The sequence below is a fragment of the Lotus japonicus genome, chromosome 5, assembly GCF_012489685.1.
Source record: "Lotus japonicus ecotype B-129 chromosome 5, LjGifu_v1.2".
Lineage (NCBI taxonomy): Eukaryota > Viridiplantae > Streptophyta > Magnoliopsida > Fabales > Fabaceae > Lotus > Lotus japonicus.
In genome coordinates, this window is record NC_080045.1 from 9,361,500 (window position 1) to 9,464,045 (window position 102,546).

Consider the following 102,546-nt stretch of genomic DNA (forward strand, 5'->3'; position numbering starts at 1 on the left):
TATATATATCCAATTTTTTCTTTTTTGAAACAGGCTATATCCAATTGATACAAGCAAATTGTTAACTTTTTTTTATCTCAAAAACTTAAACGGTTAGATAAATGTGACATGAATATTTTAATAACATTATTTTTAACCATCTCCACACTTTGTAAAATAGAAAAAGCATTATTATAGCCGTTTTTGGAAACCACTATATATTGCATGTAAGTAATATAATTTGTGACAGTTTCAAATAGCTACAATCATATTTTTTTAAGGCTTAAAAGCACTTTTGGTCCCCCACGAATGAGATTTGTGCAAAACGCGTCTCTAAACTTAAAAAATAGCATTTTTGGTCCCCTACGTTACACTCCGTCAAAAGTTTTGATCCTTATTCCCTTTTCCGTTAAAAAACTAACGATTATGAGGACATAAATGTAATTAGACCAAAAAAATTAATTATAAAATAAAATAAAAATTAACAACCCAGAATGTTCTTGAGCTTCATAATCTTCTTCCTCTTCAGAACGACCAAACCCAACATTCATAAGCTACCTCCTCAGCCAAATCGGAGCCACCGCAACACAACATCGCCGCATCTTCAGCCACCACCACCGTAACAGAAACGCCACCAAAGCCAGATCTGGAAAGTCGGTGGCTTCACGATTCAGATCTGGAAGAGGAATGCGGCGCTGTGCGAGAGTATGAGGTTGTTGTCGATGGCGCACGACGATGTTTTTCCGAACGAGACTTTTGTGAAGAAAGGTTGGAGGGTGGCGTATCACCTGTACGCGATGGGGAGGTCCAAGAAGATTTGGGGCTCTGATGGGGCGAGTTTCGACCCGAGAGGTGGTTGAATCGGGTTGAGGATGAGAAGTGGGTTTTGTGGGGGTGGATCTGTTTAGCTACTTGGTGTTTAAGGCGTGGCCCAGGGTGTGTCTAGGGATGAAAATGGCGTTCTTGCAGATGAAAGGGGTGGTGGCTGGGATTATGAGGAGGTTTAAGGTTGTGCCGGCGGTGGCGGAGTACACAGTGCACCTCACCTCGTTGGTGAAAGGTGGCTTGCCCGTTAGGATTGAGGAGCGCAGGTGAATGGATGTAATTAATTTCATTGGGCCTTTTTCTACCTTGGAGGAAAACTATAAATATTGTCTTTGTTCAGGGTATCTTATCTTCTGCTTCTGTACCTTAACATAACAGAAAAATATTCAAATTATAATAATAAATGTTTACGATTATGCATGTTTCTTGATGTGTGCAAATCTTTATCATTATATCTTGGGTGTACTGGCTTGGATGACGAAGCATGATTCAAGCTTCCTCCACATAAGTTGTTTCTGGTTTTGCTGATATGTATCAGCTTCCTCTTATCTTTTTTCTTTGTTTTGGTTCTTGCTTGAATTTTTTAAGTTTTTTGTCTCTTTATCTTTTGCTTTTATTTGTATCTGAACTTGTTTTCAATGGCACCTCTTGTGCTTTTTTTTTTTTCTTCTGGATTTTCCGGACAAAATGATGAAGATGATGAATGAACATTTGAAGATGATGAATATTTTTTGAGTTTTCCAGAAAAACGTTAGTTTTTAACGGTAAATGGAATAGGGACCAAAACTGTTGACGAAGTGTAACGTCGGGGACCAAAAGTGCTATTTTTTAAGTTTAGGGGCGCGTTTTGCACAAATCGCATTCGTGGGGGACCAAAAGTGCTTTTAAGCCTTTTTTTAACTCTACATATTGGCCCTTGAAAACACCAACAATCTAATGAAAGTACCCCGGATGTTTTTTTTTACAACGGACACTACTAAAAAAAGGCAATTTACCGACGGATTTTAGCGACGGAAAATAATCCGTCGCTATTAGCTACGGAATGCGATGAAATCAGCGACGGATCGACGTTTTGAAAATGAACATTCAGTTTTAAAATTTAGCGACGGATTTAGCGACGGATTTTGACCCTCGTTGTTGTTCCGTCGCTAAATCCATCGCTAATTCCATTTTATTATTTTATATTGCAAATTAGCGACGGATTTATTCTGTCGCTAATTCCCTCGGTAAATTTTGTAAGAAGTTAGCGACGGAAAGCTACTAGAAATTCCGTCGCTAAATATATTGTTTTTAAAAATGAATAATTTTCCTCCCAGATTCGAACCTGGGTCTTGTCTCCAAAAGGGAAGGCCTTTGCCATTTGAACTAGATGATATATTTTGTAATATGTTTTGAAATAAATATATTTAACTTTACAAACACTACTAGGTTAAAATATTTCCAAACACTTAACCAAATCCATTCAGGCATTCACTCATCCTCACTAACACACTCAGATCGTAATATTCCCCCTTTTCATTATATTTTAGCTTAATTTCTTTGGCTCCTGTAAGTTTACTGCTCCATGTTGTAATTCAACTAGACATTGGTCTTAACTCTTAACTGATAAATCCAAGTACAGTTTTTTGTAATTGCTTGTGCAGACTCTAGGGTATGCCCCTCCAACATATCAGGATTCCAACCTTGAGATATGTAACATCGCCAATCTTGTACATGTCATGAAGGTATTTGCATAATTGCTTCTGGTTATTTTTCCTTATAACTATAACTAAGTGGCATTCAAACTATTCTTATTTGTTATTTTCCTTCTTATTATTTTTCTCTTCTGTTGGAGGGCAAAATGAATCATCAGAGTGTAATGCTGCTCATTTATCTTTGTGGATGTAGTAGTGCTTCTGTTTTTTTTAGGCTTAATATCATAAAATGACTTGCCATAAATTTATAATGCATGTTTTTGTAATTTACTTGCTTATTGATGAATGCTTTGATTTAAGCTTGAATATGCTTGTAAATTGAGGATTCATTACTGAACTGCTACTTATTGGTTGTTTATTGTGTTTGTGTTAGAAACATGGATGAGCCTGAAAATAAGAAATTGATGGATAATAGATTATACTGTGAAACGCACGTGACCGAAGAATTTTATATAGGAATTCATGAATTAGCGAGGGAACAATTCCGTCGCTAAATTAGCGAGGGATTTAGCGACGGAATGGAAATAAAAAGGTCAGGTAGTTAGAGACAGAATGTGATCCTTTAGCGACGGATTGTACCGTCGCAAATAGCGACGGAATAAGAACTAACACGGCAAACGATATAGCGACAGAATTAAATAAGTTAGCAACGGAAATATTCCGTCGCTATTAGCGACGGATTGAAGAATCCCTCGTTAAATATTTATCGACGCCACTTTGCACGGCGGATGCAGTTCCGTCGCTAAATTTTTAGCGACGGATTTTTGCTTATTTAGCGACGGATTTTGCCCGTCGCTAAATAGCTTTTTTTTAGTAGTGGGAATGATTTATTAATAGATAAAACTTACTAGAAACAACCCTCCCAATTGAGAAAAGAAAGTTCAGAGTACATAAACAAAATAGAAACAAAACAGAAAAGAAACACATGCAAAAACATACAAAGGAACATCTAGGAGAGATAATCGAGAGTGGACAAGAGCAACAAGGCAAAGTTTGGCAGCATCACTCATATTCCAGCGGGCAAAGTTCCCTTGTATTGAGAATTCAAGTGGAGTTGGAGCGAGTCTCACATTGGTTAAGTATGGGTGAGTATAAGACTTTATAAGAGATGAGTCATAAACGTAATGCCTTAATGTTTTGGGTCAAGATGTAGCGTCGATATCTCTTGTTGTCTTGCTCCACCCCCATAGGCTCCTCTGTCTCCCCCATCAAGTGGTATCAGAGCCGATAGTTCATGGGACCATGGTAACATCTCCTTGTGTCGAAAGTCTTCCTAGCAGTGTGGCTAGGCGGCAGGTTCCGTTGGCAGCGAACGACGATACAAGGGTGGATAGCTTCTGCGGAGGGAGGCCATGATAATGTGGTGGTGACTCGCACTTAAGGGGGAGATTGCTGAGAATTCAAGTGGAGTTGGAGTCTTAAGTATGGGTGAGGAGAAGACTTTATAAGAGATAACCCATAAACCTAATGCCTTAAGGTTTTGGGTTAAGATGTGGCGTCGATATCTCTTGGTTTTTTTTTGGAAAGCCAAAGATAAAGAATGAATAAATGATAGCATAAAGGGATGCTAAACCCATGTACAAGAGGTGAGAAAGCAAGATACAGGGAAATGAGACAGGGAGCTACAAGTGCTCTAGCTAAACAAAGTCCAAGTATAGCCCTTGTCATTCAAAAAAATGAGCAAGGACACCTGCTGCGACAACAAGGAAAATAGAGCACCCACCCCTAATGATTAACTACTGTCCCAGTTCTTCCCTAAACAGCCACTAGGATTCCACATCCAGTCGTATGATGAAAAATTAAACCCCTTCACCTTGCATTTGAGCCATTACTTTCTCTTGGTTTGCTTGGCCTGCTTTAAACTGAATTTCATTCCTGTGGTTCCAGATTGTCCAAACGTGGCTGCCCAAACTGACCACCACTCCAGATCAGAGTCTCGAAACACATTGAGGCTGTGTTGAGTGAAATGTGAGCGGGGATCCTCATGGTGAACAAAGGAAACTCCTAACCAATTATACACTCTTGTCCAGATAAGCCAAGAGAACTTGCAAGAAAACAGAAGATGGTTTGCAGTTTCCTCCTCCCCATGGGCTCCCCGCTCCCCTGTCTCCACCAATACCTTGTCTCCTTCCAAAGCAAGTTCAAGTTATTGGTACAACAAGTCAGAACGAACAAATGAAGATGAACCGGTGGAGGAATCCAACACTTTAATTTGGATGAATATTTTACCAAATAAATTATCATGTTAATGAAGATGAGTGATTTATCTATGGAAAATGTTTCTGATGTTGTGTATAGATGAATGATATACGTATAAGGTTGCATACCAACCATTTGGTAAAATGTTTAGATGAGTACATGTAAAAAGATATATATATTAGGCTTAAATAAGTTTTTGGTCTCTATCCTTTACAAAATGTCTGGTTTTCGTCCCTCGCCGGAGCAAAGGTGAGTTTTAGTCCCTAACCTTTGCCAAAAGGTTTGGTTTTCATCCCTCCGGAGCTCTGAGTCAACGCCGGAGCTCCGGTGGCCCATGTGGCAAATGCCACATGGGATTAATAAGGCTAGGTGTTATTTAAAAAAAAAAAAGAAATTTAACTCAATAATAAAAAACCCATTTAACCTAAATTAAATCCTTCACTCATCAAACTTAAATCCCAAATTAAATCTTCATCCTATCATCTTCAACATCATATCATTTAAATCTTTCACCTAATTATTATTTACAAATCTCTTCATCAAAACCCAGATTTTGTTCTTTATTGTGACACCCCAGAAATAAATTATTTTCACCAAGAGAACAACAGCATACGAAGCCCAGATCAAGTATTTTGAAAAGGAAGAATTGCACTCTCAATATCCAGACACAAGTCTATAAATCAAAGCCAAATATTAACATCATGAAGAGGCAACTTGTAACCCAGAAAACAACAAATATGGAGATGAAGATGATTCGAACCCCAACCTCGCCCAGATCAGCTGCCCCCAACACTTAGCCACCACCCCCAACCCCAACCCACCCAGATCGAGCCGCCCCCAACCCCAACCCACCCAGATCGAGCCACCCCCAACCAGATCGAGCCGCCCCTAACACTTAGCCACCACCCCCCGACCCCACCTCTCCCAGATTGAGCCCCCCAACCTTAGCCCCATCCAGATCGAGCCATACCCATCACTAAGAAGCAGAAAGCTCGAAGCTTTGTCGTAGAAGAAGAGAAGACCTATATGGGAATAAAACACAAATGGGTCTTGGGCACACAATGATGATGATGATGCTGCCTCCATGGGACACGATCGAGTTTGAGGATCAATAGAATTGAGAATTTGAATGAGACAGAAAGATGTTTGTGATTATGTGAGTGTTTTTGTGTGGTGTCAGTTGAACCAGAAATGCAATGAGAGGAGGAGAGTGTGTGTGGTAACCTTTGAAATCAGTTTAATCTATGAAAATTTTGTCGGCTAAAGTTCATGGGTTTCATTCATCTTTTTTTGTATTTGATCTTTCTGAAAGTTGTATTTGGGTAGCACCAAAAAAGCTATGAAAATTTTGTGAAAACAGAGTGGTGGTGGTTTAGGTGAGGGATTAGTTTAGGATAATTGAGATTTTTAATTAGTGAGTTAAAGATTTTTAATTATTGAGTTAATTTCCTTTTTTTTTTTTAAATAATAACACCTGACATCATTAATCCCATGTGGCATTGCCACATGGGTCACCGGAGCTCCGGCGTTGACCCAGAGCTCCGGAGGGATGAAAACCAAAACTTTTAGCAAAGGTTAGGGACTAAAACCCACATTTGCTCCGGCGAGGGACGAAAACCAGACATTTTATAAAGGATAGGGACCAAAAACTTATTTAAGCCTATATATTATTGATCACACAATTTTTACCTTAAAAGTTACATTTAAATTGTAAAATATGAAAACCACCAAACAACTTTAGTTTTATTCTTAACTTTAACTTATAAGTAGCTTTTAATCTCTAAAAAGGTTAGGCCAAACGCTAATTATAAGTGATATTAAATTTTAAAACCCAGCCTGAAATTCTGGCACACGTAAGGACATATGGTTTACACAATATCTAAGACATCTTGTATAACATATTACAATCAGAAAAACAAATTTGACAGAATGTAATTTAACTGCAAAAGAACACACATGATTGTTAACCTAGTTCGATGCAAAATCACCTACGTCTGGAGGGTTTTCACCCGAGAAAGATAATCCACTATATCAGATAATCAAGTACACAAGGTCTTAGATGAATAACCCCTATTCATAGCCCCTTTCCCTATTTCTATAGTGTCTTATTACTTAGTCATCCCCCTGAGTATGAGAGCCTCTCTTACTTTCTCACACAATTACTGCCACAGTGATTGATCCCTTACAATCAGAGTAAAGACAAATCACACGATCAAACAAACCACACACACAACTCTCAGCCTAACCAGATTTAGTAAACGCTGCTAAGAGAGTTACAACAAAGTACACAGTATGAACTCACAAGAAAACCCTAATCTTTTCTCTGCTTCAAAACTCGTGACCTATCAGCTAGGTCTTGGTCTTCATATATAGCAGTTCCTCAGGCATTGTCTTCAATGAGCTTGAGCAACAAAGAGTCCATAACACAAACAAGAAGTCTATCTTTATAAAATAGCAACAAATCTCTAATTACTAAGATTTGAACAAAAGATAAACCTTCCACAAACAATCGTTAGATCAAATCTGCTGGAATCAATTTGATCACACTTAGCATATCCATTATACAACACGCAGTAGTCTTATAATAACCCTAGCTTGTTGACCACTTGATCAATCCAACGCTTCTGAGATAAAACACTTAAACACACACAGCAGGCCCATAGGGACAAATGTTACATCCAAGATGCTGCAACATCGTGTCCCACATCTTGCCACAGAAACACTTAGCTAAAATGTAGACAATCCAAGACAAAGGAACAACACAACCCACTATCTACATGTTTAAATATCATAAGATAATTCTAATATTTGATGGATATTTCAGATTGAAAGTTAAAAACACTTTGGTCCTCTGTCTACCCATCTCAGAAAACCTCTCATCATACTATGTGTATGTGGAAGAGTGAAAAGGGGAGATTAACCAAATTCATCAATTCAACTCAAGACTCTTGAGACTATGGCTTCTTGGTCAAATTCGGGTTGGACAAAATATGTTATCGTATATACTTTTTGCTTAAGTTTTGAATGGTTTGAATATATTCCCTTTTAATTTGGCATCTCTTCAGAGGGTTGTCCAACAAGAATCGGCCCAACTTGAAACCGATCTAACCGACCATTTATTTTTCCACTTAGTCAGGTCGGGTCGGTCACAGTTTTAGGCAGCCCAAAAAAATGGGTTTAAATGGGTGTATAAGCGGTCGGTGGCGGTTTGAGCTGTGAACAGACCATACCAAATCTATTAAAAAAATGGGAGCCTAGGCTCACTTTCATTACATAATCATAATCTAAACCTACTGAATCAGTCTTTCTCACTCTCTTCCTATCTTCTTTAACGCTGCCTCTTCTCTTTTCTCATCTCTCTCGGTCTTCTTTCTCTTTCACTTGAAAAAATCAAACAAACCCTAGGACCTCCGCTTCCTCTCTTACCACCACTACACACGACCATTCTACCACTATCTTCACCGCTCCAACCCCAATTTGTTCCAAGATTTGATTATCTTCGCCTACCATTTTGCGCCGTCACAAGGCCAACATGACGTCACTCTTTCGCTGTTCTTGATCACGACGGTCTCTATCGTGAGACCTTGAAGGAGAAACCTCCACCGTGCCGCTCCGGAGAACCTCTATCGCACCGCTCCGACCTTCTCTGCCTCTATGTCAAAAGAAGTCATATCCAGAAGTTTAAGGTTAGTTCTTACCCTTTTAACCCTAATCCCCCAAATTTTTCTTCTTCTATTTGTCTTACCCATTTCCTTGTAGTGGTCTTCCTCAGAAAAATTGACACTTGCACTCACAGGTCACAAATCTGATTGTTGCATGTAACAATTTGAAGTTGAAGATGCTCTTACCCATTGAATGAGATCAAGTGTTGCATTAGAGTCATTTTTATTTCCATATATAAAGGCTTTATTTTTGGTTGATGGTTAAGACTATTTTTTTTTTGTATTTTACTGGTAATTTTCTCGAAATCCTTCTTGTGCTTCTCGCTCATCCTTTTTTTTGGATCAACAATCACACGAACTCAACCGAGGAAATCGTGATTCGACGAACCTGAACAACCCGTAGCTACTAAATGGACGGTGGTGGGCCTGGTGATTTTTGTATTTCATTCGACAAAATCAATGTTTTCAACCCGAATCTGACCAAACCCCTCCGGTGGACAATCCTATCTCTTCCTATCACATAACCGATGGTGGAGAGAAAAAATTGAGACTCGAAGAGCTAAACTAAGGTGACCAAAATCAAAGTACTGCTCATATAGATATGTATCACATGTAAGAAGGAGGGGCATGTCCCCTCCTCCGCCACTGCACATATTATCGTATTTCACATGTATTTATCTCTTATTGCTTCATTTCTCTATTATTTAAATTTGCATTTTACAAAAAAAATTCTTTAAAAGAAACAAGTTTTCACCAAAAGATCAGTGAATTCTTAACACATTAGACTTCAACCTGTTTGCATTGGATGATTGTTTATTCTTATGCATGCTTAACTATTCGTACCCAGCTTTAATTTTAACTCAAAATTGTTTTCTAATCATTGTTGGTACATAATCAGAGTATTCAATATTTTCATCGAAAATCAGAGTATTCACTAATGTACGTAACACTGATATTATTCAACAATGTAGCGACAAAATAAATTTATATATGATCTAATCAGTTATCAATTATGAAGGTTGAGCTAGCATTATATGAAGCTTGGAATAACATATATTGCCCTCAGTATCCCCATGCATTTGAAGCTGCCAAATGAGAAAAAACACAAGCAAACAAACAAAATATCAAACATTATCATATGGATAAAATCTAAAGACTTCAGCCTGCATTAAAATGCAAGAAACCCATCAAAATTATAATAAAAAACCATCTCCTCTCCTAAAAGAGAAAAATCTTTAATACTACAAATATGTAAAATGAGAAATTGAAATTAAAAATAATTAGAAAAAAGAGAGAGTACATGAATTGTTGACAATGGAATATTTTGGGTCAATGTTATAGATTAATTTTAGAAATCATTTTCTAGAAAAAAATTAAATAAAAAAACAAAATAACGATCATGAATGCCTTTACCAAAGGGATTTATTTTGCAACTATTCTACCATATGAACCTAGCTCTTCTAAAATAAGAGAGTCATTTTAAAGAATAAAATAATCATCATAATCATTAACGTTGACTACTTATCTTGAAAAGCTAATAAAACAACTCAATCAGTGATTGTAATGGCTTACTTTACTCTATAAAGTGAGGATTCAGACTCGTGACAGATATAATAATGAATATTGTTAAAAATGTATATTATCAAAATAAAATTGCAAAAATGTATTATTAAAAAAAATTATAAAGAGGTTTTATTTGGTCAATAATTATAAAGAGGTGTTTTTTTTTTGTCAATCATTATAAAGAGGTGAAAACAAGTGGTATTGTCGTATTGGTTTCTTACCTTGTTTTGAGATGGTCCAATCCTTGTCCTTGCCAATAGCCCAAAAGAAATACCCATTCAAGCCCATTGACCGAGCAAATTGAACCTTCTTCGTTATGGAGGGTCCATCATCATACCCGATCCAAGTAGTGCCCGAATAAGAGTAGAATGACACAGCCACTTCATCATACACAACCTTGGCACCAGTGTCTTTATTAAACACCAAGATTTCATCATAGTCCATACTACCATCTGTATCAACTGCTGGACCAACCGCTTTTGCCCCAACCCCATGATCATTCGGATCCTTCAGCTCCCACGCCCGCCCGTATAGCGGCAAACCCATAACCAGTTTCTCGGCCGGCACACCTGACCTGATCCAAGACCCGATACCATACTTGGTGCTTATGTTAGAATTTGGATCATACAACGCGGCGTTAAAGCCCGTTTCGTTGGCCCACGCGCCATGGAAATCAAAACACATTGGGTTAACCCAATCCAAGTACTTCCGAATGGCTCGAACCGGGTACAACCTAGGCCCATTACCAATAAGCGAAATCATGGAGTTAAAATACACCGCAGAAGTTAAAAGCAAACGTGATTTTCTACTAGTGTTAGCTTCCACCACCAAAGCCTTGTACCATTCCTTTAACTACAACGCAAGGTTAGACATGTCTTTTTCATCTCTCGGCCACTCCCAATCCAAGTCAAGACCATTGAACTCGTACTTTCGCGCCACGTGGATGGTGGAGTTTATGAAGCTCGCGCGGTTTCGTTTGCTGCTAGCCATCTCTGAGAAGAGGGTTGCGTTGTTGCCACCCCCTCCGATGGATAGCAGCGTTGTCACCCGCGGACGGATGTTACGGATTCCATCATACTTGGGGGCCCACTTCTTGTCGGATTCACTGATTTGGAGGTTGAAGGATTCCGGTGCAGGTTGGACAAAGGCGTAGTATATGTGAGTGAAGTAGTTTGTGTCAATGGAAGAGGTTGAGAAATCAGACCCTGCAGGCCAATATGCCGCTCTAACACCACCCTTGGGCGGTGGCTGCTGCCTATGTAAAGAAGGTTTAGTGAATGCATAAGAGTGAAGGCTCATGAGAATAACCAAAAGGGGTATGATGCTTTGGACGGCCATGGTTTCATGGAGGTAGTGAATTAATGCAACCAAGAGCTTGATGATCATGTGTATATATATGTGAAATCTTGCATCTCTCACTACCAATCAAAATTTGAAGATGTGTTAAAATAATGCTAAAAATATCAAGATTTTTATTAAGATTATTTGATTAGTCACGTCTTCTAGCTAGCTAGACATTGTGTTGTTTGGAGGTATTCGAATGTTTAGTCAAGCTCTTAATTATGTAAGTGGAATTGAATCTTGCACTGTAGGCTTATGCCGAGGGAACAAATCAAACACGGCACAAGGAGACAAAAGTTGAACAACTTAGCAAATATTATATACTAAAAGAGTAAAAGTCAATGACTAGAAGGACAAAGGCACCGAACACGAGGGTGTTGGATCGATAGTTACCGTCTTGTTAATTATGGTCGTTATTGTCCCATTGTGTTCATGAAATTATTATCAATTAGTGGATGCATTAGAAATTGTCTATTCCTTTTCATGTGTGTGAAAGGAGGTTGAAGTTGAAGACATTGAAGCTATATATAGTGATCACCACTAAGTACCCACTCCCTAAGAAATGTCAAACGCACCTGCTTAGTGGTGCAGTCTCTATAAAAAAATCAATGGACTGGTGATATGTGAAGCACCGAAGGTGCCAAGAGACACACTTTGTGAAGTGTTTTAGACCACTACCAAATGAAAAGTTTAAAAAACTGCAAGATAATACATTTTATGCCAGACTGTGTATGAACATTTTGGGGCCTAAGGCGAAAATATTGAAGTGGTTTTTTAAAAGACTTAATATAACATATGAAGTATAAATTTTGCACATTATATTATCTTTTAATTTAGTTTTTTCAAAATCAGATACATACTTTCTATTTAACGTTTTATCTTGCAAATAATAAGAATACAATAAAAAATCTTGCAAAACAAATAAAAAATGATGAACAATAGAACATTGAAGGCAAGGATGAAACAATGAAATATTTTGAAACACTTTGATATCAAGTATCTCCTTTGATAATTCACTTCAAGAGAGAAACAATGACAATTTAAAAAAAAAACAATGAGTGAAAAACAACTTGTACAATACTATAAATATATAATAATTAAAACTAACGGTTATGAACAACCACAAATTAATTATATTTTTCAATTTTGAGAATATAAAAATAATGAAAATTTTATTCGTTAATTTTTTGAAAAATGTAAATTTGCTAATACAAAATACTATTACTAATTACTGCCAACTTCTCAATTCCCACATTTTTGTTTTTCTATTATATCTCAAGTTTCAATAGTATATATTATATATGTATTGATTATATTTTGGGGCCTAAGGCAATGGGCTAATTGGCCTTTTTTTAGGTAAGCCAAAATTGATATAAATGGGAGTACAAGGGCTAATTGGCCTTACCTTATACACGACCCTGATTTTTTGGCAGTCTAAGGTTGCTGCAAACATAAGTGTCATGTGTGTTTTATACTATATAATAATTCACTAATCATTGTAAATGATGCTTGGACATTCGAATCGAGTCATGGACGACATTCCGACGACGACACCTTATGACAAGTTTCTGACATCCACAATTTGTGGTGTTAAGGTTATTTTTTATGAAAATTTGTCTTTGTATTAATAATAGAACCTTAGAGCTAGTTCTCAAGAAAATATAACACTCACCAAAGAAAGCACCAACAAAAAGTTGGAGAACCCTCTTCGCTTCAAGGACTTGAGACCTATCAGTTTGTGCAACGTGACAGACAAGGTGATCACAAAGGTGCTAGCTAGTAGGTTTAAGCCCATCTTGGCAAAGCTTGTGGGACCACTTTATTCCCGGTCGAGGTATATTATTCTAGCCTAGGAGGACATGCATACTATACACACCCACAAGAGAGGAGGTGGGCTGGTTGCTCTCAAAATTGACTTCGAAAAATCTTTTGATAGGCTCAATTGGGATTTCTTGCGAGTGACTCTTCATGACTTTGGTTTTCCACCCTCAATTGTCCACTTGATTATGTGGGGAGTGCAACATGAGAGTATCTACAGTCTTTGGAATGGTGTGAAGCTTCCTTCCTTCACTCCACAAAGAGGCTTACGTCAAGCGGACCCGCTTTCTCCTTATCTGTTTGTGTTATGCATGAAGTGCCTTCCTATCCAAATTCTGAAAATTAGTTGTTTATGGTTCTTGGAAACCCATTCACATTGCTAAGGAAGGTTCGACATCTCTCACTTATTCTTTGCGGATGATGTCTTGCCTTTTGCCAAGCTAATAAGGACCAAATGAGGTTAGTGACAAATACTTTGAATGACTTCTGTAGTGCTTCCGAAAAGAGAGTTAATTTGGAGAAGTAATTAATGTTATGCTCCACAAGTATAACATAGAATGTTCAATAGGAATTATCCAACATCATGGGTATTAGTAGAGTGAGCAATTTAGGGAAGCATCTAGGCATGCTTCTCTTGAAGGGGAGAGTTACAATAGAGAGTTTTGCGCCTATTATTGACAAAGCGAGCACTCGCTTGGCTTCATGGAAGAATAGGTTTTTGAACAAAGCGGGTCGGTTATGCTTGTAAAAATTTGTCCCCACTGCTCTCCCCGTCTATTCCATGCAGGCTCTTTGGCATCCAGACTCAGTTTGTGCTTTCATTGATATGAAGATTCGCTGTTGCATTTGGGGTAAAGAGGACCAAACCGATGTTGGAACCTTGTCCCTTGCAAGGATATTTCTAGCCTTAAAGCCCATGGGACACTTATGTTCAGAGCACGCGCCTCAACAATGTGGCTATGCTATAGAAGCTGGTGGAGAGTCTCCTACATAACAGGGGAAGCCATGGGTGCAAGCCCTTTCTCATAAATATTTACCTAACATTTCAGATCTTGTAGGTTCATACAAGAATGGTAACTCATACATATGGAAATGTATCATGAAAGCGCATGATGCTTTAGCTGTGGGCTTAGAGGCACACTTGGGGACGAGTCTTCATGCTTTTGGTGTGATGATTGGCTTTGGTCAGGAGGGATTGGATCGCGTGTTACGTTTGTACATATGTCAGATACCATGTTCACTGTTTCTGATTTAAGGGTGAATGGACAATGGCGTTTGAAAAATTGTATGTTGTACTTCCCCTGAGGCTTGTGGATGAAATAATTCATGTGAGGGTCATGTCTTATACTAACGGTGTTGATCTGGTGCTATGAAAAAGGCTCTCATACTTAGGCTTTCACCACCTCTTGTGCATTTGACATGCTCATAAGCACTGGTGACATTAGTCTGCTGGCTTGTTCGAAGGAGATTTGGAAATGCAAAGTTCCGGAAAGATTCGGTTCTTCCTATGGCTCTTAGGAAAAGAGGCTCTCCCAAACAATTCTAAAAGGATGCGCAATCATCTAAGTGCTGTTGCAGCTTGCTCTCGCTGCGGTGCGAAGTAGGAAACCATGAATCACGTCTTTTTGCAATGCCCAGATTTAGAGCAGGTTTGGTATTCTTTTGTTGTATTTATGCCTCATATAATTCTGCATTATGTTCAGGGATAGTCGATGGGAGCTGAATTATGTTCTGTGGATGGTTCTTTGTCATGCTCGTAACTGGACGTGATGGCCTTTTAGCCATGTATCTGGTTCGGTTGGTGGAACCATAACAGCACATGTTCCACAGTTGGACACGTAAGCGGTTTTCCTAACAGTAGATGGTAGCTGGGATCCCATGTCTCGGCGTATGGGGTGCAATTCTATTCTTCTTGATGACTCTGCCAATTGGACTTCTGGGATTTTCACCGGCCATTACCACAGGGATGCTTTCCTGGCCAAGCTTCTTGCCATAGAGTTTGGGCTTCAACATGTGTGAGATCTCAGATTTCAGAGGGTCAATGTGTAAAGGTCCTAAAAAACGACGACGACGTGCACACATATTGGGCTAGAGAGACGGTTGCTCAGATTCGGGCAATGCTACAGTGCGGATGGACGATGGCTATTACGTAGGTACCTAGAGAGGGTACTAGAGTCGTTGATTAGCATGCTCACGAGGCTTCTCGAGAGGGCTCACCTCGTCACATTTGGAGGGAACCTCCTTCCTAGATCATAGCTCTGTTATGTCATGATATAATAGCTTAGTTTCGTCCTTTTTTCATCTTCCTATGTAACCAAAAAAATAATTTGATGTAGTAGATTAGAGAACTCCAGTATTTAATAGTTCTTATAAATCAAAATATACATTTCGATATCTTTATTATAATTTTATTTCTAATCATGGAATTAATTTTTTTTTTGAAACAACATGCATATATTAAGAAGAAGAAGGCGTAGAGGTCATTACATCATGATGAATCAGTGGAAGCATCGCGTCCAATACCTCCTCAATCCAGAGCCTAAAACCTGAAGAAAAAGACAGTTTTGCTAGACTATCGGCAACAACATTACCACTACGATGCACAAACAAAAAAATAGCAAAATTAAAACTAGAAACTAAAATACGACAATCATCGGTAATAGAGTCAAGGTAGGATGTTCCCCTAGATGTTCACATCCACCTCTCAAAAAGCTCAAATATGTTGACAAGCTAAGGGCCCATCCCAAGCCAAAAGCCTCCTCAATCACGGGAAAGAGAGCCTCCATCGGGGCAAAGGTTGTTGAAGCCAAAACCAAACTATCACCATCACCGGTAACAAAATCAAGGGTTGTCATCACTGTAGAAGAGAGTGAAAAATCAAAATTTGCCTTCACCACGTCCCTATCCGACCGAGACCAAACATTGGAAAGAGTAGGCGTATATTTGTAGAATTTCATAGTACGTTCACGGTTCACGGTATGACCGCTAATGTGGCAATCCAGTGACAAATTCACGATTTATAAAGGGAAAATAATATTGACACCCAAATTCCATTTTTCACTTTGAAAGATAGATATAGAAGAATGAAATGAGAGATATGTGATGTTCTTGAAAAATATAAAAGAAAAATGAGAAGAAAAATGAATGAAAATGAAACTAGACTAGTGTGTTTTTACCCGCGCGTTGCACGAGGAATTTGTCTATTAAATTTGAAACATCAATCAATATTTTAAATTATAAAAAATTTAAGATACTAAGAATGTAAGAACAATCATAATAAAGATGTAGATATTTAAAGAGCATAAATTCAGACACTCAATTCTAGTGCTTTGTAAGCATATATTGAATTAACTAATATAAAGTGATCAAAAAGATAAACTATCATTAAGACTTATTTTGGCTTCCAGATGTTGCATAAAAATTATATCAAAACTTATTTCTCTATGCTCGTTCCCCTCGTATGAACTTTTAATTCTTTAAACATAAATAAATATAAATTATATATGTACTAATGTTTTCTAATCTCCGCACAAAATTTTTTATCACCAAATTGAGAGTTGCCCAAAAATAAAAACATGATATTGTGTTGTATAGTATTGAAATTAAATCAAAAATTATTTCTCTATTAATTTTTTCATGCTTGCTCCCCTTGTATGAACTTTTAATTCTTTAAACATAAATAATTATAAATAATATCTGTACTAATATTTTCTAATCTCCACACAAATATTTTTATCATCAAATTATCAAACAGTTAATTATATTTACATCTAAAGTTGGTTTTAAAAATTAAAAAAATTACTGAAATGATATTAAAATTAATTTTTATGTTAGTTTTAACATGGAATTATTTGTATGCGAATATATTAATAGTTCTCTAGTCGTCGTCCGACACATAATTTTAAATGTTACACTGAGATTAGTTTATGGATCATAAGCCATAAATTACATACATGGAAGTGAAGAGAGATTTTCCATGACATAATTCACTTTCAAGCTGTGGCGGAGGTACATGGGTGACTTGTCCATGGTTAGTCACCCCTGAATTTTAGGAATGTCTTAAGAAAAAAAATTGAAGCAGTGTGAGACTTGAGAAGGAGAGGAGGGAGGGGAAGATTGAGCTGAGAGGAATGAGTGATCTCTATGTTATTTGTGTTTCTCTTTCAGATTCAGTAGACATTCTTTTGAAACTCTGTGTTATCCACTAACAATTGAAATTAGAAATAGATATTAGAGTTTTGTTACATATGTGCCTTTTTTATTAGACGTGAAAGCTACTGGACTGCACTTTTTTTGACATTAGAGTTGCACCTCTTTCCAACATAGTAATAAAAAATATAAAAGAATAGTCTTAACTTATACGAAGCATTTGATAGCATATTTTTGTGTTAATTTTTAAACAACCATCTAAAACTATTTGAAATCAATTTGAATCTGTGATATTTAAGGTAAATATAAACTTAAATTTTAAGTTAAAATTTAGTAATTATTTAATATCAATTTTTATAATCTACTATATATATTTTTAAAATGATATATTTAATTTATAGCGGCTATACCGGTCATACCACAATTCAACTACGATTGATCTAATGAACGGTGAACCAATTCTCTCACCGATTTGATCAACGGTCCAGTTTTAATAACCTTGTTAATCAGTCTGATTATATGAGATTATATTTGTGGTTCTTGCGTTTTGCTTGTATAAAAAGGTTATAAAAATTATGTGAAGGTATGAAAAACGATAGAAAGGGGGGTTTGAATAGCGTTTTCAGATAAAAACTTTTCCCACTTAAGATTTAGGCAAATCTTTTCGGAACAAATAACACAAGGTGCAAAGATAAGAGATGAAGAGAAGCACATAAGTATTTTATCCTGGTTCACTTGATAATCTCTCAAGCTAATCACCCGTTAAGGTGATTTCTTCCTTCTTAGAATGAAGGAAATTTACTATACAATGTTTGTTACAACTGCACTAGCAACCTGCTCAGTGACTAACAATACAATGAACTAGCAAACACTAAGATTCACTCTCTTAGTCTTCTCAAGGATCTGACCAAACTTGGTCCCTTAAGGAAATACAAACTCACTGTTTGAAAGGTTTTGGTCTATAATGAAGTGCTTCTAAGAAAGCTAAGGTAAACACAATAAGAACGAATGAAGAAAGATTGCTAATAGATCGGTTGAATATTTGCTTGAGTTTTGCACAAAGTTTCTTAGCTTCTTTCTTCCAACTTCAGCCTCTATTTATACTTCAAGGTTTAGGGTTGTAGCCGTTGCATGGAATGCTACCGTTGGAGGGCAAATCCGGAACTTCCAGATTCTGCTATGGCTGAACATCTTAGGTAAGGCGGTCAGAATAGTACAATTGCTTTTGTACTTGGATAGCGACGTGAGCCTTATCCTAGTTGACTTCTGATCTGGTGACGCTTCGTGTTGGGACGCGTGCAGCTCAGGAGATCAGAGTCAGAGGGAAGGTTTGATCCTCATACCTTCGTAGCTTCTGCTTCTGGACTGTTCATCAAAACTTCTAGTCATCAGAGTTGGAAGTACTTGGTCTTCAGAGCCAGCTTACTCTTGGACTTCAGAGTCTTCGCTTCTTATCTTCTGGACCTTCAAAGCTTCTGGTCTTTAGAACTTGAAGTGATCTGAATCCATATCAGAGCTTATATTCTTCAGAACTTCTGAAGCATATACTACTGTTCAATCAGAACATAGTGAGAGCGAAAGCATTGGGTTGGCTACTCTTTTTGCTTTGTGCTTCTAATAAGTGTGTTTTTAGACCAGAGTCAGAGCCTGTCAATTAAACACTCAGAGAACAACGTTAGAGTACCATAATTGTTCATATACAATAATTAACTTGTAATCATCAAAACATAGAGTTGTACTACATGACCGATTCTTGGTCTTACATTATGCACACCAACTGTTTGTAAAATGTCCCATTTAAGTTTTGGCCTTCAACAAAGGAGTTTTTTCTTAGGTTGGGCTGCTACTTCATTCTTGTTTTCTTTATGTTTTTTTTTTGCACATTCTTTAGTTGATAAAAATTGAAATTTTCTTACAAATTATGTTCCTTTATATCTTAGTCCCCCCTTTCTGAAATTCATGCCTCCGCCCCTGCTTTCAATTCAAATAATATACACCATTAAGCTACCATTTAATAGTTAGATTGTCCTAATATTATGATGCATCACCGACTAATAAACTTGGAAGAAAAGAGCAAAGTTATTCTGACACACAAACACAGTTCACTGAAAATTTGTCTTTTAATAAAAAAGCATGGATTTAAATATAAAATATGATACAAAACCTTCTATATTCTACAACTAAAAGAAACTACTCACTACAAATATCATAACAACTTTTCTTTGGACTTTGAGATGGGATCAATCCCCTATTCTCCCAAAACTTTCTTTCACCAGAAAAATAAAGTTTGCATACCAAAGATCCAACCCAAGGATAATGATGATGATAGCATTTAAAAATTATCACAATACTTGACCAGACTCAACTTCCTTAATGCAAAGCAACAACAATTGAGGAGACAGACTCATAGAATGAAGCATAATTATCTCATAACAAAGAAGAAAAACCTGATACACAAATGAAAAGAAAAACTTATAAGTCATAAACAATGACAGCTAAGTCCAACCTGTCAATGAAACTGAAATATAGTGAAGAAAGGATTTGAATTTCATCATTTAAGCGTTCTCATCTTATCTCGACTAGCGAATTAACTCAAAAGAGAAGGAACATCAATTAATTAGCCTTCATGCATCATAACCAACTTGAAAAGAAATATAATGAATGATTAAACATAAAAGGGATCTTTGATACCAAATATCTGAGTTGAAGCCATAGGGAAAATCAACAAGGAGCTCCGAACACCTGTAACTTTGGGCCTCCACAATCTAGCATGAATTTTACCAATGAAGTAATCACAATCTAGAGGGGGAAAATCTTATAAAAAAATTCTCACATCGAACCTGAATCAGAAAATCACCACTCACACGAACTTAGATTCTTCTTTCTTCTCTTGTCAATTATTGAGTTCCTATAGTTTCTTCTCGTTAGGATTCTCTTCCTCCTACTCAGAAAAAATAAAGAAATAAAATGAAAACAGAAAATAAGAACCCAAATAAATATTGATAATCCAAAGCAAGAAGAGAAAGAGTAGAGAACTGAATACCTTGAAACTCGAGATGAGGATTTGACTCATACAGGAAGACACCGCAAGCTCATTCTTTTTCGAAAAAAAAAACCCAGGGCAGAAGATGAATTAGTTTCAATTGCAAAATTCAGATTAGGGACATTGGAACAAATATATCAAAAGAGGATGAGGAAAATAATCTAATTACTGAATTTTTGGATTTTTATTTAATTAAGGATTTTAAGATAAATTAAGATAAAATCAAGAAATAAACAACCTAAATCCTAATCAAATCTAAAATTTTAAAAGGTAATAAATAAAGATAGATAAAAACTACAAAAATCTAGCAAATCACAATAAAAACTCATAAAATCCTGAATTAATTAAAAATCCAAAAATTCAACAAAAATACCATAAAAATTAATTAATACTCTAAAAATAAATAATAAGATAAATTAAGATAAAATCATGAAATAAACAACCTAAATCCTATCAAATCTAAAATTTAAAAAGTTACTAAAAAAATATAGATAAAAAACTATCAAAATCTAGCGAATCACAATAAAAACTCATAAAATCCTGAATTAATTAAAAATCCGAAAATTCAATAAAAATACCATAAAAATTAATTAATACTCTAAAAATAAATCAAAGTTAATTAAGATAAAATCAAGAAATAAACAACCTAAATCCTAATCAAATCTAAAATTTAAAAATGTATTTTTTTATGAGAATTAAACTGAGAATGACTCGTGGAATTTTTTTTATGAGAATTAACGTGAGAATGACACGTCACTAAGAACTAACGTGAGAATGACACGTCACTAAATCAGCCTGATAGAAGTTCTTCTTTTCTAATATATATTGATTGATATTGATATTGATATTGATTGATTGGTATGTGGATGAATATAGTAAAACTGTCCAAAATATGGAACTTATATAGCTTATTATTCCCCTCTAAGTGAAATACGACAAATTGAGTAAGTAGCACCACTATAAATCAATGGGAGAGAAACAAGCAAGACGCGACAACGGGGAAAAGCAATGAACTAACTAATGAAAACAGAATATTAAAATCAAATGAGGTCAGGTTTATGAGAAAAGTTGAAGAAGAAAACAAGTATGATATTTTTTTCAAAAGCACAAATATTTATTAATAAAACTGAGCTTGAAAAATAATCTTTAGATATGCACCCCCACAAATAAGAAGTTCATCTCAAAAAAGGACAATGCAACGAAACCTAGCCCCTTTACTTAATAAATAGAATCCACCCTCTAATTAGATTCCTAAAGAAACACCCAACAACAAGAATAATGATTCATAGACATAGGAATAGTAGAAACACCCCAAACACCCCTTTTTCCTGCGGATTTGATCAAATAATACACTGAACTAACCACCTAAAAACACATGACTAACCATAAAGCACATAACCGTGTAAACTCAGTTGAAATTCCTAAATTCAATTTTACACGGTTCTGTGCTTTATGGTTAGTTATGTGTATTTAGGTGGTTAGTTCAGTGTATTATTTATACCAATTCCCTAATTTAGGAATTTCAACTTTACACGGTTCTGTGCTTTATGGTTAGTCATGTGTATTTAGGTGGTTAGTTCAGTGTATTATTTGGCCAAATCCCTAATTTAGGAATTTCAACTTTACACGGTTATGTGCTTTATGGTTAGTCATGTGTATTTAGGTGGTTAGTTCAGTGTATTATTTGGCCAAATCCGCAGGAAAAAGGGGTGTTTGGGGTGTTTCTACTATTCCTATGTCTATGAATCATTATTCCAACAACAAACACCAAAAGAGTAAAGACTAAAGACTATTGGTCCGCTATGGGCTGATCAATGTATTTAGTAATTGGGCTGACCAAACTATGTATTAAATGGGCCGGGTAACCCATGATCCAACCGGATCAAAACCCCAGCTATAAATAAAAGAGGACCGCCCAAGCGGCAGGGACCTATGATTTTCACGCAATTTTGTTAGTTTTCATTTACTTCGCTTGCTCTCAGTTTGTTAGCCCAAGTTGAATGTTTCATACCGGAACATTGGCGCCCACCGTGGGGCCGAAGGATACTTTCCTAGGCTTCGATTTTCACCGCGATGGTGACTCGATCCGGGGCGAACGGAGAGAGGAATCATGTTCAACAAAATGATGTTCCTCCCGATGCTCTTCAGCGGATCATGGACGATCTCAATGAACTTCGTCAACATAATCAACAGTTACAAAATCAACTTACTGATCTCAATCAGACTCAGGGTTTACGAGAGGGCGATCGAAGAATGGCTGAGACGGTGGTGGACTTTCAACCTTTCACAGAAGAAATAGCGAACACCGCCGTCCCAGACAATTTGAAGACGTTAAAGCTTGATTCTTACTATGGCGATTCAGATCCAAAGGACCATTTAGTGTATTTCAACACGAAAATGGTCATTGTAGGCGCATCAGACGCGTTAAAGTGCAAAATGTTACCATCAACTTTCAAGAAGTCGGCGATGATTTGGTTCACGACTCTACCGTCAAGGTCAATTGTCAATTTCACGGAATTATCTACAAAATTCTTGTCTCAGTTTTCTACCAGTCGTGCACAAAAAGTAACTCCGACGACATTATTCAATGTTCGTCAAGGGCCAAATGAGACTTTGCAGTCTTACATGGGGCGTTTCAATCAATTATCTGTTCATTTGGAGGATAAAATGCCGGAAATTTGTATTGCAGCTTTTGAATTGGGCTTGAAGCTGGGTGGTTTGAACAGTAATTTAAGTAGAAAACCTGTGGAGACAATGGCGCATTTACGCGAAAGGGTACAGGGATACATCAGGGAGGAGCAGAGCGATCAGATCAAGAACAACCGCCCGAATGCAGCGGTTACAGGGCAGAAGCAGTAGTTTGAGGCGAAGAAGGGAGCGGTTGCAGATCAATATTCGAAGGGATGGACCGAACATGGCAACGCAGGGTATAACAATCGCAACCGTTATGATGGTCGTTTTGATAACCGTTCTAATTTCAAAAATCGTGCTCAGCCGTATGGGATGCGTGGGCCAGGACATTCAATGACGTGGACCCGTAATCAAAATGATGGTACAGTGTCGTTGGCGGTTAATTTGACTGAAGCTTTACACGCGTGTTTGGAGGCGAATGTTATTCGTTTTCCGCGGCAGCCAAAGCCGTCAACGGGTTATGTGGATAAGAAGAAGTGGTGTGAATATCATAGGATCTCGGGACATAATACTGATGATTGTTTTACTTTGAAGAAGGAGATCGATAAATTGATAAAGGCTGGGTGTATGAAACAGCTTGAAGGGCGAAGCAATTCAGATGAAGCAGGAACTTCAACGAGGCGAACCGAAGACGGAAAAGAGATTGAGAGTGAAGGACAAAACAGACAATCCGAAGGGAAAGCGAAGGGGCGGATTCATTCTATTTTTGGTGGATTTCGCGGTGGAGGAATGACTAACTCAGCTCGTAAGAGGTACGTCCATTCTATTAATGCTGTTTATTCTAACGATTGGGGAAGTTGGGCCACCAATAAACCCAATATAACTTTTACTGTGCGAGATTTTGAGGGAGTCCAACCTCATGAAGACGATCCAATTGTTGTAATGCTGAGAATTGCTGATTATGAAATTGAGAGGGTACTTCTGGATCAAGGAAGCTCGGCGGATTTGATTTATGGTGACGCTTTTGAAAAGTTGGGGCTAAATGAATCTGATTTGTTGCCTTATGATGGTTCTTTGGTGGGTTTTTCTGGAGAAAAAGTATTTGTTCGAGGGTATGTGGAACTGAAGACTGTCTTTGGAGAAGGGAAAAATGCGGAGACATTTGCTATTAAGTTTTTAGTAGTAAAATGTACTTCGCCGTACAATGTACTCATTGGGAGGCCATCACTAAACCGATTGGGAGCGATCATCTCTACAAGACACTTAACAACGAAGTATCCATTGAGCAAAGGAGGTGTTGGAGTTTTAAAGGCTGATCAAATGGTTGCTCGAAAGTGTTATTCAGAAAGTTTCAAGCAGTATGGGCACATAGGAAAGAAGGCAGTGAAAGAGGGGCATCGTGTATATGAGGTGAATGTAGATCAGGCAGACATTAGTTTGGATCCTCGTGATGGATTCAATGAGCACAAGATGACATCAGAGGAGGAAACTAAGGCGATCCAGATTGGTGAGCGAAATTTGAAAGTGGGTGTCAATTTAACTACAAGTCAAGAGAACAGGTTAGTAAAGTTGTTATCTGAGAATATGGATTTATTTGCATGGAGTGCAAAGGATCTACCAGGAATCGATCCGGAGTTTATATGTCATAAATTGGCTTTAAATCCCGGGGCGAAACCTATTGTTCAGTTCAAAAGAAAGATGGGCGAAGAAAAGGCAGAGGCAGTAAAGGTGGAAACTAACAAATTACTGGAAGCTGGATTCATCAGGGAGGTTAAGTATCCGACATGGTTGGCTAATGTTGTAATGGTGAAGAAGGCTAATGGGAAGTGGCGAATGTGCACAGATTACACAGATTTGAATAAGCATTGTCCTAAGGATTCTTATCCTTTACCGAATATTGATAAGCTTGTAGATAGGGCGTCTGGATTCGGAATGCTTAGCCTCATGGATGCATATTCAGGATATCATCAAATAAGAATGTATCAGCCCGACGAGGAGAAGACAGCTTTTATGACAAATCAGGCGAACTATTGCTATCAGACTATGCCGTTTGGGCTGAAGAATGCGGGAGCAACATACCAAAGGCTGATGGATAAGGTGTTTGACAAGCAGGTGGGGCGGAACATGGAGATTTATGTAGATGACATGGTGGTCAAGTCAGAGGAAATGATGGCACACTGTTCTGATCTCGAAGAGGCGTTTGGCGAGCTAAGAAAGCATAACATGAGACTTAATCCAGAAAAGTGTTCGTTTGGAATTCAAAGTGGAAAGTTTTTGGGTTTCATGATCACAAGGAGAGGAATTGAGGCGAATCCTGATAAGTGTAAGGCGATACTTGATATGCAGAGTCCAACCTCAGTTAAAGATGTGCAGAAATTAACAGGAAGGATAGCAGCTTTATCCAGGTTTCTTCCGTGTTCTGGGAAAAAATCAGCACTATTCTTTCAATGCTTAAGGAAGAACAAAACTTTTCAGTGGTCTGAAGAATGTGAAAGGGCGTTCAAAAGTTTGAAGGATCATTTGTCCAGGCCACCAATTTTAGCCAAACCAATTCCAGGTATTTCATTATCAATGTTTATTTCCATATCTGATAATGCAGTTAGTTCAGTCTTGTTGCAAGAGAATAAAGATGATATGAGGATCATATATTTTGTGATTCGTGCTCTTCAAGGAGCCGAAGTTAGATACCAGAAAATTGAAAAGGCTGCATTAGCTTTAATTATATCCGCCAGGAAATTAAGACCTTATTTTCAAGGCTTTCCAATTGTGGTAAAAACTGATTTGCCACTTCGCCAAGTTTTGCAAAAGCCTGATCTGGCTGGAAGAATGGTTTCCTGGGCTGTTGAGTTGTCAGAATTTGAAATCACTTTTGACAGGAAAGGTCTGGTTAATGCACAGGTACTGGTGGATTTTGTCAATGAAATGTCTTCCAGTGAGAAAACTATGAAAGTTGGCGAATGGAGTTTGTCTGTAGATGGTTCATCTAATGTCAAGGGAAGTGGAGCCGGAATAATCCTAGAAGGACCAGGAGGTGTGACAGTTGAGCAGTCACTCAAGTTTGACTTCAAAGCAAGCAATAATCAGGCAGAGTATGAAACTATAATTGCAGGTTTGAAGTTGGCGATCGAGATGGGGGTCAAGAGCATAATGATTAAAACAGATTCTCAAATAGTTTCCAGGCAAATTCAGGGTGAATATCAGGCGAGGGACGCACAGCTGGCTAAGTATTTACTGAAAGCTCAAGGATTGATAAAGCAGATAGGCACAGTGCAGGTCAATTATGTTCCGAAGGAGGAAAATACAAGGGCGGATATTCTGTCAAAGTTAGCAAGCTCCAAGAAGCCGGGAAACAATAAGACAGTCATCCAGGAGGTCTTAAGCAGCCCAAATATTGAAGAGGATGAGACAATGATGGTTTTGACTATAGCAGATTCAGATTGGATGGGGCGTATCAAAAAGTGCTTAGTGGCGGAAGGTTCTGATGTGCTGACATTTTCTAAGGATCAAGTTCGCGAGGCAAGTCGTTACACGTTGTTGGGCGAACAATTGTACAGAAGAGGGATTGGAGTACCTTTATTGAGATGTGTCTCTAAAGATGAGGCAGAGAGAATCATGTTTGAAGTTCATGAAGGTGTGTGTGCAAGTCATGTGGGGGGCAGATCTTTGGCGACGAAAGTGCTCAGAGCAGGGTTCTATTGGCCAACTTTACGAGGGGACTGTATGGAATATGTGAAGAAGTGTGATAAATGTCAAGTCTATGCAGATTTGCATAGGGCGCCACCTGAAACTCTTAGTTCAATGAGTTCATCATGGCCATTTGCAATGTGGGGAGTTGATATTCTGGGACCGTTCACTCCAGCAAGTTCTCAGATCATATTTATTTTGGTTGCGGTAGACTACTTCACTAAGTGGATTGAGGCGGAATCAATGGCGAAAATAACAGCAGAAAAAGTTAGAAAGTTTTATTGGAGAAAATTGGTTTGCAGGTTTGGCGTACCAGCAACTATCGTCTCAGACAATGGAACACAGTTTACTAGCAGAAGTGTCAAGAATTTTTGTGTAGAATTTGGAATTGAAATTCGCTTCGCCTCAGTTGAACACCCTCAGACAAATGGTCAAGTAGAGTCAGCGAATAAAGTCATTCTCAATGGAATTAGGAAGCGTCTAGGCGAAGCTAAAGGATTGTGAGCTAAAGAGTTGATCACAGTAATTTGGGTGTACAATACTACTCCTCAATCAACTACTGGCGAATCACCTTTTAAGTTGACTTACGGGGTAGATGCTATGATCCCAGCAGAATTGCAAGATGTAACTTTCAGGGTGGCGACTTATAATGAAGAGCAGAACGACATGAATAGATTGGTTGATCTCAATTTAGCTGAGGAAACGCAAGCAGAAGTTCGCTTGAGGCAAGCAATGGTAAAACAGAGGTCGGAAAGGCGATACAATTCCAGAGTGGTTTCGAGGCAAATGAAAGTTGGTGATTTGGTGCTGCGTAGAAAGGCAAAGGGACCTGATGATTCGAAGTTATCACCTAATTGGGAAGGACCTTACAGGATTCTGCGAGAGCTTGGTCAAGGGGCGTATCATTTGGAGGAATTATCTGGGCGAAGGGTCCCAAGGGCTTGGAATGCACAACATCTTCGTTACTATTACAGTTGAAGTGCAGGGTGGTTGTCCAGTTTGTCTTGTGTTGTACAGTTTGGTTCAGTTTATGTTTGTCTAAGACTATGTTTCGTTGTTTCAGTTTGTGTATCCTGAAGTCCGTGTTTGTTGGTTGTACCGTTTAAGACTATGTTTGTTGTGTAAGACTAAATTTGATGCACTCTTTTCTCTACCCCAGGCGGGAGAGTTTTTAACGAGGCATAACCTTTTTAAAATGATCAAGGGCGCATCAATTTACTAATTTCTTTTACCCATAGCGGAAACTTATCAACTAAGGTCTATCAATTGGGCGACGTCAGACAATTGAGAAAAGAGTAAGTCTCTTAAAACAAGAGCATTTGACCACGAATTCATAAGTACAGCCTTAAATTGGATTTAAGCTTGTCCAAACTAAGCACAAGTCTCCACGCGAGCATACTAATGAAATCAAATATTTTGACTTTGATTTCCATGAGTAACTATGTCAAAACTGAAAAATTTGACTAAGTTATGTACACAAAAGCCTTATGATTCCAAAGTAGTTGATTAAGTTTAAATTTTACAGCATTTAAAGAGATTCACTCAAGAGTATTTTACTATGTACGGTAAAATGTGAGAGTAACGTATTCAACTAAAGGACGAAGGCGGATCGATTTTGGTGAAAGGTTAGTAAATGTTATTCATGTTAAGTTATATTTTGAAGTCATATGATAACTTGAATAACTAAGTAAAGTTATGCTTATATTTTCAAGTTATATGATAACCTGGATGACTAAGTAAAGGTATGCTCAGTTATAGAATTAGTTATTGTGATAGTTGTTTCGGTGAGTAAGGGATAGTGTTATTATAGAAGTTATGACAATTTCAGATTTTAGGCGAAGTAATTTTGATATGTGGGTTTTAGGCGAAACAATTAGATTGTAGGCACTCATGTGAATACTGAAGAAAAATTCATAATGATAAAGGAAATTTGTTACATAAGGCAAGGAACATTAAGTAATTTAAAGCAAAAGAGGCTCGTAGCCTTTTACATTGTCAATTGAAAGAAAAGGGGCTAACGAACTAAGAGCCTAGATCATTCAGATAGTTTCGCCACCTCCTTCCTTGTTGTGGGCATTTCCTTCCTCATCTTCTTTGTTTCCTTCTTCCTCTTTTTCTTCTTCTTCATCAACTCTTTCCTCATCCGCGTTATCCGGGCTGATCAATTTTCCATCAACAATGCGAGCATAAGGGTATGTTCCCGCCAAGTTGATCGCCAGGTCAGGATTAAGGAAAGTGACTTGAGTAATTGCTTTAGAAAAGCCAGCCTCAAACTGATCCAGAACAGAAATTTTCAAATCAGCGATTTCGGTTTTCATCTGGGAATTTTCTTCATGCACTTGATTGTGCACAGTAGTCAATTGAGCGCAGTCAGCCTTAATTTTTTCATTTTCCTCATTCAATGCTTGGATGGAAGCATTGTTTTCGTCAGAGGTTTTCTTCATTTTCTCTAACTCTAAAGCCAAATCCGCGGCTTTCTTTTCATTAGCTTTGTTCGACTTGTCCAGCAACTTGAGTGTAGCCTTCATTTTTCCAATTTCTTTTTCCTTCTCTTCAACAAGCTTGGCTGAAGCAAGACCATCGAATCCGGCGGATTCAAGGTCGATCATCTTGGAGATAGCAGCAATCTCCAAGCCCTTTGTCATCATGGCTTGACAAGCTTCCTTCAAACCTAGTTTGCTCATCTTATCACGGTCCGCCTCGAACACCAGATTTGTTTCCACCAGGGAGTTGAAATCAATCTTGGAGTCCCAAATTGAAGTTACATCATCTGAGGATAATTCCTCAAACTCTTTCAGCAAGTTTTTCCAGCAAACTGGTGGGGTGCTTGATGAACAACCTTTGTTCGCCAAAGCAGATTCGCCTTTACTCATGAACTTTTCCAGCGAGGTTTGGTTCGAGGCTTTGCTTTTGACAGAGGCAGGATCTTCATTCTTCTTTTTCTTCTTTGCGGGGCGGCCCGACTCAGTACCGGAGTGGCTGGTGGCATGTTTGTCCGCAGATTTCGCGGGGTTTCTTTTTTCGCGGGCAGCCTGTTGTTCGCGGCGGAATCGAAGGATGTCTTCTTCAGTTAGGCGGGCCATTGTTCCTGCAAAAAAATGAACAAGAGTTAGAACTTGGGAAAGTTTTCTTATACAATTTAAGGAAGGGGCGAAATAAGTTAAGATGTCTTACCAACGTATTTATCAACTGCATTCTTGGAGGGAGCAACCATAAAATCTTTAAAGTTTAAGCCTAGGCCAGATAGAAGTTTGCAATCTACTAATTCCTCTGGGGTAAGAGCATCATCGGGAATTTTGATGACGCTCTCGTATTGGTTCGTCCAATAGAAAGGAAATTTTGGGCTTCCATCGGCAAAGTAAAATATGTCTTTGCAAGCATCAGATTCGCGAAGTTTGAAAAATTTGCCTTTGAAGTGTTTGTAATGGCTTTTGTACAGGGTGAACAATCCTAAACCCCTAGCGGTGGCGAGTGAGACATATTCGCCTCTCACATTTCATCCACATGTTTCAAAGAAGTAAAAAAATTTGTTGCTGGTGGGTATAATGTGTAAGGTTTGACACAGGACTTCAAAAGCTTTTAAATAAGCCCAGGCGTTGCCATGGAGCTGAGTGGGGGCAACGTTCAAAAGGGTTAATACAGAGCAGGTGAAGTCAGAGAATGGCAAGTCGTATTTTAGATCCGAGAATAAACTTTCGAATAAATAGGTGAAGTTTCGCCCTTGACCATCTGTTTTCCCAAAACAACATGGTTCATCAGGGGCGCAGGGAATTATGTCCAGGTGGGCATCTAGGCCATCTTTCCTAAACTTATATTTGGTGACTAAATCAATGACAGCCTTTGGGGTACAAATTTTAGAAAATTGTTTTTTGATTTTGCTGGAAACCCATAGAGAATCAGCGGAAGGTGGAGTGGTGGAGGCAAAAGCTTCTTTACGAGTACGTTTGATAGCCATTTTTAAAGGTTCCTGAAAGGAAAAGTTTCAAAACATGAGATGAAGAGGGAAGTCAGGTTTGAATCTCTGGGTAGAAATGTGGAACATTGAATTTCTGGGTGGAAATGTAGCACATTGTTGTTAGGTTTCTGGGTTTAGGAGGATAAGATGTTCATAAGAGGCTAAAAGTTCAAGTTCAAATGCAAAATTGAAAACGCAGACATTAGAGAAGGAAAGAGGGTGAAGTTTACCTGTGAAAGATGGAAAGCTTGGACGATTTCTGGGAATGTTGATGATGAGTGCAGAGAGAAGCGTTGAATGTTGAGAAAACTCGGTAGGAAAACAGAAGGGTTGTACTGGTGTGAGTGATCAAAGGGAATGATGTGAGTAAGAAATGTGAAAGAGAGGGTGTGAAGAAAAGGGGAAAGTTTGGGACTTTATATAGAGGGGTAAGGAAAGGTGAAAGGGTGAGATGAAAAGGTAAATTAATTACCAGATGAGTGGACGCGTGCTTACATAGGGATATTCAAGGGTCAGGTGTGATGTTCATATTAGAAGGACACGTCGATCAAGGATTTGAATTTAAACGGACGTGATTCACTGTAAAAGTCAAGTGGAAAGGACATTTTAGTCCGGCAGTCATGACGCTTCAGGAGTCATTGGAACGACACAACCTTTTGTGTTTGAATTTATTTTATGTGCTTTTAATGGTATTTATTTTTCATGATGGTAATTATGTCAGTGGGATTTGAAGACGCGGTAATGCTGCGGCTCAAGTTCCAAAATATTTGTGGATATCTGTTGATGTAATTGTAGCAGGAAAAGCAATGATGATTCTTGCTACAGTGAGGGCGTAGCAGGTAATAGGCTCAGAGATTTGACAGATTAGGTTCAACACGCAAGAAAAGGAGAAGAGGAAAGAACTGGTCTGACGTGGTTATTATTATTTACTTTTATTTAAATGAACATATGTTATGATTTATACGCCCATTTTAATTACATCATGAGGGCTCTAGTGGTTGAGGGCTTATTAAAGACACATTCGCCTTATACTAAGCCTTAGTGTCTTGAGGGCTTGTGGTCTAATATGAGCTGATCAATGTATTTAGTAATTGGGTTGACCAAACTATGTATTAAATGGGTCGGGTAACCCATGATCCAACCGGATCAAAACCCCAGCTATAAATAAAAGAGGACCGCCCAAGCGGCAGGGACTTATGATTTTCACGCAATTTTGTTAGTTTTCATTTACTTCGCTTGCTCTCAGTTTGTTAGCCCAAGTTGAAGGTTTCATACCGGAACAACTATCATGAAATATATATTGTTGAAATTGATGGAGTGGTCATAACATGAACCTCCTCATTGCACTAAGCAATAATCGTCCACTATTTCTATTTCCCCTTCATATGGAAGTGGAACAGAATTAAAATAGGGACATGATTCTTCTTTCAATTTAATCTTCCCTCTGCCCTTTTCTTTCCTTTGTCCCTTCATTCTAATATTCCTCTCTATAACTTCATTTTTTGTCAAAGAAGGGTATATGGGTTTGATTTTTCTCCTCCCTATCATTTTGCGAAAATCTTTATGTTTTGTTTGTTTAAATAGAGAAGAGAGGAGGGGGAGGGATGTTGGTGGATGGGCCCACCATATTTTTTCAATCTCCAAAAAGAGGAGAAATGAGTTGGATACGAGTTTTTGTCGAATTTAATTTGTTACTAGCAGTCATAAAGTGTTCGAAAATCATTTTCTGACCACTAGAAAGTTTTGAAAATCAAACACAAATTTTCTCTTTTGTACACCTCATACTTTTTCTTCATTTCTATCATATCAAATAACATACAAAATTCACTATATTTCTATTTTGATTTTCTCTACTCTTCTTTTCTTTACTCTCTTCTCTCTTTGTCTCCTCGACCAAAGCGTAAAAGTTGGTGGATCCCAAGTGAAAACCCTCTCTCTGCTACAGCAAGAAAAAACCAAACAAATATGCCCTCTGAGCTTTGTCAACATTTTGGGCTCCTCTTCGCAATGAACATCCAGCCCCGCACTTTCTTCTTCTCTCCCACCTGTTGCAAAAAGGTTGGCACATTGAACAAGTTGTAAAATTTCAGCTAGAGAAACAAATAGGAAGAAGTTCCTCATATATACAGTGCAACAAGGGCCTTTTTTATTCTCTTTGATTACTGTTTTTTAATTTGTAAAATTAAAATTTTGGTTTTGTTCTCTACTTTCTATTTTCAACATGTTATTTGATTTTCTCATTAATGAGACAATTGTATATTACTAAATTCTTTTATTTTCTCAACTTGAACAACATTTTTTTTTCTTTTTGATTTCTAAAATTCTTTTTAAATTAATATTACAAAACAGATTTACTAATTTTTTGTAAAACAGTTTTCAAAAATATTTTTCTAAAACAAAAAACAAGAACATAAACAAAACACCCTTAATTTTCCCCTTGTCTTATTTTTAATAAAAATCCAAAAAATATAGAATAAAAGTAGTCAAGAAATAATACAAAACTGTAAATACAAAAAAAGAAAGAAGCCTAATTTCATTTATTTGAAGACAAGATTGATTCTGGCTTTCTATATAATTTATTCAACAAAAACAAACAAAATTATTGCTCAGAGTGTTGGAGTCTGGGCCGAGCAATCCAGCAAGTAACCCAGGTAGCCTTTTTGTTAGCATTAATGTCAAGTTGCTATAAAAATCAAGTTGTTTCAAGAAAAAAATAAATTTGTATAAAAATGAAATCAAGTTTCCTCAAGCCTTTCGGGTCAAGCTTTTTCAAGCTTTCTATTAGAAGTGTGCAGGGGCGGACCCACGTGTAAGTCAGGGGTTCAGATGAACCCCCTGAAAAAACAAAAAATTATACTTACCCCCTTGCATTGTTATTTTTTTGAACCCCTGAAAATTTCAATTTGCACCCAGACCCCCATTTTCTCCTCTCTCTCTCACACACTCACAGTCAGACTCACCCTCCAGGAACGCTCACCACACCCTCACCCTCTCACTCTCACTAGGTCTGGCCATCATCAAGATTGAAGCACACACGCACGACACGACGCACCGCCACCGGCCATCACCACGCAACGCCACTACCGTCCACCAATCCAGCCGCCCCTCTGCAGCTCTAACCCTAGGTATGGCTGATTTGAGATTTCCCTATATTGATTTCGTTTCTCTTCTCCTTTCTCAAGCTTGATTTTCCCAAGCAACCATGAATACGATTGATTGATAATTTAATTTTTGGGTAAGGTAAGGTGTCTATTGATTGATTGGGAGAAAACTCTTAGATTGGGGAAAAACTCAAACCAGAGTTGTGGATTTAGCCCAATTGTGAGATTGGATGAATTTTGCTGCTCTATGTATGATTGGATGGCCAATCCAAGGTACTTCATTGGTTTTCTCTGAAGATGTGTTCTTTTTCTTGCTGTGACCGGTGGGGGTTCTGTTTTTTTTTACTGTACTGTGTGAAGTAGTTTTTTTTTTTTTGAAAAATTAAAACAACGCAACTGCTACTTCCTTGTTGATTTGAAGAATTTTATATAAATGGCATGGCAAAAGATACAGTTTTGAGATCTTTGCAACCAACAAGGTTTTGGGACGTCAATAAGATATAATTACCTATCTAGTATCTACAATCAAAGAATGGTCCGAAGTGTGTCCAAGAGATTTTGGGTAGTCGCTGTTCCCGGGTTGCTTGCAACTCTTGCAATGGCATATCTTCATAACACATTTTATGGTAAGCTAATTCCTGTGCCAAGTTCATTAGAGTAGAACTTGATGTCAATCTTTGGTAAATGCTTGGAGGAAGTTGTATCTCATTTGGCACCTGTGCTGGTACCATTGTAGCACTGTTTTGGATTGAAGAATCCATATGAGAAGGCCTAGTTTAGGTGATTGTTGTGGGTCTGAAGAGTATTAGCTGGCCTTTATGTTTTGTGAGTGCACCTGGGGTACTGAATACCCTGTTTTTGTACTCTGTTTCTGATTCCTCTTCTCTTCTTTTTTCATTTTCCTTTGTTCCATAATATATCTCTCTGGGTTGAGGTACCCCTAGTACCTCTATAATACAATTTTGTTTACCAAAAAAAACTCTATGCTCCACACTCTTGAATTTATTGTTTGTCATAAGTTGGATCAAAGAAATTGGTTCACTGATTATGTATTCAATTATTTAACAAGAACTGGTTCCAATTCAAAATAGTTTTATTTTACATTTGAGTCCAAGCTCATTGAATACAGCTTATGAAAAGTAAAACTCAACAAACCATTTATATGTTGTTGTTAGTGCTGAATGAATATTTAAAGCCTTAAGCCTTATTATCTTATCTTGAGACTTTGTGAGTGGGTCTCGTGGATGTGTATGCTTGATGGCTGAAGTTTCTGCCTATTGAAACAGAGTCTGCAACCTCATCTTTACTTTTGTTCTATCATTGGTCTTTGCTGAGTTGTGGGAAATAGTTCTTGTACAGGTTTCTGTGTTTCTGTTTTGGTCTATTGTAGTGAGATTGATTAATTTAATTTCACTTTTGCTGGAAAAAAAAAAAGTGTGCATGTAGTCTTCTTTTGAAGGAGACTAGGAGTGCTGTTTTCTTTTTTTAAAACAGAGTAGTGCTGCCTTGTTTTTAATGATTATAGTTTGTGTTTAATTTTAGGAAGGTCATGGAAAAATTTTAACCCCCTGACCCCGGGGTCCTGGATCCGCCACTGGAAGTGTGTAGCATTAATGTCTCATCATGAATACGTTTAAAAATGCACTTTTAAATTCAAAACTGTGTAGCCTTGATGTATCTTTAGAAAGAATTCGTTGATCGAGAATCAATTCATGTCAGGCACCCAAATCAAAACTATCAAACACATTAAACCCTAAACTATATATGCCTTGATTTCTCTTCATAGAGGATACGTAGGCACGAACCTAGAGTCTATCAAGCACAAAAACAAAAATATCAAGTTTCATCGTTCAGAATTATGTACTTGTGAATTCATTATTGCACTAGGGAGGCATACATATGCGTGAGTTTCAAAGGCTTGTTAGGCTGAACTTAAACATTTTTTTTGTTAATTAAATTAAAACCCATAAAATCAAATTATAAAAAGTCAAAAATATTTTCTTTAGGGGTAAATCCTAACTATATTTGTTGGGGATAGATGGCGACTCTGTTGGGGACTTTCAAGAGTCAAGCCTAATTAATTGACTGTACAAATTTTTAGCTTTCTCTATATTTGTTTCACCCCGTTCTTTCTGTTTCATATATGTATATAGAAATTATTTATGTTGTAAATATTTGTTGTTGCATGAGGTCTTATGGTAGATGGCTAATGTTGATGAACTGACTGTTGTATATATGTATTTATTTGCAGATGGAGTAGTTTTGCTCGGTCTTCCCTTTTTATATGCTCCTAGCACACACATCACCACGACGACACTGATTTACGCACATTGTTTAGGTTCTATTTTCGGACTCATATTTATCCTAAGATTAGGAAGTAGGTCTATCCATCCAAACCATCCGAGGCCCGATCTGGAACCACACTATCTGAGCCTTTTCTATGTTCTTGGGTCGTCGGTTCGGCCTTCATGTCAACTTTTAGAAAAAACAGTTTCATATGGCTTCAGACAATTGGGCTCAGATGGGAAAAGAAACACACGTCGAAACTGGCCTAACCGAAACACTGCTTTATAAAAACAAAAGTTCAAAAATGCGACCCAACACTCAGCCCATTATGAGTGTCTAAAATCAAGTGGAAAAAACCCGAGTCATTTCAAGGCTTCATGCCTTGTTGCGCCGCACATACCACCACACAGACAACACAACTTCTCTCACTTCATTCCTTGTTGCCAAACCCTAGCCGCCACCACCAGAACTTCTCTTTTCCCCTTCATGCCTTCCCCTCCACCACCAGTTCTGCTTTCAGCGGAAAATAAACTCTAGTTAACACTGAAACTCTTTTAATACCATCTTATGCTGGTAGAATTTTTTTTTGAAATAAGGTGGAAGAAAATACGTTGTACGTAGCTGTAGCTCTTAAAATCGTTGCATATGAAAAACAATTTCTTTAAGCACATTTGTCTCATTAATTTAAATTATCACTTGGAATAAAGCAAGCTAGGCTTTGATCGATGGAGCCAGTCCATAGTCCATTATAATTATCGTGGAGTTAGCTGAATTCCCAGTATTGCATCACATATTGTACTATTTTATTACAAAGAAATTACATTCCTTTTTCTCTTTGACTGGATTGGATTTATTTTATGCATAAACAAAGGCTTTTGCCAATATAGAAAAAGGAAAAACATGAATAAAGTGATTAATAGTATGTATTATTAGAAATTGGGAGGCTTATACTCAACCACAAAAACTAGTTTAAGAGTTGAGGTTTGCACTACCCTTATAAAGGCTATATATGCTCTATCTCTAGCCAATGTGAGACTTCTAACACACACCCTCACGTCCAGGACTGAACAACCTGAAACGTGGGATCAACAACAACGGGTGGCCCAATAATGAGAGGTCTCCACGACAAACAACAAATGGATCTAGGATAGACTCTGATACCATATTAGAAATTGGGAGGCCTATACTCAACCACAAAAACTAGCTCAAGAGTTGAGGTTTATACTACCCTTATAAAGGTTATCTATGCTCTATCTCTAGCCAATGTGGGACTTCTAACATATATGCCATTATGAAATTCAAGTTGATGGACACCGACTCGTATGAGGCAAATTCATTGTTATTTGTTTGAAGCTGCCAACTAGTTGACTAGGCCTAATATTCATCATTGACATCATCAACCAGCTTCGTATGTTTGTCGCTTTCGGTTCCCATGAATAGTGGCATAATGTTTTCCTTTGGCTTATAAGAGAAAGTGTGAAGTAAAAAAGAAAGAAAGAATGAATATAGAGAAACTAAAATGATAGTTTTTTTTATGATAGTTATTACTAAGAGACTATTTGTTTGATATGTTGTATAGTATAAAATTTGATAGTATAAAGTTTAAGATTTGATACAAATTTAATAATATTAAGAGTTTGCTTATGTTTTGTATAATTTGTTATATCATTAAATTAATACAATTATATGTTTGAAGATGTATTGATATTGATAGATAATATAATTTAAACATTTTAAAAAATATTCTCTTTAAAAAGAATTACTATTTATTTTTTATGGTGGTGGAGGAGAATGTGGTGGTGACGGCAACAACGACGATGTTGTGGGAGTGGTGACGATAATGGTTGTACTGGTAGGGTGTAGTGGTAACAATGTTGTAGGGTGGTGATGACAGTGGTGGAGGGTGGTGCTTCAGGTAGTGGTGTTGGCGAAACGTGGCGGTGGTGAAAGGTGATGGTGGCGGTGGCAACGACGGTGGTGGTGGTAGTGATAGTGGTAGTGGTGATAGAAATGGCAGAGGATGAAGTGATAATGGTGGCGGCAATGATGGTGGTGGTGGAGGCAGCAACGGTAATGGTGACAGTTTTGGCAGTGGTGGTGGCGGTGATGAAGGAGGGTGGTAGAGGATGGACATCATGATGGTGGTGGTGGCAGTTGCGACTGTGGTGGTGGCAATGAAAAATGTGACGGTGGGGGAGTGATGGTGAATTATATAAATATTTCGAGTAACTTTTTTTTTTTGAACGTTATTTCGAGTAACTTATACTTTGCACTCTTATCAGACATTATATATCATCTATATGGTGGATTAAATATCGATCATTATGAATTGATCTATATAAGTCTATAAGTCTATACAATACAATATTAACACCAAACAATAGATAAATCATTATGTATTGTATAAGTGTACCATTATGGATTTGGATTGGACCGAGTGTGCCTTTAAGTAGGATGAACGTCCCAAGAATGAAGTAAGGAGGCTCGAAAGGAAGACAACCAAGCATGTGGTGTAGTCTAGATTCATCCTCCATTTATCCTCAAGACTAGTCAAAGGAGTTAATTATTATTTCCTTGATTTCCTTCCCTATTAATGTAGCATGGTCAACTTAGTAATGTATCTTTGACTAGGGTTTGGGTTCACCAACTATATAATGGGGAGCTAGTGATGTATAATCCATGTTCAACTTTTCACCTGAATAAGACTCTAAACTTTTTGCTCATCCATTCTTGCCTTAGTGTTTTTATTCTAGAACATTGACGCCCACCGTGGGGCTCGGTAAAACTCTCCCAGCCTCCACAACAACAACAAAAAAAACGTAGATCAAAGTCATGAGCGGATTCACCAGATCTATTATCGACTGAGTACAACGATGGAACAAGATAAGTATCTTGCTAATATTTCCTTTATTTACACATTGTTGATCTCTCTAAAATACTCACAACTTTGTCTATGATAGTTGCTCTTCAAATTGTGCTAGATCTCTTCGTCATCACTCCCTAACCTCTCCAAAGTAGATCACTTTATGATTGCAGAATTGGTGGCCGCAGCTATCCCAGTCCCAGTTGCGCGATTCTTACAGTTAACATCCTTCTTGTTTGACTCAGCCTGCTCTAGATCCTGAGTCGGACATTCAAGCATTGACATGCCAATTAAGTTGATCCACTTCTCTGATATATATGCCACCAATCAATCTTATTCCTTCAGTCAAGGGAACAGGGATATCGAATTGGTTAAACACTTTTTCAAAAATATTAATCAATTAGTAATCTTTTAACATTCTACAAACATCTTGCTCTGTTTGAATTGTTGGCATTGTTGGCAGTTTATCGGAAAAACAATTATTACTTGATTGCTGGCAATATTATTGGAAAGTCCTTTCATAGTCATAGTCAATTACATTTTAAACCTTTTATTTTCATTAATATCATTTATTACCATTTAATACTTTTCAATTGTAATTTGATATCTATCTTGTTGTTACGGACGATCAAATGAATCAGTATTTGGGTGGTATTTAATATTGTTATTTATTACTCCATATCATTGGTTAATTTTGAATTTTCATTCAATTACTTCCCTTATTTCTCCGAAGACAGTTAGCAAAATTTGTTGGCTAATCCTTGCAAGCTTTTTGTTGAAGATCAGCGTCCCAATTATATATATATATATATATATATATATATATATATATATATATATATATATATATATATTGTATCATTTGTTTTGAAAGAGTTTCTATTGTTTCATATAAAGAGTCTTAAGTGACGTTTGCGCAAGTTCTCTGATTTTTCAGTAATATACGATGACTATTGCAAGCACGCGTTAATTGTCCAACGAGATTTGAAAAGGGGTCAGAAAGCCAAGGAAAAAACTACCGACCAAGCTTTGATCAATGAGACAATGACGTCAAGACCACCAAACACTTACCATGCTCTGACTCCAAGTGCGTTTATACCTCCGCCGACTTCGGTTGCGCGTCGAGCCTCACCGCCTTGTCCTCGACCAGGTGCGTTAAATCTCCGTCAACTCCGATTGCGCGTCGAGCCTCACCGCCTTGTCCTCGACCAGGTGCGTTAAACCTCCGCCAACTCCGGTTGCGCGTCGAGCCTCACCGCCTTGTCCTCGACCAGGTGCGTTAAATCTCCGCCAACTCTGGTTGCGCGTTGAGCTTCACCGCATGGTCCTCGACCAGGTGCGCTAAACCTCCGCCAATTCCATTTCTGCATCGAGCCTCACCGCATGGTCTTCGACCAGGTGCGTTATACCTCCTCCAACTTGGCCCTCGCGCCAGGTGCGTTAAACCTTCGCCAACTTCGGTTGTGCGTCGAGCCTCACAACTTGGCCCTCGCGCCAGGTGCATTTATAACCTCTGCTCGACCTCGTGTTGCGCATCGAGCCTTACAACTTGGCCCCGTGCCAAGTGCAATGCATTGCAAATAAGTTGAAAGAGAAGAATTCGCTAAATCCCGCGAGAGCACAAATATGAGGAATTAAAGAAGTTAAGAATTCAAAACCAAGGTTGGGTTAAAGAGATGAAGATGAGATTCGAACCTGGCATCCCAAAGTAAAAGGCCTCGAAACAAACAACTGACTTAAAGCAGCACATGCCCAGCTTTAAAGGCTTTTGTGCCTAGTTCCTAGCCACAAGCCTTGGGGGGCTGTGTACCGTTATGGATTTGGATTGGACCGAGTGTGCCTTTAAGTAGGATGAACGTCCCAAGAATGAAGTAATGAGGCTCGAAAGGAAGACAACCAAGCATGTGGTGTAGTCTAGATTCATCCTCCATTTATCCTCAAGACTAGTCAAAGGAGTTAACTATTATTTCCTTGATTTCCTCCCCTATTAATGTAGCATGACCAACTTAGTAATGTATCTTTGAATAGGGTTTGGGTTCACCAACTATATAATGGGGAGCTAGTGATGTATAATCCATGTTCAACTTTTCACCTGAATAAGACTCTAAGCTTTTTGCTCATCCATTCTTGCCTTAGTGTTTTTATTCTAGAACAATAAGCTTACACTCTCAGGCCTATAAAGATATTTGGTTTGAGAAATCATTTTTATTTTCATTTAAATTTTTTTAAAATTTAGAGAATATATTTATTTTGAATTTCTATTTTATATTTTTAAATAATTAAAATAATTTTAAATTGTTTTTATTACCACCATCACCCTCCACACAACGACCACTGCCAACATAACCACCCTCCCCACCCACCTTGTCTCTGCCTCCACCATCACCGCCACCCTTCTCCACAACCACCACAAACACTTTCACCCTCCACCACCAATAATATCAAATTGTTGTCGTTGCAACCACCAAGGTTGTTGTTACTCTCAATTTATATTAATTTTGGCTTATCTAAAAAAAACCACCACCACCACCACCTCCACTATCGTCGCCATCACCATGACCACGCCACCACTACCACCATCCACCATCACATTTGCCACCACCGTCGTCACTGCCACCACAAACACTTTCGCCCTCCACCATCACCAATGTCACCTCCGCCTCACCGTCGTTGCTACCAACACCGCTGTCACCACTACTACCGTCGCGTTCACCACCACCGCTATCAGCACCACAACCACACCACCACCAACCTCATCCAGCAAAACATTTTAATCTCACCACATCCACTTTCAAACTTCTTTTTTATTTTCGGTGTTTTTTTAATCATATTTTACAAAATAATTTTAAGGAAAACATTTTCAAAATATTAACCCAACAAGTTTCTACCTTTATTTTTTATTTTTTAAATCAAAATAGAAAATGACCAAACCAAACTACCCCTTAAAAAAACGAAAAACACAAAACCAGTAAATAATGTATCATTTAGTTTTTATTTTTATTCCATTTCTATCATTTATCGTAACTTTTTCCTGAGTTTTTTTGGCTAAGGATGACACGTTAAGTTTTCTTGCATCGCATCTGATATCCTTTCCGAATGTGTAGCATTTCTCATTGAGAAAATAATAAGAAAAATAATAAATTCAGTAGGTCGTCTAGTGAAATAGAGATGGAGGCCAGGGAAAAACATAATAGAAAGGATGAAGTTGACCTTGACAGGGATTACCATATCCCAACAGAGGTGTAAAGTAGCATTTTGTATATTTTTTTTCGATACATCAAAAAATTATATTTTGTATACATTCTAGACTAGATGGTGTTAAAATCTAGTCCACTCACAACAGTTATATATGCTATCTCTTTTCTTCAATACCTCGCTTCTTGCCCACTTGACATTGTCTATCTGTCACAGTCCAGGATAGAACATGCTCTATCAATCAATAAACATTACATAGAACCAACATAATATGTAACTCACTAGCAAGAAATTAATATTCCGTGTACTCGTGTTCAAACCACATATATGCACGTCATAAGCTGAAACTGAAAGCAACTAAAGGTCAAGGACAACATGGTCTATGTAATATTATAGGGAAATATGGGATGATTTTCTAGTCCCATTAGTTAGTGTTTGAGTGCACTTTTGAATACCCCTCACTAGTATTTGCCTTTCACCTCATGCTTTAAGCTTTAAAAGAATCTTTGCTTTAGAACTTAGATGCATTCATGTGGTCCTGATAAATATAGCACACAACTTGCATGTATAAATTTAAAGCAAACTGGGCTACTAGAAAATGACCTTTTTGGATGCGTATGTAAAGGGGCAGAGAGTGTGAGATGATGCACAAAATTTAAGAAATGAAGGTTCAGAAGGTGGATATTGAAAGAAAGAAAAAGCACACATGTTAATTAGGATTATCTATAACTCGTGTACGTGTATCAAGGCCCATCCCATGTTTTGCTTTGTCACTATCACCATATGTTTCATTTTATTTTGTGAGTGGCAAGTTAGAAAGAAAGATTGGAGGGAAGAAGATTATATTATATATGTTAATTTGGATATTAATTGGCACCGGTGCTATCTGAGGCATAATAGAAATTGGGAGATTCCAAATGGATTTGGGAACCAGACTCTAATACCATATTAGAAATTGAGAGGCTTATGCTCAACCATAAAAGCTAGCTCAAGAATTGAAGTTTGCGCTACCCTTATAAAGACTATCTATACTCTATCTCTAACCAATGCGAGACTTCTAACAAGGCAAGCAAACATAAACTTTAAAATGAAAACCGAAAGCAACTTTTTTATAAAATGAAAATTCATTCAAATTATACTGAACTAGAACTAGTATTCAAATAGTGACTTGATAAAATCATTAGGGTTGTTATCTTTTGAGTACTTTGATGTGGATCCTACAGATATTTTTATAATATAAGAGGAGAACCAGGGAATTGAAACTTTTGTGGTTTTCTTTTTTGAGGAGCTTTCAATTGTGGACCTGTTTAAACAACAAGAGATCTCTTAAAGAGATTTGGTTCTATGTGTTGATTAGACAGCTAACAATATACTAAGAAAGAGTGTTTGAGTTGTCTGCTTAATGGGATTAATCAGTTTAATTTCCAAAACTCACTCATGGCCCTTTAGGGTGGGGTTAGGACTTTTGCTAATCAGAGTTGCCAAAAGTGACTTGTGAATATGGTAACAATAATTAGTATTATATGTATTCAAAATGCCAAAGTTTTATACCCAATCCAATAATTTAACTTGGAGATTTGATCCTCTTAATAATCAATTCTAGTGTAAGTTCATGTGAAATACCACTGTCAAGTGTGTAAGAGGGACTCCACATCAGCTTTCTCTTTTACTTGTCGGCCATTTGTCTCTTACCACAATGGATTCGGGATATCACATTGGAATTGGATTAGGGTTTTTCTTCAATCTACTCTCATTTTGCCCACCTTCTTACCTATGGTTGAATCCAATTTCTTCAGTTTTAACTGGCAGCAAGAGAGTTAGAATGTTAGAAATGGATTTCTGTTTCTTAAAAGTGAAAGTCTATAAAGTATATAGTTATATCGTTTATATATGTTTCGATATCCTGTAAACATGCATTTTGTGATTATCAGACTCTCGGACACTCGGGAGTGGAGTGAACATTGATGCCATAGTTAAATGTTGATTCGAGAGGATAAAAAGATATGAATGAATTTGTTTTGTGATTTTAAATATTAGAAAGCGGTAAAAGAAGATGTATTCATAATTGCATTCATCTAGTCCTTTAATTATTTTCAACTAAAAAACTTTTATAAATGTTTGTTTCATTTATAATGCCGAGAGTTATCCATCTTATTTTTAGCCGAAGTCAATCTATCAGTTAAATTTCTCACTACCTAGAATATTATAGTTCAGATTTTCGTTAAAAACATTTCCAATAACCAATTTATCATAAGACTAGATATCTCAGGCTTGCTCGTTATCTCTCAAAACCTCTTATTAGTATTCAAAACCCCACATATGTGGTATGAAACGTGCTGCTGAAGAGCCATAGATATCTATGATCACTGTAATTTCACAACTTATATACTTCAAATAATCAAATCTACAAGTTAGGGGGTGCTAGCAACAAATATCTTCCAGATCAGAGATGCAAAGGGACAGTGTTATTACAACTGGGACATGCTGGCCTTGCTGATGGACTTTCAAGTACTTGGGATATGAAAGTTTGTATGTGAGTTTGGTCTACATGGACACTGTCTTGCTTTGTCTCCTATATGATTAAGGTACTTTTAGAGCGCGCGTGATCCTTCTGGTAATTCTTGTGTGGCCAAAGGCCAACTCCAAATGGTACCTTCCTGCCTGTTTCCAAATTCCAATTCTAGCCAAGCAATTCAATCAACAATTTGACTGTGCATGAGCACATGACAGAGACACCCACACATGTATATGTCCCACTATATTAAAGTAACTTTAGTTGTGCAATTACCATGAGTTGCTATTAGTAATTTAATTTTTCACACTTTCATGTTGTCAATTTAAAAATGTTTTTTGAATGAAGCCCACACACTATTCTTACTTTTGCAAAGTCAAGATCATGATAAAAATAAAATAGCAAATAGTACAAATATGCTATTTCATAAACTCATGTGAGATACTCTGTAATGGGAACTCATGCTCAACAACTTTGCTATGGTTTGAAGTTACTATTTGTTAGACCCCTGAATGCAGCGGGGCCTTTGCTGCAAGATAAAGGTGGGCCTAAGACTTGGTTAGTTTATTCTAGAAGAAAGAAAGGGTTCACGCAAAGCTTGCACCCCGCTACTATGGCCCTTACCCCATCATTGAAAGGATTGGCGCGGTGGCATATAGACTGCGACTGCCGGAGGGCTCGCGGGTCCATCCTGTGTTTCACGTCGCATTGCTAAAGAAGGCAGTAGGCCAATATGATGTAGAGCCTGATTTGTCAGACCAATTGGATGGCGATGAACTGCCTGTCGTGCAGCCAATGGATATACTTGCTCAACGCGTGCTGCATATTCAAGGGAGTGATGTACCTCAGGTGTTGGTTCAGTGGCAGGGGAAGTCCATTGATGAGGCCACTTGGGAGGACAGGGTTACAATTCAAAGTCAATTTCCCTCCTTCAACCTTGAGGACAAGGTTGGCTCTGCAGAAGGAGGTATTGTTAGACCCCTGAATGCAGCGGGGCCTTTGGTGCAAGATAAAGGTGGGCCTAAGACTTGGTTAGTTTATTCTAGAAGGAAGAAAGGAGTCACCAAGCCACCTGGCAACTGATTGTGCTAGATTCTAACAGAAAGGAGAGAGGTAGTGATTGTAGCCATAAGTGTATAAGAAGGTTTAGAGAGAGGTAGAGAGGTATTCTGAATCATTGTATTTCATTCGATGGATAGGAAGCAATGAGCTTCCTATTAGGAGCCTAGCTCTTGTCAGATTGAGGAAACCATTCCTTCTCTGTGTTTAACCATTTCACTGTTAATAAACAATCACATTCAGTCAATTGATTTGCAATTTACTTACAGTTCCATTGTTAGGAAATAGTTTCCTAACACTATGAGTCTATACAGCCGCACCTGATTTTTAATCAAAGTCAAAAAATGAATAAGGAAAATGTTTGTTGTACATACTAATTTTAAGTTAATGATATTATAGACACATGGTTTAGCGGTTGTTTTTAACTGTCGCATAACTGCTGCTGATGTGGTCGACAATAAAAAACAGTTGCTAAACCATGTCTATTAGACGTCCGCTGAAATCTGTATGTACACGTATCATCGCCTTATGAATTAACACATAAATTTTCTCTCTCATAAAATTATATATTTTCTATTTTGACAACCTAAACAATTTAGCTTATAATGATTGTTCATCTATTCCACATATCCATATATAGCATAACAACATGAATAAAGTATTTGTCTACCTCTGATATATACTACTTCCTTTTATCCATTTAGCGTTCCAAGAAACAGCCAACTAAAATTCCTTCACAGCTTCACCTAACCAACAAAGTGCTGCAATGGAAGGACTGAGCAAAATCTTCTCTCTTCCAGAGGCTCCTCCAAGTCCAAGTACCCCATTGCAGAATCCACAGGAGAAGAAGAAGAAGAAAAATATAGAGCAATCTGTGGAGGAAGAAGAAGAAGAAGAGAAGGACACAAAGGTGGAAAGTTTATTGGATCTGAATGTTTGTAGCACTGATGACTCTGCTCTTGATTGCAGTACAGAAGGACCAGAACTCAATCTCATAACCTGTTTGGATGTGGGTTCTTCACCTGATGCTAATTCATCAGAAACCAACCCTCTTGGTTGTTCTGAGGCAGAGCCAAGAGTGTTCTCTTGCAACTACTGCCATAGGAAATTCTACAGTTCACAAGCACTTGGGGGTCACCAAAATGCACACAAGAGGGAGAGGTCAATAGCAAAAAGAAGTCATCATCATCATCACAGGTTTGGAACACAAATATTGGCCTCAGCAGCAGCTTTTGGTTTTCCTTTTGGGCATAGCAACAAACCCTTTGCAAGCATGGCTTCTCTACCCCTCTATCATGGTCATATACCTCTTGCAATTCAAGCACATTCCATGATCCACAAGCCTTCTTCTCATGTTTCCTCAAATGGGTTTGGAAGCTCATGTGGATCACATCATAACCTTTGGTCAAAACCCCTTATAGATCAACAAGCAGGAAAAGCAAAGCTAGCTATGGCAGATTTTCACAGACCAACAACATCAGCATTATTATCATCATCAAGAGGAAGTGTTGGTAGGTTTGAAGTGGTAGATACTGTGATGAATTCTGCAGTCAATAAAGAATATTTGGTTACTGGTGGAACTCGTTTGAAGGCTAGTAGTAATCAAGAAGAAATCAAACACCTTGATTTATCCCTCAAGCTTGGTTAGTAATTTTTTTTAATTCAGGATAGTTGAGATTTTGCCACAGTGTGAAATAACTTTGTGTAAATTTGTTTATGAGAGGATCAAAGCTCTTTTCTTGTTAATGATTTTCAGAATCATTCTAGTAAGGAGTGCCTGATTGTCTGATTGAGTTGGAATTTCTAAGTTTGTTTTATTGTTTTTCTCTAGATTTCCCCATGTTTTGTCAAATAGATAAAAGTAAATCTAGTGAAGGTTTAGTAAGTTCCTATAACTCCTGTTGAGTAATATTATCCTTACCAAAATGCCTTTCAAAAACAAAATTCCTTACCAAAATGATCCACAATCTGAAATTTAATCAGTATAATTGGCACTTGAAATTAATTCTCAACCTCTTAACCATAAGAGGTTTAGATCCCAAATATATCATACGCCCCCCACACTCAACTTTCAGTATTTTTTATTACATTACCTATCATATCACTTATATATATACCTCTCTTTAATTATGTGTATAAAAATTACTTTAATAAGAGAAATCAAATTCACTATGAAAGAAAAAGCAATAAGATTCTGACATGATGCAATAAGATTCTGATATGATGCATTAATAGTAGGATAAAGGCCAATGGCAATGTGAGTACATTAATAAGTATTTAAATTTTCTCATGATAGGTAAGACCAAACTAGTGGGTTTGGTACTGGATAACATTTGAAAACATATGATAAAAGAAATTAGATTAATACTATCTGTAAGTTCCACACATGGAGCTGTAGAATAAGATACTTGCTCTATTATTTTGGCTTTAGCTTAGGAAGGCACTTTTGTCCTATACATGGTTACATGTACTAGGTCACTATCATCAAGAGGCCTCAAATCTAGGATAGATTCGTGTGTGTTTATATCTAAAATTATAATAACAAGTCTTCACATCAACACCTCAACTGATTGAACTATGGACAAAGCCTGATGTTTAAATAATAATTGACAAACGTGGCGGTTTGTCATCAAAACCTGCCGTCCCTTTCGCACAGCTGCAAGCAAGCCAGGTAGAACAAGTTTATTTTCACATGGTTCATTCCAATATTTTTTATTTTCTTCCTTGATTTATCCATTTTTGTCCTGAGACGACCATTATTATCATTCTTTTTTGGTTTAATGTGTTTTTAGTCATGGAAATATAAAGAAACTTAGTTTTAGTAAAAAAAAAAATAGTTTTTTATTTCTGAAAATATATATTGTTAACTTTTGTAGTCTTTGCTGTTAAGTTTTACATATGCGGGCTTATGTGGATTTTTTTTTTCCTACATTGACATTATGGGATCCACCCATTAATAAAATTCAGTGCCACATTGGATGTGAAAGTGAGAACCGCATGAATCTTGGTGAAACTTTAGATTAGATTGTGTGACGCATAATTGTGCATAACCGGGAGAATATATACTTTATAAAAAAAATTGGAGAATAAATACTAAGTCGATTTTTTTCATTAAATTTTAAGTCTATTTTTTTTTTTTTGGTTGTTGGGAGGGCCAAGCCCAATTTTTAAGTCTATTTTAAACACACATAAAAAGTCAAAATTTGAAATTATAAATACCCATTTAACTAGGGTAATCATCCAATAAATTTTCTTTCACGTGTTTATTTTCTCTACCGTCCTTTGAGCCATTTTACTACCCCTATTTTTATTAGCCTAAATCAAGTTAAGTATACATGTATATAATAATATATATGAATTACTCAACTTTGGAGGTATATATGTATATAAATATTTTATCTTAATTGCACTTCTAATCATAGTAGAAGGGGTGGGGGTGGGGAGAAGAGGGCAAGTAATGTACAACTCACATGCTACTTTCTAGTTATGAGTGTCTACATTCCATTCAAATTGGGAGGTTCAAACACCAGTCATTTTAGATACAATTTTAAAATATTGGATTTTCCGTTATTTAAATCGTGTATCTCCTTCACTTGTAGTGATTTATCATTCAATGAATGACTGAAAAAAAAAACAATTTATTGGGCATTTCGATACAATCAAATAGAAAGCCCCATGGGCACCATATTCTAGGAGCCCAAACTATGATGGTAAGTAATGGAGTGAGACAGAATGTATTTCATCTTCTTCCATTTCATTCTATCCTCATTCAACATAAAAACATTCCACTTCATGCCACCCATTCCACTTCCTACAATCAATCCAAACACACTCAAAAAGTGAAGTATTGGTACACAAAATAACGGTTCATTGAAGCAAACTAAAAACTAATCAAAACCATTTTAAAATGTCAAGTCCACTTATTCATAAAACTGATCAAATTCATTTTTTATGAATCAAGCAATTTGGCTGATCCAAACAAAGATCCACATGAAGTCCAAGTCATATAGATTACAAGCTGTAGCTCTACAATCAGCAGTAAATCCATCATGCCACCAACTGGTGCTTCTTCGTTCTGCTGTTTAGGCTGTGTTCTGACACTGATGGACGACCAACAGCTACAGTCACACCCCATATTATTGGTAACAGCCAGAACCGGTTCTGAAAAAATTGAACTGGTTTGGGAAATTAAAAAGAATTTAAATCGCACAACATAACCATAACAGTGATTTTAGTTTGCTTTTTAAGAAAATCCAATCCGTGCTCACTCCTAATCACGGAAGATAAATGCAAGGGCATCACAAAATAGACAAACTAGTTATATAGCTCGCAAGGATACGAGTTATTTAGCTAACTAGGTCTTACCCTTACTCAGAAAATCAAGTCAAACGAAAGTTCTACAGGTATAGTCTGTGGCATCAATTCACAGGGCATTTACCTTACTACCACATCTCAACCTACAAAACAAATTCAAACTTCAATTTGTTTGTTGTTAAGAGACTGATTCTAAATAGTAATACTACTAATCAAATGTGTTATAACTTGATAAATTAATTCTTACAGTTTCAAAACTAGGTGTTTACATTAATTCCTAGATGGCAAGCTTACCAACTCTATTTTTCCACAAAAGACTTGAGGCTATCCATCCACCGTAGAAGCTCAATTCTATCCTTGTTCAGCATATAATCATGTAAGAAAGCAGCTAGTTCATCATTTACTCCCCTTGTGTCCAAGTACTCACGAAACTTTTCCTGAACCTTAGGATTCAGGTCCCTGAGTTCAACAAATTAAAAGATAAGAATTATTAGCAAACCAACACTTAGCAAAGCAAGTTTTTATTCTTAAATTCAGACTTTCATAGTTGAAACGTAAATATGAATCTTCTGGCCAGTGAGCCAATTAACAAAGTCAACAAATGACAAAACTTAGATACTCTAGTACAGGTATTATTTATAGAGTTGCTCAATGAAAGGCAAGTTAGTCACTATCTTAATATTTTATTGATGTGAAACTATACTGAACTTTCCCTTTTCTAACCCACGTTTCATGTTGTAACTTGAAAGTAGACAATAGTAAAAACAGCATGTCTGGAATTGCATGTGAAAATGTAATTCAAACCTGAAATTAGGTCCCAGGAAAGGCCTAGTTGGCATATGACCACGCCTTAATATGTAAACTTTCTCAACATCTAAACAATCTGGCCATGCTGAGCAGACAAATTCCAATTCACTGCCACCTTCCCCCTTGGATATATCCACCAGTAGACTGAGGTGAAGTCGCACATCTGCCCCAGAACTGTCATCTCCAGGCACCGTAATGTGCTCATACCCATCAAACATAGTAGCTTCGATTTTGATATCTTCCCTGTCCCCAAACCTCCCCTTCAATGTAATCACCTGCTCTCCAGGTCGCTCTTCAACCGTATACGAATTGAATTTCGTCTCAGGCTGCATGAGTTATAAAAAGACATGATCCTAAAGAAAACATGGGTCAATTTTACAATGCAGAATTGCAGACAATACAACAAGCTCATCCTTGACGATAAGCTACAATAAGAACAAAATGGGAGAATCGTATGTTTTATAAGAATCGCATGTTCTATAAGAATCAAATAATATAAGCTTTCAGAATCGCTCTATCAATTGGACTTAGCAATGCTTAACCAAACATGCGGTGAGACTATGTATGTTCACATATCTACTATATGAAGCATAATTATCATATATTTGTTTGGTTATTTAATGATAAATAGAAAAAAATATCATTCAATTATCTGAAAATTGGATCAGAAATTATCATTGAATTATGTGTAAAGAAAGGATTTGGCTCCTCTTAAGTGAGTGAGTCACTTTAGAAAGTAAGTCATCATAACCATTAATTGAGAAATCAACCATTGAGGTCATATGTGTAAGTGTGTAACAAACCATGATGTTCTTTAAATCTCAACCCTTGATTGAATCAAGGATGTAATGACTTACTTTACACTCTAACGCAACTCCCTCAATTTAGAGGAGCCAAATCAATACAGAAAAACTACTGGTGTGAGGAATCCCACCTTCAAGGCTGACCAATCATACTCAAGGTCAAGGATTTTAGTTTTAAAAATTCAGCAGTGCTATTTAGTATAAAGGAATTGTGATGTAAAGTAGACAAGTGGATCACCACTTCATAGGCTCATAGCTGCTGATTAAGATAAGCATCTCTGGGAGTTTTGGGGGACATAATGGTAGTTTTGAGATACTCAGTTACATTTACAGAAACATTCTTCAACCAGGAGGTACTTCGAGTTAGCCACCCATATTCTGTCCTTCTGGAAATTCCTGTGTGTGTTTCCTATCTTCCTCTGCCAATATTTCAATCCCCCTCTTGGCCATGAATGACTTTATGGCTTGGACACCATGAATGGCACTTCAAGAGGGTTCTGCTCCAAGTTCAGCTTGGTCAAATTATGAAGGCGACCAAATGTATCATTTGTAGACACATTAAGCTCCTCAAGATTTTGCAATCCACTTATTGAGTCAGGAATCATCGAAAGCTGATTCAGGAAGCTTCCTCAGGTGCCGCCGCATGGCCATTTTTATTGTCATCGCACTCATCCTCGTAAATCTTCACAAGCCGCTTCTCGCGTAAGCGTCATGCATCTCCGTTAGTGTTACCGGTTATGGATGACGGTGAGAATGGTGGTTGATTTGTTTGTTAAATAGTGAAACTAACCACTAAAAGATGCAACACTTTGATAACTAACACAAAATGTTCCAAAACAGTGATGCTTAATCATTCATCAAATTAGTCACAGGAAATGAAATTGGAAGAAGAAGAAGAAGAAGAAGAGTAAGAACCTGGTGTGGAGGAGCGTACTCGGCCTGGTACTCGATCTCGTTCCGGAGAACTCGTAAAATGTTGGATTCAAATGGAGATTTAACCGCTGCTACTTCTGCGTAACCTCTGCTGGCGAAACCCAAGGTACCGTTCCTCACTCTCAGTGTTCTCGCAACCGCCCATGAAGATGAACAACAGCTACTACTGATTTTCTTTCGAACCACTCGAATGAGGGAAGCCATTGATGCTGCAGAAGAAGATTCCCAAATCAAATTGAAAATTGGGGATGAACAAAGAATTAAGAAGAAGCATTCAACTCCTATAAATCTGCATCCCTGGAAAATTGGACTTGCTATTTGGCTTTGTATTTTGATCGTTGGGCCTTGGACCTACAAAGATAAAATGGATTGGGCCCTATTGCTTAACTCGTTATCAACTTTTAAAATTTTGTATTTTTTATACCTTACCTCAAAAAGTTAAATTATAAAGCTCAAAATAACCCAACTGACCGGTCATCATGGTAAAAAGTAGTTGTTTGTAGCCTTAGGTTGAGAGTTAGATTTCTAAGAGTCGCACTGTCGGAGGGTCGTCATCACGCTCAGATCAGAATTGTGAGAGTAATTTAACAAAAAAAAATAATGCTCAAAATGAAAGACTATTTTTGTTGACTCTACTTATGTTTCTAGTTAAATACAAATTGCTAGTTTGACGTAAAAAAACACAGAAATGAAAGGATGCGTTCAGGGTTAGGGTTATTAAACTCGGCTGGATCATTGATTCGGTCAAAATACTTTATTAATGAGTTATTGTTCAATCAATGAGTCAGTGATTGAATCGGTTAACTCTATATATATTAAATCAATTATAAATTTCAAATATAGGCATGAGGAAGTCCGTTAAGTATTAACTATTAGATTTAAAAATTTGTCAAATAAAACAAAAGAAAACAAAAATTAAGAGAAAATTTGTGAGTTTTCAATATTCAATAAATTAGTTGAACATGGAAAACAAAAATAAACTCAGCTGGATCATTGACTCGGTCAGGGCAATTTGGTAATTTAATAATTCATTGTACATTAAACATAGTTTTGGCATGGGTATTAAACTGGTGAAAATACAAAAGGAGAAGATTTTTTTACGATACAGTAGTTTTTAATGGGTTATATTCTCAACTATTATTCCTGGCATAAGTGTATTTTCAAATAGTTTAATCAATTATCCCATTTAAATATTACAGACTTTCAATGTTTTATTCGGCAATATAATATGGTTACATAAAAACAAACTATTGCAGATAGTTTCATTCCTAAAGTTTATCCATATCACAATGACTGTAACAATAAGTAACAGATATGGGTATGCCCTCATCAGAAGAAATTGGGAGTTCAAAAAAGAAACAGGGGCAAGATTCTTTGAAGCCTCTATGCTAACGCATGATAAACTCATCATTTAAGTATAACCGTAATCTATCCTGCATTAGTAAATAACTATAATTTGTACTGAATTAGAGCTAGCAAACAATCTGTACTGATTAGAGCTAACACATGATAAACCCATCATTTAAGTATTACCGTAATCTATATTGCATTAGTAAATAACTATAATATGTACTGAATTAGAGCTAGCAAACAATCTGTACTGATTAGAGCTAATACATGGTAAGGTTCTTCCCTTTTTCCTTAAAATGCATCTATCATCATTTTGAACTTAGTTTAGAGCTAGCAAGGCTGTTACAAATTAAGATTTTCCTTTTCCTTTTCCACTTTTCACATCACTCTCATTAACCTCCCTTGGTTTTCACCTTTGAATGTTACTGATCATTGCCTGCAGGAATACTCATAATTTGGTGAAAACAATTCTTTTCTAATTAGGACCGAAAAACTTCTTGTGAGAGAATAATTTCTAGGAGGGTGTATAAATGGCTTCGTCTTAAGAAGAGCTTATTGCATAAAAGGGTTCAAGGGAAGCAGAAGAGTGACAAAGGTTAGATCTACTTCCACTATAATGCTTCAAGTGAGTCATTCCACTCTTTCAAAGAGAGACTTTGTGAGTTTGGGTATCAGGTGAAAGAACTAAAATGAAGTCTAATGCCTCACTATATCAGTTCAGAAGTGCGCTATCAAAAAGTGATACTCACACTTCTAAGAACCAGAGGCCAAGAGATGACTTTACAGGACACAAAATGAATTACCCTAAAAGAATGAGAATGAGAAGAAATCTTCAGGGGATGCAAATTCAGGCAAGAGAATTGATAAGAATTCATTAGAAGACATGCCAAGGTATGGGGCGAGTGGGCAAGAAGATGGCAGAGTTGATGATGATGAATATTCAAACCTAGTGTCGAATGCATGGGAATGGCTTACGATTTGCGTGTACAAGGAGCAGCAATTTGTTGTGTTTTTTTGTGGTGGAATTGTTGTTTCTTCTAGTAGCAAAAAAGCCTTGTCTTGCTGCTGCTCTTGTTCTAATAGAAGTTGGGGTCATCGTCATTGTATTTGGGGGTGGTTTCGTTTCATTAGTTTTGTGTTGGGTTGTGGTGGGTTTTTTATTTCTTTCCTTTTTTTATTTCTTCTCTTTTTTGTTCTTTATTGTATTAAGGGTTGGAGTACCCCTTGTACTCTCTTTAATATAATATTTTGACTTATAAAAAAAAAGGCAATGAAAAGTATTTGAATGAACTTCTGGAAAAGGAAAAATAGGGGGAAAAGGCTATGCAAAGGTGGGCAAGATGAATAAACACTCAAGTGCAAATAGAAAGAGTATAGAACCGCAGAAGGTCTCGAACATTAGATCTAAGGGCAAAAGCTTTGAAGATAGACTTAAACACTAATAAAAATAGCATGAGGATTTTGGGACTACTTTGCATCACAACTCACAACTGTTTCTCCTCCATGAATTTAATTAAACTGGATTAAGTGAACACTGAACAACAGTGAGAGCAAAGTCATTAGAAGTCTTGAGCAAGCAATTGAAATCGCAGAACTAGTTGCTGAGGAACCTATATCTAGCACATATCTGAAAAGAGCAACCATGCAACTTAGCATTATTACATCTTATTATTTGAGTACAGATTATGGGGGTAAGGCACACATATGTCAGCTCTAAACTCTAAAGAATCAATGCAAACTGCCATAATTCAAATTAGAAAAACATGACCTAATTTAGAAAAGAATTCAATCATCATTCATAGTTTGCATATGAAACAGAAGAATTAGAACTTCCCCTTCCCCTCAATCAAGCACCAAGCAAAAGTTAATGGACAGTATCCTTCTCAAGCCAAGAACATCATTACATATTCAAACAGCCAAAAGGACATCAAAACAGTATCAGATATCATCCATATAATCCACACACAATTGCAACTAGAAATGTTAGACGCAAGCTGCCAGAAATTCAAAGCAGATTGCCTGGAAAGTGACCCTTTCGAGAAACAAAAGTGTTAATGTAAGAAAAGGGTCTTCGAAAAAAGCCAAATTGCAGGCTCATTTCCCTCTTCTCCCCTTCTCAACACAGACACAAAGGGATCAAATATAAGAAATGTGAGAAGCTCGGTAAGCAGATTTGTTGACGAAACTCGCAACAACCGGCCAGTTAGCTTCTCCTCGATTTGATTTGGCTATAGCCACTATGGCACATTAAAGATCAGGGGTCCTGGTTTTTTTGTCACCACCCTTCCCTTGGTACATGTAGCCTCGCCATGACCATGTTCAATTTCAAAACAATCACAAATATTATCAAAGAAACATGTTGGTGAGAATGAATATTATCAAAGAAACATGTTGGTGAGAATGAACTCACGTATACAAAGGATCTTCTATAACCCTAACCCTAAATACATTTGGGACTGACACACATTGAAACCACAGCAACCAGAGGGTTCAAAACAATGATGACTAACCCTTCAAAGCGGGAGAGGATACGGTGGTGACGGCGACGGCGAGTTTCAGCAGGGAACCGAGTGTGCCAGGTTTCGAGTGTCAGAGAGATTTGAGACAATTCTTTTTTTTTATTCATCAAATTTTACTGATAATATTTTGCTAAGAAAAGTTTGGGTTACAGATCCATTTAAAATCACCAAAAAGCTAAAAAAACATAACTGAATTAAATTAACGGAGAGACTAATTTAATCGATGATTATCAACATTAGAAACTACCAGCATTTCCTAAGTTCAATGACCAACATGTCAATGAGTAATATTCAATAACCAATTAAACCATTCACTCGATATAAATACTTCAAGTGTCAAAGATATTTGTAACAACGAGGTGATCATTTCCAAATTTAACGGAATTGGGGAACAGTTCTAAGAAAAACCTATCTCACATATTTGGAGTTGCAACTTGCAAGCACTTTCAGTTTCAGTTGGAGAATAAGGAATATTTGAAGAGCATTGCTAAAACACACGATCAAGTTAAATACATCCACCGTAGATGCTCAATTCTATCCTTGTACAGCATATAATCATGTAAGAAAGCAGCTAGTGCATCATTTACTCCCCTGGTGTCCAAGTACTCACGAAACTTTTCCTGAACCTTAGGATTCAGGTCCCTGAGTGCAATCATTGAAAAAGATAGGAATTATTAACAAACCAACACTTAGCAACCGAATAACTTCAAAAAAGCTAGTGCGCTTCGAAACAAGTTGTATTCTTAAATTCAGACTGTCGTAGTTGAAACGTAAATATGAATTTTCTGGCCAGTGAACAGATTAACAAAGTGAACAAATGACAAAACTTAGATACTCTACTATAGATATTGTTCATACCGTTGCACAATGAAAAGCCAAGTCAGTCACTTCCTTAACATTTTATTGATGTGATACTAGTATACTACGCTAAATTTTTCCTTGTCTAACCCACATGTCATCTTGTAATTGGACAACAGTAAAAACAGCATGTATGGAATTGCGTCTAATTTTTTACCAAAAAATAAACTAAGCTTGTATAATCTAATCTCTACCAAAAAGCAAAATGTATGAGAGCAACAGGTGAAAATGTAATTCAAACCTGAAATTAGGTCCCAGGAAAGGCCTAGCCGGCATATGACCACGCCTTAATATGAAAACTTTCTCAACATTTAAGCACTTTGGCCATGCTGAGCAGACAAATTCCAATTCACTGCCATCTTCCCCCTTTGATATATCCACCAGTAGACTGAAGTGAAGTCGCACATCTGCCCCAGAACTGTCATATCCAGGCCCCGTAATGTGTTCATACCAATCAAACATGGTAGCTTCGATTTTGATATCTTCCCTGTCCCCAAACTTCCCCTTCAATGTAATCAACTGCTCTCCAAGTCGCTCTTCAATCGTATACGAATTGAATTTCGTCTCAGGCTGCATGAGTTATAAAAAGACATGATCCTAAAGAAAACATGGGTTAACATTACAATGCAGAATTGCAGACAATCCAACAAGCTCGTCCTAGACGATAATCTGCAATAAAAATAAAATGGTAGAGTGCATGTTTGGAAAATCTTCTAGAATTGTATGTTTTACAAGAATAGCATACTGCATACTATATAAGCTACAGAGAGAAGCATTTCCCATTGTATACGCGATTTTGGACAACACTTAACCAAACCTGCGGTGAGACTGTGAATGTTCACAACTTCACATATCTACTTATTGAATGTTCACATAAATTTATATGGATATTTTGTGATAAAATAGAATAAAATTTTCATTCAATTATTTGAGAAGTGGATAAGAAATCATCATCGAATTTTGTGTAAGGAAAGGATTTAGCTCTTCTTAAGTGGGTGAGTGAGTCACTTTAAAAAGTAAGTCATCATAACCGTTGATTGAATTGTAACCATTTATTTGCATATGTAACACAAACCATGAAATTTTTCAATCAACAATGTGATGACTTACTTCACACTCTAACTAATCATATTCATCAGTAAAAAGTTAGTAATTCACTATTTGACACAATCTTTGTTAATGATCTATATTTTTAGATAGTCAAACTAACCACTAAAAGATTCAATATTTTCAGTGCTTCTGCTTCTGCTTTTGCTGCGTAACCTCTGCTTGCGAAACCCAAGGTACCGTTCCTCACTCTCAGTGTTCTCGCAACCAACCATGAAGATGAACAACAGCTGCTACTGAGTTTCTTTTGAACCACTCGAATGAGGGAAGCCATTGATGCTGCGGAAGAAGATTCACAAATCAAATTGAAAATTGTAATTCAATGTTGCTTTGCTATTCGACTTTGTATTTTGATTGTTTTGGTTGGGCCTTAAACCTACTAAGGAAAATTGGATTGGGCTCCATTGCTTAACTCGTTATGAAGTTTTAAAATTTTATAAAAAATAAAATAAAAATGAACCCAATTGATACCGGTCACAATGGTAAAAAATAGTTGTTTCAAGCTTTAGGTTGAGAGTTTGATATCTAGGAGCCGCACTTTTAGAAAAATCTTTGGCAGTCACCACACTCGGATCAAAATTGTGAGAGTAATTTAACACAACAAAAAAATTAATGCTCAAAATGAAAGACTATTTTTGTTGACTCTACCTCCAGGGTTATTAACCGACCGAGTTATTGGCTCGATCATGGTACTGTGTCAATTAGTTATTGGTTCAATAGTGAGTTTGAAATTGAACCGGCTGACATGACATGGTATATATTAAAACAATTATAAATTTCAAGTATAGGCATAAGAAAGCCTGTGTTGTAAAAGTTAGTGGTGCTTTGTAAATGATGCATCATTTGCTTGTGGTACAATGTACTTCGCATACAGTTCTCATAGACAGTAAGTTGAGACAAAATTTAGTTGTGCTTGGTTTGCTCTGGGCTAATTGCTGATTTCCGTGAAGCATAAAGATGCAGCTATTAAATTCATAAGGATATCTTTGCATTGTGAGAGAGGGACATGTTGTTAGCCTGAATTTATCTTATTTAGTGTGTGCTGAAGGAATGTTCAAATAAGATGAGAAAACTATCCATGAAAAACTAGCTGAATAAGTTAGCAAGGGTTCTCTCATGAATCATGAGAATGTGACTGTGACACATCCTTCACGCAGACACTTGAATCAGCCAATTAGGTTCTTAAATGTTTTTTTTTTTACGAGAGAAAAAGTAGGTTCTTAAATGTTTAACACTGTTTGTTTTGTTCAATTGCCTTAAAATTTTCCTTTTCGGAAAGGGTAAAATGAATGATTTTATATTATACATGTTTCTCAAGCAAAAGTTCTTTGGGTTTGAAGCGTGGATAAATGCACACACCCACCTACCATGTGCTTAACACATGAATAGTTTCATATTATATTCTAACACAATCTATCATCTATACATATTTGACTTCCCCACCCCTACTTTATTAGGGTAGAAACCTTATCTGAATGTGATTGTTGATTCTCTTCCAAGCATCTTTACATGTATTTGTTCTTTACACAGATTTCTTCCCTTCAGAAGATGTTCTTTGTTTGATTGTTGTCGCAGCATTCTGCGCAGAATATCTTCTATTATGAATTTTTTAAATTTTGTATTGAATACCTCAATAGTAAAATTAAAATGCTCAATTTAAAGACGTGTTCTTCTGACTGCTCCCGTTTCATACACGTGTTCTTCAAGTCTGAACCTTCAATAACTAACTTCCTGCCAAGTTAAATACTGAAAACTGAACAAATATAAATCATGAAGCTCTCGACCTGCACACATCACATTTTCTCTTATACTTGATAAACCCAACCTTCAATAATCAAATTTTCGACCCTCATACAAATAAGTCGAAACCACTAAAAATGTAAAGCCAACACAAGGGTATTGGTTTTTTTTTTTCACCACCCTTCCCTTGGTACATGTAGCCTCGCCATAACCCTGTTCAATTTCAAACCAGTAACAAATATTATCAGAGAAACATGTTGGTGAGAATGAACTCAAACATACAAAGGATCTTATATAACCGTAACCCTAAATAAATTTGGGACTGACACACATTGAAACCACAGCAACCAGAGGGTTCAAAACAATCATCGAGATTTTGGAAAGAAAATGCAATGAACAGAATGAAGATCGCGAACCTAAAGTTTGAGACGATGATGATGAACCCCTTCAAAGCGAGAGACGATACGGCGGCAACGACGAGTTTCAGCAGGGAACCGTGTGTGCCAGTGTTTCGAGTGTAGAGATTTGAGACAATTCTATTTTTTATTTTTATTTTTGATTCATCATAAAAGCTCATTTTTCAAATTTTACGGATAATATTTTGCTAAGAAAATTTTGGGTAGCAAATCCATTTAAAATCACTAAGCTAAAAAAACAAAACTGAATTAAGAGGAAGGATCTATTGACTTTAGGAGTAAATTAAAATACCTACTTCAAATCTTGACCCTTATTTTTCCAATAAAATAACGGCTGAGATTTTTATTAAAAAATTATCATGTGACTCTCTCTCACCTCCTTACTCGTTCTTCTTCTTCCCATTCCACAATATAGCATAACCACCTCACCGAAGTGATCAAGCAAGTGACATTAGTTAGAAGGGTAGAAAAAAAAGCTTCTAGAAAGAAAATGAGTGCTTCTTTGGAAATGGAGTTTTCTGATCCGTTAGGACGAGGAAAAAAGAGGTGGCCAAGTAAACAAACAATCCCGATATGTCTTTCTTTGGATACTTCTCAGACATCTCTACTCTGTGAGTCCCGCAAAAACTCTTTCTTTATGTAAGGCAACAAACTCATCAGTGCATAAGGAAGCACAGATCCACTGAGCAGCGACGCGATGTGGTACGATGAGGTGGAGCCCCACATAAGAGGTTTTCTTACGCTGGCTGTGGTTCGCCGGAGACGGCGACAGTGACGAAGGAGAGATTAGAGGATGTGGGTTTGGTTGCAGAGTGGAAATTGAATATATATTTCAAAGATGATTATGCTAAATTTGAGTTTTTCAATTTTATTAAAGGACATAATTGAATAGAATGTATTGATTTGGTTTTTTATTTTTTTAAATTCTAGGGTCAAGTCAAAGAAAAAACTAAGGCTTCGTTTGGAATGATGGAGGAGGATGGAGTAGAGCGAAAGGGAGGAAGGAAGAAGAGGTCCATTGTTTGGTTTATTTAAAATTGGATGGAGCGGAATACCACTAATTTCCCTCATTTTTTGCTCCCCCAAAATTTTGGAGGAATAGAATGGAACAAAATTTGTTGAAGTATTAAATTTATAAAATTACCTCTTCACCCTCACATTACCACCAATCCACTGCCCACCCTCACGTTACCTGTTCTAATTGATTTGTTTAATTTTTCTTATTAATGCCCAATTCTTGTTCAACAAATTGATGGAAAGGAATTGATATCAAAATCATTATACCTAAATAGACCAGCAATGATTTACGAATGATGCTTCATCAACTAGTTAAAAACTAAAATTGACGTGCAATGAAACTATTCAAGTGTGACCTTCTCATCCAAGACAATTAAGTTACCACATTCAGGTTGTGGTTGATGATGACAAAGAATGTGTGGCTATGAATTACATGTTCTAGAGGCTGAGTATACCGGAAGGCTCGAACATCGAATATTTTGGGTGTAATTTTGGGAAACATGATGTGGATGTGAGTGTGTGGTCTCGGTTTCTGGGGATAGAGGTTTATGTTGCTGGTAGAGATTTTCTGAAAGAAAAGGGTGTCATGTATGCAGAGTTTTTAAAGAAGAAAGGGGTGGAAGAGGTGAAGCTTGTGGAGGCTAAGGAAGAACCACACATATTTCATATATTTTATCCTCAATCTGATGCAACTCGCTTGCTTCAGAGCCAGATGAGTCATTTCATGAAGAGATACTAAAGACAATCATGATTATAATTTGAATAAATATGAAATTCTTTCATGATAGGAAAAAATTGCCCAAGTATGAGGTGCAATGCAGGATAAAGCTCTGTTAAATGTAAGATTATTATTATATATGATGGTTGACATAATAAAGTATGTATAACTTGGCTGATCCATAAAGAATATTTGGCAAATGGATCCGAAATACCAATTGCATAAGAGCAAGTAACTGTTATTAGTTTTTTTATTTTTTTATTAAAGGGAAAAATTATATGAATAATAGAATACAAGAGCTACACCAATCTTTTTGGTTGCACAAACTTGAAATATTATCTATAATAAATAACTTTATGAACTACCTTGCAAAAACAAAAAGCCTAGGTTTCTCATACCAAATGAAACAGGAGAGACCTTTATAGATATCAATTAAACAAACCCATGCGACGTGCGATAAGGTGAATCCTTTGAGTTGTGCCGCGTTGGGCCAACAAGGCCTAATCTCATGCATGTGAGGACCAATTCCTTACTAAGCTCTTTACCACCTCCATGTGAAGTTTGACATATAAACCTTTAGAAGACTCATCACATAGGCAATGTGAGACTTTTGAAATACACAAAAAATTTCCAACATAATTTCTCCTATATCTATCAATCGATCCCCTCGTTTTTTTTATAAGCCCCTCGGTAATTCAACCATGTTGATATCGGATATGGGTAGTAACAGAGAGCACTTTATGGTTGGGTTCCTACAACTGAAGCAATTACCACAGCCACCGTAACAATTTCGATTGGATTATTCTAATCTGGTGTATCAAACCCCAACCACTAACATGAACGAAGGAGATTCTTCTTCTTCTTCTGTTGTTATTGTTACTGCAGCAGCACCAACACCAGCACTAGGTGGACCTTCAACTAAACCACCATTGAAGAGGAAGAGGGGAAAGCTTAGGAAATATGGCTCCGATGCAGTCATATCGCCAATCATGACCTCCATCACCACCACCCCTCCTGTTAGCCAGTTCGGTGGGCCATTTCCTCCTTTTGATGATCCAGTTACCTAGCCTGATGAGCCATTTCCTCATCCTCTATCACTAGCTTCTGCTTCCTCAGCTGGTGGTGCTTTCGTGAAGAAGCATAGAGGTAGACCTCGTGGCTCACTCAACAAGAAATGCTCCAAGTCTTCAAATGGCGGTAACTGTTATTTCCCTCACCTTTCTCCCTTTTTCTCTTATGCTGCTAATGCCATGCTTTTGTTTTAGTATTTGTTAATTTTGTTTCTTATTAAAGCTTTCAACTTTGAAGCATTATTTTGAAAATACAAAAAGATAAAACATTGACGAATTCCGACCATAACATGTTTGTGTTTGTTTTGACTTATTGTCTGATGTCTGATTAAGTTTTTTCGGACATGTCCTAATTTTGGATTCTCCATCTTGCAATTTAGGTCATTGATCATAGTCATATATAATGATATAGAGCTTAAGCTTTAGTCTCAATGCGGGATCACTATAAATTTTAAGTCGTTAGTGCAATATAAATAATGGGTATTTGATATATTTAATCAATTTATTTGATGGATCTAGAATTGTAGTGGACCTGATCCATCTAGATATCGATTACCTGATTTTTAAAATCACTCATTTTCCCATGAGACATGTATAAAATTTATTTTGTTTATTTTCTTTTAGCTTGCCATGAAAATGAAATTTCCTATATGTTCACCAGTAATATTAAAGTAAGAACATATAACATATCCCTCAAATGTTTTAGATTCTTACATTAATATTACACAAAGCTAACATTACATAAAATGTATCAATAGAAATTGGTCTCACTTTATGTAATTTTACATATAATGTAACATTAGCTTTATGTAATATTAGTGTAAGAATCTAAAACATTTGAGGATACATTATACGTTCTTACTTTAATATTATTGGTGAATCATATATGTAATTGCACCCGGGCAAGGGAACGGAAGATACACAAAATAAATTGAGCAACAAATGTCTCAACATAAAAAGAGTGATTTGAAAAATCGGGAATCGATATTCAGATGGATTAGGTCCCCCACAATTCTAGATGCGAAAAATAATAGATTAAATATATTAAATATCCTTCATTTCGATTGCATTTAACAATTTAAAATTTACATGACTTGCATTGAAACTGAAGCTTAAGCTCTGTATCATTATATATAACTCATCAGTGACACAAATTGCAGGATTGAAAATTCAAAATTTGGACATGTCTTAAAAAACTAAATCAGTCCCATAACAAGTTAAAGCATACAATAACATGTTTTTCAATTTCTTATAAGGTTTGGCGTTTTATAAAGGTCGGAATTCCATAATTTTTTATCTTTTTATATTTTCAAAAAATGCTGTAACATTGAAAGCTTTGAGAAACAAAATTAACAAATACTCTATAAAACAAAAGCATGACACAACAACATTAGATAAAAGGTGGAAAGGTGAGGGAAATAACAGTTACCACCATCGAATGACTTTAGAGAGTTTCTTGTCGAGTGAGTCGCGAGTCCTGCCTTTGGGCTTCTTCACAGAAGCACCGTCAGCTGAGGTTGTAGAATCTAGTGATAGAGGATGAGGAAATGTCTCACCGGGCTTGGTAACAGGCCCACCAGATAGAGAAAAGGGCCCACTTGACTAGCTAACAGGAGAGGTGGGGATGCTGGTGCTGGTAGACGTAATGGCCGACGATGTGACCGCTTAGGAGCCATATGTCATGGGTCTTCTCCTCTTCTTCTTCAATGGTGGTTCTGATGAAAACCCACCTGGTGTTGTTGCTAGTGCTGGTGTAGCAGCTGCAACAAAAAAGGAGAAGAAGAATCTTCTTTGTTCATCTTGGTGGCTGAGATTTGATACACTGAAGCATAATAATCCAATTGAAACTGGTACGGTGGTTACTGCTGTTGCTGCAGTTGTTGAAACCCAATCATGAAGTGCTCTTTGTTTGTTACAACCCATATCAGATCCGGACATGGTTCAACCACTCAGATGATCGATTAATAGATATGGGAAAAAGAACAATAATAGGGTTGGTTGCACTCATCATCTAGCTCTGAATTCAATCGGAATTGCTGCGGTAGTTATGATTTTTGATGTGGTTGATGAAACCCAACTGTGAAGGGTTCTTGTTACTACTCATATCAGATTCGCACATGGTTGAGTCACTGAGAGGATCGATTGATAGATATGGGACAAAGAACAAAATCAGGGTTGATTGTACTCATCATCTGGCTTTGAATTCCATGCCTATAAATGCAATCCAGAAACCCTAATCCTAAGATGATAACGAGTAACGTAACCTTCCTTTTGTGCTCATCCTTATCATGCCACGCAATGATGAATGGGATTTCCTTTTTGTTCATCCAAATCCATGTTTGAAATTCAAATTTCAAAATTTCAAATCTATCCATCAATTAAAGAAAAAAACTTAGAATATTTAATTTTCTATTTGTGCAATTAGTGAAACTAGTAGATGTTTCATAGTCTTTTGTTTTCCTGTTTGTGCAATTTCTACATTTGGATAAATTAACATTTTTATAATAGGGGTGATAGGGATAAAAATATTATAAGTCATTCTATTATGTTTATTATGTGGTAAATTTGTTCCGCTCCATCATAAAATATCTAAACAATATAAAGAAATTGTTATTCTGTTCCATTCCACCCCTTTCTGTTTCGTTTCATTATGATCCATCAATCCAACAAAACCTAAATTGATAGAGCCTTTAATTCAAAAATCATACGATGATAGAACTTGAACTAATTTTGTACGAGGATAAGGGATAAAGATATAACTGACGTGTTGGTGTCGTTGCCTTTAATTTGTTTCCATCGCAGGGGGTATGGTGGCTGTGTTGTTTCCTGGTTTTTTATATTGGCTTGGGAAGAAGAAGAAGAACGAGCAAGGATGTGAGAGAGAGTCACATGACAGTTTTTCAGTGGAAATCTCAGCCGTTACTTTATTGTAAAAATAAGGGTCAAGATTTGGAGTTTTTTTTTAGCTAACTCCTGGAGTTAATGGATCTCTCCTCCTCAAGTAATTTTTTTTTCACATAAAATTGATTGCAACACTTTTTCATTTTTTTATCCATTTAGGATGCACTAAATTATATGAGCTTACATTGAAAAAATATATCAGAAGGGCTTACTCCTAATTTAATAGGATCTACCTAAATTTTAACCAAAAAGAAATAGTGTTAAAAAATAGCGGCAAATTTTGTAGAGTTAACTCATAATGTTAGACGATAAAAGTGTAAGTCATATATTCCTATATATTCCTTAAAAGTATGAGACTTAAAGGTCAATTAATATTATCTGATTTTTCAATATTTCATTCCCATCTCAAGTATCATTAGTATATATGAGTATATAGATACTAATTTGTTTTTGGGGCATGTGGTTTATATTGCCTTGTCTAATACACAACATGCTTACATCACTAATCATAACGCCACTTATATTGTATATATATTTTAAAATAATATCCCTCCACTACAAAACAATTTTTCTTTTAAAATTGCATGTTGTTATAGAAATTTAAGAGTATTTATTATAACTATTTTCATACGGGATTAATTTCTATGCACCAACGGTATAAATAAGTTTTACACAATTATTCAATCACAACCCTCCATTTTGTAAGCTAATAATTGATTTTACATTTATTAATATTTAAAATAAAAAATGGAAGAAATGTGATTGAATGACTGTGTACAACTTTTTACACTGTTAATGCATAGAAATTAATCTCTTTATATATATATACTCTTATTTAATAGTATTATTTTCCATTTACCACATCAAATTTTTAACCTATCATAATTCTCACTAACTGCTTAACTAACTACTCCCTTCGTTCCAAAATGGTTGTTGTTTTAGCTTTTCACATACTCCCTCCGTTCCTATTTATAAGCAAAAAAAAAAATTCACATAGTTTAAGAATGGCTAAAAAGCATTTTCGACGTTTCTACCCTCATGTTTTCAAACAGTTCACCGTCTACCCCTCCGTCAGTCAGGCTTTCTCAGGAGAGGTTCTTGAGTGGATTGGAGAGGTGAAGAGGAGTATATGAAGTTGATGATGATCAAGGAAATGATATAAATTAAATTTGCTTGATGTATATATCAATTATGTATGTAACTGAACTGGTTAAATGCATTTTTGCTACTTACAGGTCTTGAGTTTGAATCTCTCATGCCCCCTTTTCCAATTTCACTTGTAATTTTCACGTGGCAGGTCCAAAAAATATTAAAAAAAAAGTCAAATCAGCTCATTCCGTTAGTTTTTTAACGTTTGATTAACGGAGGGGTAGACGGTGCATTGTTTGAAAACATGAGGGGTAGAAACATCGACAAAAATAGAGTACGGGCAGAATTTGCACAAACTTGAAACATCAGGGGCCAAAAGTGCTTTTTAGTCTTTAAGAAATGTAGTTAAACTAGATAAACTGCATTAAATATGTCTTGAATCAAAATAAACTTCCAAAATTACCCTTTGTTATTAGTGTTGGAAAGTGAAAAAGAGAGAGAATAATTAATGAGACACATTTTACAAGTTAGAATGAATAAGGGCATCATTGGAAAAAAATAATTAATATAGCTCAAACTTTCATTTGGTTCTTATAAAAAGGACCAAGATTTTTCTTCTCTTTCATGCTTATAAATAGGACCGGAGGTAGTATATTCAAAAATAGTTGTTGTTTTAGAAATTCAAGACTATTTATCACATCTTCTTTCATATACACCCTCATTTAATATTGTGTCTCTCATCTATCACCTTCAATTCTCACCAATGACAATGCCCACCAATCACTTAACCAATAATTATCATTCTCTCTCTTTATATAACTCAACTTTAAATAGGGTTGTTTTAGTCAAATATTATATCAATTAATGAGTTCTTAAACTATGTGCATTACCTTAAACAACAACCATTTTGGAACGGAGGGAGTATCATTCTCTTTTTTATATAATTTAATTATAAATAAAAGTGATTTAGTTAAATTATATATTAATTAATGAGATCTTAAATGGCGTACATAAATTAAACAACAATTTTTTTTTTTTTTTTTGGTTTCAATGAGGGGAAGAAAAACCCCAAGCCCTAAGACAGACTACCAACAGCACATAGCTCGGGGCTAGGACCGGAATCCTTCAACAAAAGATCATGACACTCGCCAAAAGGAGAATCAAACCAATGCTCGCCATAGTGGAGTTGAAGGCCAAACTTGGCTATATAATCCGCAAGGGAATTGGTCTCGCGATAAGTATGCTGAAAGACAAGAGCTCCATGAGCACTCTTCATGTCAAAAATCTCGTGGAAAATTGGAGCATAGCGATGATCCCGCAAATCTCGAGAGTGAAGCAACTGAACAACCTCCATAGAGTCCGTCTCAATGATCACCCTGGGAAGATCCAAACCCATAATGGCAGCAGTAGCCATTTTAACTGTCATCAACTCTGTGAGGAAGACATTTGCGGAGGCCATAGTACCCAAGTTCCAACAGAAAGCTTTGACCCAAGAGCCATTACCATCTCTGAGGACTCCCCCGCAACTAGCAGTGAAAGAACTGCTCATAGCCCCATCGACATTGACCTTTATCCAACCCGCGTCTGGCTTGATCCAGTCCGACGTAGCCCGGCGAGTTGGTAAACCGTCAAACACTCCATGATGCCGATCTTGAATGGTGCACAGAAGAGAGGACATGGAGGGGTTCTCCACAGCGAACTGCTCCAGGCCTAGAGTTCTAAGAGAAGACCAAATCCGGGAGGTACTACACGGCTTCTGATTGAAAATCAAGTCATTCCTCATGCGCCAAATGACATAAAGCACTGAAGCAAAGAATCGGGACCATTCCACCCCCACTCTACCACTAAAGTTGCCATTAATATTAGAGAAAATCCAAGGTTCCCAGTCTGCATGAAAGAAGGTGTTGTGATGTCCTCCTAAAGCTGCTATCCAGAAATCACGAACGATATTGCAGTCACGGAATAAATGGAGGTAATCTTCAGTAGAGGACCTGCACATAGGACAAAGATCACAAGCCACCATATGCCGCCGCACCCTCACAGCGTTAGTTAAAACACCGTTATTACAAAGCTTCCAAAGGAAGACCCGGATGCGTTGGGGACCTTTTATGTGCCAAACAGCGTTCCAGAAGGACTCGACATGGCGCTGGTTCTGAGAAGAGTGGATCAAGTCATAAGCGGACTTGGTGGTAAAAGTACCAGAGGACGTACCTGCCCACGAGCACTCATCTCTGCAAGGCGGAGGTTGGACGGAGTGGAACAAAGTAATCTCCTGAACGGTTTCTGGGGGCAGTAACGAACTGAATCTAGAAACCTTCCATCCTCTATTCGTTTCAAAGTAGTCAGACAGAGGGAGATCAAGGTCCGACTGCTGGATAGGGGACCTGGCAAGGTTAAGCAAGGTATGGCCTGACATTATCCAGGGATCCTTCCAGAAACGAATGTTAGAACCATCCCCAACCTGCCAGCAAGTACCCGTAATCAAGCGATCCCAGGTGGAGCGAATACCGCGCCAAGCTAAGGATTCTCTGCTGCATTTCTTGATCACAGGAATAATATTAGATCCACAACCATACTTACCACGAAGAGCTCGGACCCAAAGGGTGTTGGGTTGATGAATAAGGCCCCAACCCAATTTCATGATGAGGGCTTCATTAAAATCAGCAGTACGACGAAAGCCAAGACCTCCCATCTTCTTAGACCTACAAATGACCTCCCAGCTCACTTGACTCACCTTTCTAGAATCATTATCTGACCCCCAAATGAATTTCCTTTGAAGTTGGTCCAGTTTCTCACAAACGCCCTTAGGAATTAACATAGTTTGCATGCAATAAGATGGTATAGCCGCCACCACAGATTTAGCAAGAGTGATTCTACCCGCAAGGCTAAGAGTGGAAGCCTTCCAAGCTGACAAGCGTCGCTGAGTCTTATCCAAAATAAAATCATAAGTAGCACGAGTTGGGGCCTTGTGGAGAAGAGGAACCCCTAAGTATTTGCCGAGGTCTGTAGTAAGACGAATACCTGACACTCTACTAATGGCATTGGCTTCTCCACGATTAACATTAAAGGAAACAAGGATCCTGGATTTATCTTTGCTCACCTTTTGGCCAGAGGCTTCGCAAAAATCATCAAGGCAATTCATCATGATATTCATCTGGGAGGTAGAGGCTTCTCCAAAAAGCAAGAGATCATCTGCAAAGAAAAGATGAGTAATAGGAGGTCCTCCCTTGGATAGATAAATCGGCTTCCAACTAGAGTTATCCACCTCACGTTGGATGTGATGGGCCAATCGCTCCATACAAAGGACAAATAAGTAAGGAGATAGGGGATCGCCCTGTCTAATACCCTTGAGGGGGAGAACTTCTCGGTTTTGCTACCATTAAACATAACCTGAAAAGAACTCAAGGAAACACAATTAATAATTAAATCACAGAAATTTGGTTCCAAACCCACTTCCAGAAGGGTGTCATGTAGAAAGCCCCATTCAAGCCTATCATAAGCTTTTTCCAAATCAATCTTCATAGCTACCCAACCTCGCTTACGCTTCAAGAAGCGCATTGAGTGAAACACCTCCTGTGCAACAATGATGTTATCTGAACTCTGTCTACCCGGAATGAAGCTGCATTGGTTTGGGGAGATAAGGTCCCCAAGAACCCCTTTAAGACAATTAGCGATCACCTTGGTCAAAGTTTTGTAGATCACGTTACAAAGACCAATGGGCCTGTATTGGGAAACAAGGTTAGGCCTATCAATCTTAGGGATCAACACAATCAGAGTGTCATTCAGTTCTTTAATTTTCTCCGGGTTCTGAACGCAATCCTGGATAAAATTGATAACAGAAGGACCAATTATGTCCCACTGAGACTGAAAAAATAGAGGATTCAAACCGTCAGGCCCTGGAGCTTTCAACGCTCCCATGCTAAAAATAGCTGCTTTGATCTCTTCGGCCATAATAGGGGTCATGATATCCGAAAGGGACTCATCAGTTAAGCTAGGAAACGCATTCCTTACGTGGTAGCTAACGGAAACTCCAGGGCTAGTGTACAAGTGACGGAAAAATTCCACCGCCATGCCTTGAAGAAGAACTGGATCTGTGACGAGTTCTCCATCATCATTAGTTAGAGCCTCGATTTTATTTCTTTTACGGCGAACCATAGTTGCTGTATGAAAGAAACGAGTATTCTTATCACCATTGTTAAGCCAATTGACCCGAGACTTTTGTTTCCAAAGAAGCTCTTCCTGGATCAAGACACCTTGGTATTCCTTCCACAAGCGGGCTTGCAACTTTTCAAGGTACCGGTTATGGCTCATACGCAATCTATTGTTAATGCCCTCAAGACGTCTCAAGAGTTTCCTCTTAGTTCTACCAATCTCCCCAAACACATTGTTATTCCACTCAACAACATCATCCCGAAACGCTTCTGAGGCTAGGAGCCAAGTCCCATGGTTCTCCCAGGAAGATTTGACCAGACGAGGAAAGTCATCATGAGTGAGCCAAGCTGCTAAAAATCTGAAGGGACGTTGGGTAGCATCCCTCGGACAAGAACCGAGTTGGAGGAGAAGAGGCTTGTGATCAGATTTTAGTTTGGGGAGATGAAAAATCGATGCTTCAGGGAACGAAGTAAGCCAGCTTGAGTTACCAAGGGCCCAATCTAATCGCTCCTTAACCCCACGACCCTCCCAGGTAAAGGGGGGGCCTTTGAAGCCTAAATCAGAAAGGAGGCAATCATCTAAACAATCCCTGAACTTCCTCATATTAAGGAGATTAGGCTGACCACCCCCTATCTTATCAGATGCATGGAGGTAGCTATTAAAGTCTCCCATAGCTATCCAAGGTTCCGTTATATGAGGGGCTGTAAGGCGAAGTTCCTGCCAAAGATATTCCCTAATAGAAGCATTAGGGCTACCATAGACGAAAGAGACGCGAAAACTAGGGAGATTATTCCTTGGAGAGACGCGAAGGTGCACACACTGGCGATGGAATTAAATAGGCTCTACAACACCCCATTGCTTGTTCCACATGATCCAAATACCACCTGAAAAGCCCTCAGATTCCACAACAAAGCACTCATCAAAGCCAATAGACTTCATGATTCTGGGGAGATGAGACGCAGAACTAACTCTAGGTTCAAAGATTGCCACACACGAGACATTATGCCTACAAATAACATCTTTAAGGAGAAGAGAAACTCCATTCGCTGCAGCTCCTCTAATGTTCCAGCTAAGAATGTTGTAAAACATTAAAAAACCAATAGGGTTGGTAAGAGAAGCTCTCAGGAGCTTTTTTGTGACCTAGGAGACATACTCCTATCTCTCTCCCTAGGAGAAAGAATCGACTTCCCAACCGGGGACTTGGAAGAACTGGCATCCCTAGATGATTGGCCTCTTGGATCAACCTGAGACTGGTCACGCGGAGAACGACAGGCTTTCATCTTTGTATGCTTCAAAGACGAAGAGTGAGTGGGACCCATCTTTGGCGTGATATTGAATGTGTTGGAGGTGACGTCAGCCCTTGCTTGGTGACGGTCCTTCCCACTTAACCCAGGGATGACTTGATCTGATGATGCGCCGCCAGAGAAAGTGGAATGAGTTACCACTTTTCCTGCCATGGTGGGCCCCTGCTTGAGAGATTCAAGCGGATTCTCCCAGATCTTGGGATCCACACTAGGATTAATAGTGTCACCTAATGGAGACTGCTCAATGATTGGAGCCACAATCACTGGCCCATTAGGTCCCACGTGAGAATCATTTATAGTGTAATGATTGCCAGGAATATTTTTCCCTGAAAGTGAGGGAGAGTTTTGAATATCCCCGACGATACCGGAATTTTTGTCCCCAATTACCGGGCTTGCCTGGTTCTCGTCGAGGTCCATGTGTTCCAGGGCTGAGAACCTAGTTCCGCTGCCGAAGCCACCAACAGGTTTGACAGGGTGACCCATCCCGTTCGTCCGTTTTGAGGTGAACCGCGCCGGCTTCTTAGCGATCATCCAGGGGCCAAAGTCATCCCCATTGGCAACCTTATTGGTAGGATTAGTCGTGGTCGGAGCAATGATGGTTTGGTGGTTTTCACTTACAGAGGCCACGAAGCAAGCCTCTTTCTTGTGCCCAAACCGACCACACTCGAAGCAAATCAGACTCAACCCTTCGTACTCGATTTTGAATTCCTCATCCTCAAACATGAACTTGGAGACCAGCGTCTTACGAAGATCCACTTCTACACAGATCCTAGCAAAGCGAGCGCGCTCCATCGTAGCGCCTTGCTGCCCTTTTCCAGCCATAGTCTTCCATGTATGGTCGTCGACCTTAACAAATCTGCCCACATTCTTACCTATCTCATGGAGAACTTCTTGGTCATAGCACTCCACAGGGAAGCCCGGCACCCTGATCCAAACAGCCACACGTGTAAGTTCCCCTTTAGAAGGGATGAACATCGGCCTCCATTGTTGAACAACGAGGTAATGACCCATTATCATCCATGGACCACCGGTGAACACATGGGCATAATCGACTCGGTTAGCAAAGCGAACAACATAGAAGTCGAAGTCTAGATCAATGACCTCCATCTCCCCTGCGGGATGCCAGAGTTTGCTCAACCGATCCTTCATCAAGCCCAGACCCACCCGTTTGCCGAGGAGCTTCACTATGATGGAGTTCTGCCATGGTTTACGCAGCTCTTTCCTCTTTTCCTTTGAGATTCTTATGACAGGACATAGGGGGTTACCTTGCGCAGCATCCTTCCCTGCCCTTTCTGAGTCGCTTTCCTCTGAATCTGAGAGGAAACCTTCCATAGGCACATCGTCATCTTCTGATTCCTCCCCTCCATTCACGCCGAGGCAAACATCTTTATACGAAACTATCCGGCGATCCCCCGTGGCCCTTGGCGGTGGACCTGGAGCTTGGACTTGAGCCCCTCCTCCGTGATCGTCTTCCGGTGAGCCACCGGATTCATTCATCGTAGGCGGTAAACCAGAGAAACCCTAGGAGAGCGTTTTTATATCGTTTTTTTTTTTGAACTTAGGAAGTACTATATTTAAAGAAATTATGAAGGAATTAAAAAAAAAAAACTCTACAATTTTATTTTGATTTTTGACACATCATAAAATTAAAAAATTGAAACTTGCATATTAATGGATGCCATTGCTATCTTATCTTAAGACTGTGGACTCCAATGCCCCGACATCCAGCGCGTATAATAATTAGAGCTTGTCTCAAGCTTCATGATCACGCATCATTGTTTTAAGGAACCTTCGGCATGCGGCAATCATGGAATTTAGCCATTTCACGTGAATATTCATGAATAATTGTTGTCATCACTACTTCTAACCTCACCTTCGGTCTTTAACTCTTTTTTACATAAAAATCCAATAAACACTTAACACTATATTGTCTTCTTTTAAACGTACTAATAAATACTCTATTAAGTTTGTGTACCTTTTGCCCACAAATGATAACTTAAGTGTTAAGAGTTATAGAATATGTGAATTGGCGGGGGAGATTCATGATCAAAGTCCGGAGGGTGCAATACTAAAAAATATACTTCTTGCACTCACCACCGTTTGTGCAATTTATTCTTAACCGGATTTAATGGTTAAATATGTTTTATAGGCAATTTACTTTTAATTAGTTCTCTCAAAATAACAAAAAATTAAGAAAAGTAGTTACCAACAATAAATTTATGAAATGATTAATCCTCCGTCTCTATTTATAAGTTAAAATATGAGAATTTTTTCCTCAAAATATAAGTCACTTTATAATACCAATGAAATATTTACGTTTTTTTTTTTAAACTTACCCTCATATTTAAATAAAAAAGATAGTGTGATTTTAAAAAATTCTTAAATTGGCGAGAAAATTAGGTAAGTAAAAGTTACTTATAATAGTTGGGGTGGGGGTATTGATTACTCATATTCTTGGGGAAATTGCGACAATTTTAATATTGTACCTTTGATCAAATTAAAATTGGTGGTGGCGGCGGCCATAGGGGTGGCGGTGGTTGTGGGGGGTGGTGGTGGTGTGTGGTGGTGGGGGACGAGAGTAAGAGGAAAAAAGTAAGAAGAGAGGAGAGAAAATGTGAGGAGGGGGTGAGTTTTTTTTATATTTTTTTTATTAAGGATATTTAAGTAATTTTACACTTTTTTAGGGGTCTGAATAACTGTGGGGGTCTGAATAACAATTCTCAATTCATAAATGCACAACACATGTTATATGTTTATTAACTGTTCCCCTCGCTTGCTAAAAAATATCAATATCCAATCACAGAATTAGCTGGATATTACTAGGATTATTGGCATATAACATCAATTTAGTTAGTGAATTTACAACCATACAGGAATTGAATTCATTGAATTGGACAAAATAGACAGTAAGGAGAATTCAAGAGCAAGCAAATGACCATCTTATCAAACATACAGGCTAACATGGTTCTGTTCCCTTGCCAGACGTAGAAAGTGAGTTTTATCCCAATCATCAAATCATATGAGTTGAACCTTATCGCAAATATTTAAAGGAATGATTATTTATGTACCAATTGTGTTCGTTTTTGTCAGTGGAAAACTATTGGTGTCTATACATCTATAGAAATATATTTAGGCACATAATCCATATGATTACTAACAATATTCCTCACAAAAATAATGTGCACATAGATACAAATATCATTGCACGGATTGATAGCAATACTTATTTTATCCTTTTTTTAACAATTTATATTTTATTGGTTGAAATTTAATGTGAGTTACTAAAAGTGAGATCTATATTTTGAATATACCCTTTGTGAATTTTTATGTTATTTTTCAAAACAGACATGACAGGAATTTTACAAATAAATAGATGAATGTTAGAAAAAGACTGTCAAAATAAGTTTTGATATGAGGTAGATATAAAACTAATCTTTTGATGCTTTGAGATTAGTGTTGATATCATTTTTTCATAACATTACACACTAAGAAAATTTGATTTTTTGAGGTGCATATAATTGCTTTCGCAATTTCGAGTCGAGCAGAGTCACTACAAACGACAAAACTCCTCATATTAAGTACTTAACGTAGTTGCAGACTGCATCTACAAGAACTCAAACCTAAAACCATTGCACAACCATGTGTCAGTTAAACTACGTGCGCTTGGTGGTACTAAGAAAACTTGATAAGATTTAATCAAATTTATTAAAAATTAATAAGTATTAAATAAAGTACGAAAAACACTTTTTTTTAAAGAAGGGCCTAAGATCGAAAAAATAAACTACACACGGGTAGGCCGAGGGAACGAAACACCCGAAGCATCATACATAAGTAAGTTGGAACAACTAGGCGGAGGACGCTCCAAAACATGATTTCTAAGCACTAGGTCATGGACGCAAAGGAACTCCCAATTCAACTCCTTTCAAGCTCGAATATGATTAACAAGGTCACCATAGGAGTCGCTCGGGTCGCAGCTGTTATTGATGAGAACGACTCCAACACTCTAATCACTCTCAACAATCACCTTAGTCCTTAGGGAAGCCTCTGCTCTGCCCACAAAACATTAGAAGTCCCCATGTTCCGGCAAAACCCAAACAACCATCGACCACTGAAATCCCTTTCAACTACCACAAGCCGCCATGCTCAAAGGCCCTCGCACCAAACCATCGGTATTGCACTTGGCCCATATAGGATGAGGAGACCATCCCACCTGAACCAACTGATAAGCTCTACAACAGGCAAAGAAGCGATATGACTAGTTGCACGACATTGAGAGTGCTCGGGACCATGTCATCAAGAGAAGGAGACCGAAGCTCGAGACCGCACCGGCTCCCACCATCCAAATAAACATTAATCTGAAAAGCCAATAAAAGCACAGCTCAGCTTTTTTTTTTCCTTAAAAAATTACAGGTGTGTATAATTTTTTTATAAATATAACAAACACATACCTATTTAATTGAAAAGGCAAATGAAGTGCTTTAATGAGTATTGATTAAACTTAAAAAAAGATAAATAATTGATGAAATTTCTTAATCACTGCCCAACTTATTTAGTTATTAATAGAATCCTAAGATACATTAATTTGCATAAAAAGGTTAAGAAAAAGAATAAAAAGCAAAAGGAAAAGCAAAACAAAGCAACCACACTGCAAAGATTCTTGTTTCTTCTTCTTTCTCCGAAAGCGAAGGGGAGGGAAAGCGTGCATTACATGTTATAATGAGAACCAGGAATCACTTTTAAACATAGAATTTCCCAAAGGGTCTTCCTTGGTTCCCAATATGCCCTTGGAATTTCTCTGGATTTTCCGTTTTGCCCCATCACAACAACAAGCGCCATAACCAACCAACCAACCAACCGTGCCAGCTGCGGAAAACAGCCACCACCACCACCACCACCACCGTCGTCATCACCAATGCTGTGTAAACTGGTCCCGTTGCCGCGGAAGAAAAAACCCGGTTCGGTCCCGGTTTACCTCAACGTCTATGATCTCACCCCGATTAATGGGTATGCGTATTGGTTAGGCCTCGGAGTTTATCATTCTGGTGTTCAAGGTATACCCTTTTTTTTTTTTCTTGCTTCCCCTTTTGAAAAAGATCAAATTTTGGGTGATTTGGTATTGCCAATTTCAGTGCCATATGAATAATATTTGATTAATTTGAATTATAATTTTTAATTGATTGATTCAGATCTTTGGTAGAAAAGCTGAATCCTTTTTCATCTGTAATATAAAATCTTCAAAAATTACAAAATGGGTTATGTTTAAACCCAAAAAGCTTCAGGCTTGTTGAATGATAAGTGTGAAGCCATTTCTGATCTTATACCAAGCTGTTTTAAGCTTTTTTGTGGAGCTGTTGGTTATTGAATCAAAGGATTTTCTTTGCTTTGAATCTGTTGGGGGGTTAAGTTTCCTGGGTACTGACTTGAATTTTAGCTTAATTATTGTAATTCTAGTTGAGCTGGATTTTCAATTAGGAAAATTTTCACTGAATCCACACCAATGTAGATGTAATGTCTAAGAGTTTGGTTTTCACTTTCTATGAATTCGGAGGGGGTAGCTCACATGGTTGAGTTAAGGGTAATTGCAGGTGAAGGGTCAGAGTTCGAAATTCGAATCCTGAGGAGGGATAATTTGTACTAATTTACTAACAACTATGAATTCATTATATTCACCATTTAAACATACCAATACCTTTTTCTTTTAATGTTTTTCTGAGTTTTGAATACTTAATATGGTTATGATAACTTCAGTTTTGTTTTGCAGTTCATGGGGTTGAGTATGGATTTGGAGCGCATGAACGTAGCACGACTGGGATTTTTGAAGTGGAACCTGGACACTGTCCTGGATTCACCTTTAGAAAATCAGTTTACATTGGATCAACTGATCTCGGTGCGAAGGATGTCCGGGCACTCATGGAGAAGCTAGCTGCGGAATATCCTGGCAACACCTACCATCTTATACAAAAAAATTGCAACCACTTCTGCAATGATGTTTGCAACAAATTAACTGGAAAGTCAATCCCTCGATGGGTTAATCGACTTGCACGACTTGGTAAGTGATACATTAAAGTGTTTTGTGATTAGTTATTGTCTTTCATCCTGTTTGTATGAGATGGTTTTTCACTCTGGTATATATAAAGGTTCTAAAAATGATGTTTGGGTTGGTAGATGATTTCAATTGAATAGTTTTCTGAATTAAAAGAACACAAAAATTGTTTACATTGTTTTAAATTGGGGTTGCCGTTGTGTCATAATCTTTGAAATTATGGGAAATTGCGGACACATGAGGTTGACGCTGCCATTACAATCACGATACGGTTGTGGGGGGGGGGGGGGACCCTAAAAACCTTGATATTGCGAACCACAAGGAAGTCAAAGCGTGTTATGGCAAAATGCTGTGACAGTGGCCATGGATGAACAATGCCAAAATGAATAATGGTTGCTGCAACCTTCAGAAGACCAGTTTTCTTCAATCCCCCCTCCCCACCCCCTCTCATTAGATCTGTTCTCAGGACTTCACTGGTGCTATTTTTCTTACCTGTGTTTGCTTCCTGCTCCACCAAATCAAATGATATTGTCTTTTTGGGTTTGTGCTGCTGCTTTGCTAACAGAATTCTTTATGCCTTGTGGAGACTACATCTCCGACCCTCAATTGAGGAAATGGCAGTATCAGGATGAGTTAAGTATTGAGTTTGCTGTTATTGAAAACTTTTGTCAGGGAAGGGGTGATCTTAGGCGATTGGAGGTGAGCTTATTGGTGGGTCTTAGCAATATATGGTTTCAGGCTGTGGTGGTATATCATGGAGCATGTAATGTGAAATTTAACATGAGGGATCTTCCTTTTTTTGGGTTCTTGTAATGTTGAATTTAACATTCCAAGGCAATGCTAACTGACTTTAAGGGGGTACCCGATCATACACTAAAATGTTTGTGTTTTATTGTTTTTAGACTTGATGTTCTGAGAACAATTATTAAAACGTCTAGCAAGAAAACAACTAACCAGACAGGTTAATTTTGTTCTATACACAAAAGAATAGCTTTTCAAAACAATAGTCAAACAAGCCCTAAATCTCTGTCCGTCTCTGTTATGATACAGTTTTTCCCTTTTAATATGTTCTTGTTATGTCATGTTTCACATGCAAAAAAATTATGTTCCTGTGCTGATTCTTGTGAGAAGGATAAACGAAAAACAACTAAGAAGCATGTCATGACTTCTAATGGTATGTTCTGCTTCTCAATGTGAAGGTTTTCTCTGCAACTGTGTTCTTCCGCCCAGCCTGAACGAAAAGAAGGTTGGACCAGCGGCATTGACCAACAGGATTCCGGAAGAAGGAAAGAATAAGATGAGAAGCCAGTCCACAAGGCATGAGGCTTCCTCCAATCCTCCATTGTCAGCTAGCCGAAGACGTTGTCTTTCTCCACCTTCATCTGTAATTAATGGTTCTGCATCCTCAACCTTAACAGTAAAGTAGAGCATTTAAAAGAAGCCAGTTTCTGAAATATAGGCTGTTAGAATTATATAATGTAAGAACATCAGATGAGAAGGGGAAAAAAAAACTTTCTCATCTGCTCCATTTTTCTGTTTAGCTGTATATCTTTAAATATGTGGCAATGGCTAAAATGGAATGGTTGCTTTATCTCTTCTTTTTAGTGTGTGTTTGGGTTAAAGTTTGCGACAGAGTCTATGTAACATGAGGTTAGGAAACTGAGTTTGGTCAAAAGTGGTTTATTGTAACTTGATTTATGTTTGGATATTTTTTATTCTAAATTAGGTTTACAAAATGAACCTCGTCTGGATGATATAAGTTAATAGTATTTTTATGTGAGTAAATGCTAAAAATTGACAACTTTCAAGCCGGACATAGGTTGGATTGAAATTGATTTTTTTTTGTTACAAGAGGAAAGCTGATTGGAAATGGATTTAACCTAGTTTAAGGCCAATATTCCATTCAACGGAATGTCAAAATTAAACCCCCAAACATTGTTGGAGCACAATGTTAAATTTGACTAAACAAAGGTTTATTGTGTGCTTTCTTCATTGAGCGGAAGGGTTTCTTTGTTTATAGATTTGGTTTTTGGTCAAAGTTTATAGACTTTTATATTAGCTACTGATGTAGCATAGAGTAATGTATATAAGTTAAATTAAGTACAAACTAGAGTAGCATAGTAGCAATACAAGGTCTTTTATAAGGCATAGTAGCAATACAAGGTCCTTTTATAAGGCATAGTAGCAATAAAAGGTCTTTTATAAGGCATAGTAGCAATACAAGGTCCTAAATAAGTCCAAACTAGAGTCCAAATTTCTTAACCTTGTGCTTGAGAGTTGAGATATTGAATGCATGTTTGATTTATGTTGAACTCAACTCTAATTTAGACAGCCAGAATCTTTGTTCTCCAATGATGTATTGGGCCATGGGATGTGTATTTTACCGTGTACATGTATGTATTAAATAAGTATATATGAGGTTTTTTAAATGTTTGCAAAGAGATAGATGTACACAAAATATTATGATAGAATATGAAAATTTTCACATGAGAAGATCATAATATGATGTTATCATATTTCATGATGAATTAATAGAGTAGCTGATTGGTTAGCTTGTTTGCATGTATTAGATCATCCTCCACGGGGTTGTTGAATGACTTTCATTCACGTGGTCTACCTTTTTAGGACTTTTGGCTCTCTTTTAATAATTTTTTTTAATGTGTTTTGACAAGAGGACACATTATATATTTGCTCCTATAAAATAGAATTTCTGGATCCGTGACTGACTAAATAGAAAAAGAGTCCGTAACCTCAGAACTATCCCTCGTGATCAACCTATGAGTTTATGACACTCTTGGCTCTCCCACCTGGTACAGAGAAGCTGAGTAACAACAAAAAGAGGAAACATGATAATATTAAAATCGGTTTCTTCTTATTCCCTACCCTCCATTAAAATATATCTCCTATCCTCCACTCATTTGAACCAACACACACCTAAAAGTGACTTGGCAAAAACATGTTGAATTTGACATTTGGTGGAAAACACACTATCTACAAACTTCCAACAGCGAAATTGTAAAATTCACAGCTAGTTGTAGTTCACAACTGAAATAGATGACAATAATTAACATGTTCTCCCAACCCCACTCTGTTTCTTGCTCCGTTGTATTTTAGCTTGTAGCAGTAGGGTAAAGGATAGCCGGCTAAACCCTCTTGCTTGTTTCGAATACCCTGGACGTGAATGATGCTAAATGAATGTCGCGTACGTGAAAGCTTAACAACCACCAAAGCCAGAAATGTTGTTGTCTACACATGTCACAAGCTGCTTCCATGTCTCTCTCATTCGTTCCTTTCTTATATATCAATTATCATGTTTAGTATTGTTCAAAAAATTATCATGTTTAATTAGTATGACATTTCAATCAACTTAAAACCTTATTTAGCTGCTAAAAAACTAATTTAAAATGTTTGGTAAACGAGCTTATTTTAGTAATTATAGCTTTCTTAATAAGTTAGTTAAGATAGTTTTTAGTTTAAAGCTTAAACTTGTTGTATTTACTAGTATAAGCCCGATGCACAGGGAAAATATTTGATAGTATTTTTTTACGTAACTTAATTAATGTTTTCATTGCATGCATATAGCTATAAACTTTAAAGAACTTACAAATTAATTAATTTTTTTTATTGACAAGGGTTCGATTCCCACTCAACCTTTTTTGAGTAATATTTCAAAAAGGTACCATTTTTTACAAAATAATATGTATTTTAAACAATGTTTGGTGGGTTCAACTCTCTCCTCAAGCTAGGTTTTTTTTGAGATATACTTTCATATATAGGTGTAGAAATTTTAAAATTTATTTTCTCTACTATCTTTTAAATTTTGTTGAGACTTAATGTACATTATTATTTTACTTACTAAATTTTATACTACAACTAGTGCAAGAATTAAAACAATTACAATGATATCTTTTTTCTTCACATAGAAAAATGAGTTTTGGAAAACTAATAGTCTTAGAAAAAAAAATTGTTACAAGACGAAAACTAATTATAGTCTTAAAACATAATATCAATATATAAATTTATCTCAAAAAACTAATAATCAAGAGTGAAAGAATAATTTCTTTTTTGGAATAGAAACACTTTTGAGAATGATAAATTTAAAAAAAAAACTGATGTAAAAAATAACTTGAGAATACAAATTTTGAAAAAAAATGAAAAAGTAAATTTCCAACATTATTTTGTTTAATTTAATTTTCAATTATATATGTGGAAATAAAAAATAACGTGATTGGTCACGTTGTCGTTTGCTATCCACTCAGTACCCTCTTCAGAGTTTCGGCCTTAGGCGAGAACTAAAATAAAAAAGTCTCCAATCATGAGGTCAGAGATCAAACTATTTTTTGAGGAGGGACTAAAATCAAATGACCTTACAGACTCAGAAACTAATTTGATTATTAATCGTTAAAAAAAATGTTGAGTAGACACTCAATAAGTAAAGATATGAAGTGAGAAAAGGAAGAGATAAGTAATGAATATGGTATATATGATGTGAAAATAAAATAGAGATAAGAAGAAAAATTGGATATTGGGTACTATTTCAGCGTTGTTGATGGCAAAATTCGCTTTATAAATAGATTCTAGTTTAAGATGTTTAAAGCATTCTTAGATAAAATGCATTGATAGACTACTGGTAATGATTTATGCACAAATTACTTTCCCTTCCATTTTATCTCCACACATTTGTTTCTTATCTCTATCTGCAATTCATATCACATCACATTTATAGTGTGAGGTGTACAAGTGTGAATAAAATATTTTTGATAGATACACCGTTTAGGGATGTGCCTACATGCGATGCCAGAAAATTGAACACAAGCAAATCTTAAGTGGCTAACTTGGCTTGCTCGTGGATCCCAGTCTAAAAAGACATAAGTATTAAAACATCTAATCATAATTGAGTATGTAAAACATCTAATCATAATTGATGTGTTTCAGTAAAATGGCATTGCACTTAGCTCAAACCTTCTTTTAGGTTCAGACATTTTCTAATCATTGACATATTGTTCTTAATCTAGAATAATGCACGCATAGCCAATCTCCCAACTAATTTTTAAAAGTGTGCTTACTTATAATGCAAACTTCTTAGGGATCCTTCAACATGCAATAAATTACTTTCTAACATAAGCAAATAATAAGCGGTTGGTATTTTAAGACATCAATAAAGCTTAGGTAGTATCATTTTATAAAGAGTAAGTTATTAAAACAGCAACAATCCATCATAGGTCAAAGAGTTATTTAGACATAATGCACTTCAAGCGTGCTTTCAGTAGTGAAAAATTTAACCTAAACAAATCCATCAACAAGAAAGCTCAAGTAGAATCAATGTGTAAATGCTTTCAAGAGATCGATACTTGTCCTTCAAATGCAATGCTTTCTTTACCAGCACGATATCTTAAAGAGCTGGTTAACAATACCTTATAATGTCCAGCCAATGAAACAACCCACTAACAAGCTTAGGAGGAAACAGAGATTGATACAGCAACACTCCAAAATGCATAGCAGGAGGATGAAAATCTGACTTTAAAAGGACATCAAACCCGCCAACCAAGGCACCACCACCTTCCCCCACAAGTACTATTCCAACGAAAGGAACTCAGAAGCCACCCTCAGCCAAGGAACTCAGCCACCATACGTACTGCTAAGGAAACACCTCCATTGCTACTCTTCTCAACCCAGATTTGCAATGATCTGGGTTTGGAGCTCCCTATCCGACCATCTGAACACCAAACAAAGTTCTTTCCCTAAAGAACAAACATATTCAGCTCAGCTCTTTCTTCGATGATGTCTTTGTCAATGTTCTCCTCCTCTCCCGCAAAGTCTTCCGACTACGAACCATACTACCTGCAATATCAAATTGGTTAATGTGTTCAAAATTTTCATCTACCGGTGTCGTAATTCTAATAATCAACTTCTCACATCATAAACTATGGAAGACTATCTCTTACTAACAATGTTAAATAAGGTGCCCTCAAACTATACATTACATATACATAAAAACATATACATCTTTGGCTTACCTAAAAAAAAACATATACATAAAAACAATATGGCCTAAAATAGTAAAATCATAAAAAGAGACGGGAAAAAAACATTCAAGGGACATAAACATCCAAATGAGGAAATCAAAGGAAACACAAGGGCATAGAGCCAAAATGTGCTTATCAATTGTTTCAATGATCAGAGTTCAAATATAAGTTTAATTTTCCAAAGAAGTTCATAGTCTTCTTACATATGATTCATTTTCAAATAATGGCTTTCTATTTGCAACAAATGAGCTACTGAATAATTTTTTAGAAAATTTGATACAAAACAGTGAGATCATTATGAAGTAAATACCCACTGACTTTATATTGAGGTAGACTTTGAATGAATTGATTTCTCCTCATCCATGGAGTTCATGGACTAATCTCAATATTGCAAGTTAACGAACTCGAAAAAATAGTAGACCTTGCGCCTACAAACATAAGATACAAAACAAGTTAGTGGTAAATGAGAAATAAAAGCTAAAACACATTATTTGGATGTAAATGTCATATCCACTTAATGCCTCAATTTCAACATAAGTTTTTGTTTGAAATTCTAAAGTACCTGAAGATTAAGACCCAAACCCAAGTACAATAGTTTTTCTTTCCATTGGTGAAGAATAAAGAACCGAATCATATGTTCATACATTATTCTTAAATCTTTAATTATAAATGTAATAAAGATAAAAAATACATAAATATAAAAATGGATTTATATGCAAATCCTTACCCAAATGTTATGAACTTTATAAACTTTCGTGGAGAACCCCATAGGACCGATTCTCAAATTGAAGAGATCTGAACCTATGGCGCCAAGTTGTAAATATGATGAAAAAGTGGGCATCCATATAACTATCTTCGCTGAGCGAAATACTTAAAGTTGTCACGGAATATTAAAGGCTATATAGTGCAGACCCTTCATTGGTGAAATTTGTCATCTGTTGGTAAAATAAGTTATCTGAATTTTTTTTGGTAAGCCAATATTGATTTTTTTTTGGAAACAAAAACTTTATTGATAAAGAAAGGGGACCTAGAGCATAAAGGTAGCTCAAGGAACCAAGAACAAACAAAGAACCAAGGGTCCACAAGAGGGGATCACAAGGCCAAATAAAAAGAAAGTACACAGATACAAAGCAAAAGAGAAATCCATAGAGCATAAAGAAACAATACAGAGGACGAGACATTCAAGAGAACCCAGCACAAAACCAAAACACCAAACCTGTAGGGAGCCAGCAAGATCAGCCCCAATAAACCAAACCACGTGGAAAACAACAGCAAGAAGGCATGGCACGTAGCACATGATAATGGCCACAGCAAGATGAGATAATAAAGAACCAGTGCAGAGTACCAGAAACATTAGCAAAGAAGCAGCAGGGAACATGCAGGGAAGCAAAAAGTCTAAGAGTAAAGGAGAATCAAATCAGCTTCTCCCATAGAGGCTCCGAACGGTCACACCCTGACTTCGCAAGTTCATCAGCCTCACCATTTGCTTCACGAAGTGTATGAACCACACCCACACACGCTACTTCCTTCATAATCCAATCAATGGCGTTCAGATCATTGAGAAGTGCCAAAGGTCTGTTGGACTTGAGACGAACCCAACCCACAGCAAGTGAAGAATCACTTTCAACCAAGACCTGAGAGAAGCCAAATTCTTTGGAGAACTTCAGCGCTAGCAGAATAGCTTTAACTTCAGCCTGATAAGCACATAGAACCCCCAATGATTTAGAGAACCTGCCCAAGACAGCACTCTCCGCATTCCTTAGAATGCCACCAGCCCCACTAATGCCGGGGGAGCCTCTAGCAGATCCATCAACATTAAATTTGAGGATATTTGCCTCCGGAGGGCACCAGACACAATTTCTCACCATCTGCATCTTCCCCACAGTTTTAATGTTTTCAAAATTTTGATAGAAATCAGTAGTAGAGTAGGGACATCCTTTCCACCATGCTTTCGTCCACCACATAACCCTCATCAAGTGCAAGTCCCACACATTCTCATAAATAAACTCCTTTTGATTGAAAACCAAATCATTCCGAGCTAGCCAAATTGACCATACCACTGCACATGGCACTAGCTCCCATAACACTCGATCAGATTTTGCACGGAGCGAGGGCCATTCCTTGAGTAAATCACCAACAGAACCTGGAACGCACCATTGAACCCCATCTCTAGCCAAAATGGAATTCCAGAATCTCCAGGATTTATCACACCATAACATCAGATGCTGGACAGATTCAATAGCTGTATATTGATAGAATAGGATAATAGGAATAATGTATTTATTCTATTTCCTGTAATTAGGTTTAGTCATTATTATTTAGTCAACTGTATTTTGTATAAATACCCTGTCTATTATCAATAATAAGCACGGAATTGATTCCTTACATGGTATCATTGAGCAGGTTCAAATCCACTTTTCTGACCTAATTTTTTTTTTTAATTTCCTTCTTCCTTCTACCTTACTGCTTCCGCCCCTTTCCTCCTAACCAGCCGCCGCCGCACCACTCCTTCCATTTGTGCTGCAGCCGCCGCTGCCTTCTCCAGCCGTCGCGCCCTCCGTCGCGCCGCCGTCCTGCACCACCGCGTGCCTCCTCACTGCCTCTGCCTGCAGCGCCGTCGTCCCTTGGAGAGCATCTTTACTCTCGCGTTTCTGTCCCTCTTCCTGAGCCAGTTCCATGCGCCGCCACTCTCTAAGGCCGCACCGCTCCTGGATCGCCGCCGCCGACAGCCGTCCTAGCCGTCGCGACCCTTGCCCGTCGCGCCCAAGACTGCCGCTTCGCTCGTTGCACGCTATCCTCTCCTACCCGACAGCATCAGATCCGGGTCAAACAAACCTGCCTGACTCGTTTTGCAAGCCCAAGCTTCAGCGAACCGGACCGGCCCAACCAGCAGGATCAATGGCTGATACTGATTCTACCACGGGTTCTCCCATTGGCGACACCACTATGGTTCCCACGCCGACGGCGCCGTCGTCCTCCCCTGCCAAGTCGGATTTCCATCCGGCCCTTGCCGTCACCAATATCAAAAACAACATTCCTTTCAAACTTGAGATTGACAAGGATCATTATGCTTTGTGGGCTGAATTGTTTGAAACTCATGCTCACGCCACTCAAGTCCTCCACCACATCATTCCTCAAGCTGACATGAAGCCTCCTGCGCGCACCGATGCTTCCTATGCCCGGTGGGCCACTCTTGACTCTACTGTCAAACAGTGGATTTATTCCACCATCTCCTTTGACCTTCTCTCCACTGTTATGGAGAAAGGTTCTACTGCTATGGCTACTTGGAACCGTATAGCGTCTATGTTTGAGGACAATCAGAACTCTCGTGCTGTCGCTCTCGACCAGGATTTCATCTCCACTCGCATGGAGAATTTTCCTAATGTTTCAGCCTATTGTCAGCGTCTGAAACATATCTCTGATCAGTTGCGGAATGTTGGTGCCCCAGTCAGTGACCATCGTCTTGTTCTCCAGTTGGTCACTGGTCTCATTGAGCCTTTCCGTGGAGTTGCCACCCTGATCCGTCAGAGCGAGCCTTTGCCTTCTTTCCTTAAGGTCCGCTCCATGCTGATTTTAGAGGAATCTGGTCTCGCCAAGATGTCAGGCCCTGCCTCTCCGACTGCTTTGCACACCTCTGCTTCCCGTCCACATGCCTCCGTTGCCTTCTCTCAGCAGCGACCCACCTACCGCAGCGATCAGGGACACTCCAACCATCGTTATGGGTCAGGGCACAATCGGAATTATCAGGGTGGTTCTGGTAAACCTAAGAAGAAAGGTGGCTCCCGTTATCCTGGATCATCTGGCTCCTCTGGTTCCTCTGCTGCATCTCCTCCACCATGGCGCCCATCTCCGCAGGCATCCTGGAGTCCCTGGGTTGGGCTCCTCCCCCTTGGGGCATGCCTCCCTGTCCTTACCCCACATCTCAGTGGTCGCGTCCCATGGGTCCTCCGCAGCAACCCAGCGTTCTAGGTCAGCGTCCTCAGGCCTACACCGCTACTGCTTCTCCAGCACCCACTGATATCGTTGCTGCCATGCACACCATGGACACCGGCGCCTCATCTCATACTACGGCATCTCAAGGTACTCTTACGTCTTATTCTAATTTAAGTCATTTAAATCAGAAACTGATAGTTGGTAGTGGTCAGGGCATTCCAATTCGGGGTTCGGGACATACTTCTATTCCTACTCCACACAAACCTTTAGCACTCAATCATGTCTTGCACACTCCGCGAATTATTAAAAACTTAATTTCTGTGCGACAACTCACTACTGACAATAATGTTTCTGTTTCTTTTGATCCATTTGGATTCTCGGTGTCGGACTTCCAGACGGGAATGCCTCTCCTGAGATGTAACAGCCTTGACGACCTCTACCCAGTCACCCGTTCTTCTCATTTTGCTGGTCTTGCTTCTGGTGTCTGGCACAATCGCCTTGGTCATCCTGCTTCCTCAGCTTTAAATCACCTTAGGAATAATAAACTTATTTTTTGTGAACCTTCGAGTTCTAGTTCTGTTTGTGATTCTTGTGTTTTAGGCAAACATGTTCGGTTGCCTTTTAGTTCCTCTGAAACTATTACTTTGAGGCCATTTGATATTTTGCATAGTGACTTATGGACGTCTCCTATTTTAAGCACTGCTGGTCATCGTTATTACGTTTTGTTTTTGGATGATCACACTGATTTTTTATGGACGTTTCCAATTGGTAAGAAATCTCAAGTTTATGAAATATTTACTACCCTTGCTACGCTTATTAAAACTCAATTTTCAGCAAATATCAAATGTCTCCAATGTGATAATGGACGTGAATATGACAATGCCTCTTTCCACCGGTATTGTAATGCTAATGGTCTTATTTTTCGCTTCTCTTGCCCTCACACTTCTTCTCAAAACGGCAAAGCAGAACGCAAAATTCGCACCATTAACAATATGATCCGCACTCTCCTCGCGCATTCGTCTGTTCCTCCTTCTTTTTGGCATCATGCCCTTCAAATGGCAACGTACCTTCTAAACATTTTGCCCCGCAAGACACTTCAGAATGATTCTCCTACTCATTTATTGTATCATCGTGACCCTTCATACTCACACTTACGTGTCTTTGGTTGTCTATGTTTTCCTCTCTTTCCTTCCGCTACAATTAACAAATTACAACCACGATCGACTCCGTGTGTTTTTCTGGGGTATCCGATAAATCACAGAGGTTATAAATGTTAAGATATGTCACACAGAAAAATTATAATATCGCGGCATGTCTTGTTTGATGAAACCCAATTCCCCTTTGCCGACATGTCCTTGAATCCTCCACCTTCTTATGAGTGTTTCACCGAGGACCTCTCTCCTTATTTAATACACCATTGGCACACTGTGTCCTCCCGACCACCTGACCCTTCGGTCCCGCCGTCGAGTCTCACTAACTCTTCGCCTTCCTTATCGGCTCCCGTCTCCCCTCCTGCCTCTCCCTCACCTTTGCCTTTGCCTCCGGACCCACCTGCACCACCCGTACGGACCATGACTACCCGTAGCCTGCACGGCATCTCCAAACCTAAAAATCCTTTTAGCCTTTCGGTCTCTATTGATGACCCGTCCATCTCACCCTTACCTCGTAATCCAAAACAAGCCTTATCCGATCCCAATTGGAAGTCCGCTATGCAGTCTGAATTTAATGCACTTATTAAAAATAATACGTGGGAGTTGGTTCCCCGTCCGTGTGATGTTAATGTTATTCGCTGTATGTGGATTTTTCGCCATAAAAAGCAGTCTAATGGTTTGTTTGAGCGTTATAAGGCTCGTCTTGTAGGTGATGGCAGGTCTCAGATTGCAGGTGTGGATTGTGACGAGACTTTCAGCCCCGTGGTGAAACCGGCTACCATACGGACAGTTCTCAGCATTGCTCTCTCCAAATCCTGGCCCATACATCAGTTGGATGTCCATAATGCCTTTTTGCATGGTGATCTCCATGAGACTATCTACATGCATCAGCCATTGGGTTTCCGCGACTCTCAGCACTCGACCTATGTCTGTCGTCTGAAGAAGTCTCTTTATGGTCTGAAACAGGCGCCTCTTGCTTGGTATCAGCTGTTTGCTGACTATGTTTCCTCCATTGGCTTCCAACACAGCAGTTCCGATCATTCCCTTTTTATCTTCCGGCGGGGTGCTGACATTGCCTATATTCTGCTATATGTTGATGACATCATCCTCGTTGCTTCTTCTCATGATCTTCGCAAATCTTTTATGGCACTTCTTGCATCTGAATTTGCTATGAAGGATCTGGGTCCTCTGAGTTATTTCCTTGGCATCGCTGTCACCCGGCATGTCGGTGGCCTTTTCCTCAGTCAGAGCACTTATGCTAGTGAGATCATTGCCCGCGCCGGCATGGCGTCGTGCAACCCTTCTGCTACTCCGGTTGACACCAAGCAGAAGCTCAGTTCTTCTTCTGGGACTCCTTGTGAGGATGCCACTTTGTATCGGAGTCTTGCTGGTGCCTTACAATATCTCACCTTTACTCGTCCTGACATTTCTATGTTGTTCAGCAGGTGTGTTTGCACATGCATGCTCCCCACACCGAGCATATGCTTGCTCTCAAGCGTGTCTTCCGCTATGTTCGTGGCACTCTAACTTACGGTCTTCACTTGTATCCCTCCCCTGTTAAGAAACTTGTTTATTATACGGATGCTGACTGGGGGGGATGTCCTGACACCGGACGCTCTACTTCTGGCTACTGTGTTTTCCTCGGTGACAATCTTATTTCTTGGTCATCTAAGCGACAACCCACCCTATCTCGCTCTAGTGCTGAAGCTGAATACCGGGGTGTTGCTCATGTTGTCTCCGAGTCCTGTTGGATCCGCAATTTACTTCTGGAGCTTCACTTTCCTCTCTCTCAGGCAACATTGGTCCACTGTGACAATGTTAGTGCCATCTACCTCTCTAGAAATCCAGTGCACCATCAGCGTACCAAACATATAGAGATGGATATCCACTTTGTTCGGGAAAAGGTCGCGCGTGGCCAGGCTCGCATCCTTCATGTTCCTTCCCGTCATCAGATTGCGGACATTTTTACCAAGGGCCTTCCTCGGGTCCTCTTTGATGATTTTCGTTCCAGTCTCAGCGTCGGTGAACCTCCCGCTTCGACTGCGTGGGTGTGAAAGAATAGAATAATAGGAATAATGTATTTATTCTATTTCCTGTAATTAGGTTTAGTCATTATTATTTAGTCAACTGTATTTTGTATAAATACCCTATCTATTATCAATAATAAGCACGGAATTGATTCCTTACAAATATAGTATATATAAGGAGGAGCTAGGGGCCCTCACCCCCAAAAAGATTACGAAAACAGTTTTGAAAGCAAATGTGACTCAAAACAGAGCACACAAAACAGGGGATGTGTGCCAAAGAGGGGAACACACTGAAGAGAAAACATCCCTCTGGCCCTCTTGCACAGTCATTGGGTGAAATGAGTCATAATCCTCTCACGGACAGTATTCATCTTGAAATCTGCCTAGAAATAATAAAAAAATCTAAATATCACAAAAAAAAAGTAAATTAAATAAAAATTATTATCCAAAAGAGATGCGTGAAGGTTAAAGAGATATTTTTAGGGTTTTAAAATTGGGTGTCTACTCCTACATATCTCTATAGAAGGGGAGAGGCTTAAGTAACTCTAGATTTTAGAGAATCTGATTTTATTCACAATACTTCGGTAATTTAATCAAAGAAAAAAAAAGATGCACTTACCACAAACTAATCAAGGAAATCACAGTTGTTGAAAATTCATCCTAAAAAACAAACAGAAGAAACATAATCAGCAAAAGAGATCAAAATAATCTAACTGAATAAATGATAAAATAGTAAGTGGAAATGCAGAAATAGATGTTAGAGAAGATAAGTACCTAAACGAAGTAAGCCCCGAGAGAATAGTTTATTGACATCTTCAGCTATCTGAGGCATTGGATGTAGAGTTGAATGAATTATTTGGAATAAAACTGGCTAGAGGCGCAAAACCCTACTGGTGCATTGTTCAGGTAAGGGCACACGAAAATTTAAAGGCAAAGGGTGGGGACTAGCAACCGGTTAGAGTTGCACCGGTATGAATCAAGTGGGCTTGCATATGGATAAAATGGTGAGTTTAATAACATGTACCTTTAGAAGCGGGCTTCAATAAATAAAAAAATAACTGGGTGAAACAAGCTTGAAATCAATTGTAATATTTGTTCTGAAAAATCCATGATAAACTGATGTAGTTTTGTTTTATATAGCATAGATGATAGATGAGTAAGTAAAATAATAGGATAGAACCTGGGTCAGGTCAGGAAGCTAAAATATAATAATCCAATTATCAAAAAATTCGAAAAACATGTCTGTTCCGGGGAACCCTGACCAGGGACGGACAGAGTACCCGGGACGACCATGGCCCCCCCAGGACGTCTCTGACGTGGGACGGCTTAGTATGAAGGTCCCCGGTTAGGGAGCCTGAGAAGATCCTGCTTCTGGGCCCTACCACCTAAGGTAAGGACAAGACCTAGGGCCCACCCTAGGGGTTGACCTAGGCCAACCACCCTAGGGAGTAGGTAGGCAGGTACAGATCCATAGGGGCCCCAGACCGTTGGATCACTGTTCCTTGGCAGGTACCACAGGTAATCCAACGGCAGATTATGCCCTGTGTACGAACGATGCATGACGTTGCATGGCTCCAACCCTAATCCCACCTCCTCTATATAAGGGGAGCCCCTCTTCTATTGAAAGGTAACATATTCTCAATATATTCACCATTCTCACTGCTTTCCTTACTGACTTAAGCATCGGAGTACCTTGCAGGAACCCCCTCCGGGACGGAACCAGCTCAAGAGTCCTTCAGCACGTTTAGATCCCCCCTCTCCTACCCCTTGTCAACGGGTAACTTGATCACTCCCTGATCAATTGGCGCCGTCTGTGGGGATCTGGTAAAACTCTTCCCAACACCGCGTGTCGTCGCCTCAAGTCACCTGCTAGCAAACTAAAGTGGAAACACGTCATACTTCACGCCGTCCTATACCAACTCCTGAAGGCCATGTGGAGACCATCAACGATTCAGCAGATCGCAGAACCCATCCTCCTCAACCCCAACACCCGCCTCCACCAACTCCTCAACCTCAACCCCGTCACTCACCGGAGCCCACGGCCATTACCCCACGTGCGGCCCACGAGGCACTCTGCCGCTTGGAGGCCCGCATCCGGCTATGGAAGAGGACAACGGGGCAGGAAGGGAGCAAGTCCACAGCATCAGGATCCGAGACGCTCAGGAGGAAATTCTCATGCTCCGAGCGCGTCTACGGAAGCTCGAGGAGCAGGAGACTCGCTCGCGCCCTCAACCCGCGTTTTCCCAGGAAGGGGAGATGAGCGGAGGCCCAAACCGAACTCCCTACTACCAGGAGGAGCACCGCCGAGCACCCGCGGCGGAGAGGGTGGCTAGCCATACACCCCGGAGACACCACTCTCCCCGACGGATCCCTTCCAGGCGCAGGAGCCTTTCCCCGACTCGGGACAGGCCTCACGACCGACCAAGGTCCAACAACGCACTTGTCACCTATCCAGCACCGATTGGAGGCCCATTATCCCCTGAAGTTATGACTTTCCCTTTCCCCCAGGGGTGGGCACGACCCAAAGTGAAACTCTATGAAAGAGACACCGACCCGCAGGAACACGTGAACTTCTTCGTAGGTGCGATGCAGTATGCCGGGGCCAGCGACCCTTTGTACTGCCGATGCTTCCCCATGAGCCTCGGAAAGGGGCCCATGAACTGGTTTCAGAACTTGCCGAGCAACTCCCTGCACGAATGGAACGGGGTTGTGTCCTGCTTTTTATCCCAGTACTCCTCGGTCCGCAGTATACCTAAGACCGCGCAAACCTTGGCTTTGGTTAAGCAAAAAGAGAAGGAGTCTCTGAAGACATTTCTCAATCGGTTCAACAAGGAGGCTGGCGACATCACCGGCCTCCTCCCCGACACTAGGCTGGTCCTGGCTACCGCAGCTCTCGCTCCAGGACCTTTCCTGACCTCACTGGATGGCAAACCGGCCAACACTCTAGAGGAATTTTTGGCCCGGGCAGAGAAATTTATAAACATGGAAGACGCCGCGACCCTACAAACCGCGAGTTAGACGCTCGCGATCAAAGGACCGCAGAAGATGAAAGAGCATAAAGATCAGCCTTCGACCCGGGAATCCCGACGGAAGGGTCAGGACGAGCGGAAGCCGAAGCGGAAGAAGTATGATAGCTATACTCCATTGAACTCCTCCCTGTCGCGTATCCTGAGGGAGAAGGCCTCCACCGACCTCAGGGACCGACCCCCTCCACTTCTGACGAGAGGGGACAAGCTTGATTCTAAGAGATTTTGTGAGTTCCACGACAGCCCGGGCCACAACACAGACGAGTGCCTGAACCTCAAGGACAAGGTGGAGGAACTGATCAGAGCAGGCAGGTTGTCTAAGTATGTGGCTCTGTCCTCGGGTGATCTCTCACGCCCGCGCTCGCCTCCCCCGAAACGGACACCCACCCCTCCGAGGCACCGTGCTCGAACCCCTCCAAAGCGTCGTTCTACCGATCGTCAGGACAAGACGCCACCACGTCGCCGGAGCGCTGAGCGTGGAAGAAGCCGCGAACGTAGAAGAAACCCCGACCGACACGGGCGGGATGAAGTTCGAAGACATCATGAGAGCAATCTAGTCAGCGTTGGTTCTATCGCCGGAGGTTGGGCCGCAGGCGGGGGCCCACTAGTAACAGCCGGAAAAGAAGCACCTGTGTCATCATGTCCGCAGCCGGAAGACCCCGCCCGGGATCCCTCCACCCCCAAGGCAGAAGGTGGCCATCACCTTCACGGAGGACGACTACAGCGAGGACACCGGCGAGGAAGACGACCCCATCGTCATTGAGGCCCTGACCGGCAATGGTAAGATTCGAAGGACGCTCATCGACACAGGTAGTTCCGGTGACATTATGTTTTATGACGCTTATAAAAGCTTAGGACTATCGGTGAAAGACCTGCTCCCCTACGACCACGACTTGATCGGGTTTACGGGGGACAGGGTCCTACCCTTAGGATATTTTGATACTTGCCTTTCCCTGGGAGATCATACAGTTTGCAGGACAATTAAAGCTCGTTTTCTGGTGGTGGAATGTCCAACGACGTACAACGCCATTCTTGGCAGGCCAAGCCTCAACATCTTCAGGGCAATCATATCCACCCACCATCTGATGCTCAAGTACCCCTGGGCAGGAAGGGCAGTGTCAGTACGCGGCAATCTCGAAATGGCAAGGAGCTGCTACAACTACAGCTGCAGGCTGGCCAGAGAAGAAAGAAAGAGAAAGAAATCCAAAGCCCAAGACCACCAAGGCAACTTCAATGTTCAGCATACCAGTTTTATGACCGACCTCGACCCCCGGGTAGACCAGTCTAGGGACGATCAGCGCCTCAAACCCGACGGGGAGTCCCGCCCTATCCAGGTCGGTCCCCTTCCGGAAAATACCACCAACATAGCTCGTGGCCTCCCCCGAGATCTCTCCAAGCGTATGGAAAAATTACTGCTATCCAATGGGAAGCTATTTGCTTGGTCGTCGGCATATATGCCCGGTATCGACCCGGCATTCTGCAGCCACAAGCTGTCAGTCGACCGGAAGTTTAAGCCAGTCGCTCAGAAGAAAAGACAAACGAGCGCCGAGAAACAACAAGTTATCAAGCAACAGACCACAGAGTTACTTCAGGCCGGGATCATTCGGGAGGTCAAGTACACTACTTGGCTTTCCAACGTGGTCTTGGTCAAGAAAGAAAACGGGAAGTGGCGCATGTGCGTCGACTACACCGATCTCAACAAGGCATGCCCTAAGGACCATTTCCCCCTACCGAGCATCGATGCGCTTGTAGACAACTCCTCCGGGTACGAATACCTCTCTATCATGGATGCTTATTCAGGCTACAACCAAATCCCTAGGCATAGGGATGACGAGGAGAAAACTGCTTTCATCACCGATCGGGGCACTTAATGCTACACTATGCTACCATTCGGCCTGAAGAACGCAGTGGCAACCTACCAAAGGATGATGACCCAGATCTTCGGAGACTTGATGGGAAAATCTGTAGAGGTATATATAGATGACATCATAGTCAAGACCCCGAGGGGAGGAGATCACGCAGCCGACCTAGCAGTCGTCTTCGAGCAGTTAAAGAAGCATAACATGCGCCTCAACCCCGACAAGTGTACTTTTGGCGTTCGAAGCGGGAAATTTCTTGGATATATGCTGACTAACCGTGGAATCGGTAGGGCTGAGCAAAGGTCGGTTTCGAGTGAAAGATGTCAGGTTTGGGCGGATTTAAATCAAGGATATCTCAACCCATTTCCGACCGAATCAAGGATCGGATAACTCGGGTGCGGGTTGGGTTGGTGGACGGGTTGGACGGGTCGATTTTCACGGGTAACAAGTGAACAAGGGAAGAGGAAGGAAAGGAGAGAGGAGGAGCAGCGGCGAGCCGGCGACTATGCTTCGCCTCTTCAAGCCGCACCAGTGAGGAAAGCAGCGGAGGAGAGAGGAAGAGCAGGGGCGACTATGCTTCGTCTCTTCAAGCCGCAACGGCGAGGAAAGCAACGACGGTGAGAGAAGGAGCAGCCGAGCAGCAACAGAGATGAAGAAAGGAGGAATCAGGAATGGGTCTCAGTATCACTTATTTAATTGAAGAAAGGAAAATAATGGGATAAAGAGAGACGTTCACGTGACCAATTGGCTTTCCTTTTCCCAAAGTCTGAGATTTTGAAATTAAAGATAAAATATGAAGCTTTGGAAACAGGGAGTAGCACTAGCTGCGTGATAGATGTATAGGGTGCAGGGACTAGTATTTATGGCATATAGATAGACTTTTAGCAGAGGTTCTAAGTCTTTTATATAATATATATAGTATAAAACTATTAGATCGGGCGGGTTCGGGCACCGACGGGGAATATTTTCCAAACCCATACCCGCCTGATAGTAGCCACACTAAACCATTTTGTTCCTTTTTTAAACCGGATCACCCGCCCAGATCGACCCGTTTAAGTTTCAAGCTCCTGGGTAGCTCGGGTTTGGGTCGGATATCGGGTCTGTGCTCAGCCCTATGCATCGGTATGGGACCTATCAAGCTTTTGTCTTACAAGAAATAGCTGAATTAGTTTGTTGTTTTCAATTTTTTTTTCAGTTCTTCATGTAGGTAGAAATGCAAACATGGTGGCACATGAGTTATCTAGATTCTCATTGGAATTTACTGATAGGGCATGGATAGGTGCTACACCATTTTGTGTTCAACACTATGTATTGAAAGACATTATGCATCTTCCCAATTAATGAAGTATTATGTTTGCTGTGAAAAAGAAAGTGCATCAGGCTATGATTGAAGGTTTGTAGGAGATCCTAGCTACATCATATTGTCTTGAAGGTACAACTAGCTATGTCAGATAATGATGAAAATAAGCACTAGTATCAAACTTACAACTTACACTTTGATTGCGTTTATAGATTTTTATGTCAGTTAATGATTAAGATAAGCATTGGTATCTAGCTATGGTTGACATACCCCTCCTTAAAGTCTTTATTCTAGACTCTCTCACATGTCTATCAAGAGAACTTGATAGGAAGAGAAATGTCATAAAATTGGTAAGTAACTATTTCATACGTACTATCTACTCACATATATCAATCTAACCATACTTCATTTGCAGGTTATAACTTTGAATGAAGTGTTATTGAAAGATGAATTTCAAATTGAGTGTAAATTGAAGTTGGTACTTTTTGAGTTTGAATATTTTCGGTAGACCATGTTAGAAAACAAGCAGATGACTCATAAGAAATTATCACCTCCATTTTTTAACTTTTGCATTCTAGATTTTCCAATTTAATGTTTGTATGAAACACTTCACTATGCATTCCCTCTCATGACATGAACGACTGCGACGTATGGCTCGCTACTTGGATGTTAAATAATATATGGATGGAAAATTTGATGATTAAGATATATATTTGCTCTTATTGAGATATGTAATTTCAATTTTCCTATTATTATCATTGTCAAATTGTAGGTGACTGAAGAGACAAGATTTAGGACTACAGTCGACTTGGTCACCCTGGATCACAACTGCATAGTTGAAAAAGTTGTTGTTCAACTATGTGGTTGTGATCTAGAGCGACCAAGTCGACCGTAATCCTAAATCTTGTGTCTTCGGTCACTTACAATTTTACAACAATGATAATAATAAGAAAATACCTCAATAAGAACACATATATATATACACGTTAATTATGAAAATTTCCATCCGTGTATATATTATTCAACATCTAAGTAGCGACCCATACGCCACAGTCATTCTTGTCATGAGGGAATGCATAGGGAAGTGTTTCTTACAAACATTAAATTGGAAAATCTAGAATGTAAAATTTAACAAGTGGAGGTGATAATTTCTTACGAGTCATCTACTTGTTTTCCAACATGGTTTGACCGTATATATTCAAACTCAGAAAGTGTCAACTTCAATTTACACTCACTCTAAAATTTATCTTTAACATTTCATCCAAACTTATAACCTGCACATAAAGTATGATTAGATTGATATATGCAAGTAGATAGTACGCATGAAATACGTACTTACAATTTTCTGACATTTCTCTTCCTATCAAGTTCTCTTAATGGACAAGTGAAAGAGTCCATAATAAAGACTTGAGGGAGGGGTATGTCAACCGTAGCTAGATACCAATGCATATCTTCATCATTAACTGACATAAAAATCGACAAACACAAAGTAAGTTGTAACTTAGATATCATTGCTTATTTTTATCATTATCCAGCATAGCTAGACTATTTTTTGGTTGAAGTGCTCCTTGTACTTCATTTCAATAATAATAAAGATAAAGAAAATGAAGAGTAAAGCGAAAAATAGTTGACTTTAACTAGCACGACATGTCCCACCATCTAATGAGTTGCTCTTCAACTCCCTAACTCCAAAAAGGGCACATCAATTAATATAAATGTGAAAAACATGTTTTGTGTAAGAGTTGATGAATTTGGATATACACTGGTTGATCTTTCCAAGGTAGCTTATAGGGACGAACCTTTCATTATGGCATCCCAAGCAAAACAAGTGTTTTATGTCACAGATTCTTCTAATAAAAGGTGGTCGGTGGCTCTACAACCAAAAACCACACATGGTAGTGATGAAACCCTTCATATTTTCTGAGATTCTTTCTTCTGCAACAAATTTGCTTACCTCCAATGAAGAAAATGAAGTAGACTATGTGTAAGTTACTCGTTTGGATCATGAAGAAGGGAAATGGGAGAGCTAGTAAGTTTTTATTTTTGTTGGAATAAGTTAGTAAATTTAGTACCCATGTATGGCATGTATGGCACAAGTTATATCTATTTGATTTATTAGTTTATATGTCATTAGTTTATATGTTAATGATGCTGCTATTATTGCATTTATTTGTGCTTTGATTCTGAAATCTTTTTGTTTTCTTTAAACAGATACATGGCTGATTCAACCAACATCCCTCATTCGTCTAGTGAACCTAGTCATTTGTCTAGTGAAGATAAAAAGAGAAGGGTTAGAGGTTGCATGTTGGTCAATTCGCAAGTGTACGAATACCTCCGGGTTTTAAAATATCGAACCACAGGGATTGTGAGTGAGAATTGTTGATTTAAGCCTAAAGTTTGCAAGTTCTTAAAACAGTAAATTCAGAAATTGGTTTTGGTTGTTTGTGAGTAAAGTTTTGCAAAAGAGCAATGTTGAAAATGATGTAAATAACAATGATGGAAAATTGCCTTGGGTTTTTGATCAACTAATCCATTTTAGTCCACCTATCCTATGCATGTGATATCTTGATTTATCTCTTGTTGTTATAGCCTATGTACTTACTAGTTGATTCCTCACAAAAGTAATTCTCTCAAATTGAAAGATAAGCCCAATTCCTTGTGTACTTAAACATTCATAAGAGGTATGATAGCATGGTTATTCAGGCCTACAAAACCCTACCCTCACTCTATTCCTAGAAGCAAGTATAGAAGGATCTATTCCAATTCATGTCCCTAAATCATAACAAATTTCCATTTGATTATAATCTAGCCTATAGCAAAGGTGCACCAAAGCTAAACATGCAATAAGGAATTGAAATACAAGATTAAATCAAGACTCATGCATAGAGATAGGAATTAACAAACTAAAATTTCATAGAATCTCTTAACCCAAAGCAAAAAGAGAACTAGCCACTCATGGCTAGTGAATTCATGAAGAAAATGTAAATAAAACCTGAGGAAAAATACAAGTTGGAAGCCTCCCTTGGCCCCAAAGTTCTCCTCAGCTCTCAAACTTGACCAAAAATGAGTGAAATGTCAGAATGTCAAAGAAATTGGCCTAAGCCTTATTTATAGGCAAAATGAACGAAACTGGGCGCTCAGGCGCCAATTCAGAGCGCCTGAGCGCCAATTGCATGTTGAAAAACATGCTCTCTGACCCTATTGGCGCCTAGGCGCCCATTCCCAGCGCCTAGGCGCTCAAGCTCGCCTGAAAGTGACTTTTTGGCTTCTGAAACTCCTCTTTTCAATCCTCTTTATGTTCTTCATCAATTCCATGCTTCTTGGCCTTCTTTCTCCTTCAGTTTCTGCACTCCAAACCTAACCAACAAGACAAGGAGGATTCTAGAAGCTCAAAGAGCTCATTAGCACAAGAAGTCCTTCATAAAACACAACAAAACCATGCAAGTCCTAAACTTTACTTAAAATGCAAGAAAACTACCTATAAAACCACCAAATTACCAAAACGAAATAAAAACTAAAGAAAAGAATAAAAATGCATGAGAATGCATGAAACACTACATGAGACTCAATAAAAAGACTCAAAACAACTAAAGAAATGACCCTAAAAACACTACCAAAATAGGGTCATCATTGCACTATGATGGCTAAAATTGCCAAAGTTCGGAAAACAGGTGTGAAATTGAAGATTGAGTTTGATCCAGAAACTGGGAATTGTCATGGTGAAAATTATGCAGTGTTTAGGAGTTATGCAGCATTTGTTGCTCGAAGTACTTGTAGTATTTCAATAGATGAGTGGCGACTGGTACCTAAAACCACGAAAGATTCAATTTGGGATGATATTAAGGTATTATTGTTGCATTTTAATTTTCTGTTTACCCATTCATTTTGTATTTATTGATCTTAGGTACTAACACCAACTTTTTTATGTATATAGATTCATTTTGATATTACAGAAAGTGGTGATCCAAAGAAGTGTGATTTGAAGAAAAATGGATGAAGTATTTGGGGGACCGATGAAGAGGTTTTAAGGGACAACTCACATCCGAATATATTAATGACCCCAACCCCGATCGCCCTCCTCCGTATGAAAAGTATCTTTATATTAAAGAAGATGTATGAGAGAAGTTTTCGAGTCTTGAAATACCCCTGCATTTAAGGTTAGTAGTAATAATATTTTTTAGCCCTGCAATTAAATTTAACATCTAACAACATCTATAGTAATTAATATAGTCTTCTTGCTTGGATATTCCCATAGTCATATCTGGTAAGTGTCCCTATATAGGGGCGCCGCATTTAAAACATTCCATTCTGCTAGATTAGATGTTCATGTTACTTTTCATGTTAGGTATCAAGTCTAATTATTTCTAGCTGATCTGTTCATGATTTGTAAGATCTATCTTGGTCATGCTTACTTCTTTTCTTGATTTATAATAGGAAAAAAGTCAAAAGGGTAGGGATAATGTGGCTAAGAATCTTTACCCACATACATTATCTCGTGGAGGATATGATTTTCTTGAGCAGAAA

General features: G+C 38.3%; 5 protein-coding genes, 2 long non-coding RNA genes, 1 other non-coding gene and 1 pseudogene across 13 annotated transcripts; 3 read left to right on the plus strand and 6 right to left on the minus strand.

The window, feature by feature from the left end:
• Window positions 1-9,327: 9,327 nt before the first annotated feature.
• Window positions 9,328-11,260, minus strand: LOC130718746 (class V chitinase CHIT5-like; annotated as a pseudogene).
• A 22,028-nt stretch (window positions 11,261-33,288) lies between these two features.
• On the plus strand, window positions 33,289-36,760 carry LOC130718471 (uncharacterized). Its single transcript, XR_009012640.1, has 2 exons — window positions 33,289-33,917; window positions 35,896-36,760. It is a non-coding gene; the product is annotated as an uncharacterized LOC130718471 (long non-coding RNA).
• Window positions 36,761-46,147: 9,387 nt separating this feature from the next.
• LOC130720459 (zinc finger protein 3-like) lies at window positions 46,148-47,389 on the plus strand. The gene has a single exon (XM_057571104.1). The coding sequence runs from the start codon at window positions 46,326-46,328 to the stop codon at window positions 47,205-47,207; it is 882 nt and encodes a 293-aa protein (XP_057427087.1). The 5' UTR covers window positions 46,148-46,325; the 3' UTR covers window positions 47,208-47,389.
• A 2,090-nt stretch (window positions 47,390-49,479) lies between these two features.
• LOC130720170 (mitochondrial acidic protein mam33-like) lies at window positions 49,480-52,739 on the minus strand. 6 transcript variants are annotated; one of them, XR_009012961.1, is made up of 5 exons: window positions 52,399-52,738; window positions 50,678-51,006; window positions 50,168-50,332; window positions 49,925-50,016; window positions 49,480-49,720 (listed from the first exon to the last, which is right to left on the minus strand). XR_009012961.1 is itself a non-coding variant. In XM_057570787.1 (5 exons), the coding sequence occupies exons 1-3, from the start codon at window positions 52,618-52,620 to the stop codon at window positions 50,173-50,175; spliced, it is 711 nt and encodes a 236-aa protein (XP_057426770.1). In that variant the 5' UTR covers window positions 52,621-52,738; the 3' UTR covers window positions 49,480-49,720; window positions 49,998-50,016; window positions 50,168-50,172. The 6 variants fall into 6 exon arrangements, 4 of the variants coding, with proteins under 4 accessions (XP_057426770.1, XP_057426769.1, XP_057426771.1 ...); XR_009012960.1 differs by having other exon boundaries at window positions 49,480-49,734; XM_057570787.1 differs by having other exon boundaries at window positions 49,998-50,016.
• Window positions 52,740-55,913: 3,174 nt separating this feature from the next.
• LOC130721692 (small nucleolar RNA snoR109) lies at window positions 55,914-56,003 on the minus strand. Its single transcript, XR_009013613.1, has one exon. It is a non-coding gene; the product is annotated as a small nucleolar RNA snoR109 (small nucleolar RNA).
• A 538-nt stretch (window positions 56,004-56,541) lies between these two features.
• On the minus strand, window positions 56,542-58,549 carry LOC130720674 (uncharacterized protein At2g39795, mitochondrial-like). Its single transcript, XM_057571351.1, has 3 exons — window positions 58,354-58,549; window positions 57,385-57,713; window positions 56,542-56,927 (listed from the first exon to the last, which is right to left on the minus strand). Exons 1-3 carry the CDS (start codon window positions 58,522-58,524, stop codon window positions 56,786-56,788), a joined length of 642 nt encoding a protein of 213 aa, XP_057427334.1. The 5' UTR covers window positions 58,525-58,549; the 3' UTR covers window positions 56,542-56,785.
• A 13,635-nt stretch (window positions 58,550-72,184) lies between these two features.
• Window positions 72,185-74,154, minus strand: LOC130719039 (uncharacterized). The gene is made up of 2 exons (XM_057569691.1): window positions 72,494-74,154; window positions 72,185-72,422 (listed from the first exon to the last, which is right to left on the minus strand). The coding sequence occupies exons 1-2, from the start codon at window positions 74,152-74,154 to the stop codon at window positions 72,185-72,187; spliced, it is 1,899 nt and encodes a 632-aa protein (XP_057425674.1).
• A 3,118-nt stretch (window positions 74,155-77,272) lies between these two features.
• On the plus strand, window positions 77,273-80,298 carry LOC130718370 (deSI-like protein At4g17486). The gene is made up of 3 exons (XM_057568954.1): window positions 77,273-77,708; window positions 78,419-78,706; window positions 79,900-80,298. Exons 1-3 carry the CDS (start codon window positions 77,570-77,572, stop codon window positions 80,124-80,126), a joined length of 654 nt encoding a protein of 217 aa, XP_057424937.1. The 5' UTR covers window positions 77,273-77,569; the 3' UTR covers window positions 80,127-80,298.
• Window positions 80,299-83,878: 3,580 nt separating this feature from the next.
• LOC130718371 (uncharacterized) lies at window positions 83,879-85,574 on the minus strand. Its single transcript, XR_009012614.1, has 3 exons — window positions 85,454-85,574; window positions 85,045-85,154; window positions 83,879-84,541 (listed from the first exon to the last, which is right to left on the minus strand). It is a non-coding gene; the product is annotated as an uncharacterized LOC130718371 (long non-coding RNA).
• Between the last annotated feature and the right edge of the window lie 16,972 nt (window positions 85,575-102,546).

What these genes read in the sequence shown, in the direction of transcription:
- LOC130720674 (XM_057571351.1), bottom strand. Translation starts at nt 58,524, where the DNA reads ATGGCTTCCCTCATTCGAGTGGTTCAAAAGAAACTCAGTAGCAGCTGT. An exon ending in AAATATTGAATCTTTTAGTG is followed by an intron (nt 57,714 to 58,353) that starts GTTAGTTTGACT and finishes TAACTCATGCAG; the next exon opens with CCTGAGACGAAATTCAATTC. An exon ending in TTCCTGGGACCTAATTTCAG is followed by an intron (nt 56,928 to 57,384) that starts GTTTGAATTACA and finishes GATTGCACTCAG; the next exon opens with GGACCTGAATCCTAAGGTTC.
- LOC130719039 (XM_057569691.1), bottom strand. Translation starts at nt 74,154, where the DNA reads ATGAATGAATCCGGTGGCTCACCGGAAGACGATCACGGAGGAGGGGCT. An exon ending in GATAGGAGTATGTCTCCTAG is followed by an intron (nt 72,423 to 72,493) that starts GTCACAAAAAAG and finishes CAACATTCTTAG; the next exon opens with CTGGAACATTAGAGGAGCTG.
- LOC130720459 (XM_057571104.1), top strand. Translation starts at nt 46,326, where the DNA reads ATGGAAGGACTGAGCAAAATCTTCTCTCTTCCAGAGGCTCCTCCAAGT.
- LOC130718370 (XM_057568954.1), top strand. Translation starts at nt 77,570, where the DNA reads ATGCTGTGTAAACTGGTCCCGTTGCCGCGGAAGAAAAAACCCGGTTCG. An exon ending in TTATCATTCTGGTGTTCAAG is followed by an intron (nt 77,709 to 78,418) that starts GTATACCCTTTT and finishes TTTGTTTTGCAG; the next exon opens with TTCATGGGGTTGAGTATGGA. An exon ending in TAATCGACTTGCACGACTTG is followed by an intron (nt 78,707 to 79,899) that starts GTAAGTGATACA and finishes CTCAATGTGAAG; the next exon opens with GTTTTCTCTGCAACTGTGTT.
- LOC130720170 (XM_057570788.1), bottom strand. Translation starts at nt 52,620, where the DNA reads ATGGCTTCCCTCATTCGAGTGGTTCGAAAGAAAATCAGTAGTAGCTGT. An exon ending in AGTACGCTCCTCCACACCAG is followed by an intron (nt 51,007 to 52,398) that starts GTTCTTACTCTT and finishes TAACTCATGCAG; the next exon opens with CCTGAGACGAAATTCAATTC. An exon ending in TTCCTGGGACCTAATTTCAG is followed by an intron (nt 50,333 to 50,677) that starts GTTTGAATTACA and finishes TGTTGAACTCAG; the next exon opens with GGACCTGAATCCTAAGGTTC.